General features: G+C 40.7%; 2 protein-coding genes across 3 annotated transcripts; both read left to right on the plus strand.

The window, feature by feature from the left end:
* The first annotated feature begins 26214 nt into the window (after positions 1-26214).
* Positions 26215-84791, plus strand: SNX31 (sorting nexin 31). 2 transcript variants are annotated; one of them, XM_044247097.1, is made up of 14 exons: positions 26215-26431; positions 26541-26615; positions 36238-36352; positions 40164-40228; positions 47780-47890; positions 51959-52049; positions 53005-53092; positions 56375-56444; positions 62221-62313; positions 66940-67143; positions 73136-73249; positions 76140-76217; positions 81687-81743; positions 84527-84791. In XM_044247097.1, exons 1-14 carry the CDS (start codon positions 26366-26368, stop codon positions 84617-84619), a joined length of 1320 nt encoding a protein of 439 aa, XP_044103032.1. In that variant the 5' UTR covers positions 26215-26365; the 3' UTR covers positions 84620-84791. The 2 variants fall into 2 exon arrangements, with proteins under 2 accessions (XP_044103032.1, XP_044103033.1); XM_044247098.1 differs by lacking the exon at positions 47780-47890.
* An 11310-nt stretch (positions 84792-96101) lies between these two features.
* Positions 96102-130292, plus strand: ANKRD46 (ankyrin repeat domain 46). The gene is made up of 5 exons (XM_044245204.1): positions 96102-96161; positions 119167-119267; positions 122175-122512; positions 123713-123871; positions 128293-130292. Exons 3-5 carry the CDS (start codon positions 122202-122204, stop codon positions 128507-128509), a joined length of 687 nt encoding a protein of 228 aa, XP_044101139.1. The 5' UTR covers positions 96102-96161; positions 119167-119267; positions 122175-122201; the 3' UTR covers positions 128510-130292.
* Positions 130293-144179: the final 13887 nt, after the last annotated feature.

The following is a 144179-nucleotide window of genomic DNA, read 5'->3' on the forward strand; positions in this document are numbered from 1 at the left end:
ATAACAGCTACCAATCAATAGTAAATCTCAAAAGACAAATAAGTAGTAAGAACATTAAATCAATAAACAAAAACCTCCCAACAAACAAAAGTCTAGGACCAGATGGCTTCACTAGTGGATTCTACAAAACATTTAAAGAAGAATTAATACCAAGCCTTCTCAAACTCTTCCAAAAATAGAGAAGGAAGGAATACTTCCAAGCTCATTTTATGAGGCCAGCATTACTCTGATAACAAAACCAGACAAAGTTGCTACATGAAAAGAAAATTACAGGCCAATATCCTCTATGAACATAACTGCAAAAGTCCTCAACAAGATATTAGCAAACTGAATTCAACAATATATTAAAAGGATTATATACCATGAACAAGTGGGATTTATTCCTAGGATGCAAGGATGCTTCAATATCCACAAAATGAGTGTGATATCACATTAACAAAATAAGGGATAAAAATCACATGATTGTCTCAATAAATGCAGAAAACACACTTGAAAAATATAGCATCCATTTATGATTTAAAAAAAACTTTAAGAGAAAAAAAGTGGGTGTAGGAAAAACGTACACCCAACATAATAAGGGTCACAGCTAACATCATACCAATAATGAAAAACAAAACTTTCCTCTAAGATCAGGAATAAACAAGGATGTCCATTCTCCCCACTTTTATTCAACATAACAATCAGGCAAGAAAAAGAAATAAAGAGCATCCAAATCAGAAAGGGAGAAGTAAAACTGTCACTATTTGCAGACGACATAATATTATATATAGAAAATCTTCAATCCAAACACTGTTAGAATAAACAAATTCAGTAAAGTTGCAGAATACAAAAATCAACATACAATGATCTGTTATGATTCTATACACTAATAGCAAACTAGCAGAGATTAAGGAAACAATCCTATTTACAACTGCATCATAAAGAATAAAATATTTATGAATAATTTAGCTAAGGAGGTGAAAGACCTGTATACTGAAAACTATCAGACACTGAACAAAGACAAATAAATGCAAAGATATTCTGTGCTCATGGATTAGAAAAATTAATATTGTTAAAATATTATGCATGGTACCCAAAGCAGTCTACAAATTCAGGTGGATCCCTATCAAAATTCCAATGACATTTTCCATAGAAATAGAAAAAAAAATCCCAAAATTTTCATGGGACCACAAAAGACCCTGTATAACCAAACAATACTTAGAAGAACAAAGATGGAGGGATCACATGCCCGGATTTCAAACTACATCACAAAGCTATAGTAATCAAAAGAGTGTCAGAGTAATCAACAATAGACAGATCAGTAGAACAGAATAGAGTGTCCAGAAATATGACCACACATATCGTCAGTTAATTTAAGAGAACAGGAGCCAAGGATATACCATGGGGAAAGGACAGTTTCTTTAATGAATTGTTTTAAGAAAATTGGACAGCCACATGCAAAAGAATCATGGTGGACCCCTAACTCACACCACACACAAAAAACAATTCAAAACAGATTCAAGACTTGAATATAAAACCTGAAATCATGAAACTCTTAGAAGAAAACATAGGCAGTAAGCTCATTGGTCTCAGTGATAATTTTTTGGATTTGACACCACAAGCAAAGACAGCAAAGCAAAAATAAAGAAGTGGTACTATGCCAGACTAAAAGACTCTGCCCAGCAAAGGAAACCACCAACAAAATGAAAAGGCAACATTACCAAGTGGGAAAAATACTTGCAAGTCCTGTATCTGATAAGGGGTTAGTAGCTAAAATATATCAATGATTCACAAAACTCAGCAGCAAAACAAACACACAACAATAACAACAAAAAACCAACTGGTTAGAAAATGGGGTGGGGGTGCCTGGGTGGCTCAGTGGGTTAAAGCCTCCGCCTTTGGCTCAGGTCATGATCTCAGGGTCCTGGGATAGAGTCCCACATCCGGCTCTCTGCTCAGCAGGGAGCCTGATTCCCCTGCCCCTGCCTGCTACCCTGCCTACTTGTGATTTCCTCAAATAAATAAATAAAGTCTTTTAAAAAAAAATGGAAAATGGGCAAAGGATTTTTTTTTCCCCTAAAGACCGCATAACATATGGCCAACAAATACAGGAAATCTTCTCAACATCACTAATCATCAGGGAAATGGAAGTCAAAACCGCAAGGAGATATCACTTCACACTTGTCAGAATGGTTATTCTCAAAAAGGCAAGAAATATCAAGTGTTGGCAAGAATGTAGAGAAAAGGGAATGCTCATGCACTATTAGTGGGAATGCAAATCAGGGTAGTCACTATGGAAAACAGTGTGGAGATACCTCAAAAACTGAAAGTAAAGCTACATTTTGATCTAGCAATTCCACTTCTGGGTATTTATCCAAAGGGAAAAAAAAAACACTAACTCAGAAAGATACACTCACCATCCCCCCCACCCCCATGTTCATTGCCAACATTATTTACAATAGCCATAGAAGTAATCAAAGTGGCCATGATGGATAAACGGATAAAGACAGTGTGCCATACACACACACACACACACACACACACACACACACACAATGGACTATAATTCAGCCATAAAAAAAGAAAGAAATCTTGCCATTTGCAGCAACAATAACAGTACACCATGTGAAATAAATCAGAGAAAGGCAAATACCATAGGATATCCTTTATGTGCGGAATCCAAACAAACAAAACACTAAAATCCTAGATTCAAGGAACAGACTGGTGGTTGTCAGACGCAAGGGATGGGAATGGCTCAAATGGTGAAGGGCCTCAAGTCGTGCAGTCTTCCAGTTATAAAATAAATAAGCCCTGGGGATGTAGCATGCAGCATGGGAACTAATAACACTATATCATGTATTTGAAAGTTGCTAAGTGTGTACCTCTTAAAGGTACTCATCATGAGAAAAAAATTTAGAACTATGTGTTGTGACGGATGTTAACAAGACTTCTTGTGGCTGATCATTTCACAATACATAAAAGCATGGATCTCTGCTTTACGGCCAAAACCAATAATGTTTTATGTGAGTTTTAGCTCCGTGTAAAAATCCCTGCAAGAATAGAAAGTAAAATAGAATTACCTGAGCCTAGATTTGACCCTAAGTAGGCGCTGCTCCTGCGTTAATGTCCATTGGGACAGTAGAAATTTGCTTGACACGTGAGGTAATTCTTCCTTATCTAAGTGTGCCATGCTTTGCAGGATATCTAAGCATTAAATTCAAGGAGTAGCTCCCCACCCTCGTGACAACCCAGGTTCTTCCCCACAAGTTTCTGCTACACTCTCTAGGGGGCACTGCTGCCATCTCACTCCGTACCCTGAGAGGCACTGCGCTGGGATCTGAAGCTCAAAGCTAGTGCTGCTTGCCGCCCAGATTCCTGGAAGCAGCTATCATTAGAACATGTGGATGAAGCCAACGCACAGAGGAAGGCAGAATGGGAAAGTGTTTCCAGAGAGATTCCTAAAGGCATTATTTGAGTTCCTGGATCCATGTGTGCAGGAAGCCAGAAAATGTGTATTTTCTGGCTTACCTGAGCACTAGATATTCTTTTTGTTTGTATTACATTAAGTTTGGTTTCTGACTCGTGCAACCCACCCAAAATTTAGGCTAGGACATGGTTCAAAAGGCAGTTGTAGGTATAATTATCCTTTGGGGGGGGTTGTTTGATGATACTTTATCATTATTATTGATCTTTTCCTACTGCAAAGTATAAATAGGGTAAAGTGAGTTCCAGAGTATTCGGTCCTAGTAGGTCAGACTTAAGTCTTTTTTTACTTATTTTAAAATCTAGATTCAATTAGCCAACATACAAGACATCATTAGCTTGAGATGTAGAAGTCCATAATTCATCTGCTGCATGTAATACCCAGCACTCATCACATTACGTGCCCTCTTTAATGCCTCAGACATAGTAAGGTTTTGAACAAATGACCTTTTTATCGTGGAACTGATCTATACACACACACACACACACACACACATAGCCCTAGTGGGTGTCGTCCTATACTAAGGCCGCATTCCCTGGGCATAGCTGATTGGTCCAAGGATGAACCAATCAAAATCCTTTCCCAGGAATTTCAACCCAGGTTCCAGAGGACTGAATCCCTCTCTTGGGCTGGAACGTTTGCAGGTAACATGAATATTAGGGTGGGGGAGGGGAGAGCTACAAGGCAACAGTGGTGTGCCAGGTGACTTAGGGAAACAGCAAAAACTGATTTGCAAAGGTGAAGAAAAAGTTTCAGATATGTTTCAGTTCCAAATCCCATCCGTTCCCAATATCTAGCTATATCCTGCCCTTGGGTCCTCCAAGAACCCCTATATCTTTAAGCAAAATCCTGCTTTTCAGTTTTATCTCCAGGGGGCTTCTTTACTTGCTTCTAAAAAATTCTAATACCTTATTCCCATAGGTATTTTAAGTTCTCTCTTCACATCAAATCAGATCAGCAGGAAGCCACACCCCATGGTGAGGGCAGGGGGTGGGTCATCCATTGCAGGACTGCCTGGGTGGGGGGAGAGGGGCTGTGCACAGAGAGGTAATAGGTTTCCTTTGGCTTTAATCAAAGGTTAACACCAGTAACAACAACACGCTTTTGTATTCAAACCCAGGCTCTGACCTTCATCCCTGGAGTCATTTTCTGAGCCTCAGTTTATCTCTAAAATGGGTCCGTTTTTAAGGGCTTACAGGAATAAAGCAAGACAACGTGGTCAAACACTCATGAAGAGGGACCTCGATGGTCCATTCCAGCCACGGAAGCTTGGACCTGTCAGCTCACTCCTCAGGGCCTCACCTTCCTCATCGGCTCCCTGCCTGCACTCCTGCTCTTCCACTCCAGCTCCATGGCCTGGTTTGCTGCTCTGAGAGAACCAAAGTCTTTCTCACCTTTGCTGTTTTTCTGTCTTAAACAATCCTCTTTAACCTCTACCCAGACTCTTCATCTGACTGACCCACCTCACATCTCAGGTCTCCGAGAAGCCTTCCATGTGCCTCTGACTCGGGACTCCTCTCCACACCCCCAACCCTGTGCAGGCACCATGCTCTTGGCTTCATAGAGTGGGTCACACCTGGAATAGAGTTCGGTCATGTTCTTCATGCTGAATATTTGGTTTTTCCATGAGACCCTGGGAGCACAGGGACTACATCTGGTATGTCCACTGAGGCATGGGGCCAGACACACAGCAGATGTCCACTAAACGTGCTCTCCCCTCTTGCCTGAATACCAGCCCACCTTGCTTGACCGGCTCACTGCTGGAACCGCCAGCTCCACCTTGCACCTACAACTCCCTGACTAGAGATGCAGAAAAGCTGGATGTCCCCGAGTTCATGTTTACTTAACCCAAAGTCCGATAGCTGAATAGTAAGACCGGCTCAGCAGGCGGGACATACCCCAGCGGTGCACCCAGGCATGGCTGGTAATGCCTTTATCCCCAGCCATAGAGCTGGGCCTCTCGTTTGTGTTGAAAAAAAAAAAAAAAACCAGAATCTCCTTTATGTGAACCCTTAGAGAATAGGATTTCAAATGGCAGAGAGAACCCCATTCTGATTGTTTCAGAGCTGTGGGGCATGGCTGTAATTCACACGGTCTCCTCGCAACTGAGGAAGAGGAGCCAAGAAGATTCAAAAGCAAAAAGAAAACCACTTTTCTGCAAAGGCATTCTGCAAAAGCCCCGCGCACACACAAATGGGCTGGTTGGGTCATTTCCAGTTGTGCTGTCGAGAAAAGAGCTATTTCTCTTTAACTCTTAACTACAAAGATGTTACTCCGGGACCATCATAGGTTTGTGATGTTCATTCATTGGTTTTTAAAAGCAAAATATTTAAACTACGCCAACGGTGTCGTGATACTCTATTGTTGGAAGAGAGAGGTCTAGTGCTGAAAAAATTCATACCCAGAAATGTCTTCCATTCAATGAAAAGCAGAAAGAGAGGTTCTAAGAGGACTTCAACATGCAGTAAGACAGTTTAGATGGGAGAAGATGGTATTTATAAGAGCTTGGGTATTGGAAATATAGGGTACATCTGCTATCCCCCACCCTTATCTCCAGCCTATGACAAGTGTTACCAAGGGATCATGGCAGTGTAGCACAGAAGCTGAGAAGGTAGGCTCTGGAATCACACTGGGTTTGAATCCATTTAACAGCTGCATGGCCTTGGGTTAGTCAATCATGCAGGGCCTCACTTACCTCACTGATAAAGGGGGAACACAAGTGTACCTGTCTCATGTCCTGGGGTTGGCTGAATGACCAAATAATTTTAGATCTACAAGTACTTGGAAGAATGGCCCAAAGCAAGCACTCAAGAAATCTGAAGTTCTTACACCAAAAACCAGATGTTTTCTCAACAAGAGCTCATCAACAAGCAAATAAATTGTGATATATACATACAGTGGAATACGACTCAGCAACGAAAAGTACTTAAAAAAAACAACAACAACAACTATGAACACTAACAACTTGGTTGGATCTCAAAATAATTACGCTGAATGAAAATACACCAGTAAGGTAAGGTAGATCTAGCATGATCCCATTTACACAGAACTCCTGAAAACGCGAACTGATCTCTCGTGATGGAAAGTGTATCCATGGTAGCCAGGAAATGGTAAGGCCGGGCAAGGTGGGAGGGAAGGATCACAAAGGGTCAGGACTACACCATTGTGGTGGTGGATATATTCACTAGGCTGACTGAGAGGATGGCTTCATAAGCGTGCACACGAGAAAAGTCAAATTGTGATCTGTTGTAGGTCAATTCTCTCTCAAGCTGTTTAAGGAAAAAGATTAGCCATTATTCTTTCCCACTGCCCCCACCCCTGTTGGTCACTACTGGGTCAGGGTCAACATTCAAGTCTTATTGGCGATCCTTGATTTAGCTGAACTTTTTTAGACTCTCCCCCTTATGAGAACATATGCTTCTAGAACTTACTAGTCCTTCGACCTTAGACAAGTAAGTGTTCCTCAGGGATATGGAAATTGCAGTAGCTACCTGCCTTTCTGGACTGTTGTGAAGGCCAGCGGTAGAAATTCTCTTCAGACTACTCTAGAACATTCCCTGCTGTTCAGCGTACGTGAGGGGATACAGATGGTCCACGTTTTCACAGTTCCTGGGTTTGCCGGGACTCAGTCTGCCAGCAGAACTTGATGTCCCTTTTAAAGCAGCCCTTTAGCAAATATTATTCCAATGTATGAACAGCACGTTTTTATGGCTAACCATCAGGATTTGTGGAGAGGAAGACTTCAGGGAGGAGGGTCTGAGAGACTCTGGCGAGGCTGCTTAGAGAGGCCCAGCCAGCACTGGCAGGAACCATCCTATAGGGAACTCCCCAGGTGGAGACTCTGCCCCCTCTAGAAAAAACTCTTCCTTCTGGCCAGGGGCCCGTGCCCTTTGAGGACTTAAAGTCTGGAGCTGATTGACATAGCCATGTAAAAGCTTGATCTCTCATGTAAAAGCAATCATTTATGTCACACTACAGAGCCGAAAGGGGAAGTCTGCAGGAAGCAGCAAGTGTTAACAGGCCTCATTTGGGAGGTGGGATGGAATACACCCAGAGTAAAAAACCAGGCCCCGGACCCATTGCGAAGAACCTCTTCGTGGTATAGTGTGTGTTCACACAGAGTTCACTCCGGCCACCATGTCCCACTGTGTCCCTCATGGAGCTGCCAGTGTCATTTTGCCCTACCTTACTCTGTAGGGTCCGAACTGCTGGATTTCAAATCCTGCTGTAAGGATCCCCAGCTAGGTATTCTCAGGCAAGATACTGCTCTGTACCCGTTTCCTCTTCAGTCTGACGGGCACAGTACTACCTATTTCCTACGGGGTTTGTGAGCATTAAGCGAATATTGCAAAGGGCCCAGAGTCATGCCTGGCACACAGTAAGCTCTTACTACGTCTTCGTGGGGATCGCTTCTCTTGGCCAACCCCTCTACAGCTTCCGAGCACCCTCTTGCGCTCTCTGTAGGTTCCTGGCAGCCCGTGAAAGATTCTTTATTCTACCAGTGGATAAAAAAGACTTTGAATAAAACCCCAGGCTTCGGTTTTGTCCCAGCGAGCTGCCTGGATAAAGTTCTTTACGCAGCTTTCCCGAGAGGGATTTTTTCCAAAACGAGATCTCTCTTATAGAGCGAGCTTGAGCCAAGGTCAACCTGCAGAATTCTGAGAGCTGGGAGGGGCTCTGGCCATGATGGGTGCATTCACTCCCTGGTAGTTTTCACACATGGTTTAGGGTTTAGCCTGGGCTCCTCAACTGAACTGGGATGCCTGAAGGAGGGAACCCAGGCATTATTATTATTATTATTTTTTTTTTTAAGAGAAAGCGAATGTATGCAAGAGGTGGGGGTTGGGGCTGGGCAGAAGGGGAGAGAGAATCTTAAGCGGGCTCCACACCCAACACAGAGCCGGAAATGGGGCTCTATCTCACAACCCTAGGATCATGACTTGAGCAGAATGCAAGAGTCAGTCGCAGAACCAACTGAACCACCTAGGAGCCCCTGGTATTTCTTTAAAAGCTTCCCAGGGGACGCCCAGTGTGCAGTCAAGGCTGAGCCGTGCTGCTTTGGTGTAAACCCAAGGCTGTGCTGTGAAGGTTTTCACGGGAGTCATGGGTCATATATGGTGCTTAGCCTGTAGTCATATTTAAAGATACAAGCAGGGGTCAATAAACTGACAAGACTGCGGCCTCAGGAAGGGGGTCCATAGGATATCGAAGCTCCATGGTATTTTCTCATCTTTTTAGAAGACTTCATTTGAGGGGACCGCCCCCCCCCAGCCTGGTCTTACAAGGGGAAGAGTTCCTTTTGTGGTAACACCACCCCTGCTCTCAACTAGAGCTCGCTGTAGGAGTCCAAAGGCAGGGCTGGGGAAAGGCAGATCCGAGCCTCCTAGGTCTGAAGGGGACCTGACCCCAAGGCATTCAGTCTCTCGGTGAGGGGAGTTGAATCAGCCCTGGAGTACATGCCGAAGGTGGGATGGGAAGCTGTGCCTTGAAGCCCAGGGAAGGGGACTATGGAGAATTTCTGAAGAAGCTGGGGCAGCCTCAGTGTTGCGTGGGTGGGGGGGTGGGGACAAGGAAGAGAGGACAGGTATGTCCTTGGGAAGGACTCCTAACTACACCATGCTTCTGATTCTTCAAATGTCAAATGGGGACAAGCCTTCCTACCGCACAGTCACAGTGAGATGGAGTTAGTTCAGTGTAAAGAAGACAGTGCTGGGCACTGAGAAAACCCTTACAAGACTGGCTGAGCTCCTCATTATTATTGCTGTCAACATTATTGGGCAGCAATAGTTATTCAGACTCTATAACCCAGAGGAAATTTTCCCTCATAATATTCCCATCACCTTTGAGAGGCAGCAAACCCTTTTGCATGGTAGCTTTTGGGTAATGTTTTGAAGGGCCTTCAAATTCTGATACTCAAGGTCTGTGTGTTATAATAGCATGCTTGCACTTTATGTCCCATTTCTCAAAGGTCATTTGTGCTTCTTATTAAAACCAAGTATCTTTTCCAAAATAGTTGTGCAGCCTTTGGGGATAGTTGCTATCCAGAACTTCCAGCCCAAACTCCGAAGCCACTTTGGGTCTCCTCCCTTTCTTCACTCCAGAGCCAATCCAAGTCCTGCCTAACTTCCCCTCCTAAAAATTTTTTTAAAAACAATTTAACACTGATTTATTGCAAGGTAGAAAATACAGGGACATGTCATCCTTCTGTGTGTGCTTGATTAGTGAGGAAAGCAACTCTTGAATGTTTGTCCTTGCTCCTTTATTTCTTTGAAATTCAATTCCTGCTCACTTTTCTCATACAACATCTAGTTGTCAGAATGGAACGGAGCAGGGTCACATCTGGGGACTCCAAGCTCCTTGGCCCCGTGGCTGCTCCTTCAGAATCCCTGCTGCCTCCGTCTGCAGCTCCACAATACACCTCTTCTGGCCTCACCTCTATTTCCCAATAACAAACTTTTTTTTTTTTTTTAAAGTCATCCTAGGCCCTTGCTGGCCCATGTTTCTGGAACATGGCCTCTACTCATCCCTGTCAAAATCACCTTCTCCAGAAAGATCCCTGTCAAACTCACCTTCTCCAGAAAGCTTCTCTGTCCCTCCCCCACTCTCCATGTTTGCTGGCACAGCACAGCACCACAGAACTCCCCACGGTGCTAGCGGTATCTGTCTGGCCCCAGTAGACAGTGAGATGGTCCAGTTTTCAACTCCCACCACTGATGCTAATGTGGTGCCTGTACAGAAGGGAGCCTCCCAGCAGCCCCTTTATGTCCCCTTCTGATGGGGACAGTGTCTGTAACACCCGATTCCTGGTGTCCCTTCCATAGTGCCAGCTTCTCCTGATTTCAGTGCCTGGATCTGGGTCCCTTTTTGAGCGTTCTTCCTATTAGCAGGTACAAACTGAAGTGTTATTTTTGTTTGTAGAAGAGATCAGGCTTCTGGAATCAGAGTGCCTGGGTGTGAATCCTGACGCCCATCAGAGAAGCTGTGTGACCTTGGACAAGTATTAATCTACCTCAGTTCCATCTCCCATAAACAAGGATGACCACTGGGTCAAGCTCCTATGGTTGTTGCAAGGGCTCAAGCAATTTGTATATATGGACACAGTCTGGCCCATAGTGAACACTACATGAGGGCTAGCCAGTCCTGGGATTATTTCCAGAACACTGTCACTCAGATCACAGGTCCCCTTTCCTCTTGGCTGCTCTCACCTGGTTTCATCTCCTCAGAGGCACATACAGGGCCTGAGGTCATCACCCTCTGTGCTCTGGCAAAGTCCCTATTTCCAATTAAGTCTTCATTCTGAGCTTCCGGAAGTACCTGAATATTTGGAGGACACTATCCAATGGACTCTAGCAAGTCTCTGGGTTTAGGTGTTCCAGACCAGAAAATTACCCAGGAACTCCAGACATTACAGAACTACTTATTACTGGTGTAATTTTGCAGGTCTCTCACATTTCCTATAATTTTGTGTGTTCTTTCAAGTTCCAAAGGACTCAAAGGCATTCAGCATAGTCCAGCATGGGTGGAGCCCAGGTGGAGTCAGGACAGAGATAGACATACAGCCCAAGCTCTCTAGTCTTACCTTTTTGACCCTTTCTTCGAAACCTCCAGGGAATAAAGAGGATGTTGACGAATGAGACAAGATAGATAAGGTGGGAGGATTTAACTCCATCCCTCTTGCCACTCTTATATCTTTGTGTGTTTGCTCAAAAACCCTGCTTATTGGGGGCGCCTGGGTGGCTCAGTGGGTTAAGCTGCTGCCTTCGGCTCAGGTCATGATCTCAAGGTCCTGGGATGGAGTCCTGCATCGGGCTCTCTGCTCAACAGGGAGCCTGCTTCCTCCTCTCTATCTGCCTGCCTCTCTGCCTACTTGTAATCTCTCTCTGTCAAATAAATAAATAAAATCTTAAAAACAAACAAACAAACAAACAAAAATGCTGCTTATTGACTGGAAATGCTACATGTTTGCTCAAGTCTCTTTGTTCATATAGTCCAGAGCTTTGATGATTGGTTCCAAAGCTTGGGCTATAAGAAGAGCAAAGGGCACCTATGGACACTAGATGGGCTCCTGGAATAAGAGCACCAGCTGTTAGGAACCACCTTGTTCACCTTGCTCTGTAGTAGACCTACTACCCTGCCCATCCCAGAGGCCCAAGAGTATGAAGGACTCAGGGGAAGTGGAAAGCTCCACACTTAAGATAGCCATTTCTCACCATTCACACCCCCATAGAATGTGAGTCGCAGATATGAAAAGACCAAAAAGATTATATAAATTGGATAAGCTACATGCAAATAACATTAATGCTTTTTAAGTCTTTTAAGTGTTCTTTGTTGGTAATACTATGGATTACGCTACAGAAATTGTTTTCCTTCTTATCTGTAATCTAGGTGGCAGATTCTGTGAGGTTAGGAGATACCTCCTTGTCACATCACAAGAGGCAATAAATAGTCCTCGAATGAGGAAATGTTAAGCTTTTATTTCATATGGCTACCATGTGTCAGGCACAGAGTAAATTAAAGTAATCCTTGGAAACAATATAGAATTGATTAAAAAATGGAACACCATTAAAAAAAATCTGTTTAAAACTGTGTTAAGACTTAAGACCCATAAATGGCATGACTGAAAAGTCATGGTACAGATTTCACAAGCCATCCTTGAAAAGTACCCGAATAGAGCATGAGCTGTAGATGCAGCCTGCCTGCCTGCTTTGTACTCCGGCTTCACCACTGACAAAGTCTGTCGATTGAAGGAAGTTTCTTAACTTCTCTGTGCCTCCGTTTCCCCAACTGCATATGAGAATCAGGTCAGTCCTGACTTCAGGTGGTTGTTGTGAGAATGAGTTTACTCACGTTAAGTATTCCGAACCACATGTGGCATAGAATAAATTCTCTCAGAGGGTTCGCTAGTTTGCCTCACTCATGGGCATGTTTGAGCACTAGACTTTGTACAGTGTGAAGTTCGTGCAAGGAGAGCATTATTGTTTGTTGATAAATTATAACATCAATAAACTAAAATGTGAGGTGGGGTAGAAGTGAAAGTAGAGAATTTTTATATGCTATTCAAGTTAACTTATCAGCTTAAGATGGGATGTTAGAACTATATGACATTTTATGTGATTCTCAGGGTAACCACAAAGAACAACCCATCGTAGATACACACAAGATTTTGATAATGATATCAAAACTCACTACCACAAAAAGCAATCAAATCATAAAGACGGCTAAAGAGAAAGGGACAAAGGCACCATAAAGCAATCCAAAAACAGTGAACAAATTAGCAATAGTAAGTCCTTACCTATCAGTAATTACTGTAAGTGTGAATTAAATTAAATCCAATTAAATTAAATCCAATCAAAAGACAGACTGGTTGAATGGAAAAAAAAACTAGAGCTAATGATAAAGAGACTTTTTCACTTTAAGATCACTTTTTTCATTTTTAAGGCTAAAAGTGAAGAGTATTAAAAAATAAGATATTTCAAGTAAATAGTAATCAAAGGGGGGTTACTTTTATTTTAAAAAAATACTTTCTGTTACAAATGGTCACAAGTGACAAGGAAGTTCATTATATAGTGATAGAGGGATCAATTCACCAAAAAAGTATAATGATTATAAATTTTATGCATCCAACACTATAGCACTAAAATATATAAAGCAAATATGAGGGAACTAAAAAGACATCAACAGGGACACCTAGGTGGCTCAGACTTTAAGTTGTCTGCCTTAGGCTCATGGCCCCAGGGTCCTGGAATCAAGCCCCACATTAGGCTCCCTACTCAGCTCCAAGCCTGCTTCTTCGTCGCCCTCTGCCTGCTGTTCCCCCTGCTTGCGTTCTCTGTCAAATAAAATCTTAAAATACATTAAAAAATGTGGGGCACCTCGGTGACTCAGTGGGTTAAGGCCTCTGCCTTCAGCTCAGGTCATGACCTCAGGGTCCTGGATCAGCCCTGCATTGGGCTCTCTGCTCCGTGGAGAACCTGCTTCCTCCTCTCTCTCTGCCTGCCTCTCTGCCTGCTTGTGATCTCTGACTGTCAAATAAATAAAATCTTTAAAAATAAATAAATAAATAATAAAGAGAATCAACAGCAATACAATATGGTGGAGAACTTAAATAACACTCTCAAACATGATTAGATCACCCAGGCAGAGAATCTGTAAGGACACAGTGGATTTCAACAGCACTATAGACTAAATGGACTTAATAGACTTACAGAACATTCTATCCAACAGTAAAATACACATTCTTTTCAAGTGGTAATGGAACAATCTTCAAGAGGGACATGTTAGACTATAAGACAAGTCTCAACAAATTCAAAAAGATAGAAATTACATTAAGCATTTTTTTTTAACCACAATGGTATGAAACTAGAAAAGAAAATTCGCAAACACATGAAAGTTCAACACTTTTTTTTTTTTTTTTTAATTTACTTGACAGACAGAGCAAGCACAAGCAGGGGGAACAGCAGAGGGAAGAGGAGAAGCAGGCTCTCCACTGAGCAGGGACCCTGATGCAGTGTTTGGTCCCAGGACCTCGGGATCATAACCTGAGCTGAAGGCAGATGCTTAACCAACTGAGCCACCCAGGCACCCTCAACATACTCTTGAACAACTGATATATCAAAGAAGAAATCAACCAAAAAATATCTTGAGACAAATGGAAATTGGAATACAACATACCAAAACTTAAAGGATACAGCGAAAGAATGACTAAGAGGAAAGTATGAAAATCTACCTTAAGGGGGGGAAAAAAAAATCTCAAATAAACAACCTAACAGTACACCCCAAGGAGCTAGAAAAAGAACAAACTAGGCCCAAAGTCAGCTGAAGGAAGTAAATGAAATCAAAGAAATAAATGAAATAGACAATAGGACAAAAATAGACAAGATTAACAAAATAAAAATAGCTTCTTTAAAAATATGAAGAACTAAGAAAACAAAAACCAAAAAAACCCCCCAAAATCTATAAACCTTTAGCTAATAAACTCACCAAGAGGGGGGAAAAAAAAAGAGGACTCAAAAATCAGAAAGAGGAGCCATTACAATTGATAGCACAGAAATAAGAACAAAGGATTAGAGACCACTGTAAAAAATTATACACCAAGAAACTGGACAGCCTAAAAGAAATGGATAAAATCCTACATACAACCAACAGACTAATGAAGTATAGAAACTCTATGCAAGCCAATGATGAGCAAAGAGATGAAGTATTAAGAAACAAACAAACCCTCCCAACAAACAAATTTCAGGACCACATGGCTTCATTGGTGAATTCTACAGAACATTTAGAGAAAAACTAACACCAATATTTCTCAAACTCTTCTCCCAAAATTGAAAAAGCACTCTGAATCTAATTTTAAAAGACCAGTATTACAATGATACCAAAGTCAGATAAAGACACTACAAGAAAAGGACACTAAAGATCAATATCCTTGATGACCATAGTTGCAAAAATGCTCAATGAAATAATAACTGAATTCAACAATATATTACAATGATCATGCACAAGGACCAAACAAGATACATACCAGAAATGTAAGCAGAGTTCAACATACAAAAATATACATCATATTTATTAAATGAAAATAAAATCTTATCTTAGTAGATGCAGAAAAAGAATTTTGACAAAACCCAACATTCATTCATGATAATAACTTTCAACAAATATAGAAGGAACGTCACACAAAAAAGGACATGTATGATGGGCCCAGGGCTAACATTGTACTCAAGAATGAAAGGTTGAAAATTTTCCTCTAAGATCGGAAACTAGACAAGGATGCCCACTCTCACCACTTATATTCAATATAGTACAGGAAGTCCTAGCCAGAGCAATTAAGAAAGAGAAAGAAATAAAGGGCATCCAAATCAGGAAGAAGTAAAGTGGTCACTATTTGCAGATGACAGGACATTGTTTATAGGAAATCCTTAAAATTTCATAAAAATACTGTTAGAATAAATGAATTCAGTAAACTGAAATGGTTCCAAACCAATGTACAAAAATCAGTTGCATTTCTATACACTAGCAACGAAATATCTGACTAAAGAAAACAATCCCATTTATAATAGCAACAAAAGGAATAAAATACTTAGAATAAATTTAACCAAAGAAGTGAAAGATCTGTATACTGAAAACTATAAAACATTGATAAAAGAAACTAAAGAAGACACACATAAGTGGAATGTTATCCCATGTTCACAGATTGGAAGAATATTTTTGAAATGTCCATTCTCCCAAAGCCATCTATAGACTCAATGAGATGACTATCAAAATTCCAGTGACATTTTTCACAAAAATAGAGGAAACAATCCTAAAATTGATATGGAACTACCAAAGACTCTGAAAAAGAACAAAGCTGGAGGCATAACACTTCGTGATTCAAACTATATTACAAAAATATAGTTATCAACATAGTATGGTATTGGCATAAAAACAGACCTATCAGTAGAACAGAATGGAGATCCTAGAAATAAATTTCCATACATACAGTCACTAATATTTGACAAGGGAGCTAAGAATATGCAAGAGAAAACAGTGTCTCCAATAAATTCTTGTGGAAAAACTGGATATTCACATGCAAAAGAATGAAATTGAACCCCTATTATATACTCCTCATAAAAATTAACTCAAAGTGGACTAAAGACTTAAACGTAAGACCTGAAACCACAAAATACACAGTGAACACATACAGAAAAAGCTCCTTGATATTGGTCTTGGCAATCAATTTTTGTATATAGAACACCAAAACACAAACAAGTAGGCCTACATCAAACTAAAAATCTTCTGCACAACAAAAAATGAAAGAGCATTTTCAGCATTTCATCTCACATCATGAAATGTGAGAAAATATTTTGAAGCCATATATATGGGAAAGGGTTAATATGCAAAATACATAAGATAATTCTGTAACTCAATAGCAAAAAATAATCTGACTAAAAACATGGGCAAAGACAAAACAAGTCTTTCTTTAGAAGACTGAAATCATATTAAGCATCATTTCTAAGCATAGTAGTAGAAAACTTGAAATCAATTACAGGAGGAAATGTGGAAAATTCATAACTACATGGGGATTAAGCAACATGCTACCAAAAAACCAATGGATCAAAATAAATAAAAATAAATACCTTTAAGGCAACCAAAAATGGAAATACAATATACCAAAACTTATGGGATGCAGCAAAAACAATTTTAAGAGCTAAGTTCATAATGATAAATGCCTACATCAAAAAACAAGGAAAATCTCAAATAAACAACCTAATTGGACACCTCAAACAAGAAAAGAACAAAGCCCAAGGTTAATAAAATGGAAGGAAATAACAAAGATCAGGAGAAAATAAATAAAACAGACTAAAGGGGCAATAGAAAAAAAAAATCAAATGACTAAGATCTGGGATTTCTTTTGTTTGAACAAAATCCACAAACCTTTAGCTAGACACACAAGGGAGTGGGGGAGAGAGACAAAAATCAACTACTATCAGAAATGAAGGAGGAGACATTGTATTCTGATGATACAGAAATACAAAGGATTGTAAGAGTACTATACCAATTATACACTAAAAAAAATCAATGTAGAAGAATGGGTAAATTGCTAGACCCATACAGCCTACCATGGAAGTACTTAAGCATGAAGAAAGAGAAAATCTGAAAAGACTCAGTACTAGTAAGGAGATTGAATCAGTAGTCAAAAACCTCCCAACAAATGGAAGTCCAGGATGAGACGGTTTAGCTGTTGAATTCTATAAAACTTTTAAGTAAGAATACCAGTCTTCTCAAACTCTTCCAAAAATAGAAAAACAGGGAATACTTCTAAACTCGCTTACGGGTTTAGCATTATCTTAATATGCATTAATTAATTAAGTTAGCATTATCTTAATATCTAAAAAATCAGACAAGGACACCACAAAAACAAAACAAAAACAAAAAATTATAGGCCAATATCCCTGATGAACACAGCTGCAAAAACCCTTAACAAAATATTAACAAACCAAATTTAACAGTACATTAGAAGGATCACACCATGATAAGAGAGATCTATTCCAGGGATGCAAGGATGATTCAGTGTCCACAAATTAGTCAATACACCACACTAACAAAGGATAAAAATCATATGATCAATAAATGCAGAAAAAGCATTTAATGAAATTCAATATCCATTTATGATAAAGAAAAGAGAATCCCAACAAAATGGGTATAGGGTGATATGCATAAACATAATAAAAGCTATGGAAGAGAAGCCCACGATTAATATATGCAATGGTGAAAAGCTTTTAGCTTGTCAGAAGGGGAATAAGACAAGGATGCCTACTCTCCCCACTTTTATTCAACAATTTAATATTGGAAGTCCTAGCCAGAGCAATTAGGCAAGAAAAATAGAAAGTATCAAAATTGGAAAGGAAGAAGTAAAATGGTCACTATTTGCAAATGACATTATATGTAGAAAACCTTAAAGTTTCCATGAAAATGGTTAGAACTAATAAATCCAGTAATATTGCAGTATATGAAAATCTGTTGTATTTCAGTTATCAGATATCAGAAAAATTAACAGTCATAAATTGTAACATGAAGAATAAAATACGTAGGAATAGGTTTCACCAAGGAGGTGAAAGACTAGTACATTAGACCGTATCAGACACTAAGTAAAAGGAATTGAAGAGGATACAAATAAATCGAAAGATACCCTGTGCTCATGGATTGGAAGAATTAACGTTGTTAAAATGCCCATACAATCTAATGCAATCTACAGGTTAAATGCAAGCTCTATCAAGATTCCAATGGAATTTTTCACAGAAATAGACCAAAACAATCCCCAAACTTGTATGGAACCATAAAAAACCCTAAATAGCCAAAACAATCTTGAGAGAGAACAAAGCCAGCAGCCTCATGAGCCCAGATTTCAGGCTATATTACAAAGCTATAATAATTATGTGGTATTGGCATAAAACAGACACATAGATCAATGCAACAAAATAGCCCAGAAATCAACCTAGTAGGCAACAATGTACAGTAAGGAAAGGATAGGTGCTGGAAAAACAGGACAGCCAAGGAGTAAAAGAATGAACTTGGAGCACTACCTTATACCATATACAAAAATTAACTCAAAATGGAATTAAAGACTTGAATGTAAGACCTGAACCCATAAAAATCCTAGAAGAAAGCTTGGCAGTAACTCCTTGACACCAGTCTTGGGGGTGGTTTTTTAAAATTTGACACCAAAAACTAATACTACAACATAAACAATAAACAAAGTAGGACTACATTATACTAAGAAGCTCTGCATGACAAAGGAAACCATCAATAAAATGACAAGGTATCAGTGAAATACTAGCAAACAGAATCCAATAAGGCATTAAAAAATCATTTACCACCATCAAATGAGATTTATTCCAGGGATACAAGGATAGTTCAATATGTACAAAATCAACATGATACATGACATCAATGAGAAAAAGGATAAAAACCATACAATCATCTTAATAGGTGTGGATAAAGCATTTTACAAAATACAACACCCATTCATGATAAATGCTATCAACAATATATATAAACCCACAGCTAACGTTATACTTATTGGTGAAAAACGGGGAGCTTTTCCTTTAAGATCAGGAACAAGACAAGGATGTCCCCTCTTAACACTTTTATTCAACATAGTACAGAAAGTCCTAACTGTAGCAATCAGGCAACAATAAAATGCATCTAAATTGATAAAGAAGCCAAACTTTTGCTCTTGGCAGATGACATGATACTGTATTTAGAAAGCCCTAAAGACTCTACCAAAAAGCTATTAGAATTCATAAATTAATTCAGTTAAGTTGCAGAATTCAAAATTAATACACAAATCTCTTGCATTTCTATACATGAATGATGAAGTAGTTGAAAGAGAAATGAAGAGAACAATCTCAATTAAAAGTGTACCAAAAAAAATAATAATAATAATACCTAGGAATAAACTTAACCAAGGAAATAAAAGACCTGTACTCTGAAAACTATAAAACATTGGTTAAAGAAATTAAATAGAACACAAATGACAAGACATTCCACACTTATAGATTAGAAGAACCAATATTGATAAAATAGACATACTACCCCAAGCAGTCTACAGATTTAAAGTAATCCTTATCAAAATACCAATATTTATCACAGAACTAGAATAACAAAAATTTATATGGAACCACTAAAGACCCTAAATAGTCAAATAATCTAAGAGCAAAGCTGGAGGTATCGCAGTCTGAGATTAAGATACTGCAAAGCTTAAAAAAAAAAAAAAAAAAGATACTGCAAAGCTGTAGTAATCAAAACAGTACGGCAGCACTGGCACAAAAACAGGCACATAAATCAATAGAACAGAATAGAGTGCCCAGAAAATAAACCCACCCTTACATGGTTAATCTGTGACAAAGGAGAATAGAATACATGATGAGTAAAAGATAGTATCTTCAAGAAATGATGCTGGGAAAACTGGGAAGCTACAAGAAAGAGAGTGGAACTGGACCACTTTCTTACATCATACACAAAATAAATTCAGAATAGATTAAAAACCTAAATGTGAGACTTGAAACCGTAAAACTAGAAGAAAATAGGCAGTAATTTCTTTGATACTAGCGATAGAAGCTTTTTTTTTTTTTTCTGGAGGCCTCCTCAGGAAAGGAAAACAAGAGGAAGAATAAACTTTTGGGACTATACTATCCAATAAGAGGCTAATACCCAAGATCTATAAAGAACTTATAAAACTCAATAGCCCCAAACCAAATAATCCAATTAAAATGGGCAGAGTGGGGTGCCTGGGTGACTCAGTTGTTAAGCATCTGCCTTCAGCTCAGGTCATAATCCCAGGGTCCTGAGATCAAGCCCTGCATCTGGCTCCCTGCTCAAGGGAAGCCTGCTTCTTCCTCTTCCACTCCCCCTCCTTGTGTTCCCTTTCTCGATCTTTCTCGGTCAAATAAATAAATATTTTTTAAATAAAAATAAATAAATAAAATGGGCAGAGGACCTGTACTGACATTTTTCCAGTGAAGATCTACAGATGTCCAACAGACACATGAAAAATGCTCAACGTCACGCATCAGGGAAATGCAAATCAAAACCACAATGAGATACCACCTCACATCTGTTAGAAGGGTGAAAATCTAAAAGACAAGACATAATAAGCATCGGTGAGGATGGGGAGAAAAAAGGAACCCTTATGCACTATTCATAGAATACAAATTGGTATAGCCCCTGTGGAAAAAGTACGGAAGTTCCTTAAATAATTAAAAATAGAATTAGCAGATGATATAGTAATTCTAGTATTGGGTATTTACTCAAAGAAAACCACAACATTGATTTGAAAAAACATATGCATCCTTATGAGTATTACAGCATTATTTACAATAGCCAAGATATGGAAACAACCCAAGTGTCTAACCATAGATGAATGGATAAAAAAAGTTGTGTGTGTGTATAAACACATACATACATGTACATATATATACATAATGGAATATCATAGATCCATAAAAAGAGGGAGATTGTGCCATTTCCCAAAGTTATAGATGGGCCTAGTGATGTAAGTCAATCAGAGAAAGATAAATACCATATGATTTCACTCGTATGTGAAATTTAAGAAATAAAGCCAAAAAAGAAAAAAGAAACAAAAACCAGACTCTCAAACACAAAGAAACCGTGCCAGAGAGAAGGTGGATGAGAGGATGGGTGAAATAGATGAAGGGATGAAAGATGAAATAGATGTTATACAACCGAAACTAATTAACACTGTATGTTGATTATACTTCAATTTAAAAGGATTAAATGGCAAAAAAAAAAAAAAAAGGAAAAGAAAAGACAACCTACTGTATGGACAAAAATCTTTGCAAGATACATATCTGATAAAGGCTTACTACACAACACATATAAAGAATTCCTACAACTCAATAGCAAAAAAAAAAAAAAATCCTAAAGTATGCAGAGGATCTGGAAGTTTTTCTGAAGATGACTGATGGCCAATGAGACTTGAAAAGATGTTCAACATCACTTATCAGGAAAATGCAAATCAAAACCACAATGAGACGTCACCTTACCTTTGTCTGAATGACTATTATCAAAAAGACAAAAACAATTGTTGGCAAGGATGTAGGTGAAAGGAACTGGACCCCTTGTGCACTCTTGGTGAGAATGTGAATTGGTGCAGTCGATATAAACAGCATGGAGTTTCCTTAAAATATTAAAAATACTAACTCAAAAAAATATTTAATCCCCCCAGTCATTGAAGCATTATTTACAATAGCCAAGACATGGAACCAACAGAAGTGTTGGGTGAATGAATAAAAAAAAAAAAATGGGGGTGTCTGGGCAGCTCAGTCAGTTGATCACCTGCCTTTGGTTCAGGTCATGATTCCAGGGTCCTGGGACCAAGCTCAGCATGGGCTCCCTGTTCAGCAGGGATCCTGCTTCTCCCTCTTCCTCTGCCATTTCCCTTGCTTAAACACGCTAATAAAAATCTTAAAAAAAGAAAAAGAAAATGTGGTATATGTATATTTGTATGATAGAATGGAATATTAGTCATTTTTTTAAAAAGGGAAATCTTTTTGAGAAAATCATTTGAAACAACATGAATAGACCTTGAAGACATTAGGTTAAATGAAATAAGTCAGACAGAGAAAGGCAAATACCATACCATCTCACTTACTGTGTGGAATCTAAAAAAAAAAAAAACAAGAAAAACAAAACCAGAAAAACTCTAAATCCATAGAGAATAGTGGTTGCCGGAGCTGGGACTGGGAAAAAGTAATGTGAGAAGGTAGTCAAAAGGTACAAATTTCCAATTATAAAACAAATTTCTGGGAATACAATGCACAGCAAGGTGACTATAGTTAATACTGTATTGCATATTTGAAAGTTAAGAGTAAGTCCTAAAATTTCTTATCACAAGGAAAAAAATTTAAGTATATGTAGGAATGGATGGTAACTAGGCTTATTGTGATGATCATCTCACAATATTTGCAAATATTGAATCATTCTATTACACACTTGAAACATGTTTGATGTCAATTATATCTAAATGTTAAAAAATGGGCAAAGGGCCTGAATAGATATTTTTCTAAAGGTTTACAAATAGGCAACAAGTACATAAAAAGGTGCTCATTATCACTAATCATCAGGGAAGTAAAAAACCACAAGGAGATGTCACCTCACACAGTTAGAATAGCTGCTATCAAAAATGAAAGAGATAACAAGTATTGGCCAAAGTGTGGAGAAAAGGGAACCCTTGTGCACCAATTCAGTGTTGGTGGGAATGTAAGTTAGTAGAGCCACAATGGAAAGCAGCATGGAGATTCCTAAAAATATTAAAAACAGAACTACCACATGATCCAGCAATCTCACTCCTGGCTATAAGGAAATGAAATCACATTGCAAAGAGATATTTGGGGGCAACTGAGTGGCTCTGTTAAGCGTCTGTCTTTGGCTCAGATTGTGCCTGGGATCAAGCCCCACTTTGGGCTCCCTGATGAGCAGGGAGTCTGCTCCTTCCTCTGCCTGCCACTGCTTGTGCTCTTGCTTTCTGACAAATTAAAAAGGGGGGGGGGGTAAGAAAGAGAGAGAGAGAGAAAGAGAGATTTGCACCTCCAAGTTCATTGCAGCATTATCATAATAGTCAAGAAATGGAAACAATCTAAGTGTCCAGGAATGGATGACTTGATAAAGAAAATGTGATACACGCACGTGCACACGTGCGCACGCGCGCACACACACACACACACACACACACACACACGAGTGTTAATTGGCCACAATAAAGAAGGAAGTCCTGACATTTGCAATAACATGAATGGATCTTGAGGACATTATGCAAAGTGAAGTCAGATAGAGAAGGACAAACAGATGATCTCACTTCTGTGTGGAACCTAAAATAGCTGAATTCATAGAATGAGCAGACTCGTGGTTGCCAGGGATGAGGGGTAGAGGAATGATGGACAAGTAAGCGGTTCCAGCTGGGAGGTGAATGAAGTCTGGAGATGGCATATACAGCATGGTACCCGTAGTTAATACTATATTGTATATTTGAAAGTTGTTAGGAGTGGATTTGAAATGTTCTCACTGCATAACACCCAAATACAAAAATACAAATGGTAACTAGGTGAGGTGGTAAACATATTACTGCAATTACTTCTCAATATGCACATATATCAAATGATTATGTTGTACCTCTCAAACTTACACAATGTTATAGGTCAAGCATATCTCAGTAAAGTTGGGAAAAATAAGATACAAAAGACTCTGGCAAAAAAGTAATGTTCATTGAATGAGTCAAGAGCAGACTGGAGGTCCTGTTCCAGGTCAGCTTCAGGGCTCGCTTAGTGAAATGAAGGAAGTGGCAACTTGGACAATGCTAGGAGGCGGAGGCATGCCCCAAACAGGCGGAATAAAGTTTCCAGGAGGATGGGCTCTGCTTTGCTGCCCTGAAGACTGGGCCAGATCTCAGAGCCTACCTGGTCAGCCTCTACCAGGGGACACCCAAGGATACCCTGGGGCTTAGTATTGGGTGGCCTTCCAGGTCATTGATGGCCTATTGGCAGGGGAAAAGCCCTAATGTCCATCTACCCTGGACTGAAAAATCCCAGAGTACAGGTTGGTTTTTTTCAGTTTGATAGAGGGAGAGAGGGTACAAGCAGAGGGAGAGGGAGAAGCAGGCTACCAGCTGAGGAGAGCAGGGATGCAGGGCTCGATCCCAGGACCCTGGGACATTTCAACCGACTGAGCAACCCACGTACCCCCGGAATACAGGTATTAACATGATTTCATAAAGGAAGAAAATACAGTGTAAGAGTCCACTAACTTGCCCAAGGCCCCACAACTAAAAGCTACTGGAATAGGAATTCCTCTTGCCATTCTCTTAGGCTCTACACTACACTGCCTCCCTAACTTAACCGCCCTAAGACTCCATTTCCTTTTCCATAAGACCAGAACCATCAATGCTTCCCAGCTCACAATGTCTGGGGAAATTCAGTGGTAGAATGAACAGAAACAGGAGAGCCCGGGACTCAGTAAGCGTGCAGGAAATAACGGGTGTTCGGCAAGTGTTGTTTCTCCTTTGCTAGTCTCAGATCCCCCTTCAGGTGCTCAGCTCTCACCCAGGGAGGACTTGCATTACAGAACAAATGGAGGGATGATGGAGGGAGCTGGGTGGGGGATGGGCGAGGTGGATGACAGGGATGAAGGAGGGCACTTGTTGGGACCAGCACTGGGTGTTCTGTGTAAGTGATGAATCACTAAATCCTACACCTGAAACCAACTTTACCATACATGTTAACCAACTAGAATTTACATAAAAAACAAAACAAAACAAAAAAAGGACTTTCAGTGTTATCACTGAATCCTAGAATAAACTACTCAGACCAGTGGGGGAGGGGGAGGAAATCACATGTGACCTTGGAAAAGGTCTTCCACTCTGGACCTGTTGGGTCAGTGGCAGGAAGGTGCTCTGGATGTTTGCCCATAAGAGTTAGGAGATTAAGGAACAGGAGGAAGCATGGAGACAGCTCAGTGCCTGCCTAGTGACAGGCACACAGGTAACTGCAGCCTCCCCTTATTCCAGTCAGTGACCTTGATCATGGTGGTGGAGAGGGGCAGGAGTTCTACCTTGATTTCACTAGAATAAGGGAATTAATATGATTACTTTACACAGCTACTAAAGATGAAAGACTGTTAAAGGAACTTGGGCTGGTTAGTCTAGAGGACACTGGGTTTATAAACCGAGTTAACTGGGCACTGACACCTTTTAAATGCAGAGCTTCCTGGGGATCAAGAGAGGCCCAAACCCTTTTCATCTGATAAGGTTTCTGTTATATTAAAGGGGGAAAAATGTTGAGGTTTCCAGTATATTAATGGGAAAAGTCTTTTTTAAAGGAAAAATATTGTGTTAAAAAATACTAAATCGGGGTTATAAATACCAGTGTTGGATTTAACAAATGTTACCACACAAAACTAAAGCTAATATAATTGCGCAGGTCCTAGGGCAACTAACTAGATTTATGTATTTCTGGAAGATCTTAACTCGCAGAGCACTGCAGACAGGCACCGGTAACGGGACACAAACGTTTTTCGGTCCTGTCAGAGCACCTACTTTGAGAAAACGTCAACTTATTGAGCTTGAGGGCGCATCTGCTTGGAATTGGGTCCCTCACCACCTCTCCCCCTCCTTACACGACAGGCCCATTGGAAGGGGGGCCGGACATTTTACAAGCCGCGGGGTCAGAATGCGGCCCTGGAGCAGACACTTGGAGAGAGGTTTCTCCTCGGCAGGGCATTGTCCTTCCTCCACCCACTCGCCTTCCCCGCCCCTGCACCCCCCTCCCCCGTACCTCCCCATCCTAGCACCTAGCCCCATCCTGAGACGTTGGGGCAGGGTGAGAAGTAGTTACATGGTTGGCACATGGGCAGGACATTTATGTAGCTGTAGCAACCAGTTTAAACTTTTGTGGGTTCTGATGAAAAAAAATTTTTAAAAAACCTAGAATCTTCTCCCCAGAAGATTTCGCTCTCCCCACGCACTCCCCACTTAGCCACCCACGCAGCAGGATTTTCCCGCCAAGTTGCCCGGAGAGGTCCACACCCCGGGGTGACCCCCAGCGAGCGTGTACTCTGTCCCAGGCCCCACCTGGCCCCTGGGAGCAGGCCCCGGGCCGACGCGGCTCTGCCGGAGCTGGGCGGGGCTTGGGGCGGTGTGGCCCGGGGCCGGCCCCACCTGCATACGCCGGGGGCGACGCGGCCAGCCGGCTTTGCACCTCGCGGCCACCGCCTGCGCCACGGCTCTGGGGTCCGACACTAGACCGCGCTGCTGCAGACCCGCTGCGCAGCTGCTCCCGGATCCCGGACTCGCGGACGCGCCGCCACTACCGCGGCTCGGTTTACCACCGCTGTTCCCGGGCCGCCGCCGTGGCCATGAAGATGCACTTTTGTATCCCGGTGTCCCAGCAGCGGCTGGACCCGCTGGGAGGCCGCTACGTGGTGCGTGGCGGGGTCAGGGTCCGACTCGGCTGGGGAAGGTCGGTGACCTGGCGGGGCGGGGGGCTCACCTGCTCGCTCAGCTAACCCGGACGGTCTGTCTCTGTTGCAGCTGTATTCGGTGTACCTGGACGGGTACCTCTTCTGCAGGGTGCGCTACAGCCAGTTGCGTCGTTGGAACGAACAGGTGAGCAGGTTCGAGGCAGCTGAGTGCTCCCCAAGACACGGGACTTCTTGAGGACTCCAAGTTCCTAGTCTGTAACTTGGTATCGCTTGGCGTACATCTCCATGTATATAGGTGGCTGCTCCTAACCATCTACAGCCGGGAGATGAGGGAATCGGGCTCAGGTCCTTCTCCTAAACCCTTTTCAGCCCAACGATCCCCAGCGGCCCCACCTGGCAGGGTGCTGGGAGATGGTGGGCCCCATTCCAGTGCCAGCTGTTTCCCCAAGACAATGCCCCCATTCAGAATGAGCATACTCAGCCTAGACCAAGGTGCCTTAGGAATCTTGTACATAGGTATTTAATCTTCTTTCTCCCAGAGTTTCTTAGGCTTCTTTAAAAAGGTGTGTCTATTTTGTTTTCAAAAATTGTATTTATAGGCTTCAGGTACTCACTGGCAGTCTGGAAACCTGGGAAAACAGATGAATTATCAAGACAGGAGGCCATTTCCCACTATAGTTTCTCACTCAGATGTGCTGGTGGCATTTTCTTTGAGAGGCAGCCTGATTTATTAACCTGCTCTAATGGGTTTTATTGTCCTAATAAGGAAGTGTTATAAGTCTTCAAAATGGGTTAGAGGATTAAAAGAAAGCTCCGAAATAAACTTCACCCTCCCTCTACCTCCCTGCATAGTGTTTTCTTTTTAATCAATTCTTTTTTTTTTTTTTTTTTTTTTTTTAGATTATATACCCTGATTTTAAAGAGAATATACCTAAAATTAGAAAGAAAGGGGAGCCTGGTTACCTCTGGGGGAAGAGCATGTGACTCTTGATCTCGGGGTCCTGAGTTTGAGCCTCAGGTTGGGTGCAGAAATTACTTCAAAAATTAAACTCAAAACAAAACTGAGAAAGAGACTTGTTCAGGCTATTAACATTTTGGGGAGAATCCTTCCAGGAAATCTGGGTTTCTAGTGAGTCGATACACCTTCTGTTGAAGGGCAGCTGTCAATTTCATTTTTTCACTATTATAAACATTGTAGTAAACCTTCTTGCTCATATTAGAGGGTGTTGGAAAAGTCCATTTTCAAGGTATGATTACATTTCTTTGGAGTCAACCAAAAACAGGTATAATGCACTTTTGTGTTGTCCTGTCTGAATTGCTAACACCTGCTGCAGTTGCCCCAGAAGGTTCTCAGCAATGATGGTGGTCTGATTGAATAAGGAAGGGCATGGATTCAGACTTTGGCAAGTTGAGAATCTACTTGTGACCAAAACGTGTCTGGGGATTTGAGAGGACTTAAGGAAAGAGAAAGTATAGGTGTGTTATGTATTTGGAGGAGAAGGTTGAGTCATCATCTCCCCCACTAATCTGTCTTCTCTAATGTGAGGTGGGGTTGGGGAAGTTGCCATTCACAGCACGTAAAGCATGAGACAGCAATGGGGAGCAGGGGGGTTGTGGAATTGACAACTTTCTGGCTTGTCACCTTACCTCCTTTCTGACCTTCAATGTTTTTCATCAAAAATGAAAAGAAAATAGGTGGCCATGGGTGTCCACTTTCCAGGGTACTTGTAAAGAGTACGGGCCAGTTTCTTCCAGAACCTGGGACATGGTACGTGCTTAGTAAACATTTAGGGACTGAGAGTCTTGAAGTCCTTAATCTGGCCCTTCTTAACTAACAGACTCAGAAAAATGCTTGTTTTCAGAAAAATTAAGACCTATTGAATCTTAGCAGGTTCAGAAGCAGAGACATAAAGTGAGTAAACTTTTACTCTAGATCTTCTATTTTGGAAGCCATTAACAAAAAACTATTAGTCACCTTTTTTTTTTTTTTTTAAGATTTTATTTATTTGTCAGAGAGAGAGAGCACACACCAGGGGGAGCAGCAGGCAGAGGGGAAGCAGGCAAGGAGCCTGATGCTGGGCTTGATCCCAGGACCCCGGGATCATGACCTGAGCGGAAGGTACATAGTTAACCGACTGAGTCACCCAGGCATCCTTTTTTTTTTTTTTTTTTTTTTTTTTTTTTAAGATTTATTTACTTGAGGGAAAAAGGGGTGCCTGTGGTGGGAGGGACAAAGGGAGAGAATCTCAAGCAGACTGCCCATTGAGCATGGGGGACTCAGTCTCAGAACCCAGAAGATCATGACCAGAGGCAAAACCAGGAGTTGGACGCTTAACTGACTGAGCCACCCAGGTGCCCCATTTCAGTGGACTCTTACATATTGAATTGCCATAGCCTGGTGCTCAACATGGGGTATAGTATAGATATTAATACTTCATATTAAGGAGCACCTGGGTGGCTCAGTCAGTTAAGCATCTGCCTTCGGCTCAGGTCATGATCTCAGGGTCCTGGGATTGAGCCCCATATTGGGCTCCTTGCCCAGCAGAGAGTCTTCTTCTCCTCTCTGACCACCCCGTCTCAAATAAATAAATAAAAATAAAAATTAGTATTTAAAAAATACTTCATATTTGTCTCAAATTTTTCAAAATCCTAATGTAGAGATTTCTTTACGCAGTTTCCAACTATCTTACATCTTGTAATTAGCATTTTTCTCCTTTCAGTAGGAACAACTTCATTTTAAAGAAACTATTTAGAATTTAGGTGGTTATTTGCATTGTTAACTTAAAACCACAACAAGCAGTAACTGTGTGTTAAGGTTGGTGCTGAGAGCTTTACATGTAATATCATGTTTAATTTTTATAGTAGTTCTATGAGCAAGGATTATAATTAGCCTCATTTAACAGAGGAAAAACTCTGAGGCACAGCTTGCCCCAAATCAAACTGCTAGTAAGTATTGGAGTCAAGATTTGATCTCCAGAACCTGCTCTGGCCCCTTATATTTTGTGGTTTCTTACTGAAGTCAACAAAATAAATTGTATCAGTAAAACAATTGGGTCTTAAAGTAACAAGCTTTTACTCTCTTTTGTAATAACATAAAATTTCCTAATTTTAGGTGTTCAGTGTGGTGAATTTTGGTTAAGTGTATACACTACTATCACCATAATCAGGATAAAGAAAATTTTGCCCTCTAAAAGTTCCCTTGTCCCCTTTGCCCTTGATCCTTTCCCTCCACTTCTTTTTTTTTTTTTTTAAGATTTTATTTATTCATTTGACAGAGATACAAGTAGGCAGAGAGGCAGGCACAGAGAGAGAGAGAGAGAAGCAGGCTCCCTGCTGAGCAGAGAGCCCGATGTGGGGCTGGATTCCAGGACCCTGGGATCATGACGTGAGCTGAAGGCAGAGGCTTTAACCCACTGAGCCACCCAGGCGCCCTCTCCCTCTACTTCTGACCCCAGGCAACCAAGCTCTACTTTCTGTCTGAGTTCTGGGCCCAGGATTTTATCCAGCTGCTCAGCCAGCCTCTTTGGGGTCCACAGTAAGCTCATCAGCATGACTCCCATCTTGTATGTAGTCTGAGTAAGGTTGTCGGATTCAGCAAGTAAAAACACAGGCTCCCCAGTTCAATGTGAATTTCAGATAAACAGCCAAGAAGTTTTTAGGTAAGTAGATTCGTGCAGTATTTGGGACATGCTTAACTTTGGGACATACTTAACACAGGGCATCCTGTGTTTTGTCTGGCAACCCTGAGTCTGAGAAAATCTAGGGGACTCCTCTCAGGCGCTTCTCAGCTAGATCTTACTCTTCTGTTCCACTGAAGATTTGCAAATGGCTCAGAATTCTTAATCTGACTTACTACAAAACGCTTTTAAAGAGGAAACAATAAAAGGCCCCATCTGTGTGTGCACTGGAGTACGTTTCCTAGGAAGTTCTGTATTCTGATAGAAGAAGAAATATGTCATCTTAGAGAATTAACTGATTTATTTAAGAAATATTTACTAAGTTCCTATTAGATGGCATGCACTGTGGTATATTACATGCAGATGGAACTTCAGGACATGTGATTTTTTTTTTTTTTTGAAGATCTTATTTGAGACAGAGAGTGTGTGTTTGAGAGAGAGAGAGCACAAGTCAGGGAGCGGGAGCAGGAGAGGGAGAAGCAGGCTCCCCGCTGAGCCACCCAGGTGCCCCATTTCAGTAGACTCTTAAATACTGAATTGTCACAGCCTGGTGCCCAGTGTGAGGTATAGAGTATATATTAATACTTCATATTTGGGGACACCTGGGAGGCTCAGGTCATGATCTCAGGGTCCTGGGATCAAGCCCCACATTGGGCTCCCTGCCCAGCAGAGAGTCTGCTTCTCCTCTCTCTCTCTGATCCTCCTCCCCACTCTCTCAGTCTCAAATAAAAAAGTAAAAATAAAAATAATTACTAAAAAATACTTCACATTTGTCTCAAATTTTTCAAAATCCAAAAATAGAGATTTCTTTATGCAGTTTCCAACTATCTTACATCTTGTACTTAACATTTTTCCTCTTTCAGTAGAAACAACTTCATTTTAAAGAAACTGTTTAGAACTTAGGTGGCTATTTGCATCTCAAGCCTCACCTCCCCTGGGAAGTCCTCCTTGATTGCATGAGATGCCTTTCTCTGATTCCTGGGTCACTTCATGTTTAGACCTTGTCACATTCCTCCTTTTGTGTATATATTTGCCTTCCCCAGGTTATTTAGTTACAAAAGCCAAATATTTACATGAAAGAATGAATGAAGGCTGTGGGTATGGTATACCCAGCATGGACTCCTTCTTTAGTAGATGCTCAACAGAGATTTGGTGAAGGAGAAGAAGGAAAAATGAGAGAGAGAAGGGAAAAGTAATGAAAATCTGCCATTCCTTAGTTTATAGGACCTTGGATCTCCCTGAGCTTCAGGTTACTGTGATTATAGTGTAGCTTTGATGTGAAGGTGGAAGGATGACATGTTGATGGTGGCGGTGATCGATGATCGTCTACTCCACGGGACTATTTTGAGGACCAAATGGAAGAATACATAAGCTCCAGGCTAATGTTCTTTGGATGCCACAGATGCCACAGTCTGGATTGCTTTGTGCTGTGGTCCTTTATCTGGTGACTCTGGGGTTTTGATTCAAAGGGGCCCTAGAGAGGTGGGATGGATAAGTCAGCATTAGAAAGGACACTGTTTGTGTCTGTAATTCCACTTGTCCCAGGTCACCACTGTGGGGTAAGCGTGGGGGGCTGGGAGTGCATAAGGCAGGGAAAGAGAGGCTATTTTCCATTGGCCAGTAAAGTCCTCTTCATGTTAAAAAGCAGAACTGTCTGATGGAGAAATGCAGGAGATTGTGCTGGGATTAAAAATATATATTATCTAAACATGGCCTTTCAAAAACAAGCAAAAACCCCAAACAAACAATACATCGCATAATAAACAAAAGAGGTGTGCTTTCCTTTGGAGAACTTTGAAGAATCTTTAAAAAGAGTCTTTGGGCTAAACTCAAATACCAGGTAATTCTTAGCATGCTGTTGGTTTTAATGGCTAAACTGTGTGCTGAGACCAGTAGAAAAGGTCATATTTTGCTGGAGTTGAAGAACTTGGGGAGTCAATGATTGATGTTTGGCAGACATAACTACTCAGTTTATTATATGTTTATCTTCCGCCTTAAACCAGTATTAGAGAAGGGAGGGGAAAGATTCCTTGGGAAGTGAGCTCAGGTTGTAAAACCGGCTGGGAGAGTTTGGGCTGTGTTGGGTATTTGAACCTTAAGCCATGGTGACTTTTCCCCTAGCTCTTGGACTTATGGTAGGGACTCCCCCAAGATGCTTTCCTGCCCATGGAAAACGCAGATGGCTCTGGTGGCTCAAGGCTGCTGTGATTCAGACCAATTTGGGAACATCTTCGACATTTATGAACGCATGCCTAGGAAGACAGTTGCCTTCTAAAATCGCTTAATCCATGGATCAAGAAATAGTCACATGCAGAGAAGACCCTTTTCTGCTCCTATTTCGTTGAGTTAACAGAGATGGGATACATAAATCCCAGGTTGTTTGAGCAGTCTTGCCTGGTTTGATGCTCCAACTGGGGTGTCTTTGGACAGTGTTTAACATAACACAAAAATTGCCTTGAATTAAAAAAAAACTGTTGCTGTAACATTTTATGCTAACAGATTTAAGGGAGGAAAAAATGCAAACTTCAATGGCTATAGGGGTCGGGTAGGTAATTGAAATGAGAGGCGGGTGCCAGGTGAGAGGCAACTGGTGGAAACTGCTTAGGCCTCCTTTAAAGGGGATGATTACCCAAGGAATGTGAACCCAGTGATTCCAGAACCTCTGATTTTTCAAGAAGCCAGAGCATCAGGGTTTTGTTGTTTTGTTTTGTTTTCAATAAACTTTATTTTGGTGGATCAGCTTTAGATTTACAGAATAATTGCAAAGACAGTACAGAGAGTTCCCATTTATTCCCGCACCGAGTTTGCCCTGTTGTTTTCCATTAGTAGGGAACGTTTGTTACAGTTAATGAACCAATATTAACACACTATGATGAACTATAGACCTCAGTTCAGTTCTATTTCTTTAGTGTTAACCTGATGTCCTATGGCTGCCCCAGAATCCCATCTAGGACCCCACAGTACATTTAGTTGTCCGCCTACTCTCCTCTTGACTGTGTCAATTTCACAGACTTTCATTGTTTTTAATGACCTTTTTGAGGGGCGCTCATCAGTTATTTTGTGAGATGTCCCTTTGTTAGAATCTGAGGTCTTTCACATGAGCAGGCTGGGGTTATGGAAAACCACAGAGGTCCAGGTCATCCTAATCACATCACAGAAGAGCATCTGTATTAATGTGACTTACCACTGTTGATGCCTTGATCACCTAGTGGAGGCTCTGTTTGTCAGGTTTGACCACGGTGAAGTTACTCTTCTTCCTCCCTTTCCCAAAGTGTACCCTATGGGAGGCAGTCACTCTGGGCAGTCCGCACTATGGGGATGAATGCTCCGTGTCCTTGTGGAATGAGGATCGACAGAAATTATTCAGGATTCTTCACAGATTTTTCTCTTCTCTCCTACATATTTATTCAGTAATTGATAGCTGCATAGACTTCTGGATATTTACTTTAGACTTTGGGTTATACTTTGATACTGCTTTATTTTGTTATGTTAGCTGTTCCAGCTTCAACGGAAGCTCCTTCAAGTTTGCTCCTGGAACTCTTTCACATGGGCCCACTGTTGATTTTTTTGTTGTTGTTGTTTTGAGCACTTTTTTGGTTTTTTGGTGCTACAAGATGCCCCAGACACCTCTTCTATATCTCCTGCTTCAGTCCTAAAAATCAACTATTTTCTTCATGGAACCCTGGTTGCTTTAGTTGGGGAATGGTTAAGAGAAACCAAGATCTTGGACTAGGTATGTTCATTGCTACTATCATATTATCGCTTCAAGGTCCTCTCAGCTGACAGAGCAAGGAAATATGTGTATACATGTAGCTATAACTATCTTTATATGTTACCATCTGTGTCTATGTTAAGCTAAACATGAGTTCATATCAACATCTCCAAATATAATCCATCACCACATGGGTCATTCCAGCCTACTCCCCTTGCTTTTGTAAAAACTCTCACTTCAGTAATGAAAAACCCGATTCCCATCACTTGCCATCCATTTACTTAACGTATTTTACCTATAGGCAGGCATTTACTAACTTCTCTAGCTCTTGGACCAGTGCTGTCCAATAGAACTTTCTGTGCTCATGGAAATGCTCTATGTCTGCTTTGTCCAGTTCAGTAGCAGCTTGCCACAAATACTGTTGAGTATTTGAAATGAGGAACTGAATTTAAAATCTTATTTCTTTTTAATTTATTTAAGTGTAAGTAGTCACAGGCGGCTAGGGGACATTCTGTCGAATGGCATAGCTCTTGGCCATTGCAAAGATATTAGCTTTTCCTTGAGTGAGATAGGAAGCCATGAAGGATTTTGAGAAGCAGTGGATTGATCTGGCTTATCTTTTTAGAAAGTTACCTTAGATGCTGTATTAAGAATAAACTGAAGGGGACAAGGGCAGAAGCAGAAAGTTCTGTTGTGAAGCTGTTGGAGCAATGAGGCAAAGAGACGACAGTGTTTTGGACCAGGATAATGACAGTAGGGGTGGAGAGAATTGGTAAGTTGTTGTGGTTTTTATTTCATTTTATTTTATTTTATTTGAAAGAGAGAGAGGGAGAGACAGAGAGCATGAAGAGGGGCAGGAGGCAGAGAGAGAAGGAGAAGCAGACCCCCTACTGAGACCCCCCCACCCCCCCCACCCCCCCCCACCCCCCCCGATGTAAGGCTCCATCCTTGGACTCTGAGATCCTGACCTGAGCCAAAGGCAGATGCTTAACTGACTGAGCCACCCAGGGGTCCTGAGAGCTGGTAAGATTCTTGATGTATTTTAAAGCTAGGGTGTATGCAAGGTAAATATTCACCAGATACACACTGTATTTGTGACAAAGGCCATGGAATTAAAATTCCTGCCTGTTTGTTTCTCTTAAATATGTTCTCATTTCCTTTAAGCCACTGACTATGACAATATTAAGAGTTTTAGTCCTTCTCCCAAGGTACCATGTTTAACCCTGATTTCTGGCTAGTTTTTTTTTCTCATATTTTATTTTATTTTTCATTTATTTTTAAGATTTACTTATTTCAGAGAGGATAGGGAGGGACAGAGGGAGAGAGAGAATTTCCAGCAGCCTGAGTGTGGAACCCAACATGCAGCTCCATCTCCAACCCTGAGATCATGACCTGAGCCAAAGTCAAGAGTTAGAGGCTTAACCCATCCAGCCACCCAGGCACCCCTTCTTTCTCTCACTTTAAAGAGAATGACGTCGTGCCTTATCTTCAAGCTGCTACTGTAAGTGTAGGGTTGAAATGAAGGAAGATGCACTTTTGATCATCTAATTTAAAACATATTTTTGACATATCCACTATTTAGCTTGCATAAAAATAACTGCCACCTTGGTCTTATGTCAACATTTGGATGGGTGGAAGCCTGGGAAGGGCCTCACTGGGTTTCTACAGGGATCATATGTCAGCCTTATAGGAATTTTACAAGCCAGCACTGTCCTATAGAAATATAATGGGAGCCATATGTGTAATTTAAAATTTTCCGGTAACCCAATTAAAAAGTATGAAAAGAAACAGGTAAAATTAATTTTAATTAGTGGATCTAAAATATTACCATTTCAACATATAATCAATATAAGGGATTATTAGTGAAACATTTTACTTTTTTTCCCTCTGTACTAAGTTTGGCAGTCTGGAGTGTATTTCATACCGATGGCATATCTCAAGTCGGACTAGCCATATTCCCAGGGCTTATTAGCTCTAGCTAGGGGATACCTTATCAGATAGCATGCTGTAAACGTCTGTGATGTTCAGACTTGGTAGAGGTGGGATGGGGAATTAAATCCCTAACTATGCTCATTGGTATCACAGATACTATTGGAGAATGAGTTAAAGAAACATTGTATGGTATAAGTGGTGGGCATTCTTGCAAAAACAAATGAAAAATTAAATCTACCAAATCTACCAAACTCAGACTCAAGAGGTCATTCTGTAGTATGTCTAACAGTATCCCCAGAAACCTATCTTGAAATAAACTTCTTGGGAAAACCAAAGCAACCCCTTTTCTTCCTTGTGGCCACCAGGAAGGGTTAGTTTTAAATTAAGTACTAGAATGAGACTTGCCTGAAGAGGGGATGCTTTGATGTCTCATCAACCTTGAATTGGGGGTTCTTTGCATTAACTGTGTGCTTTCTGGATTTCAGCTGAGGCGGGTCTTTGGAAATTGCCTGCCACCCTTTCCACCAAAGTACTATCTTGCAATGACCACATCCATGGCTGATGAGAGGAGGGACCAGTTGGAACAATATTTGCAGAATGGTAGGTATTTGCATTTTATTTTTACAGATTTATTGAGATACAGATTATAGACTGTAAAAATTCACACATTTAAAGTGTGCAGTTTGGGGGCGCCTGGGTGGCTCAGTGGGTTAAAGCCTCTGCCTTCAGCTCAGGTCATGATCTCAGGGTCCTGGGATCGAGCCCCGCATCGGGCTCTCAGCTCAGTGGGGAGCCTGCTTCCCTCTCTCTCTCTCTTTCTGCCTGCCTCTCTGCCTACTTGAGATCTCTCTCTGTCAAATAAATAAATAAAATCTTAAGAAAAAAAATAAAGTGTGCAGTTTGGGGTACCTGGGTGGCTCAGTTGGTTAAGTATCTGCCTTTGGCTCAGGTCATGATCTAGGTCCTGGGATCGAGCCCCATGTCCAGCTCCCTGCTCAATGGGGGACTCTGCTTCTGCCCCTCCCCCTGCATGCTTCTCTCACTTGCTGTCTCTTTCATATAAATAAATGAAATCTTTTTTTTTTAAGTGTGCAATTCAATGGTTTTTAGCATATTTAAAGAATTGTGCAACCGTCCACCATAATCTGAGAACATTTTTGTGACCCCAAAAGGAAACCTTGCACCTATTATCAGTCACTCCTTATTCCTCTCCCCCACATGCCTCTATCACCATCTATATTATTTTCTGTCTTACTAGATTTGCTTGTTCTGGACATTTTATATAAATGGCACATACAAAATACAGCCTTTGTATTTGGTTTTAAAAATATTCTGTTTTCACATTTGCTTTTGGGTGCTGTATATTAGCATTGATTAAGAAGTCAAAGACCTATTCCCTGGATCAAGACTGAAATGGAGGGATGAGATAAACTGTCTTCCTGAAAGCTCTCAGGAAATATCAGAGATGCATTTCCATCTCCGTCCTTGCCAGGGAGCCTTCCAGGTCTGCTCTGACCCTGGTGAGGCTTGAAGTGTCCTGGTCCTTGCCCCTTGCTTGCATTCTGCAAATGTTGTGCACAGCAAAACTGTGACTGGCAAAATCAAGCACGCGCAGAAAGGGGTTTTGGGAGAAATAGCAAAATTGGCATTCAAGTATTTAAAAATTTTGAAAAGAGGCAATAGTATGTACACGAAATATTTTAAAACTTGAACTGTCTCAAGAGTATACAATGAAAGGTACATTCCCTTACAGGCCAGTACCATCCCCCGCCCACCCCTAGGCCTCTAGAAGTAAACATGATGGCTTAAATACTCCTTGGAAACAATTTCTGTCTACTGGTGTGTATGCACATCTCTATTTGTTAAACACAAACTGGAATGTACTCTTCATGCTTTTTGGTTCTTTTTTTTTTTTTTTTTTTTTTTTTGGTAACTGATTCTTAAAAACTTTATTCTGAAAGAAGTTCTGACTTACAAAACAGGTGCAGAGATAATGCAAAGAATTCCTGTAGAGTCTTCACCCAGATTTCCCAAATACGAACATTTTATAATTGCTTTATCATCCTCTCAATTTCGTGGTATGCGTGTATAATATGTATATAACTTTTTGAGAGGCCTGGGTTACAGACATAAGCCACTTTCCCCTTAAATATTTCTGTGTGTATTCCCTAAGATCAAGGACATTCTCATTGACAACCTCAGTATAGTTATCAAAAGCAGACAACACTGATATAATAATGTTATCTAATCTAGAGACCTTGTCAAACTACACCAACTAACCCACTGATACCCTTCATACACAAGAAAAAAAAGTTTTTTTCTTCTGTAAGTTGATTTTTCCCTCTTAAAAATCTGTGTTTTATAGACCATTCTAGATCAGCCGTTATAGACTTTATTCATTACCTCTCATGGTGGCACTTGTTTCCTTAAAGATAGTCAATAAAAATTCTAGAAGTCATCTATTTCCCATTCATCTTTTGTAATGAAGAATTGACTCTTTTAGACCTGTTAGATAAGCCCTTTCAAACTCAAAAATGTAATATCTGTTGAATTTTTCTTCTCTCTTGGTTTGATATCCATATCTGAGGGAAATAACTCCTTTAACTACTAGCCTTTCTGCAAATGATCACAGAGCCTACAGGACTGCTTTTCCAGTTCTGGCCTTTGTGCACAACATGGGGCTGTCGCCTGCCTCCTCTTCAGGCAAGGCAGTGCAAGGAGAGAGCGGAGCTTGGTGTTGCAACTATGACATGGGCTCCAGAGTCAGACCCAGAGTCAAATCCTAGCTTTGCATTTCACTGGCTGTATGACTTGGGCAAGACATTTACCCTCTTTAAGCTTTAGTGTCTGTCTGTAAAATAGAGATAATATTTATCCTAGGGTTTGTTGTGAAGATTAAATGAATTAAAATATACAAAGTGCTTAGCAATGTACCGGGTTCTTAACAGTTGCACAGTAAGTACTAATTGGATGAACATTTTTTTTAACAGCTTTCCCCATCTCCAAGAATCCATGCTAACAATTATGTTAATTTGCATATCTACCACATGGATTCCAGAAAATAAGATAGGACTCCCCACATCCCAAAATCATCTCCCTTAAAACAGAGGGAATACCTTGTACAAAAAGTTTCTCGTAATACTGGAGATCTTCTTTTCATTATTTTCTTTTGAAAAAATGTTGCATTGTTTGGGAAAGATACATCTTTTTTTTTTTCTTTTAAGATCTTATTTATTTATTTATTTATTTGAGAGAGAGAGTGAAAGAGAGCATGAGAGGGGAAAAGGTCAGAGGGAGAAGTAGACTCCCCATGGAGCTGGGAGCCTGATGTGGGACTCAATCCCAGGACTCCAGGATCATGACCTGAGCCAAAGGCAGCCACTTAACCAACTGAGCCACCCAGGTGCCACAGGGGAGATGCATCTTGAAATGACTTTGCCAGTGCTAGTTTTGAATGTTAGTAGAAGTGACAGTGAGGCAATCACTTGAAACAGCAACAAAGAAAGAAGGAAAGGAAAGGAAAAAGGGAAGGGAAGAAGGAAGGAGCGAGGTAAGGAAGGAAGGAAAGAAAGAAACAGAAAAAAGAAAAAGAAAGGGAGGGAGGGAGGAAGGAAGAAAGGAAAAGGCATGGCAGGGTTGGGGGGTGGAGGGGTTGGGGGGCTGGGGAGGGCAGGGTAGGAAGAGAAGGGAAAGAGAAAGACATTTGCTACAGATTTAGTAAGCATGCAAGTTTGATTAGACTGCAGGGTCCAGGAGAGGCCCTACAGGGAAAAGGGTAAGAAATGAGACAGCAGGCTGGGGAGCACCTCCTGCAGGAGTTTGAACTTTTCACGGGAAAGTTTCTGCCCCTCTGCTCTGACCACAGCACCTGAATATTGGTATCTGAACTTTAAAAACTATGAAGGTGAATACTCTTACAGGTATAGAAGAATAGAAACCTTGAAATTGCTGACAGCCTTCTAATCACTTCTCTGGGGATAACCACTTGAAAGCTCCTATCCATAAGCGAGGTACTCGGAATCAGGGTTTCTTGGTTAATTTCAAATTTTCAAATTGAGAAATGTCTTGCCGAAGTAGGAGTTCAGGTCCAAGTTTTAAGATCTTTTTGCCTTTTCCCATTAATCTCATCCTCACCCCGGTATACAGCAGCAAGCTGTAATAGTGAGCGATACGGGGATGTGTGAATAAAGTGGGACTCCTAGAACAGATATAATGGGTTCGTGTTGCTGTCGAGGCTGCCTGGAAGAGGCAAGCTTTGTGGATTTGCATGTGTCTGACAGGTCATAGCTCTGTTGCCTGAGGAGAGAGGGGTGACCGGGAGGGCCTTCAGGGCTCCCTAGAGGACAGAGCAATTTAACAGAGAAGTCAAGCTAGCCCCATGCTAATCTGATTCACCATCCTTATTTTTCAGTAACTGTGGACCCAAACATGTTGAGAAGTGACATCTTCATTGACTTTCTAAAATTCGTACAGCTGGTAAGCATGCTTTTCTTTATTTACTAAGATCATTATTTTGCTGCTGAACATGTCTCTTAATTACCATGTGTGTGTTTCCAGCCATTGACCTCACAATGGATAAAATAAATTCATTTGGAGAAACTGGAGAATGCTTCCTATTTTAGCTTTTTTGGGGGGGGGAGGTTTAGATTCTAGAAGGAAAGTAAGCATGTCACTTCACCTTTGAACTTAATTAAGCAGATACTTTTTAATCCTGTAGTCTAAGCATCGTACATCTCAAAACTGACCATGGGGAAGAGAACCTTTTATTATTAAGGGTGCCACAACAATTCGGGGACCTCCTTCTGTAGCTGGGATCCAGTGTACCATAGTGAAGACATCGAGATAGCAGTAGGAGCTGGACCAACTGTTCCTTGTATATTCTCTGCTCCTGACTTTGTTGTAAGTGGATCACAGAGAAAATTCAGTGTGAACAGAATGGCAGAGCAACTCCCTTTCCTTTGTTGGTCTACAGAACCACTGGCCACTTGCCTGTAGAGGCTGGAAGTTTGCCCAGTAGGCTTGGTTAGCACACTGCTCATTCACATTGTACATTTTTATGCCTACGAGTATGTTCTTGACTGAATGGAAAGCTTTGTGAAGATTGAAGTCATAAGAATAACATGATTTTTTGAACTGGATCCCTAGCTAGGGGAGGAATGATACTTTGATGGGGTTTGTAAAAAATGGAAGCCAATTTCATTTATTCAGTGGGTCAACCGTGTTGGTATAGTAACTGGTCCATTCAACCTGAGAAATGACCCTGGAGTATCCCATTGTGTCACCATTCATATTTTCACCTGTATTTGATGGCTTAAAAAATACACATTTTCTTTTTCTTAGAGTTTGTTGTTGATGTGTTGTAAAATTCAAGAGGGTTGTAAAATTCAAATAGCACAGAAGGGCGTATGATCCCACCACCAACCTCCAGCAACCCTCTTCAGAGGCAGTAGTTTCCAGTTTATTTTTTTATTTTTTATTTATTTTAAGATTTTATTTATTTATTTGTATATATATATATATATATAGAGAGAGAGAGAGAGAGAGAGATCGCGCGCACATGCGCGGGAGCAAGCGTGAGTTGGGGGGAGAGGCAGAGGGAGAGGGAGAAGCAGACTACCTGCTGAGCAGGGAGCTTTTTGAGAGACTTGATCCCAGGACCCTGGGATAGTGACCTGAGCTGAAGGCAGACGCTTAACTGACTGAGTCGCACAGGTGCCCTAGCTGTTTCCAGTTTAACAGTGTAGAACTGTTTCCAGTTCTACACATTTCTGTGCATCCACATGCATTCATATCTATGCATATCCTTTCTGTTTTACAAATAAGCACATATTCCACGCACTTACTGAAACTTTTTAAAAAAAATTCTCATCTTGCAAATCCTTCTACGCCAGTCCCCAGAGGTACAGTGGCCTCAGTTTTATCATCTTTTTTATGTACATTGTGACTTTTCCATTTAGCACTTTTTAAAAGCCATTCATGGGGTATCAGTGTCTTGGAGCTTTGAGTATCTTTTCTTCCGATACTCTGAAAGATTTTTGCCTGGTTTTAGTTCTGTTAGTGTTTTACCTTACCTTGCTTCCTCTGATGAGATTTCCACTTTTGTAATGGCTTTATTTTTCTCCTCTGTGTCTTCCATCAACGTGGCCAGCTTTTCAACCTTTTTGTTATTGTACCTCTTTTTTGAGGCCTTCATCTCTTCTTTGAGGTCTTAGTTCAGAGAAGCTCTATTTTTATTAATACATCTATCATTGGCATCTCCTTAGTGGCATGGTTGGAGAATATAGTTTTTACCCCAAGTTGGTCACGATTCCTCCTCCTTCCCTGCAGGAGTTTTGCCAAGGGCTCTGGCTATTTCTTCTCCGGCAGTCACTCAGCTTTGAAAGGGTCTGTGCTTCATGAGTCAGCTGACACTCAGTGTTGGCGAGGAGCTAGGGTTGAGTCATTTGAATCTGTCCATTGTACTTCTGGATCTTACCTCTTGTTTCTGAGCACTTTCTCTAACATTCTTCCCAGAGGGCTGAGCAGTGTATCTAGCAGTGAAGCCATAACCACAGTTCCACACATCATGATCTAGCATTTTAAACCCTCTTTTTGGGTGCTGGGGTGGCTCAGTCTGTTGGGCATCTGCCTTCAGCTCGGGTCATGATCCCAAGGTCCTGGGATGGAGCCCCATGCCAGGCTCTCTGCTCGGTGAGCAGCCTGCTTCTCCCTCTGCCTGCCGCTCTCCCGCCAGCTCGTGCTCTCTCTCTCCCTTTCAAACAAATAGATAAAATCTTTAAAAAAATAAAATAAATCCTCTTATTGACTAAGTAGTTTTAGGACCGGCTCAGGGTTTAGGAGTGCAAGGTCAGGAGTGTGATGACCCCGGTTTTAATTCTGGCTGCCCAACTTTCCATTTGTATGGCCTGGGGGGCAATGTACCCAGCTTCTTTGTATCTCAGTCCCCCAACTGTAAAATAGGGGAATCATTCCTGCCTCACAGGGCTATTTTGAGGATTGAGCAAGCCTTTAGTATCTCTTAAAGCCCTTAAATATCATCCAGCAAACTAACACTTACGAAGTACTTGCTACCATTAACATAGGTCTTTTCTTCTCTTCCCAACCATGCTGAGAGATTGCTTTCTGCAAAGATAGTGTGTCTGTACATTTTCTTTTTTTGGCCTCACCTGCCACCTGGTAGTGTCCAGTTGGCCTGTAGTTATATTCCCAGACACGCTAGTCCCTGGGGATTAACTCCTTGCAGCCGGCTTCCCTGTGACTTGAGCTCCCTGGCACCTCCACACTTCTTCTCTCCTCCCCAACCAGATCTGATTTCAACTGCACTGGGCAGTCCCTTTGAAAACCCAGTATTGGTTCAGGCTCCGACAATTTTCAACTTCTCCCAGGAGGATCTTCCTTCCGGTTGTTTTCTGTCTCCAAAAGGAGAGCAGGACGGATGTTTATAAAGAAGCTTGATGATTTTGAAAAAGGAGTTTAAATCAGGAAGATGGTTTCATCTCCCCTGCACCTCTGTCCTGCCTTATGCTGTCCTTTATCATTCACACATCAAGCATATACCTAGGGAGTAGTGAATACGCTCCGAGAGCCAGCACTGCTCTAGAGGTGGGGGAGTCCCCAGCAAATAGCACCAAGTCGAGCTCCCGGAGTTTACTGTCGCCTTGGGGAGACAGAAAAGTCACTGGGCAGGGCATTAAGTGTAATGAATACTGTGAGATGGGACCACGCACCATGATACAGGAGCACGCGCCATGATACAGGAGCGCGCACCATGAGACGGGACCGTGCACGGTGACTCAGGAGCCTGTGCTATGAGATGGGGCCATGCACCGTGACGCAGAAGCACACATTGAGACGGGCCACACACCATGATACAGCAGCGCACACTGTGAGACAGGACCGTTCATCATGATGCATGGACACGCACTGAGATGGGACTGCGCACCCGTTACGCAGACGCATGCACTGAGACGGGACCGCGCACCGTGAGACAGGAGCGCGCATCGCGAGACAGGACCGCACACAGTGATGCAGGAGCCTGTTCTGTGAGACGGGACCGCGCACCTTTACGCAGAAGCACGCACTGAGACGGGACCGCGCACCGTGATGCCGGAGCACAAGCTGTTGAGGCGGGACCGCGCACTGTGGATGCAGGAGCACCTGCTGTGATTCGTGAGAAAAGGGCCAGGAGACACTGCCATAGGATGAGTGTGTGTCTGGGGGACCTTCTAAAGGAAGTGACAACTAAGCTGGTATTGGAGACTTCTGGGGTGGGCAGGGAGATCAGATTATACTCTAGCTTTTTTCTTCCTGTTAGGGACAAAACAACAAAACACATAGTGTCTGGCCTTCTGGAAGCCTCAGAACTGATATTAGTAAAAGGGAAGCAGTAGCCACTTAGCAATGGGGGTGAGTCTACTCCAACTTCCAGGAATCCCTTCCCCGACCACCTTGTAGGGCCAGAGCGATTTACTGGCAGTAAATCCCTTTTGTTTTGTGTCTCTAGACTCCCTTCATTTACCACGCTCTATGTTTTTCCCCTGTGATTGTCTTGGAGATAAAGGGATTTTTGAAAAGGTGAAATCAAAGTCTTTAGACTAAAGACTTTTTTAATGTTCTTGATTCTTAAATTGTAGTATTCTATGGTCTGATGTGAACAACATGTTTGAGAAAAAGAAGACTGAGAAGGTGTTTGGAGTAGCTTTTGTGTGCCTGGAAAGTTAGGGGCAACCTATTGACTGGGAAGTCTAGTTCATTCTGGCTTTGCTTGGGGGATCTGAGAAGTGACTATTTCTTTACTCCTCTTGAGAATGTTTATCACATGCCTGTGTGATAAGACCTCCATAAGAGTCCCCAAACCGTGGGGTTCAAAGAGCTTTGGAGTTGGTGAACATGCCAAGACGCTGGCAGGGTGGTGTGCCCAGAGAGGGTGTGGAAGCTGTGTGTCCCTTTCCACGTCTCGTGGCCTAATGCATCTTTTCCATTTGGCTGTTTCCGGGTTGTGTCCTTCATAATAAGTGGTTGATAGTAGGTAAAAAGAACTTTCCTGAGTTCTGTGAGCATTTCTTGAAAATTACTAATCTTGAGGAAGGTGTCGTGGGAACCCCTGATTTCTAGCCAGTTGGTCAGAAGTGTGGGAGGCCTGGACTTGTGACTGGGATCTGAAATTGGGGAAGGGCTGTCTTGTGGGACTGAGGGCTTAACCTGTGGGGTCTGCGCTAACTCCGGGTAGGTAGTGTCAGAAGTGGGATGAGTAGAGAAAAACTGTTTTTCCTTGTAGCATCCTGTGAGCATTATTAAGGCCAGTGTAGATTGTATAGTGGTGAGCATAGCTGCCTTTCAGGAGCAAAGTAAGGACATTGGAGGGGTTTAAGCAAGAGGAGAACATTTTTACATTTGTGTTTTAAAAATATTTCTGTGACTGGTATGTGGAGAGTGCTTTGTAGTGGAGGAGAATAGAAACCAGGCGGCACCTGGGTGGCTCAGGAAGTTGAGAGTCTGCCTTTGGCTTGAGTCCTGATCCTGGGGTCCTGGGGTCAAGCCCTGTGTTGAGCAGTGGGGAACCTGCTTCTCCTTCTCTCTCTGCAGCCCCCACCCTTGTCGCTCATGTGCTCACTCTCTCTTTCTCTCTCACAAAAATAAAAAAAAATAAACTAGTTAAAAGACTGGAAGCCAGGAGGCCATTGCAGAAGTCTGGGGGAGGAGATGTCAGTTGGGTCTAAGGTGCTGGTGGTGGACAGGAAAAGTGGATGGATTCAAGAGCTAAGAGTGTAAGATGTGAAATATGCACAACTCAGTACTTGACTGGATAGGAATGTTAAAAATATCTTCCTGACTCTTTTCTTGAATCCTTTATTTCTTACCTGTTGGTGCTCATTCTAATGAAAGGGACATGACTTCCTCCTCTTTCCTTCCACTAGCAATAATGCTACTATATAACACAGCTGGGCATTTGCTGTGAGTACTGTTCCCAGTTCCACACCTTGCTTCCTTGAATCTTGACCACAGCCCTATGAGGTGGGCACTATTACCATCCTTATTTTAGAGCTGAAGGAATGAGGAATACAGAGGGCAAGTAACCTCTCCAGGTTGGCACAAGGTCCCATGTGGTGAGTGCAGGAGCTGGGCTTGGAACCCATTTCCTCACATGGTCCAGCCCAGTCCCTTGGAATCTCCAAGGGGATGACTGCAGCTAACCTCTGAGTTCCCCCCGCCCCTCTCTTCCCACTCATTTTCACCACACAACCAAGCAGGTCTTTCCATAACTCTGTTTGCAGCCTTCTGCTTTCTTTTGCGTTTTTAATAAAATCCTCAAGTGTCTGATTTCAGGGCTCTTTATAATCTGACCCACTCTGCCAATCCAACCTGCTTTCTCGCTTTTGCAGAAGAATTTAATCATATCATTTTAGCTGTTCATGTAATGTAGCTATCTTACCAGTCTGCAATTTGGTTTGAGTTGGCAGTTGCCAATTTATAAGATAATATAAGTTAATGCTAGGATTTCTTTCAGAATCTTACCAAAAAGCAATGGCATTCTTTTCATTCATTTTGAGTGTTTTTCCCCTGAGGTAAGAGATCTCTGTGATTATAGGCCCCAACACTTGAAGAGCCAACATCTAGGCAAAGATGTACTTAGAAAGAGACTATTTGCAACAGTTATTTGGAGGGAGCCCGTAGAAATTTAGTAATTGTTAGTACATGAGAGGGTAGTTAAAATTTAAAGTCAAAGCTTGCCCTTTGATAATAAAATTGGGAAAAGGAAGCCTGTCATTAATGTATCGGCCTTTTGAGGTACCTGGGTAATACAGTTGAGTTGTTGCAGTCCCCCAGTTCCCTACAAAACCTGATCTGTCGTATCTGTGAATGTGGTCGGGGTGAGGAAAGGAGAGGCGTTGCCTGTTGAAGGGAAAGGTCCCAGTTGGTCAGCTCATCTGAGTGCAACTCTGTGATCTCCGAACTCTTGTAGGACTGGTCATTTGGTTCTTCTCTCCCCCAGCCTGATACCAGAAAGGCAGTAACCTGGGCTGGGTGCACATTGTCTAGTCGCCCCTGTATTAGTGATATTCTAGCTTTTACAGTAAGCTTAGAACACAGACAGTGGTTTCTCTCAGTTCTCCCCAGGATGATACATAACCACTGTTATTCTAGATGCCGAGGAGAGAAGCGAACTCATTGCCTACAGTGGATGCATTGGTGCATTAGGGTTTAATCCTCTCGTAGATCCTGGGATCAGAAAGGCTGTGACCTGAATCAGCCTCCCAGAGATGAGGCAGCCCTGTGGACTGACAGTATCCCACTTGGCAGGGGCTAAAAACAGCTTTCCCCCAGACATAGCTGCCCTGGAGGCTCAGCTGGGCAGCACGGCCCATGCCTCCTCCTGGGGGTCCCCTCTCTGTGGTAAGTGAGCACCAGTTACAGCTTCACACTTTCCTAAACTCTGAAGGTCTTCTTGGGGTCTCTAGCATGTCCTTGACATTTTAGAGCATTTCACCCAAGAACTTCACAGGCCCCCAAGTTTGCAGTCGCCTCTAGTGCACACGCAGCCCCTTGCAGAATGGGTAAGTACGAGCAAAGCAGGACCGGACGCTCGCTCCCCAGATAGTGACAGGTTTCCTCATTCAGGCCTCATGGTTTGCACACTTCAGCCTTTTGCTATAGCAAAAGCATAAATTATTGCTGATGATGGACTTTCAGGGAGGCCGGGAAATAGTCAAAGTGAGAATTAAAATCTGAGATGCCTCGGGGTCACATGGATAGCTTTTCTTTTTCCCCTTAAAATGGATGCTTTATTGTTTATTTGAAAATTATTCAAGCTGCATGTCATTGCTTTGTCTCAGCCTCTCCACACGCTGCCTCACCCCACCCTGCCCCTCAGGACTCCATCCACCAAATCTGTGCAGTCAGCTCTGTGTGTCTTTGGATGGCGTACGCCCTGAGGGCCCAGGTAGAGGAAGTCACTGACTGTTCCTGCTCTGTGTGCCCCATTGAAGGGCACTGTGAGGGCTCACTGTACTTTTCTTTTGCTTGCAGGACACATTTAGCATCACTACCAAGACAGCCTCTCTGGATATATTTCTGCCAGATGGAAGGAATATTCCAGTCGAAATTCTAACATCAGATACTGCTGAAAGAGTCCTGGAGGTAAACTTTGTCGAAACTCCAGAACCAAATTTAGGAATCATTCTGTTTAAAGGCAGGGACTAGGATAAAGTTACCTTCCAGAAGCTTCCTGCCTATCTTTTTTATTCTGGATGACGTATCTGTTGAGATGCTGCGATTTTCTGGGAGATGGACCAAGGAATCTGAGCTACAGCCAGTCCTCCAGAGCTTCTTTGGTTTTACTCTCCTTGTGGACATCAACTTCCCAGACATCTTTTAGACCCTCCCCAAGGCTGCTATCAGTCACCTGGGACTCAGCCAAGGTTGTACCCTGGAAATGTGCCAATTGCTTTATTATGGGATGCCTCATAGTTGGGAGCAGGAAAGGGAGTGGAATCCAGATGAGGCTGAAACAGGCAGTACCCAGGTAGGCTGGTGACAGGTCCTGTTAGAGAGTGACAGAGGAATGCTGAAAGGCTTAGAGTTGTCCTTCCTCCCCCCACAGGGAAAACCCCTGAAACCAACAACCTAACAGGTCTAACTCTGGGTCCAGTGGGTCCAGACCTGAATTCTAGTTGGTTCTGTGAAGAGTCTGACTCTTCACAGAGAGGACAAGACCCAGAGACTACCCTCCCCATCTTTCAATAGCAGCCATTACCAGCTCTGTCCCTGGGGCTTCTCCTCCCTCCCCTGGGTGCCAAGAAGACACTGGCTTCTCACATCCACACACTGTTCCCAGGTCCTTTTCCTTTGGAGGGTTTTAGTTCTAATCTTCCAGAGAAGTATATGAGGGAAATATAAAGTTATAACAAGGTGGAGGTCAGGAAGTTTCTAGGGTCTTCCAAGGACAGAATATTCTTGCGCTAGGGAGTTGGTACCTGATACCTTCTGGGCAGGAAACAATTCCTCCCTGTTGGGTTCCCAGCTCTCAGGCCCACTTTTACCTGAGACCGTGGCGTGGGTGGACGGCCTCTCCTGGCATCATGGCTTCTCTTTTTAGCCTAGGGATTGAAGCTGGCCCATGCCTTCTTGGTCTCCAGAGAGCAGTTTTGTCCCCAGACTAGGAAATATCCTTTCTCTAGGGTCTTGGCTCTGCCCAAAAGTGATCGTTTTGGACCTTCCTTTTTATGATAGTCACTGCACACTACGTTTTCTTGGCTCCGGTACCGTTGTCCTGTTGAAATAGGATCAGCAGCCACCTCATCGCCGAGGCCCTCCATGAAGAAGTTACCCCAGGGTCCCCCTCCTTAACCAAGCCCCGCCCCCCCAAATCCTACTGACCTCGTGTCCCAGGTCTCTCTCCTAACAATTCCCATCTCCATTTTCTCCTCTCCATCCTCATATCCTCATTTTGAGCCTTTATTTCTCAACTAGATTTCTCTAGCAGCCCCCAAAAGTAGTCCTGGCTTGCAGTCTCTCCAGTCTTCTATACTGACCAACAGTATGACCTTTCTAAAAAACATCAGAGGCCCTGGACACTTCATGCCTGAGGGGATTTATTAAAAAAAAAAAAAAAAAGGTAAAACAAAAAAACCTCTCAAATACAGAAACACTCTTCCCTAAATTGTCCCCCAGAGGACCTGCAGAGCGGGAGACTGACACATCTGTGAAAGAGAAGGAGAGTAACAGGGCAGAGGCCACAGACCCAGATGCCTCCAGGGCCAGGCCTGTAACGCAGGGGTGCCAATGAGGGATGTGAGATAATTCTGGAACAGGGTGGGGGGGGGCATGGAAAACTGGAGAGCCCCTGCCGTGCCTGACAGCTTCATTATTGACATGTTTGTCACATCCTGGGCTCACTGGGCTGATGAGACGTATGTGCCGCTGAAGTTGGCTGCTGGTGGGAGTTTGGGGTCTCTACTTCCCTGGGGTCAGGGCAAGAGCTGGATTCAAATGATGGCACTGCCACGTCATAACTGTGTGGGTCTGGGTAAGTGGCTTAACCTTTCAAGACCATGTCCAAGTAATTATAGAAATAGCCCATGCTCCATCAACAGTGGTGGTTATGGTTATTTCTCAGTATGGGTATTATTATTGATAATAACAATTATTGGAGGGAGTGTTGAGTCACTACTGAGTAGGGTAGTAAGCCTAGGGTTCCGCAATCCCATCTATTTTGCCCCGTTCCTCTTGTAACTAATAGGATAGATTTAAGGAGGTGCATTTGTTGTCTCAGAAAAATATACTTTCCCTCTTCCAATCTCACTGACTCTTGAGAAATTCACACCCCTGACACTGACAAGATTAACATCAGGGGGGCGCCTGGGTGGCTCAGTTGGTTGAGCAACTGCCTTCGGCTCAGGTCACGGTCCTGGAGTCCCGGGATCGAGTCCCGCATCGGGCTCCCAGCTCCATGGGGAGTCTGCTTCTCCCTCTGACCTTCTCGCCTCTCATGTTCTCTCTCACTGTCTCTCTCTCAAAATAAATAAATAAAATCTTTAAAAAAAAAAAAAAAAAAAAAAAGGTTAACATCAGGGAAGTTCACCTGGAGGTTCCGCCCTCCAAGCCACGGAGTTTCTATTAAAAGTAAAATGAGCCCTTGGCCAGGCAGACAGGTGAATTCTCCAGCAGCTGGGAACCTCTCCAGCTTGCATAGAAATGTAAGTTCAATTTGGTAACTGAAAACCATTGTTTATATCTCCTCAAGCATATGGGCCCCACTCTGCACCTCACCACCATCCTGCTGGGCTCCTTAAAGAACCAGCAACAAGCTAAAATCTCCTTTTGGCTTTTAACGCACTTGGGCTAATTTGGTTTTACTGGTGATGGTTGTGTTTAGAAGTGTCCTTAACATTTGCTAAGAAGAAAATACAGGCTATCTTTTTGTTGTTGTTTACTCCTCTCAAAAGAAGGTATGTGGGTTTGTCTTTATAAATTACAAAAGGCTTCTCCATTCTCTCCCCACCCCCACTCCTTTATCTGTCCTGACACTTTCTGTTTTCACCGAGTGAGTCAGAGGAGAGGGTCCCCCATCCCCCCCCCCCGTGTGTGTCCCCCCCCCCCCGTCTCCCCCCCCCCCCCCCGTGTGTGTCCCCCCCCCATGGGGATGGGTGAGGTAAATAGAAGGCGAATGGGGACAAGCCTTGAGTGAACGTGTGAAAAGTTCCCAGGCTCCCCTTTATTTTCAAAGCTCTGCCGAGAACACCCCCTCACTTCACCCACCTAATAAGACCATCTCCTGAGGTAACTTACAGATCCCTGACAGGAAAAGGACCCCTTTGAGCCTCATATTTGTACAGCTGTCCCCTTGGAGCCATGCTTAAAGCATCAGCTCACACATATGGCAGTAAAGGTGAACACTTGAGGGTGTCAGAGGTGGTCTAGTGCTTTTAGGGGGTGCAAGCAAAGAAATCACTCGGGGGCCCAGTCTTCAAGAGGGAGGGTCTGGGTGGGTGAAGAAGGGGAGAGTCTGTGGTAACATGGACATTCCCGCTGAGGGAATGTGAGTCAGTGTAAGACACAGGGAGCTTCCAGCCTCATGAGCCACTGGCAAAAATGAAACCATTAGAAGGAAAGCCGTTTGACAGAAAAGCCAGGGAGGAACATGAAATGAAAGCAGCCTGTGCCTGGGATCTGAGGTTCACTGAGCGAATGCCAGACAAATTAGACTTGACCATCACTGGAGATATCAGACAGAAGCAGGCCCAGGGAGTCAAAGACGGCCCGGAGCTTGGACGGCCAAGTGACAGAGCATGTCCCTTTTCCCTGTGTCAGAAAAACCAGCCCATAGGAAGGTCAGCTGGTGTGGGGCCCCAGCGGCTGACCGCAGAAGGACAGACGGACATGGAGAATGGCTGCTGCCCTCCTGTGGACTGTGAAGACCAAAGTCTCTGGGAGACACATCTGTGTCCGAGATGGGACAACCAGCCTTGACAGAGGTTGGCTCGTATCCATTGTGCTGGAGCTGATTTTTATTTTCTTCACTCTAATTTGTTTAATTTCTTAATTTTCTAAAACTAGTATGATCACTTTCAGATTCAGAAAAGATTCCTTTTAATGTCAGCAACCCATCAAAGCCCCTTTTTATCGACATTTATAGGCAGTTTTCAAATTCTGCCCATCACCGTAAGCATGGCGGACGTTCCTAACTTTTCTTGTCTTTGGTTACAGGTGGTGTCACACAGAATTGGACTGAGTCAGGAGCTCTTGGGCTACTTCGGCCTCTTTCTCATTCGGTTTTGCAAAGAGGGTAAACAGTCTGGTAAGGAGAGAAGGAATGCAGGGCAGCCAGGAGCCGGGGAGGGTTGGTGTGGGTGGGTGCCCAGCCCACAGGATGCAGGAGATACAGCCCAGTGAGGGCCGTGCATGGGCCCTACTACTGTCCCAACCCCTGGAGCAAAAGTGGGGGATGGAAAGTTGTGTCTGTGTTCAGGGTGAGCTGGGGCTGAGCAGAGGTGGCGTGGGGTGCACAGACAGTAGCAAGATGTCAGGTCCTTCCAGCAACTGCACTGCATCACGTGCCTGCCCTGGTCCCAGGCCCAGGGCCCGTGTCACCATGACCCTCGCACGCTGGCTGCTGACCACCAGCCACCCTATAACCTCAAAATGGACAGCTAGACTCCAGGTGTCAGGACATCTCATCACACCATCACTTCTCCTTGTTCGGGAATGTTGGCTGTAAAACGTGGATGCTATCAATAAGTTGTCAGATTCTTAAAACTTGTGTAATGAGTTAGTGAAAGATGATGGTATGATTCACATGGCTTTCGTATTTCTTTACAGTGTATGTCTAAGATAGGACAAGTGATTTACTTGTGAAATAGTATTGATTATCTGAAGGCAGTTTCCATAAGTTCCCAAGAAGCTACAGAGAGGTGGTTTTGAGTTGGAATTAAGGGTTTTGGGTTGCGACTTGGCCGCTGAGATCTGCCTTGGGCTGGCGAAGGCACCAGACCTCTCTGAACCTCAGGTTCTTCTTCAGTATCCCAGGGTAAAACACCCCCTACTAAAGGTGTTGATATTTTATGAGGATCAAATGCTACTTATTTTTTAAGGGAATTTCAGAAACTTAAAAATTGTGTACAAATGCAAGGGAATATTATGGTTGTGATTATATTCTATCCAACGTAATGCTTGATTTTCTCATTTCAAAAGCTTCGGTATGTAAACTATATGTGCTGTTTCAACCAGTAGGACTCTCTTTCCCCTTTCTCTAGTCATGAAAAAATTGGTGGACTTCGAGCTCCCTTATGTGAGTCTTCGAAGCGCTGAAGCGGAAAACTGCAGGGTCGGACTGAGGAAGTGGTAAGCATTTATGGTGACCGGAGGTATTTTGAGGATGTTTAGGATTCCTGTTGAGAATTTGTTGGTCTCACCCTGTCAGCTCCCAACCTAACAGCTAGAGAGGGACCAGGAACGTGGGGACAGTTGAGAGTCAATAGTTGAGAGAACAATAAAGAAGAGTGAGCGGAGAGTGAACCAGAATATTTGTCCTAAACCGTAAGATGTTGAGGATGGCTTTCACTGGTCTCCCCTAAGTACTTGAGGGTTCTTGTCCTGGAGATGGTGGCCAGGAATGCAAGGCTTGAAAAGCCAGTGCTGTTGGGATGGGAATGGAAGCAGGAATGCCGAGGGACTGCAGATCGTGGGCTTGCTTTGGAATGGATTATCAGCTGGATTAATTGAAGGAATTGGTTGATGATTCTAAGCAGGTCCTGTGGGTCCTTTCCTGACCATTTCTATCCATTCTTAGCAGATTCATCTGTTGACCCATGGTATTCCCTGAGGGCAAAGGATGGACTCAGCCAACTTGTTATGAATTTGAACTCTAAAGTATTATTCCGCTTACGTTCCTAGAGGATTCCAACAATAAATGCATATAAGCCAGGGCCAGCCATACCCCAGACTGATTGAACATCTTTGAGAAAATACTACCCTTTCCCCCAGAAACAGGAAGCCCTAGGGAGAGCGAACAAACAGAAAATAACAAGAAGTACTCCAGGACGCCTGGGTACTGAATAGGCTGAACATCTGACTCTTGATTTCAGCTCAGGTCATGGGTGTCGGGGCTGTGAGAATAAGCCCCGTGTTGGGCTCCATGCTCAGTGGGGAGTCTGCTTGGGATTCTTTCCCTCTGCTCCTCCCCCTATTCTCGTTCATGTGCTCTCTCTCAAATAAATAAATCTTTAAAAATAAATGAATAAATAAGAAGCATCCCCCCGTATATCCCATAATGTGTAGACTGCAATGTTTATTACCATGGCTGTACTGGATGGCTTCTTTGGCTCACTGTCTCCCAGCCCAGCTATTTTGTCATCTGATCATAGAAGTTTTAAAGAAAGGCATTTTGTAATCTAGAAACAGTAGGGATCTTGACCTCGTGATGCCTCGCTCAGAGTTCCAGTCTGTGGTTTTGAATTTTGGAAGGATGTTCTGGGCAAGGCTAAAAGTTCATATACTGCTATTCAAAGTGTTCTAAGAAACTGTCAAAATCTGTGGCATGGAACCCTGAGAAAGGGAAAAGGAAAAACCTTAAGCAGTTCCATCTGAGTGTTTCTGGAAGCTGTTTAGTATGAAAAGTGAGGCTGAGAATGACTGTTCCTGGGGTCAGAGTATGTGAATCTAAATCCCAACTCTCTTGGGGTTGAGTTGAATAACATTAGCCAAGTTACTCAAGCTCATTAAGCCTCAGTTTCTTTATCTGTAAAATGGGAATGATAATAAGAGTCTACTCCATACACTTAGTATTAGGGTTAAATAAAATCATTTCACATGCTCAATAAATTTTGGTCTTATTTGTTGCTGTTATATTGAGGATAATAATGATAATAGTAATAACAGTAATAACAGAAATCCCTGGGGCTTAGACTGCTTCGCTCATGGGCTCTCCAGAGACCTTGACATCAAAGACGTGAGGATTCTGTCCCTCATCTTGAAGCCTTCATTGGAAATTGAGCTTTGCCTATGTCTTCATTAAACAGGTATATTCTAGATCATCAGTGCAAGAGAAGATGTCACTCACGTGTCAGCCTCTTGGATCCAGGCAGATTGCCTTTGCCTATGGGAACTGGGAAGAAGGGAGGTCTCACTCCAGTTGTTAGAGCTGAGGGTCACGTCATCTGAGGGGGAGAGCCTGGAGGATGATCGTGAAGGAGCTTTGTTCTCTTTCTAGGAAAAGTCTAACTGAGTGGGAGCAAGGAGGCTGGCTTGGCTGCCATAAACTATGGGATTCCTGGCAGGTGAAGCATCACAATTGAAGCCTTGCCAGCCTCTGGGGGATTTTTCGCTCTCTGTGAATTCTCTGCTGGCATCTCTCTGATTATGATACGGTTCCTTGCAGACCAGAGGGAGCCTGCCCTGGCCTCTCAGAGCCCCAGTGTGGAATGGGTCTGGAGGCTCTCTAGTTGTGATGCAACAGTTCTTCTCTGCCACAGAGAAGAGGGTGCGTATGCTCTGTGGCAAGTCAGCTAAATAGAATATAATGGAGTGCTTCCCGTGCCTCTCCCCACCGCCCAGGAGGAAGGTGATCTTTAAGTCACATTTTCGTCCTTTCCTAGTCCGTGCCAATCCCATTGGTTTGTTAACCATTCATTTCTAAGTGCAGTGATTCTGCTGACGTCTGCCTTCAGATTGGTTTAGACCAGCTGCTGTGGGTCCTTTCCTGACCATTTCTCTCCATTCTTAGCAGCTCCTGTGCTTATACAGGAGCTAGGATTTCAGTTTATCCTGGTGAGTCTGGATCCGTTAGACAGACATGGAGCCCCGCCATTTGCAAGTCACTCTGCAAAGGTCCAGAGGGGCAACTCCAAATAAGATGCAGCCCTGACCTCCCTGGTGTCAGGGTCCATGTGAGGCGAGCAGTGGTCAGAAGGAATTTAGGGTGCTAAAGGATGGAGTGGAAGCCTTGGGGAGTGGGGACCAGAGGATGCTGGAAGAGGCAGGCGAGTCAGGGCTGGAGGCTGGGGAGGCCAGTGGTCTTCCAGGCAGAGGAGAGAACACATGGTTGGATTGTAGAGTATGAGGGAGGGAGGTGGGTCATAGATGGAGCTGGAAATGAAAGCTAGGTGTCGCATGACGGGCACCATAGAGAGGAGCAGAATGAATGATCTAACTCTGGGACCGAGAGTCCAAAGGTTACTCAGGAAAGAGCACTCAGGTTAGAATGTAGCGCCTGACCCAGAGGGGCAGGGCAGAGGCAGGCGCCTGACAAAGGAAGCAGCTTGGGTGGCCTGGGCGTGGGGCAGTAATACAGATGTGGGTACGGGGCTGATGAAGACACTCTACTGTGGGGTGGGGAGAGGGCCTGCACAGTGGGGGCTGAGTGCGAACGGGTTGTGGGCCATTTTCCATCAGCTTTAGCGTTTGGCATCTTTCCTCTCAGGGTCCACCAGGCAAGAGCGCAGAGTGTAAAGAAAGTTGGGGACAGAGAGCTGGAGGGACAAACTAAAAGCTAGGCGAGGAGAGGGGTGTTAGTAAGGGGGGGCTCAGTTTCAAGTGTAGGGGGCCACCACCGCAGAGAGCACTGGCTCCCAGGTGTGCCCACTGGCCATGGCATCTGAATGACCTTAATGCTCTTGAACCACACAGGTACATGGACCCATCCCTGGACTCGGTGCTGACGGACTGCCCGGCCGCGCTCCAGCTGATCTACATGCAGGTGAGCGGGACCGAGGACTCGCAAAACACCAGATGGTCTTCACCATTTGGGATTGAAACCATTAGGAAAAAATGGGTAATAGTTAAGAATTCTACCTCCAAAGCTAGGAGAGACAAATTCACAGAGACAGAAAGTACAATGGAAGTTATTAGGAGCGAGGGGGCAGGGAGTTATTGTTTAACGGGGACAGAATTTTTGCTGGGGCTGCTAAAAAAGTAGGTGTAAGAAAGTGTTGATGGTTTCACGACCTTATGAATGTTTTTAGTGCCCCTGAATTGTACACTTAAAATGGTTAAGAAGTGGAGCCCCCGGGTGGCTCAGTCAGTTCAGCTCTGCCTTCGGCTCAGGTCATGCTCCTGGAGTCTCAGGATCGAGCCCCACATTGAGCCCCACGTCAGGCTTTCCACATAGGGCTTCCTGCTCAGCAGAGAGCCTGCTTCTCCCTCTGCCCCTCCCCCATGCATGCACGCACACACACACTTTCTCTCTCTCTAAAATAAACAAATAAACCTTTTTAAAAATGGTTAAAAGGATACATTTTATATATATTTTACCACAGTTAAAAAATTTTTTTAAGAAGCAGAATTTAGAAAGAAGAAAAGTTCTACCTCCATTTTAACAATCTCTCCGAGTTTTCCAGCCAACACTCCCATCATCTGGGCCAATTAACCTGAGCCTAGAAATGATGTCCCTGATAATCTAAAGCTACATGTAGTCTCCAAATCTCATTTTAACATCCTCTTCTTTTTCCCTGAGGTGACAAGCATCGTACCTACCCACATGGCCCACTTCAGAGATGTGTAGCCTGTGAAGCAACACTAGGCCCCGTGCTCAGAAGGGCCCCACACTTGTTTCAGATTCTGCTGTCACCATCTTGAAATCCTTAATTTTGGGACAACAGAACCCACATTTTCATTTTGCATTAGGCCCTTTCAAATTATGTAGTTGGTGCTGCCTACCCCAATGCCCTAAACGTCCCACCCCCAACCCCCACCCCAGAAAGTACATTTGGAATTTGGCCTCCTTTCCTTTCCCAAGTCGGGTGGTAAAGGTTCTGCTAAGCAGAGGGATGGTCAGTGGATGCTGCCTCTGTGATAGGTGTCCAGTTACCTCCCCAGCCCCACCTTTGTTTCCCTGCCTCACCAGCACCCAGTCACTACAGACACGATGTTTCTCCATGGAATGAGAATTACCACTTGCACAGAAAGGCAAAGACAGGGTGCCTGGGGGCTCAGTCAGTTAAGCGTCCAACCCTTGGTTTCATCTCATGAGATGGACCCCAATGTCAGGCCCCACACTCAGCAGGGAGTCTGCTGGAGATTCTCTCTCTCTGCCTCCCTGCCCCCTGTTCACTCTCATTCTAAATAAATCATGAATCAATGAACCAATGGATAAATAAACAGTTTACAAAAAGGCAAAGACAGAGTGGCAGATTTCCCTTTTATATTTATAAATCAGAAGCTCATCTTTGAAGAAGTGACCACACTTCCATATTATCTTGTAAAGCAACCACTAGGTGCTTTATGTGCCCAGAGAGAGGAAACTTCTGGGAGTTTTACTGAGCTGTATGCGAAAGGACTGCCTAGCACAGGCCAAGCAGGGAAGCAAGGCAGGAGAATCACCAAATGCCTCAGAAAAAAGAAGCTGGGAAAGGTCAGCGTGGTGGGTCCATGTACCGGGCCCCAAAGTCACAAGGCATGCCACCATTTAACCGGCAGTGTTTTTACTTAGTGTCTCACAAAAACGTGGTACCAGAATCCATGGTGCCTACAATCTGACAAAGTAAAGCATCACTGACATCTCTGTTTCCCCCACTAGACCACCAGCCTCATGCATTGACCTTGGCTTTTCCATCACAGGATGGAGCACCTGGGTGTAGGACTGAGCAGACACACAGAGCCCAGAGGCCAGAGTGTTGATAAGGGGTGACCTTCTTATGTGACCTTTTTTTTTTTTAAGATTTTATTTATTTATTTGGGAGAGAAAGACAGAGATAGTGAGCAGGAAAGAGAGAGAGAAGCAGGCTCTCCATTGAGCAGGGATCCTGATGCAGGGCTCAATCCAGAACCCTGGGTTCATGACCTGAGCCGAAAACAAGAGTGAGACGCTTAATGGACTGAGCCACCCAGGGTCCTCTCTCAGGTCACTTCGCAAGAGACCAAGGCAATCTAATAAATCATCTTCACAAAGCTCTTCTAAATTCTAAGGAGGCAAATCAAAATATCACTTATTGAATATTTAATGTTCACTACTGTAGTTTAATGGCTAGAATAGTTTTGAGCTCATTTCTGATCATCCTTTGATCCATGTAATTAAACCCACATGGTGTACGTTGGAACATAATTTACCATTTTAAATGTCGTCTGAGACTCACTGCTGTTGTAACCTTGCTATTATTGTGCATTATGAGTTGTGTCTGGTCTATTTGATACCACATCCTTGGTGGAGAAAGCATCACCCAGTTCCACTGTTGTTCTGGTGGGAAACAGTCTTTCTGGCCTGGTTTCCAGGATACATTGTGGGGAACAGCAGAGGCTGCCAACGTCATTAGAGGAATTTTATCTGTCTTCATCAAGGAGTTATAAACCAGAGAGAAATGCTCTGTATTTCCTCTGCTTATAGTTTTGGGGGAAAATGGCTTCACGGAAAGCACACTGAATTCAGTCTCGAGGATGCATTCTGTCCCTAGCTGTGCTGTGGGCTGTTTCTCCGGTATGATCCAGGGCCCGCCACCTTCATTCTTCTGATCCTGATCCAATCTCATCGCATAACAACGTCCCCCTGTTAAGTGATGAGATTGAAGGAACAGTTTCTAAGTTCTCTCTCAGCTTGAATCGACTATTATCCAAATTGTAGATCTTTGCCTGGCAAAGTCTTCAAAAGATGGTTGCCGATGGTTATAACCGTCTGTGCCATTACCATCATATTCTCATCGTTTGCTGAATCCACACAGAGGTACCAAGAACTTGGCCCCGGGGGTCACAGCCATCATTGTGGCCTCTTTTGGGGAAACTCTTCTCAGCTCCTCTCGAAAGAAAATGTCTCCCTTCCTCTCTGCTCCTGTGGTATTTCGTTTATCCCCATTATGGTCCTTCTCACCCAACCTTGAAAATTCTGCCCACATACATATTTGCCTAACTAGACTCTGAAAGGCCCAGGGCAGAGACTGTCCTGGGAGCTTAGGATGTGTGAATGTGTGAGAAGCAATCATCCTTTTAAAAAAATTGATGCAGAATGTTCTTAGGAGTTCTTCTGGTAAATAATGGTGCCATCATAATTGCTTTTGAATTTTCCAAAGCAGCTATGCCTCATGACATCCTGGGAGCCAAGTGGACTCCCACATTTTTTTTTTCCTTTTTTAAAATTTGAGGAACAGGAACAAAATGGAAGATTTGTATATACAGCTATACATTTCTGGATTTTCTCAAAAATATTGAGGCTTCGTCAATTCTGGGTCTGCTTTTCAGCACCACTGGCCAGAATGATAATTTTGTGCAAATTAGAACAAGGGGTCCCTTTCTCCAGGCAGGCTTAACCCTGTATCAGGGCCTGTGGTTCAGGGAAGGGAGCCTGGGTTGACCGTTACCTTCCCTAGAGCCCCAGAACCTGGTGCCCTTCATGCAGATCCAGGCCTACCCACACAGTCCTGGCCTTGCTGTGCCATGCCTCCCCTAGCTGGAGCCGAGTGGCTGATGCCTTTCTCTCCATTTCTCACTGCGGGGGATATGGGATATGTGTGATGGAAGCGCGTGAAACCCGTGGCTTAGGAGATTTCACTTGATTTTAAAAATCAGTATCTACGGGGTGCCAGGGTGGCTCAGTGGGTTAAGCCCCTGCCTTCAACTCAGGTCATGGTCTCAGGGTCCTGGGATCCAGCCCCACATGGGGCTCTCTGCTCAGCAGGGAGCCTGCTTCCCCTACTCTCTCTGCCTGCCTCTCTGCTTATTTGTGATGTTTCTCTCTGTCAAATAAATAAATAAATAAAGTCTTAAAAATAAAAAATCAGTTTCTATGTAAGTCTTCAGCAGCCAGTCTTTGGGGGGCCAGAGAACTGAGCAGAGCCATTTGTCTAAATTTGACTCTCTCATTGTTAGGAGAGGTCCTGTATGTCATGTATTTGATGACTCTGGAGCCCGTAATCAGGGTTAAATCTTTTCAAAGGTAGTGAAACAAGAGCAGTCTGGTCCTGCTGAGGTATGGCATTTAAATCTCTGTGTCTGAGAGTCCCAGGTCCCCTAATGCTGAATGACCTATCTTCAATGAGTCCTTACTGTTGTGATTGCTGTTTAACTTCTTTCTTTAGTCATGCTTTCTTTCTGATACCTCTGCCCGGTGATAACAGCCCCTTATGGGACTCTACCACCAAGTAGAATTTGGGAGAGGAAAAGGTGATCCATTCTTCACACCCACATCAATTCCATTCTGACAAGGTGTCTATGCTTAGTCTTGAGAATAGTTGGTGACCAGGAGAAGGTCTTGGGGTGGGTAGCTGTCCACATGCTCAGAATTCAGTGGCTTGGCCAAGGACAGGAGCCCATAATCAAGAGGGTTGATTATGGACAGGAGGACTCAGGACAGGAGGACTCAGTGCAGTGGCCATATTGGGATTTTAACCCAACTCTTGCCAGGTTGCCATGGTCTCAAAAGCCATAAACTCTCTGGACCTCAATTTACCCATCTGTAAGATGGGGGGGGGTGTTCCTATCCCACAGAATAATTTGGATAAAGTCAATAAGAAAACCTACCTAAAGCAGGTTCTCAACAAATATTATTTTTTTTTCTCCTCTCTAAACCCATCTCCTTTTCCTCAATCTAAATAGCTAAATCAAAACTTTATTCAGCTTTTCATTCTCCATTTGGAGATAAGGCATCACCAGTAACACTGAGGAATGGAACACATAAACCTATACTCAGACTAGGGTGTAAATAAGTGTCTGACAAGTAGTGAAGAATTGTTGAGAGTTTGCTGTGTGTAAGACCTTGGACAAGAAACACTGAGGTGAAGGACTCAAGGTTTTCCCCTGAGGGGTTGACAGGCTAACTGAAGACCAGTGGAAAACTTCTTTTAAAACATGTAAATAAAAGCAGCACGGGCTAATCATACCAGTTTCAATCCCATCAGTTCTATATGGAACTTCCTGTTTTCCTCAACCCTTGCTAGCCCTGAATATTATATATATTTTTAGTCTCTGCCAAGTCCAGAGGCAAAATATATGGATTTGTAATTTGGAATTCCTTTTTGTTGATTGCTGATACAAATCCCTTGTTGACATTTTTCCTATTGCTTTACATAAATAATATCAACTTATCCCCACATATAATGCAGTCGTTTTCTCTGGTTTGGCATTTATTTCTTAGTTTTGTTCTTGATGGCTTTTATGTATAAAAGTTTTATATTTTCATGTAATTACATATTCCTTTATATTTTAAAAATATTATTCCTTACCTCAAGATCAGGCTTTTATTTCCTGACTTTTTAAAAAATATCTAAACCTTTATCTGGATTTATTTGATTGGGTGGCATGAGAAAAGAACTAACTCTATTTTCTCTCCCAAGTGTGGCCAGTTATCCCCAAACCGTTGAACGAATTCTTCCTATACCCACTAATTTAATAAATAACCTTTATAACATGCTAAATCCTTGTATATGTCCACTTGGGTCTATTTCTATAGCCTTTCATACATGAATGTGTTTTTGCCAGATTAATTCGTTTCTGCTCATCTTGAGCAAGCAAGTAAGTAAGGTTGCTAATCTTACAACTTCTGTTGTTTTAAGGCAGTTCAGGACATTGAAAAAGAATGGGCCAAACCCACACAGGCACAGAGGCAGAAATTACAGGCTCTCCAGAAAGAAGACAACCAAACCAAGGTAAATCAGATATTGCACCAAGAGAAATCCCTTGGAGGGGAGTTAAAGAAACATATTAGAATTGAGCTGTTTTTAAATTTATAAACCCATCAACCACAAAAAATGGTTTAAGATTAAGAAATGACAATATCATCATTATTTTTTCTGATTATATTATTTAAAGATTCTGAAAAATGCAGACAATAGATTGTGGTGAACCCTTTGCCCAGTTAATATAGACCCACAGCATTTTTTTTAAATGAGTATTCTGTTTTATAGTTACCATTTAGCTAACCAATTTCTTATTATTGGAAATCTGGTGGTTTCCAGATTTGCTGCTATAAATCACTTTGGCAGCGAGCACCATGAGGCCCAGGACTGTGTCTAATTTATACCCTGTATGTTCCCAACACCTGGAACCGTTCCTAGCTGAAGGTCCCTGAACACTGCAGCCAGCATCCTCTGTCTTGGAGTACGTGTTCTATTATTTCTTAGAATATATTTATAGAAGAATGGTTTTAAAGCTTCCATAAAGATTGTACCAATTCGTACTCCCCTGTGTCCCCAAGCAATGATAGAAGCCTGACGAACAAGGCATAAGTTAACAGAAGAAGTGGACTCTGTTTCATCATGTTGTCTTCTTTATCCTTTAGACTTTGCTAGTTCACTCACTGATTTTAAACAAAATGCAAACAAAATTTAGAGGACTCATTTGTACCTAAATTGATATAGAAAGTAATTCTTCAAAAGCTCAGATATTTTGAGAATTGTACCGATGGGCAGGATAAGAAAAGGAAAAAGTATCTACTGCCATGATTCAATATTTTCCTTCATTGGTATTCTGCCTCAACTTGTTATGAAAATTTTGGAGTTCAATTTCAATTATAGTGTTTATTTTGATGGACAGAATATTTGGATATAATTGGTTACATCAGCTGCTTTGGATACAATTACAGATTCTAAGTACATTTCTGCTCCCTAAACTTATTAATTTAATGAATTTAGTAAGAATATTATTTTTACCATGTGCTATACTCCCCCCAAATTTGTATTTGTATTTTTGACACAAAACAAATTTTATTTTACCATACTATTTGTAGTAGTTATCTTTAAAAAACTGTACTTTGAATGCATGAAATAGATGGAAAAAAAAAAAAAAAAAGAACTGAACCATGATTCAAATTAACTGATATTCCCTTGAAGGATCTCAGGATACTGACATAAAAACTGGCATTATTTAAGTGTTTATGAAGTTCTTCTGCTAGTAGATAACAGCACGTTAACAACTATCGGTTTACTTTATGTCCATGTGCAAGAAAACCTGGAGTAGAAATTGAGGGAAATTCGGGGTGTCTGGGTGGCTCAGTGGGTTAAGTGTCTGCCTTCAGCTCAGATCATGATCCCAGGGTCCTGGGATAGAGCCCCACATCAGGCTCCCTGAGCCAGTGGGAGGTCTGCTTTCCCTTTGCCCCTCCACCACTCACACTCAAACTCTCTCTCACTCTTTCTCTCAAATAAATAAAATCTTTAAAAAAGAAAATGAGTGAAATTAACTTAAAGGAGGAATGTGTTGATCTATATCATAGATAGGCTAACTACAGCCCATGGACCACTATTTTTGCAAATAAAGTTTTTTATTTTTAATTAATTAATTAACTAATTAATTAATTAATTTGACAGAGAGAGAGAGAGAGAGAGATCACAAGTAGGCAGAGAAGCAGTCAGAGAGAGGGAGAAACAGGCTCTCCGCTGAGCAGAGAGCCCAATGCGGGGCTTGATCCCAGGGCCCTGAGATCAGGACCTGAGCCAAAGGCAGAGGCTTAACCCACTGAGCTACCCAGGCACCCCATGAAGTTTTATTGGCATGTGGCCATCATTTACATACTCTCTAAGACAGCTTCTTGTGCTAGGATGATTGAGGTGGGTAGGTAGTTGCAGTAGAGACCATATGCCCAGAAACTGAAAATATTTACTATGTGGCTGTTTACAGAAAAGTTTGCCAACCCTCAATCTAAATGAAAATATATGAACATGTCCTTCGCTGTTATGCATGTTAAACTATCTTTTTTGGGTTTAAGCTTCTTTAAAAAACTAATTTTCTTTAAAAAAAAACAAAAACAAAAAACAAATCCTTGCAGATTTTTTTTAGTTTGCATATGGTCAGTAACATCACTACACGCACTTGTTGAATGACAAATGCCCACAAGTATTTTGAACGAGTTACTGATTCATCACTAACTTTCTAGAGAAATGGAGCTTAATTTTTAGTATATGTGCTGCTGAAGCGAGCACAGAAATGGAGCTTAATTTTTAAACAGTTTCATCTCCTTGAGAGCACGCAGCCAAGAGTTGATTACAAAAGGTTTTTTTAAAGTGTTACCATGCAATGAGATAAAGATCTGTACCATATAATAAATAAGAAACTATTGTAGCAAGAGCTTAAAATTGCTCTGTATGCTGTGGCAACATTACTCTGCCCCTACTCCACCCCTGCATGCATGGTGTGACTCAGGACCTGTCGTTTCTGCCCTTTCCGTTGACCCAAAGGGGGGCCAGGCAACTTGACATATGTCTTAAATTGAAGGCAAGGACCACAGCACAGTGAGCTGGTTTGACGATGATGTGTGGCTGGAAGGGACAGGAGCCTGAACACCTCTCCCGCCTTGTAGTGACAGTCAACTGTCCCTCACTGCTCGTATCTGTTCACGTTTCACTTCATCAGAGAGTGCTTCATATAGTCCTTGAAAGAACTCGCCTTCCTTCAAGAAAGGATCTGGAAAGTGCCAGGTTGTCACTGAGGGTTCTCTCTGATCACATTCAGTCTTCTCTGATTGTGTGAGAACTCCCTTTTCTTCACGCCCATCCCACACAGCATCAGGCAGGACCATGATGGAAAGCTGGAAGAATAAGATAGAGGTTGGCAAACTGATACCAATTTATTAAAAAGCAGTGGATAAAGGGCGCCTGGGTGGCTCTGTTGTTAAGCCTCTGCCTTAGCTCAGGTCATGATCCCAGAGTTCTGGGATCAAGCCCCACATCTCGGGCTCCCTGCTCAGTGGAAAGCCTGCTTCTCTCTCTCCCACTCCCCCTGCTTGTGTTGCCTCTCTCCCTCTCTGTCAAATAAATAAAATAAATCTTAAAAAAAAAAAAAAAGCAATGGTTAATAATAATAATGCTTTTTTTTTTTTTTTTTAAATAATAATGCTTTCTTACAAAAGTGAAAAGTCCCAGATACCTATTGTCAGGGCAGGATGTCTAGACCGCAGGTGTGAACTCCAACTGTCCTCTGTTCTTAAGCCAAGGCAGAAGCAGAGGGAAGGGGGCAACTGGGTGGCTCAGTTGGTTAAGCATCTGACCCTTGATTTCAGTTGAGAGATTGAGGCCCTTATCTGTCTCTGTGCTGGGTGTGGAGCCTGCTTAAGATTCTTTCTCTCCCTTTATCTCTGCCCCTCCCCACATTCTCTCTCTTTGAAAAACAAACAAACAAACAAACAAACAAAAGGCAGAGGGAAAAGCTAACCCTTAAGAGTTACATAAAGGTGTTCCCTTAATACTATTGGGCTGTCTATAACTCTACTTAGAAAGCAGGCTCACTCTCTGATTTTATTGCCATTTGCAAAATCTCTTCCTCTGACAATTCACACCATCATCATATAAAGCTGACTGTAAAAACTAACTGCTTTCTTTCTACATAGACCTCAGCTTATTTTTTTTTAATGGCTTTTTTCAAAAAGATCTATTTATTTATTTATTTATTTGATAGAGATTACAAGTAGTCAGGGAGGCAGGCAGAGAGAGAGAAAGGAAGGGAAGCAGGCTCCCTGCTGAGCAGAGAGCCCGATATGGGGCTCGATCCTAGGACCCTGGGATCATGACCCGAGCCAAAGGCAGAGGCTTTAACCCACTGAGCCACCCAGGCACCCCCAAAATGGCATTTTTTTATAGGAGGCTCGACATCCCCTGTGGGGATTGAACCCAGACCCTGAGATCAAGAGTCGTATGCTCTCCTGACAGAGTCAGCCAGGCTCCCTAAAAGCATTTTATTTATGTATTTATTAAATTTATTTATTTATTTGAGAGAGAGAGAGAGCACGCACCAGCAGTGGGAAGGAGCAGAAGGAGGCACATGGCACTAATCAGAGAGCCTGATGTGGGGTTTGATTCCAGGACCCCGAGATCATGACCTGAGCTGAAGCCAACAGTTGGCGCTTAACAGACTGAGCCCCACAGGTGCCCCCAAACAGCATTTTAAATGTATACATTTCGTTTATTTTGCTGTCGTAATTTGCTGAGGTAGAACCCTCTCTACTCGTTCATTTGATTCCCCCATTCTTCTCTGTTTGTCATTCAGTCACCAAATATTTTCGTCCCCACTATGTACCAAGCACAGTAGCAGGAGGAGAGACACAATGGTGAATGAGGCAGAAATGGTTGACCTTGGCAGGACACACCATGGACTTCCCCAGCCTTATCGTCAGGGAGCACAAGGGGCATTGTCTTCATTCGTAACATCCAGAAGAAAAAGGCGCTTTCACTGTGGCTCAATTTTGTGCATTGTACTAGGATGGCAGTAGCTTCTGACAGAAGGTGGTCACCTTTTTCAAGCAGTCTTTTGCTTTTTTTGGCTCACCTTCACCGCCGGAGCAGTTTTTGGAGCTGTCCCGAGAGGTCCGGCACTACGGGTACTGGCGGCTGGATCCGTGTACCTGTGACTACCCACAGCCCGGCTGTGGGGCCGTCCTCTCTGTTGGCAAGGACGAGATCAGCTGCTGCATAACCCTGCCTGACAACCAGACCCAGGAAGTCATTTTCCAGATGAACAGAGTGAAGCGCTGGCAGGTCACTTTCCTTGTAAGTATCTTGGCACTTGAAAGTGATTTAAAGTCTCTACTTTGGTTTAAAAATCCTCTTGTCTTTGGATGACAAAGTTGGCAGTAGGGACGTGGTTCTGCCATTTGCATCACCACATTGAGTGGACCAGCATCTAAGCCACATGAAGCATCACCTGATGGTCAAAGCCGTCTATCATCTGGTTCAAGTGTCCCATCTATAGCAGTAGAGACACCCACCTTCCCACTTTGCCATGACAGGCTTCTCTACTGCTTGAAGGCTGGCTATAGTACGAGAGCATAGAGAAACAATGGCTGCTGTTAGTGGAATTCCTAACACAGACTCAGGACTGACAAGATCTCTACCCTTGCAAACGAGACGCTGACCAGTAGATCTCTTCTTAAGGATCCCCTTCAATCATACCTACATTGCCATCTCCTCCCAGAGAAAACCCTCTGATCAGATGTACTGGAGTGCCTCCTTTGGGTCAGATGCTGTTCTGAGTGCTGCCACATCTATTATTTAATTAAATTCTTGCAATAACTCAGTGAGCTAAGTGGGATTATCCCCTTTACACGGGAAACTGAGGTTAACTAGGAGAGGACAAACTCAGAGCAACTGTAATCCCCAGTTGCTAAGTCTGTGGAATCCATGGGGATTTTTTAGCTGGGACAATACTAGGCCTATTTGTGGCACTTGGTATTGTCAACTATTTCTTGCTTCTCAAAATTCCCTCTCCTTCCTCCCCTGTTTTTGTGAGCTGCCTCTTCCTCTGAGCATTTCTGAAGCCCTCATTAACCCAGGGCTCCATTTCCATCTTTCTATTTTGTATTCTCTGAAATCAATTGCTTACATCCCAATGGAAAGGTCCAATATTTCCTAATGCCTTCTAGGCATCGACACCAGGTGTCGCACAGACATCCTTGCCCTCTCCTGCCCATCCTAGGGATCTTCCCCCTCTGGATTCCCCATTTTGGCAAATAGGACTTCAACCACCTGCTAAATGCCGAACCAGCAATCTTGACGTGATCAGCCTATGATTTTAGTCTTTTAAATTTATGGGAACTTGTTTAATGGCCCCAGATCTGGTCTCTCTTGGTAAATGTTCCATGTGTACTTGAAAAGAATGTGTATCCTGCCACAGTTGGATGGAATATTCTAGAAGTATTAAGTCAAGCAGTTGACAGTGTTCAGATCTCCTGTATCCTTGTATATTTGTATATTTTCTTGTATATTTCTTGTATATTTTCTACTTGTTGCTGAGAGAAGAGGAATGTTAAAACCTTCAGACCTAATTGTGGGTTTATCTATTTCTTTGAGGTTTATCAGCTTTCCCCCTCTTTTCCTGCCTTCTTTTGATTATTTCATGACTTGATTATTTTATGATTATGAAAAAAACTTTATTTACACCATTTTTTAGCTCTACCTTTTCATTTATTGTTACATTAGACTTGTATACAAGTATACAAGACTTGTAGACTTGTATAATGTATACTTGTATACATTATTCTTGTATACTTAAACTTATTACATTCCACTTTTAATTATTATACCACATCACAAAACGCATAACAACATTGTACTTCTATTTTCCTTTTTGTGATAGTTATTGCCATATTTCCACAGATATAAGCCTCATGCTGCATTATAATTATTTTTGCTTTTAAACAGTTGATTCTTTTAGGGTATCTGGGTGGCTCAGTGGGTTAAGCCTCTGCCTTTGGCTCAGGTCATGATCTCAGGGTCCTGGGATCAAGCCCCACATCAGGCTCTCTGCTTAGCAGGGAGCCTGCCTCCCCCTCTCTCTGCCTGCCTCTCTGCTTACTTGTGATCTCTGTCTGTCAAATAAATAAATAAATAAATCTTTAAATAAATAAATAAATAAATAAAGGGAATGGAAAAAAGTCTTTAAAAAAATAAACAAACAGTTGATTCTTTTTAACCTTTGAATTTGGGTGTAACTGTAAGTTGGCATGCGGTTTTAAGGAATGGTACAGAGATCCTGTGTATTCTTCACCCACTTTTCTCAAATTGTTAGTTACACCTTGCAGTACAATTTGACACCAGAATATTGGCATTGATACAAGCAAGAGTCCTAGCATTTTCATCATCCCAAGAACCCCTCAGGTTGGCCTTTTATGACTTTACCTGCTTTCTCTCACCACACCTCTCTTTAGCCCCAAGGAACCACTCATCTGTTATTTTTATAATTGTGTCACTTCAGGAGTGCTACGTAAAACTTTGGGTGATGGATATATCCGTTACTTTGAGTATGTTGATGGTTTCATGAATGTATGCATGTGTCCAGACTCATCAGGTTGTGTACATTAAATATGCACAGGTTATTTTTTACATCAATTATACCCCAATAAAACTGTTTAAAAAAAAAAAAAGGAGACACTTTTAAAACAAGGGTATGTACTGATCAGCTGATGAAATTGTTGTGACCAGAGGTTTGCAGGAACCTAATGCTGCATTTCCCCTGGAGCAATGACTCGGTGTTCAGTAATGCAGTGAATAATAAGAACTGACTGCATTTAGGAGACAAAAATATATATATATTAAAAAAAAAAGAGGAATTGATTACCTTAAAAATGGTCTCTAAATGAAATCATATGTAGTTTGTTTTTTGTTTTTTTTTTTAACTCAGCATCATTCTTTAGTAATTCATTCAGGTTGTTGTATATATCAGTAGTTTGGTTCTTATTATTGCTGAGCAGTATTCCATGGTATGGAATGGACAAGATTTATTTCACTAGTCAGCCAGTGAAAGATACCTGGTTGTTTCCTGTTTTTAGCTATAATGAATGAAATTCATACATCTGTTTTGGGACACAAATCTCCATTTCTATGGCATAAATGCTAGGGGGTACAATTGCTGGGTTATATGCAAGTTGCATCCTTGGTTTTTTAGGAAACTGCCAAACGTTTTCAAGAGTGGCTGTGCTAATTTCCATTTCCACCAGTGATGGATGCATGACTGACGGAGTTTCTCTGTAGCCTCAACAGCATTTGGTATTGTCACTGTTTTTTAGCTTAGTCATTTGCCTAAGTGTGGATTGGTATTTCATTGTGATTTTAATTTGCATTCCCCTCCTAGCTAATCATGCTGACCATCTTTTCATGTGCCCATTTGCTATCTGCATATCTTCTTTTGTGAGATGTTTTCTTCCATATCTTTTGCCTATTTTCTAATTGATTGTTGAGGGTTTTTTTTAAAGATTTTATTTATTTATTTGACAGATAGAGATCACAATAAGGTAGAGAGGCAGGCAGAGAGAGAGAGAAAGAGGAGGAAGCAGGCTCCCTGCTAAGCAGAGAGCCTGATGCAGGGCTCGATCCCAGGATTCTGGGATCATGACCTGAGCTGAAAGCAGAGGCTTTAAACCACTGAGCCACCCAGGCACCCCATGTTGGTTTTTTTTTTGTTTATTTGTTTCTTGTTTTTCATATTTCACTATTGTTTTGAGAGCACTTCATATATTCTAGTTACTAGTCTTTGGTTGGATATGTAGTTTGCAAGTATTTTCTCTTAACTCTGTAGTTTTTTATCCTCTCAACAAGGTCTTATGCAGAGGAAAAGTTAGTTTCGATGAATTTCAATTCATCAGTTTTTTCTTTCATAGATTGTGGCTGTTAGTGTTGAGTCGGAGAACTCTTTGCCAAACTCTGGATCCTGAAGATTTTTTTCTTAGAGTTTTTTCCTAAAGGTTTTACAGTTATAGGTCATACATTTAAGTCCATGACTCATTCTGAGTTAGTTTTCATCTAGGGTGTGAAACTCAGAATGACATTCCCTTTTTTGCCTGTGGAAGTCCACTAGCTCGGAACCATTTGTTGCAAAGCCTGTCCTTTAACTGACTTGCTTTTGCACCTTTGTCAGATATCAGCTGGGCACATTTGTGTGGATTTATTTCTGGATTTTCTAGTCTGTTCCATGATGCATGTCTCTATCCCTCCCCCAGTACTACATACACAGTCATTCCCTTCCTTTATAACAGCTTTATCAAGATATAATTCACATACCATGCAATTCACTTATATAAGGTGAATTCAGGGGCATTTAATTCATTCACAGAGTTTTACATCCAACACCACAATCAATTTTAGAATACTTTCATCACCTCAGAAAGAAGTCCCATATCCCTTAGCTTACGCCTATAAGCTACCTATCAGCCCTAAGAAGCCACTAATTTGCTTGTCTTTATAGATGCACCCATTCTGAGCATTTCATGATTAATGGAATCATATGTGATCTTTGTGACCGGCTTCCTTTACTTGGTATAATGTTTCTAAGGTCCACTCTTATCATAGCATGTACCAACACCTTACCTTCTTCGTGATCATATAATATTTTGTTGTATGGATACACTAAATTTTGTTTATTCAGTAATGTTTCTCTCTTTTGGTTGTTATAAGTTATGCTGCTATGAATGTTTGTGTACAAGTTTTTGTGTGGATATAGGTTTTCATTTCTCTCGAGTATGTGATTGGGAGTGGAATTGCTGGGACTATGTTGGTAATTCCATGTTTCACTTTGTAAGAAACTCCTAGACTATTTTCCAAACAGTCTGCTCCATGTTATATACCCCCTGGCAGTGTATGAGGGCTCTCCCCACACTTGCAAAGATCGTTATTCAGCCGAAGGTCTGAAGAGAGCTCTCTAGAGCTCTTAGTCTGTGTAAAGCCCTTGTCTGTGATCCTCTGCCCCATCGATTCTAAACTCAATTTCTTCAAACTTTCATCCCTTTCTCCTCAACTCAGCAAGACCTCTGGGCTCTGTTTGGGGTCCCCTTCCCTCCACTGCCTCCTGGAAACTCCAAGCAGTAAGCTAGATGGCTATGGGGCTCACCTCATTTGTTTTCCTTCTCCCCGGGTTAATAGTCCTGGATTCTATGTGGTTCAGTATCTGAAAACAGCTATTTTTCAGTTCATTTTCACCCTGATGCAGTCAGATGAATACTTCTAATACATAAATCTAATCATGTTGTTATCCAGCTTTTAAAATCAGTGAATGCATGCCTGTTGCCCGCAAAATGAAGTTCAGACTTCTTAACTTATCTTATCAAACCTCGAACAGCTAGGGCTCTTTGGTGGCCAGCAATAGAAAGCAACACTTCTGGCTCTAGTGAAAAAAGGGGATTTATCAGAGAGGCATGGAATAACCCAGTGACTCAAAGGAAGGCAGAGGCAGAGGCTTAGGAAAGTCAAGAACAAAATGAGCTCAGTGTTTCTAGGAAAGAAGGAATTCTTTATCAGGACATGCTCTTTGGATCTCTCCACTCTGGAATCAAAGAAGTGCATAGAAGGCATTTGTCCAATTAGCCTGAACTTGAGTCATGTGCCCCGGCCTCCAGGAGGGCAGCGTTCCCTGACAGCCCTACCTACATGGGCATAGGGAAAGAGAGACGGTTTTTCCCAAGGGCACAGGAGACTCCATTACCAAGAGAAAGAGGGATAGATGCTGTATACCAAAAGTCAAATCTGCTTCCTCCAGAGTCCTCAGGATCTGGCCCCACACTGCCTCTCTGAGGTGAGCCTCTTCTCTCACCACCCTGCCTGCCTTACAGCCTGTGCTTCCGCCATACTCGGTCTCTTGCCACGTGTCCAGTGTGCCAGGTCCCTTCATGCCTCAGTGCACTTGCACTTGTTATTTCTTCTACCAGAACCACTTCCCACCGCGCCTTCACCCACCTCCTCCTCCAAAAAACCCCACAACAACAAACATGGAAAATTTCTACTTTTGCTGCTCAGATATCACCACCTCCCTCCAGGAAGCCTGCCTTGACCCCTCTGAGTCTGGATCAGGTGTCCATCCTACCTCCTTCCTTAGACCTGGGTTTGCTTCCCTTATACTATTTATCATACCAAACTGTATGGCTTACTTTCACAGCCCCCCATAGACTGACAGCTTCCTGGCAATAGTGACAGTATCACTCACTTTGGTATTTGCCCAACAGTTAATAGCTGCTTCCATTTCTATCAGATATCAAATAATCTCTTTTCTCTGTAGGGAACTCTACTGGATACAGATGGACCCCAGCGAACTCTCAACCAGAACTTGGAGCTCCGATTTCAGTTTAGTGAAGAAAATCACTGGCCCTGGTTTGTTATTTACACTAAGCAGGTGAGTTCTCAGGGCAGTGCATGAGAACCAGCACTGAAATGCTCTCTTGCTTACTGGGGTGAACAAAGCATATTACTCTTACCCAACCGAGCAGGGTCTTAGAATATGCTATACACCCCCCTTTTTGGCCTGTAACACTGATAGGCTGTTGATTTTTGGTTTGGGTTTTTTGTTTGTTTGTTTGTTTTGTGGGTTTTTTTTTTTTTGGTTTATTTTTTGTTTGATTTCATTTTACTAATCACCACAGTCTTCAGGTCAATTAGAAATAGATGTAGTTGCTAAATAACAGGAGACACAACTAATAGTGGCTTAGACAAAGTGTTGGTGAACTTCCTCTCAAAGGACCAGATGGTAAATAGTTTAGTTTTGGGGTCCATCTGGTCTCTGCTACAACTACTGAACTCTGTTATTGCACAAAAGTAGCCACAGACAACGTGTGAACAAATGGGTATAGCTGTTTGCCAATAAAAATGTATAAAAACAAGTGAGGGGCTGGATTTATTGACCTCTGACTTAGACAATACGGATTTTCATCTCACTTAACAAGAATACTAGAGATGATTGATACCCCTTTTATCTGGAAGGCAAAAGCCCAATAGGCCTCCCATTATGTCTCACTGACCAGAAGTAAGTCACATGACCACCCCTAGCTGCAAGGGAGTCTGGGAATCAAGTATCTAACAAAAAAGAACAGAGTTCATGATCACCCTAGAGTAAGTGTGAGCTGGGCCCTTTGTCTCAGACAAAATCCAGGTTCTGTGAGGAGAGGAGAGACTGTTGGACAACAAACTATGCAGGTTTTCCATGACTTTATAACTGAAGTTGGAATAAATTTTTTAAAAAAAAACTAATTTTCTGAACACCAAATTCAGCTGAAAAATATTATGAACTAACTCAAGCTATTTCAAATTGGAATCAAAACTACAAACATTCTAAAAGGAAACCAAAATACCAAAGTAATCTTAACGTCAACATTTCATTCAACTTAAGTCATTGGTGATCGCACTATGTTCCATGGAACATTTTGGTTTCAGGTAGCGAAAGCTCCCCAAGACTCTCTGCTTTTAGTATAGTTGCAATCAAAAGATGATAGATACCAAGGTCCTCTGAAAAAACATGAAGTGTGAAACCAAATTCTAGGTTAAAGAAACAGGCTGTCAGGTTCACCTTGGATATGAAACATCCTTAGGGAAATGGTAGGATGGTTTGCAGTCACTTGGAGAGATGCAGCTAGATCTTGGCAATGAAATTGCCTTCCCTTGCCCGGAATGCTAAATGCAGTAGTTAAATTTTATTATGGTCTTTTAATCTAGTCTGTACCAAATGAGTTTAAGCCACTACAGAGAGGGCAATAAACATTCTTTTAAAGGATTCCCAGTAAGGTCTTATTTCCTTTGGAGTGTGGGTTTATTGATACACACCCAAGAGCTACTTCTGCAAAAGGCAGAAATGTGGCTTGTGTGCCTTGGCAAATACAAGTGAGGGCTGGGATCCTAATATTTTCTAGACCCTTTAAACAATAGCTCACTGCATCTATATTGAATAAATCTTACCTGGTTTATAGCCAAGTCTTAACCTACATATCTGTGCACATTGTATGGAATATGGAATCAGTCCTCATCTTTTATTAAAAAGTATTATTAAACACCCTTCCATGCTCTATCAACTCAGTGTATGTTGTTTAACTCTTTCATACCCTGGTTTTATGTAGGTTATAGATATGCACAGATAAACAGGGTTAGTTTTTAGCTAAACCAGGAAATCAAAATTTGTTTTTGTACATAAATACCAACTCTTTTACTCTTTTCCTTATTGGTAATAGTGCCTTTCTTCTCTTCTACCTCCTTTTCTCCCTTTAAATAAATTAAATTCTGGTCAAGCTCCACAGTCCTGCAAGACTTTGAGATGCTACCCGTATGTAGCCATTCTCCCTCTAATTCTCCTTTCTATGTCCTATCTCCCAAGAGTCTCTACTTTGGCTACCATCCCAACCTGGGTTTTCTCTCTTTCCTTCCTCCTCCTCTCCATCACCACCCTCCCTTCAGTGCCGGTGACCATCCTTGGGCATAAATTTATACTAAGGGCCTGCCACCTCTAGCTTTAAGCTTTGTCTCAAACTTTAGTAGGGCCAAAAGAGAAAAGTACAAGCCAAGGATTGAGAACAGGACAAAGGAAAAAGAGGATTAGTGGGAAAGGAGCAAGTAGGGAAGTCATAGGGAAACTTAAATTGGCATGTAGAGTGAAGATCCTGGAAAAAGGAAATCCCAGCTCTTGTGTGACAAGATATCTAATGTGGGTCTTGGCACTGACAATGCTGGGCCAACAAGAAGTCACAGGTGATACTGGGAGCAACCATCGGTCTTAAAAGTGAGTGATTAAAGGTGCTTGAAAAATAAGAACATGATGAAAAGTAGAGTTTTTTTTAGTTCAGTAAAAGCCATAAGGTGCTAATATACCCTTTTAAACAGGTTACTATTTGTGTCTAGTAATAGGTCTCTCAATAATAATGTATACAGTTAAATGTAAGATCAACCATCCTCCATTGATTTGATTACAATAATAAGTACTTTTTGTTATTTGTTGCTTGTTATTTGAGCTGCTTACAAATTAATGTGAAAAAATAGGAGGGAAAATTTTAAAAGGGGAAAAATTAGGAAATGTAATGATTCTCTGTCTTTTTAAAAAATTTAAGTACATCCATGTAATTAAGGAAATGAATGGCTACTTGTTAATTGCATCTTATACAAATTTATGGAAATTAAAGATGAAATCTAAAGTCTTACAAGTGTGCTGTTGGAGAGCAGAGTTCAAAATCTGCTTTGTGGTGTGAGGAGAGAAGAAAGGCAGGATCTCTTCAGTTGAGTGATTTCTTTATTTCTGGATTCTTTAGGCTTTTTTGCTGAGTAGCTGCTTGAAAAAGATGATCTCAGAAAAGATGGTAAAGCTAGCTGCAAAGAATCCAGAAATGGTAAGTGCTCTTATCTGTGTATCTTTTTCACTTTAAGTTCCTACCATCAGTCAACATTAACCTACAGGGATGAATTCTGGTCCTCTGGGATAGAACCCAGCCTCCCAGAAGTGAGCTCCTCCGCCTTCTCTAAAGAGCTCAGTCTTTAGAATTCAAGCCATTTTTTCAAGAGAAGTAAGTGTCCTTCCATTGCTCTCTATTCTTGTATCTCTGCTTTCCCCCAAATGGAAGATTCCAGATTTACCATAAAAACCACATCATAAAGTCAGGATCCAGAGGGGTCTTAAACACAGCAGCGATGAACTTAAATAAGCTCTACACTTCTATCTCTCGAAAGAACTCACAGTTTTTTGAAGCTTCCACTGTGCCAAATTAGAATGCCATTAGCAGTCAAAGGAAGCCATAGAGAAAAAGAACTTCTTAAGGCCATAAATTGTTCTCAGTGTAAAATTAAACTTTGCTTTTCTAGTCTGTATCTCTTCAATAAAGGCCTGGTAACTTATTGAGAGGGCTGTGGCAGACTGTAAAAAGAGACACTGAGATTTTAAACTTTTCGACTTGCCTTGTTACCATCATGATATGAGTATATCCTGAATAAGACAGTACAATTGGAATTTTAAAAATTATTACAAATACTCATACTTTAGTATTACTGATACTAATACTTTATTAATACCAATACAAATACAAATACTTTTTTAAAATACTAATGCCTGGTTGACATGTATAAACTTTTTTTTTTTTTTTTTAGCAGAATGTTATACTGATCCTTAAAAATGCAACAGAAACAGAAACATTTAGAAATGTTCCCTAATGTTTTCATTTAAATTGAGTCCTTTATAAAGAGGATGGGTGACATCTTTCGTTAAACACTGCTTTTTACTAGACTTTGAGTCTAGTAAGGACTAGAGAAAATAGTTGCATTTTATCCTATTTCTCTTTCTTCTAGAACTGAAAATATTTTCCTAGGGAAAATAAAATTTACTGCCCCTTGGTATTCAAACAATTCAGTGTACCATAGAGTAGCAAATCAAGCAATGAAGGAATCATGGATGGTCTTTTTAAAAGAGTCATAAAATCTAACCTCTGAGGCAGGATGGACCCCCTTAGGCTTCCATTATTATATATAAAAAAAGAAGAAGAAAAAGTTGTTAACTGAAGTAGCCCCATTAAAGAAAGAAGTACTCTCGAATGTGGCTGAATAAAATGTAAGCTACTTGATGCAGGAAATACTTGTACAATGAGTAGCTAAAGCATTTGCTGAATAATAGAAGGTAGTGACCTATTTAAAGTTAAAAAAGAAAAAACACCAACCACATTCTTTAGATTTGCACACAAATTGAAACCTATCCTTTTCTGTGGCAGATAGTGAAATCAGCATGTCAGTCAGCATTGCATTGCTTAATCCAAATAATCACAAATTTTAGTTCCACAAGCTCCTTTTCTCCTCCCCTTTCTTGTTTTGGTTCTTGGAAAGAAAAGTTAAGACCCTTCCTCTGGAAAATCGGGTTTTTGAGGCACCTGGGTAGCTCAGTCAGTTAAGCATCCAACTCTTGATTTCAGCTCAGGTCATGATCTCGGGGTCCTGGGATCAAGCCCTGCGTCACGTTGGGCTCTGCACTCAGCAGCAGTTGGTGGGGGTGGATCTGCTTGAGATTCTCTCCCTCTAACCCTCCCCCTGCTCACTCTCACTCCCTCTCTCTCTTATTCTAAAATAAGTAAAAAAAATTTTTTTTCTTAATTAAAAAGAAAATTGGGTTTTCAAGGGGGATATTATAGGGATAGTCCATATTTCAACCTGAAATTTCATCTACAAACCCCTGGGTAGAATGAGACCCTGGAAAGTGAAAATTGCAGACAGATCAGTTCTTTGAATGTATACTGAGTTCTGGGTTTCCTCACAAAGCACAGTTGACCAGAACAAGTCATTTTGTGGAACTTTAAGTAGCCATATAAATGTGTGACTGTGACATCCACTCATTTTCTAGGTAAACACAGAAAATCTGAACTGACATGTATCATTTATTAAAGGCTTGTATGGACTAGGATCCAGATCCTATTTTGCAGGATAGAATAGATTCCAAGATTTTGAAAATCAGGAAGAATCTAGAGAGGGGGGAGAGAAATTGAGGAAACTATAACCAAATGAACCCCATAAATCAGATAGTTCCTAGAAGCAGATTAAATAGTACTATTTTAACCTAGTAAGAAGGAAGGCTTTAAAAGAAGAAATTTAGTGCTAACTTAATTAACTTAGCTATACACATTGCTTTCAATGATAAGACTTGAACCCTTCTGAAGAGATCATTAAAATTTGAAGTCAAATGCACTAAAAAATGTGAACATACAACAATATCATGTTATATTCTTTTAAAGGCAGTATTAACTGCAAACCAGAAGGGGAAAAATTGTAACATTCTTTTTAGAGCTGTGCTCCTACACAAAAACCTATAATCAACAAATTTTATTATTTGCTCCTTTTAACTAAAACAGAATTTTAAGAAATATTTTATGTGAAAATAAAGTGTATTTGTTACCAGTAGGTTTAGCTATATATAATGAAGAGCAAAACAAGACAGAAGAAGTGTCCTAGGTAAAATAAAAGTCTATATCTTTCTCATCTAAAAGAAACCCAGAAGTAGGCAGTCTAGAGCTGGAACAGTGACTCCATGATGTCATTAGAGACCTTTAGTGTGTGGCTTTACCTCATGTTTGAATATGGCTGCTGGAGCTCCAGTCATTACATCCACACCCTAGGCTGTAGTATAAATGGAAAGTAGGAATGGCTCATCTCTTTTCTTTGAGGAGGGGTCTCTAAAATCCCACAGATTTCAACTTACAGTTCATTGGCCAGGAGTTAGTCACACCACAGGCCTATATCTACCTGCAAGGGAGTCTAGTAACTGTAGTCTTTTTACAGGTTATGTTGTCTCTCCAGATTAATTTGGGTGGCATTACTAAGAAAGAAGGGCAGAATGGAAAATAGGATGGGCTACCAGCAATCTCTGCCATTGAAAGAAATGTAAAGGACATTAAGAAAAGGAAGCAGATATATTTTAAGCAATAGATGTGTTCCTAATGAGTTTCTGAAAGTGTATCATTATTATCTTGTATATTGAACCATAATCTGAATATATGCAAGAGATAGGAACTTGTTCCTATGGTGACTAATTTTCTTTTTTTTTTTTTTTTTTTTGGTGACTAATTTTCTGAACTGAATTGAAAAACAACTTAGATTTTTTATTAATCCATACCTAGTTTGTATTATTAGTTTGTATATTTTTTCCTTAGGTTTACTAAAAAGTGATTCTGAATCTCTAAAATTGGTTTTCTGGGAATGTCAGACTTCGAAGAGTTGGTGCTATCTAGAAAACAGAAAGTACAGGTACATCACAACCCACTTGAGAATGGTGTGAGCATAGCAGGTAGACAGAATTTTAGAGAGCCAGGCGGAAATTACCCTGTGAGAGTAAGTAGTTATTAAAAGAAACTACCCGTTGATGAAGAAGCATATATAGGAATACTGCGTTATGAAAAAAGGATTTGTTCGCTTCCTCCCCCCAACTTTATTCCCCCTAGTATATAAAATATTTAAAGCTCTTATTTGAGTAAGTCAAGGAAACAGATATCAGAAATAGCTTAACATCCATAGTGCGTTCTGTTTTATTTATTTCAACATAGGGAGGGGAGGAAGGGGAAGGAGAATAGGAGAGAGAAACATTCTGAGCTGTTTATGCTAACATCTGTATTTCATTGCACAAGGCTACTTACGAGCGATAACGTAATATTGTAAACAGTAACAATAATACTATAACAAAACATGTAAGACTACAGAGCATTAATTTCTCATTTACCAAGACTTACTGATTTTTTAAAAAGATTTTACTTATTTATTTATTTACTTGATAAAAAAGAGTGTGAGTGGGGAAAGGGGCAGAGGCGGAGGGAGAGGGAAGGGGGGGAATCTCAAGTAACCTTTGCGTTAAGTGCTGAGATCATGACCTGAGCCGAAACCAAGAGTCAGACCCTTAACGGACTGAGTCACCCAGGCATCCCTAGTAACTGATTTTTTTTTTTTAATTATTAAGCTGGTCTTCAAATACATGAACATACCTATTAATACTAACCTAAAGGAAGTCCTTTGCATCCTTCAAAGCAATCTATTTTATAATGATATTAACTGTAGTTCAAAGGCAACACTCTTTTGCAGTGTCATGTTACTTATCCCACTTATTTTGAAATGTTCTTCCTCCTTATATTCTCATGAAGAATAAGCAGTAATAAACAATTCACACCTTGTTCATTTTTTTTTCACATGTCATTCTTGCATTTACAAATGCCGCTATTTACCAGGCAGTGGTTGGAAACTCAAGGATCCAGAGTCAAGGACTTTATATGTTGTGGTAGAGTGATACGTTAAAACCCGTATCTTAACACTAGTGGCTGAGAAGAGTGTTGTTTTCCTCGAAGAAGCATCTAGGAGTTCCTTCTCCTGAGCCCTGCCCAGGTCACGTTTCCTGGCTATGCCAGGCCCTGCTTGCCTTTCCCAGTTCCCGGTGCACTCTCCTCCACCCCACTCTGTGCTCTGGAGACACATCTCCGTGTGTTGCCATCTTGCTCTCGGGCCTCCTACTGGGGTCACCCATGGGAAAACCCAGCCACACTGGATGGAGTGTGGAAGAAAAGTGAGATTGTGGGATTTATTTCTCCAGTTCTGTCGCTGCCGGGTCTCTGTGGTTGGCACAGCCTTCTGCTGAGGGCCAGGCTCCTGGAGGTGGCCTTTCCTCCCCACAGCTCTGGCTCCCCTCATTCCAGTACCAGCTGCTACCCCTGCCCCTTCCGGCCCAGGAGTGGAAAACATTACCCTCCAGCCCCTCACAGCAAGCCCCTAGGGGCTCCAACATCCCTTTGCTGATTCATTTAATCCTGTCCGCACCTCCATGAAGTAGTTCCTTTTTTAAAAAAAACTGCTCCTCAGGAGTGTGCCATCTGTTTTCTGCCGGGACCCTGACTGTTATATTAAGTTTACCTCATGTACGGGAGGTATATTCAAGTGTCTTGAACTTCCATTTGATCTTCACTTGATTCATGGTGCCTTTTGATTAATCAAAGCCCCCATTTGGCTTTGATTCAGCGTATGGATTGGGGCTCTGGGGATTATTTCAGGATTTAGGAGCTCATTTCGTGTGAAGTCCTTTTGGAAGCTGTGTTAAATCACAAAATCTATAGGCAACCACCGGTGTTAAACGCGAACCTTCACTTCACTTTCAGGGGCTCCATTTCTGCCACGTTTGTATATTTGCAAATGAAGGGGGGTTGTGTGGATGGGAAGCAGGTGTGCCTGCTGACAGGCAGTCTTGGAGACCATTAAGAGGATTATTGTAGAAGGGGAAACGTGCTAGTTAAATAGATTATTTGTGTGCTTGCTTCTCCAGGCAGTGCTGACTGACATTTTACTAATCTATTTAGCAGATTGAAGTTCCAGAACAAGGCAACCGTAAAAAACACCGCGTTCAACAAAGCCAGGTCTGTGAGTAAAATAATGTAATTGAGACATTATAATTTTGATAAATCTGTCCTTTTCCCCCTTTAAGTAACCAAAGTCATTCATTCTACTTTTAAGAACAAGCCAGAATTTTCTCTCCCAGAAGCTCTTTCACATAGGATTGTGCCAATGGGAGGACTACCACAGAAGGATAGTATTTTTTTTTTTTTTTTACTGTAGTACCCAGCAGGGCCGGGAGACAAACTCTCCTGAATTTTTACATAGAAAATTTCCAAGAACAGAGAATTCTTTAGTGATTTTCTCCTACACTCCATGCAATTTTTAAAAAAATCCTCTTTCTGGTTCACATTTTCCTTTCATGAATTCTCTGCAATGTACTCTGTAGAAAACAGCCTTTAAGTTTATTAAATACTCTTTGGAGCATTTAGGTCTGTTGGGCAGATAACAATAACAGTAAATATCAAAGTGGAAAGCATAGTAGGCACTCAGTGCCAGGCACTGTTCTAAGCATGTTTATGTGGATCACGACATTTATTCTCACCAAAGTCCTATAAATCATTGGGGGAAACAGGCACAGAGAGGTTAGGTGACTTGCCCAGGTTGCACAGTAATCAATGGGGGGAAGAAGCAAGATGGTCTGTCTCCACAGCTGTGCCCTTAACTAACTCTTCCTTTCTACGTTCAAATCCTAGTGTATGTAAGTGAAATAAAGGTGACCTCCAAGTAGCATTTGAATGGGATTTATTATTGATCCACTCCTGTTACACAGTCTGCTTGCTGTGTATATAAATGCACTAAGTATATAAGGACAGTACTTCTGAAAATATAAGGTCCTCTCTTGAGTGACTAAGCTCAGTAAAAAGAAAAAAAATTTAAACACATAATACCAGCTTTTCTGGCTGCTTAGATCAGAGATAGGGGGTAAGAACTCCACCACGGACTGGTGGATATGTCCTCAAACAGATCAAAAAACTAAATGTTTAAGGGACTCCTGAGGTGCTTATTAAAATGTAAATTCCTGGGCCCCACTCCAAAAGAGTGATTTAGCAGATCAGCATTTATAGCAAGCACCCCAATGGGGAACACTGCACCGAGGTTCAATTTCTTTACCTGTAAAGTGTAGGTAGTAATCACTCCATCACTCCCATTCATCAGCAGCATAGTGATTAGCACAGAGCTGTGGTTCTCAACCTTGGCTATGTGCTGGAATCACTTGGGGAGCTCTAAAAACAAATCATGGCTGGGCCCCACCCTCAAAGACTCTGACTTAATTGGTCTAGGGGCCTGGCAACAGAATTTTTAAAAGCTCCTCAGGGCATCTAATATACAGCCAGGATTGAAACTATTATCCTGGAACAGTGGTTCTCAAAGTTTGGTCCCCAGAGCAATACCATCAGCATACCTTGGGAACTTACTAGAAATTTAAATTCTAGTTTTGGACCCCAAACCTACTTCATCAGAAACCCCAGGGATGGAGGCTAGTAATCTGTGTTTAGCAAGCCCTCCAGATGAGTCAGATGCATGTCAAATTTTGAGAGTCCCTGTTCTAGAACAATAGATAACACATAGCACAACTATGATCAACATTGAAACTAATTCAGATGTCCTCTCAGATGAATAGCAATGCTAAAATAGGCCAGCCTCCCTTATGCTCTAAGCAGGGCCAGCATGTCAAAAGTTGTCCAAGTGTATTGAATTCCAACTTATTTAGCAAATCTTTTTTTTTTTTTAAGATTTTATTTATTTATCAGAGAGAGAGAGGGAGAGCACAGGCAGACAGAGTGGCAGGCAGAGGCAGAGGCAGAGGGAGAAGCAGGCTCCCCGCCCAGCAAGGAGCCCGATGTGGGACTCGATCCCAGGACACTGGGATCAAGACCTGAGCCGAAGGCAGCTGCTTAACCAACTGAGCCACCCAGGCGTCCCTTAGCAAATCTTTATATAGAGCTTATCCTGAGCCAAGCACTGTTCTAATTGCATTCCACATATAACTCATTTAATCCCCATAACAACCCAGCTATTATTATTATCCTTGGTTTATAGCCAAAGGAACTGAAAACACAGAAAGGTTAAGTAACTTGCTCAAGGTCACACAGCAAGTAAATTACAGAGCCAGTATCAGAACTGAAGCAGTATTTATTTGTTGTTTAACCAGTAAAGTTTGTTTATTTCTTTGAACACTTTGCCATGGGGGCCTCTCTATCAAGACAAATCCCTCAAAGAAAAAAAAACTTTTTTTTTTAGCTTATCTGGCCATTAAGGAACATTTGTTTCACCAGGGACAAAGCCATGACCTTGTCTTTGAGGTTTCATAAATATTGAAGGCCAATTCTTCACTCACTGAGGGTTTATAGCAACCATAACCACTTACAATGTTTTAAAATATAAAACTTGTTTGAAATTTGTATTTGTGTGGGGTGTGCATAAAGATTTGACATAGAGTTAAAAAATGGAAAGTTGCATAGCTTTAAGAGGGTGAGACTGGGGTGGTGGGGGGGAGGTAAAAGGATGAGGGCAGCATCCAAATGTTACCTGGGGACATACCAGTGCCTAGAAAGGCCCTCTGAACAGGTCTACCTCAGCTACCAGCAGGAGGCACTCTTGGTCCTAACACAGACACCTACCCCAAGACAAAGCTTCTATGGGGAGAAAAAAAAAATACTTGAAATAACCATCTTTTAAATAAATGTAACCTTTCTGTTGCCTTTTTAATATTATTTTAACATTCTCGTGACTTTGTGATTATTATTGTTGTTATGGAAATTATATCCTCACATACATTTCTGACCTGTTTATTTCACAACAGAAAGATTTTTCTCGTTTTCTACCAAGAAAAAGCAAGATTGAGATGGCCAATGTTGACTGTGTTTTGGGGACCATAGAGGAAGAAGACCTTTGATGAGAAACTCTCACATTTTTAAATGTCCTCTGGGCTGTCTCAACAGTGAAAGAGCTTGGGGATTGAAAGTGGGCTGTCCACCAGCAGTGGAAGAAATGGGACCCCTTCCCATTTTCTCTTGCCATTAAGATGAAACAAGATGGGCTCGGGAGGGAGACAAACCACAAAAGACTCTTAATGTCACAAAACAAACTGAGGGTGGCGGCGGGGTGGGGGGGGTAGAGAGAGGGTGGTGGGTTTATGGACATTGGGGAGGGTATGTGCTATGGTGAGTGCTGCGAAGTGTGTAAATCTGGCAATTCACAGACTGTGCCCCGGGGGCTAATAGTACATTACATGTTTATAAAAAAATTAAAAAATTAAAATATGTATATATAAATGCATTGCAAAAAAAAAAAAGATAGACTGTATTCACCAAGGGTACTTCAGAGCTCTGTGAATCTTAAGATTAAAAAGAAATATGAACCAAGTTATACACTTTGCTTTTAATGACTCATAAATGACAAGTGGCAAATCCAAATCAATTAGTATGAAGTTTGTTTGTTTGTTTGTTTGTTTTTTACTCTAACAGATGTTTACCTGGCTTGATGAGTCTTCTGTATGTTCTGATACTACATGAATGAAAAGCTTAGCATAAAGCACTATAAATGTATTTGGGGTTAAGTTCTGAAGACATGACTCACCCCCTCCGGATAATGTGGCTCTAGGAAATGGAATCATTGAAAAAGAAATCTGGACTTCACTGATCCATCCATAGCACCGAGTAAGGAGGTGATGAAATACTAATTTCTTTCCTTACATAATCCTGAGCCTCCCAATAGGGACAGACCAAAAGTAACAGTCTGCCCATTTCTCTACTTTTCCACTGATGTAACTATATTTTATCTTTGAATATGAAATTCAGTTTAATAATCACATGCTATTTTGAATATTTTTTATTTTGGAAAGCAGTGGGACCCTGCACTCAAATTCAGATACTCTGTAAGTCTCTTAGCTTTAAAACCATGGATATTTTTTTCACTAGATTTTTCCTTATCTAGTTTCAGTTTATCATGATAATGAATGAATGTAATTATATATGGAATTAAGACTGCAATAAGGGAGAGGGACAGAGAACTCTATGTAATGTAATTAGATAAAGTGCAATATTCTAATGTTCTTTTCTCACTGGATTGTGTAACTAATTATGTAATAAATGTGAAATATATTCTAGTGAATATAAAATTTACTGATGAAAATTCTGAGATGATCTTTCTGAAATATAGAATCTATTAAAGTCCTGTAATGTTTATAAAGCAGAGCCTCCAGCCATAAATTCTAGTGCCGTTAAGTTTTGTATTTATATTTTAGGCAGTAGTAGGAGGTTTTGTGGGGGAGGGGGTATAATAAACATCCCAAATCATCCATGGTGATGGTATTAATGGATTAGGATACATTTTCAGATTAAAGTAGAAGTTTATCTACTATTTTGCCAATTTAAGAATAGTTTGTCAATTTCTTTTTTTATTTTATTTATTTATTTGATAGAGAAAGTGAGAGAGCACAAGCAGGCAAAGCAGGAGAGGGAGAAGCAGTCTCCCCACTGAGCAGGGAGCCCAATGCAGGGCTTGATCCCAGCACCCTGGGATCTGTTAGGCAGACACTTAACAACTGAGCCACCCAGGCGCCCCATCAATTTCTTTTTAATTGCAAACCCTACACTGTGTAAGAGCCTACTAGAGAGACTAGGAATGCAAAAAGAACTTGTATTTGGGGGTGAGAAGGTACATATACTAGATTGAACCATACCCAATTGCTGTTTTGTAGGTCAAAAACAGTTTTATGTTGTCAGTTTCATATGTTTCAACCTGATACCTGAGAGCTAATAATCCCAGACAACACATGGCTGGTGTCCAGTGTGTAGTGTAGACCTGTGTGTCGGAGGAAGTTGGGGATGGTCAGGAAGGCCCATGGGGAAGAGAGACCTTGAAGAAGGAGTACAGCCACAAGGAGGAGAGACACATGTGAAAGGGTAGGATAGGCTTTAACAGGACAACGAGTGGGAAATGATGAGCAAAACCACACTGTGTGCTGGCAAAGTTTTAGGTTAGGGAGTAGTTAGGAGATAAAGCTAAAAGAGAAGAGGGATCAGTACCTATGCAGACACAAATGCAGCATTCCTTTTTTTTTTTTTCTTTTTAAGATTTTATTTATTTATTTGACAGAGAGAGAGAAAGAGCTGGAGCACAAACAGCGGGGAGAGGGATGGGGAAAGGCGACTCCCCACTGAACAGGGAGCCTGATATCGGATTTGATCCCAGGACCCTGAGATCATGACCTGAGCTGAAGGCAGACACTTAACTGACTGAGCCACCCAGGTGCCCCACAAATGTAGCATTCCTATAAAATGAGCAGAGTGGTTTGTCCCTTATTTGAAGATGGCAAAAACAGAAGGATTGTAACTATAATATAATAATATTATAATATAATATAATATATATAATATAATATTATAATAGTTTTTTCCCAAGACATAGAGATCATCATCAATATCAGGAAATAAGAAACAAGTACCTTCCATAGTATGTACCATGAAGAATAAAGGAACTGGGGTGGTAGAAGACAAAACTCAAAATTTACTTTGTAAAATGACACATTCCTTAGCAGTTATGTGGGAGAAGAAAGAACCATTAGCCCCTTTGGGGATTATTGGGCCTGTCTTTATCTAGAAAGAGTTGCAGGCTTGAATTACTTCTGCATCAAAACACTTCATCAGTGGGTGAAAAGTCTAAACTCCGACCCCCAGAGTGGCCTTCCCTGCTGCAGGCTCCGAGAGGGTGCCTATCCTGAGGGTGATGACCTTACTCTTGTGTGGTGCTGCTGGGCAGAACCTTCCCAGCAGCCTAGCCCCTCAGCACGGGACAAGACATGAGCCAGTGCATGAACATTGTAAAGGTGGGCAGCTCCTGAAACCCTTCAGGTAACTTCTGAGTGGTGTGGCAAGGCTTTGGAAATTACCAGCATATGCTATCGTCTATAGATTCACTCCCTTAGACCTTTGTGACTGGTCTTCAGTCAGCCAAATTTCCTCCTGATGCATCTGTTCTCACCAACATCACTTCTCCCTGCTTCTAGATGCATGTATGTGTTTCTATGGCTGTTCATTCTCCTAAAATTACTGGCCTAAGCACCTGGTTCACAGGCCAACCCAAACGTGTGAAAAGTTCACAAAATAGAAGAAAAAAGGGCAGAGCTGATTCAATTGTGATTAGGCCCCCCAAGGGTCTGAGCCCCTGGAGGTTCTGGAGAGAATCATGTGAGGCTTTGTCTGGAGGGCCGACATGCTCCTTCCTAAAGCCAGGTCTCCATGTAGGTTCGTATGTGATGAGACTGTGGCTTGCACACATCTCCAGCGGGGCCCTTGGGAAGCAAACTTTATGCTACCTATGTAAGTGAGAAATTACCCAATGTTTACCCTCAAAGTGACTTTGAGAAGGGCTGAGTGACCCTAATTTGTGGAAAACCAAACAGGTTCCAAGCCTCAGTGGGAAAATAATGGCCAAAGTGATCGACAATACAAAACAAAAGAAAACTCAGCAACAGAGTCAACTCTCCTTCTCCAGGGGCTTTTTTAGTCCTCCCCCTGCCGTGTGTGGACCAAGGCTCACCAAGAGGACTGCAGCCAGAGGCCCATGTGGACTCTGGACTGAGGGAGATGGGGTACGAGGTACTTTTCTGCTTCGTGAGGGTGGTCTCAGTCCTGTCCTCGGGGATCCCAGAAAAATAGTCAAGAAAATGTTAGACATATTTTGTTGGCTCTTACACTCCAAAATAAAGCATGCTGAGTTAACCTAGAAAATGTATAGCAGGAGCACCTTTCCCAGTCGATTTCAGTTCAGGTCACCATCTCAGGGTCCTGGGATCAAGCCCCTCATTGGGTTCCCTGCTTATTGGAGAATTGGTTTTAGGATTCTCTCTCCCTCTGTCTCTCTCCTCTAAAATAAAAAGTCAGAAAGAAAGAGAGAGAGAGAGAAAGAAAGAGAATGAAAGAATGTATACCTAACACCAATAATCCCTTAGAAAATGGCTTTTTGGGGCGCCTGGGTGGCTCAGTGGGTTAAGCCTCTGCCTTCAGCTCGGGTCATGATCTCAGGGTCCTGGGATCAAGTCCCACATCGGGCTCCTTGCTCAGTGGGGAGCCTGTTTCTCCCTCTGCCTGAAGCTCCCTCTGCTTGTGCTCATGCTCTCTCTCTCTAATAAATTAATTTTAAAAAATTTTAAAGGATGGCTTTTCGCCTTATCATTGTATTCGACTCCCTCCACTTTATTGATGTATAATTGTACTTTGCTTATAAGTTACCTTATAATAGCTATTTGTTGTATTCTTAAGAAGTCATGTGTTGAACAGTTTTCCAGATAAGAAAAATTAGAGCTATGGGAAAAGTCCGTGGTGGGCTTGGCTCTTCGTTCCAGCCGTGTAGCCTGTTTACTTTTCTGTGGGGCAAAGTCTTCAGCTCACCAGTTGGGCTTTGGTTGTGTAACATCTTGGAAGAAGTCGGACACTCCGTTGATTTAAAGGCATTGACCTTGGTGAGTTTGCACGGCTCCTGCACTAAATGTGGTTTTCGTCCCGGAAATGTGGGAACACGGAGTTGGCTGTACTTCCTAATGGCTTTTCCATCTGTCCACAGGAGCCCTCATTGGACGGGCTCTGCGGTGCAGCGGTGGTCTGGGGTGGAGGCGCCTGGAGCGGCAGGCTGCAGCCGGGAGTGTGAGCTGGCCTCTCTGCGCGCATGCGTGCTCTTCTTCGCACTGAAAACGAGTCCCCACAGAATGTCTGGGGAGGTCCCCCTCTTTGTATCGCGTCTAGTGTGCAGAGGAAGAGGGGATGGAAATCTACTGCATCTGGGTCCTCATCAAGGGAAGTTAGAATTTGATTTTCTGCAAAATGTTGAGTAAAACAAGTGAAATGACAGTGATGAAACATACATGTGTCAAAGTCAACCACTTGGAGACAGGTTCTATTCAAAACTCAACTGTAGCTGTTTTGCCATTGCTGGAGGAGCTTTCCAGAGGCACCATTCCAGCAAGTGCACTTATTTATGTGCAAAGGGAAAGCAGTTCCACGTCCCAGGACTTGTATGGCACCGTGTTAAGGGAGAAAATAGGAAGACTGTATATCAGAGGTGGGGTTTTCTTTTCTTTCTTTTTTTTTTTTTTCATATATTGACTGAATACATATCACAGTAGTTAAATCGAAGATTTCTTACAGGTGACTGGATTTATATCAATTATGTATGTCAGTATTAGTTTCTCTTTTGCAATTAACTGTGGGTGGTTTGTGTCAAGATGTCTTTTTCCCTTGTTTTTCTTCTGTCATATCCTCTTTTCCCTTTTCATTTGTCAGAATTAAAACAAAAGTGATGTGTGGGCTAAGGGTGATAATGAAGATGGGCTGAGATCTTAGTGAAATCACTGTAGGAAAAAAAATCCTAAAACCTTCCTGCTCAAGTGTGGTAAGGACTTGTTACCTGGGACTTGTTAAAAAATCCTGCTGGATGATGACAAAAAGAAACACAAAAGACAACTAACTCCATTTCTTCTTTTAATGTGTCTCGTGAGCTTGGAAGATAGATATATAAAATACATTTTTGAGGTTTATAAAAAAAATCAATTGAAAGTCTTTTCTGATTCTGTTTGCCTTAAAACAAATGCATAGGCTAAGAGTAATTCTCACTACTTATCCATTCCTCCTGCCCCCCTTTTTTCCCTATAAAAATGTCACAAGTTTCCTTTCTTGCTGGTCAGGAGTTTAAGTTCAAAAGATGTATTAGTCCAGGTGTATTGGCAGAAAATAGTTGTCAGAGTAGAATAGCCTCGGGCTTTCTCCTGACTGGGGCATCACAGTTTCACAAAGGTGGAAATGAAAGCACCAACTCCGTATTTGGAGAGGAAGAGAGCAGAACTGAGGCAAGTTCTGATAAAGCTCATTCCCTAGAGTGTGTTTCAGGACTGAGAAGGAGAGGAGCTTGGCTTCTGTTTGAATGACTGCCAGGAGTTTATTTTGAGACGAATGTAAGAGTTAAGATCCCTCTAAGCCAAAAATGTCGGTTCAGTGTGAGCCCCCGGAGTGAGCTTAGCAGCGTTCCAGGGTTGAAGCGAACCCTTTAACAACACAGATTGTTGGAACGAGCTGCTCATTTTCTGGACCAAGCAGACATTCCAGAGCCCTCTGGGACCAGCATGAACCCTTCCCTAGCTTCTCCTCTGCCCACACTGAACAAACCCTAAACGAACATGTTCTCTAAGGGGTGGGAATATTAGAAGGATAGGAAGGAAATTTAGGGCCAGAAAGGAAAGGAGAAAAGACTAGACCTTTTGGGTTGGTTTCCTGTTGGTTTTCCTTGCATGCTTCTGAAAAAAAAATTTATAAACCTACTGACTTCTGAGTTTCTAGTGCTTGTTTTGAAGTATAGAATAAATGAACAACATGCGGACCTCATCATTTCTTATGCACTCTGAAGAGTTTTTATTGACTTTTTCAATGACATACAGTGTTGCTCTTTGGGAGATAGTCTTTTAGGTTCCCCACATAATCCCTATATGCCAAGTAAGATATGGCTTCCACATTCCTAAGAGTTCCTATCTCATTACTCAATGACTGATACCTGCTGATCACAGGCACAATTTCTCACCAGTCGCTTTTTTTTTTTTAAATTATTTATTTGAAAGACAGAGATCCCAAGTAGTTAGAAAGGCAGGCAGAGAGAGAGAGGAGGAAGCAGGCTCCCCACTGAGCAGAGAGCCCGATGTGGGGCTCGATCCCAAGACCCTGGAATCAATGACCTGAGCTGAAAGCAGAGGCTTTAACCCACTGAGCCACCCAGGCGCCCCTCACCAGTCGCTTTTAAAGGCTTTGCAAATCAATGCATTTGCTTACACCTTTGCAAAAGGTGTTCCCTTACTAATGATCAGTTCCTTAACTTTTGGAAGGGAAGCTTAATCAGGGCTAAGTGCTATATACTTTCCCATCACATACATTAATTAGTCTAATATATGTCATATATATATGTATATATACATACATATATATATATATATGGTTAGTTAGTCTAATATATTCATCTGTGTGGTTCTGGCATGTGTGGATAAGAAAACAACAAATGGGTATTGCAGAGAAGGAGTCAAGTTCTTTTCTTCTTTCCAGGGATCTAACCCTTATCTTAGTAACTCCAGAAATTCAAGATCTAAGATGTTTACTTTGCAATTAACAAAGGGAGAGAGATCCCTTTCTGAGGGTTTTGCTTGCATACTTAATTTCTAGTTATGGTTGGTTGCTAGAGGGACAGATTATCCCCTGAGGCTCCCAATTTTTTCCTCAGTGTTGCAGATATAATAATGCTTGGCACACATGCAAACTTCATTTTTTTCCTGGTGGTTTAAATGTTTAAACTCTTGGGGAACCGAAATAAATCTAATTCTTGTGTAGATAAATATATGCAATTTATTCATTCGATGGTTAAGCCTTCAGAATCCCTAGTGTTGTTAAAAACACCTGATTCTCCCTAGCCAGGAATGAGAGATTGGGACGCCCATGGAAGCAACATTTTCAGGAACATGTCTCCCTCTGACGGTCATTTGTTAGTACTACAGAAACCAACCTGGAACAGGAGTAAAGCTCAAAAACAAGTAGAAATCCCTCTTCCTTTGAGGTATGGTGTTGTTTTGTTTTGTTTTGTTGTTTTAGGGAGGGAGAGGGAAAGAGAATCTTAAGCAGGCTTCACACCCAGCAAGGAGCTCAACACAGGGCTCAATCTTAACCATGAAATCATGACCTGAGCCAAAACAAGAGTCAGACACTTAGGCAACCAGGCACCTCACTATGATGGTTTTTTTTTTTTTTAAAGATTTTATTTATTTTATTTGACAGATAGAGATCACAAGTAGGCAGGGAGGTAGGCAGAGAGAGAGGGAAGAGGAAGCAGGCTCCCCGCTAAGCAGAGAGCCCGATGCGGGGCTCGATCCCAGGACCCTGGGATCATGACCTGAGCCGAAGGCAGAGGCTTTAACCCACTGAGCCACCCAGGTGACTATGATGGGTTTTTAAAGCACTTTCCCATTCCAACATATCTCTTTTCTACAGTGTAACAATTGGTTAAACTGGGATGGTTGCTGTTCAATTATGTTTGGGAAAATCCTTTCTGCATTTCCTAAGACTGGATAGTAATATATAATCAGTCTAACCCTTTTATCCCTAACCAGAAAAAAATGACCTAAAAGAAAATCCTACCCCAAGCAAATCTTTTCTGTCATCCATTCACTCATTCACTCGCTCAGCTGTATCTGACACAGCAATTCTCAACCCTGCACATTGGCTGCATATTGGGATTTCCGGAGCAGCTTTTAAAAATGTGGATGCCGGCACCATACTTCAAAATAATTCTGACTTGGTTTTGACCAGGACGTAGTTGTTGGTATTTTTAGGCTCCTGTGGTGACTATAATGTGCTACAAGGGCTGAGAACTACTAAGCTAATATTCTTGAGCACCTACTATGTGCCATTCGTTGTGGTAGTGCTAAGGATTCAATGGTAGGGACACAAATGGGCCATGCTTACCTTCTTATTTCTTCTTTCTCTTCCTCCTCCTCCTTTTCTTTCTCCTTTTCCTCCTCCTTCTTCTGTTTTAACTAGGCTCCATGCCCAACATGGGCCTTGAACTCAGGACCTTGAGATCAAGAGTCACATGTTCTACTGACTGAGGCAGCTGGGCACCCCCACACTGACCTTCTGACACCTCCATTCTCAGGCCATATATACTATCCCCTCATCTGGAACATTGCCCTTGTTCATTGCATAAATAACTCTTCCTTATCCTTTGTGTCTCAGATGCAATATCACTTCTTCAAAGGTATTGCTGCCTTTCTACCTAAATTAGGTCCCATATTATTTGCCTTTATTTTTTTTTTATTGAGAGAGAGAAAGAGAGAGATCTTGAGAGGGGAAGGGTCAGAGGGAGAAGCAGACTCCCCGCTGAGCAGGGAGCCCGATGTGGGACTCGATCCTGAGACTCCAGGATCATGACCTGAGCCGAAGGCAGTTGCTCAACCAACTGGGCCACCCAGGCGCCCCTATTATTTGCCTTTATATAGCATCTCTTCTCTTCCTTCATAACACTTATCCCAGTTGTAATTACAGGTATTCCTCCCCAGTGGAAGTCTCACAATCAGAACTCGGGATCAAACAGACTTTGGTATTGAGGAAGAAGAGGCAGATTTACCTGAAAGGAAAGGAGTTGGAGCTTCAGGACCCTGTATGGGCTGAATAACATCCCCTCAAAGATGTCCATGTCCTAATTCCCAGAACTTATGACTATGTTACCTTGCATGGTAAAAAGGACTTTACAGATGTGATTAAGTTAAAGACCCTGAGATGGAGAGATTCTGGATTAATAAAGAATGCCCGATGTTATTCAAGTGTCCTTATAATGAGACAGGAGGATCAAAGTTAGAGAAGGCATAAGAGTAGAAGCAAAGATCAGAAGGAGAAATGATGCTAGATGGCTGTTTTAAGGATGGAGGAAGGAGCAACAGGCCACAGAATATGTGCAGCCTCAGGAAGCTGGAGAAGGGAAGGAAATGGATTTTCTCTAGAGCCTCCAGAAGAATGCAGTCTTGCCTACATTTTGATTTTAGCCCAGTGAAACTGATTTTGTACTTCTTACCTCCTAAACTGTAAGAGGATGATTTAGTGTTGTTTTAGGTCATTAAGCCTGTGGTAATTTGTTACAGGGACAATAGGGAACTAATACAGCCCACCCCTTCTTTGTACATTTCCCTTCCAAGACCCTGAAGTACGTTCACAGGCCAAATGTTTCTGTAAAGCTTGTAAAATTAATATATTTTAGCTACAATAAAGACTGCTGTCTCTTTCTACTCAGATTTCCCAAGGCCTTTTCGCCAGTTGAGCAGCACTGGAGTGAATACAGATATTTTGGTGCTCTTGCTAAGTAGAAATGCAGTTGGGAGTACTCTGGTTTGCATTTAATGAGATACATTCCATGTGGTTCATGGTCACATGCAGCATTAAGTTATTGTTGGAGCATAGAAATGACTTCTATGAATACTCCTAATGACCAATTTGCTGACGTCCCCAGGTGTGGTGACATGGAGGAATCACAGAGTATGTGTAGTGTGCATCTCACTCCTTTAATCTCATCAGAGAAAAAAAACTGTGGAGTGCCTGCATTTTTTTCAAATCAAACAAAAAGAGCAATTCACAAAGGGGAAGGAATATGTTTGAATAGAAGTAATAAATAGGTTCTCAGATTGTTAAGTAAGCCAATTAATGGAGAGAAGTGCATCCCATCAACAAACTGGGAAAGGTTTAGATTCTCTGCAGATTTGACACAATTTACTGGCATCAATGAAGAGATTATAAAGTCAACCCAAACCACAAGGGAGATATCCATGACATTTTGGTTAATAAAAGTCACCCATTCAGAGAGTATTTAATACTTAGGATTAGTCACTTTACCAGAAAATGTGAAATGCCCTGAAATCATAATTCTTATGTGAACGAAATTTGAGAGAGAGTCTCTTGAATTTGACAGTTATCTTAAACATTTACATGACTTTACCAAGAACAAACTGTTAGACTGAATAATAACGCTTGAGTGAATGGACCTGAGACATCCCAGAGGGTGGCCTGGTCAGGCGAGAGGTGCTAGAATTTGGAGAAGGGGTAATCACTGTGCAGAGGAAGTCTGTCGGAACAGAGCTGGTAAACTAAAACATATATATATATATATATATATATTTGTATACAAATATATTTATATATAAACATACATATATATTTATTTACCTAATTATATGTATACCTAATATAAATATATATTTGTGTATATTTATATTTTTATATTATATATATAATTTTATGTTTCCAGTAAATTAACTTCTACTACCCCACTACCCACTACATTTTTAGTGAGTTTTGGCTGTATACACGTTGCGTTTAGTTCAGGAATCCTAAAAAATGGGATGTAAATATCCAACCATTGTTAAAAAGAAACAAAAACAAAAACAACTTTGCATCGTATTTTAGAATTAAAGCTGTTACTATTATGAGTTTGTCCATTTGGCTTCTATATTAACTTTACCTGGAGGCCAGTGACTATTAATTGATACCTACGGCTTTTAATAAAATGGTCCTTGCTTAGAAGCCTTCATTTAGCTGAGGGGGTGGGATGTCTATTTAGAATAGGATAGTGCAAAATGCTCCTGGACTCGAGTTCGAAAAACCTCTTCCAGGCTTGTCATTCTCTTCTCCCCACGCCAGGTTCGGTCCTTTTGCTAATTCAGAGCAGGCTCATTCCGAGTTTCAAGTTCTGGGCAAGCCGAGCAGCCTCTCGGGCCTCCCGCCTCCAGGGGGCGTGCGGACCGACGTTGCGTAAGGCCGCTCTAGCCCGGAGGTGGGGCTCCGCCTGTCTCTATGGCCCGCCCCTCTCCTTTCCTCACCCTGCTGCAGCCGGCGCTCTCTCCTCAGCTCGGCCGTGTGTCAAAGGTACCTGTTTCGGGGCTCGTGGGCGGCCCCAGGACTGAACCGCTGACATCTCCTCTGCCGGCCCTGACGCACTTGAGAGGCCCGGCCGGGGCCTGACCGAGGGGCGAGGGGTGGAGAGCGAGGCCGCCGGGGGTCCCCCGCACCTACTCGGCGGCCGGAGGGAGCCCGACCGGGCGTCGCGGGTCCGCGGTGGCTTCCCCCAAGGGTGTGTCGCTCGTGAGGGCAACGAAAAGGCCAGCGAGGGTTCTTGTTTGTTTTCGCGGGTAAAGGTTGTGGTCGTCCGCAGGAGAGGGCCAGCCCGGGTTTGCGGGCCCCGGCGGGCGGGCCCGGGGCGGAGCGCGCTCACGGTTAATCGGGAGGACCGAGTGGCAGCCCTCCGCCTGCGCCTCGTTGTGGCGCCCGGAGCGAGCGTGTGCTTTCGCGGCGGGAGCGCGGCAGTTCGTGGCGGATCGCAGGGAGCCCGCAGTCTAGGTGTGAACAGTTGCGGTGAGACTGAACCGTCTCGAATGGCACCTGGCCCCGTGTTTAAAGAGCCGTTTGCCTCTTAATGTGCAGTGCGAGGAAGCGGGCGGTTTACCTGCCGGTTTTCCAGTGCAGCGCCCTGCCTGGGGGAGAAGATGCGTTTATTCTTTAAGATTGGCTACTGAACATAATTAGGTAAAAAAATTACATATATACCGCTGAATAGTGACACGTCTCACTCTTAAAATAAAATAAAATAAAATAATGGTGACACCAAGGAGCTCCTAGTTTAAACAGTTGCAATGTCCGTGGTACAGGAATCATAGGAATAACTGTTTGCAGTGCTTGCTATGTGTCAGACATGATGCCGAGTGTTTGAATACCTCTGTTTAATTCTTGTAGCCACCCTGGGAGGTACCCTTTCCATTTTCCAGATAAGGAAACCGAGCACGGAGAGTGTGCGTTCACTTGCTGAAGGTCAGACAGCTAGCAGAGGGTGGGCTGGGGTCTGAGCCTCATCCGCCTTACTGCAGTGTTCTTGCTTCTGTTACCGGTCCACACGTGTTTTAGAGAGGGGTGTGTGTGTGTGTGTGTGTGTGTGTGTGTGTTTGATTTGGTTTGTAGCCTGGGCCGATTTCTCTCAGGCGTAATTTTCCTGGCTATACTCAAGAGCTTTCTATGAACTTCTCTTTAGTTTTGAAGGAGTTTAGTGAGCAAGATGTTTGCTCATTACAGATTATAGTGGATAGTAAGTCAGGCTTGGACTTGGACCCTCACCCCCACCAATGCAGTTTGATTTGAAATAGAGTTGGGTTTCTTTGGTTGTGTGTGCGCTTCGTTACTATTCTTCATTATCTGTGTTTTGGGATCCCATTTTAGTGAGTTCACTTTGTCTTTGCAATATTAGGACAGTAGTGCTGAAGGGAAATGAACGGGTTTTCAGTGACCGTTAACATCTTACTGGATGTAGGAAAGGCACTGGAGAGAGACTGAAATAAAAAGGAATGAAGAAGAGATTTTAGGCATGTTTTTCAGAGCAAATTGAGTTACTTACTGTGAAGGATAAACAATCTCCAGGGTTCCTATGAACATCAGAAGGGAAGTCCTTGCTTCCCAAGAGGAAAGAGGTTGGATACTAGAATCTCCCAAATCTCTTAGCCTTAACAGGATATAGGAGTTTATATACTCAACATTCTTATAGCAAAGGTATTATTGAATGCCTTCCATGGCCAGGCACTGTTCTACTCACTGGGAAAGAGGAGTGGGGAAAAAAATCTTTGTGTTCATGGAGCTAACTTTCCACTGGAGGAATGTGAGAATGGGTACAATAAACAAAATAATTGAAAAATTTAAGTATATCCAGTCAGATGGTAACTGTTGCTAAGAAGAAAAATAAAGCAGCTAAGGGAGATAAGAAGAACCAGAGAAGAAACAGATGCAGTTTTAAAATAAGGAACAGCGTCGTGGAGAAGATTCTTGAACAAAACTGGAGGGAGTGAGGGCCAGCCATGGGGCTATCTGGGGGAATAATAGTATACCGGGCAGGTGCAGAAGGCCAGAAACGGCCAGTCCTACTGGAGGACCTGCAAGGAGGCCAGCAGATTTCAGCAGATTAAGGGAGGGCAGAAGGTCTGAGAGCTGACTGGTCCTGGTAAAGACCTTGTTTTTTTTCTGAGTGAAGAGGGGAGTGGGTGGAAGATTTTGAGCAGAGGAATTGGGGGATCTGACTTAACGTTTTTAAAGAGTTGCTCTGGCTGCTTTGTTCAGATCAGCTGTGGGGACAAGGATGAAAGAGGGGAGACTGGTTAGGAAGCGGTTTAGGAATCCAAGTGAAAGGTGATGGGAGTCCCTGCCTACTTGTGATCTCTGTCTGTCAAATAAATAAATAAAATCTAAAAAAAAAAAAAAAAGAAAGAAAGAAAAAGAAAGGTGATGGGAGCTTAGACCAGCTGGTAGCTGCCAGGATTTCCTGATATATTGGATGTGGAGTATAGGGGTAGAAGAATGAAGCCTGATTCTAAGGCCTTTCCAGCTGTTGGAAGGATGGATTTGCTGTTTATAGAGATGGGGAAGATTTAAGGGTGGAGAGTTAAGGGAAGGTGGGTGAAGTGGGAATTAAGAGTTAGTTTTACATGTGTTAGGTTTGAGATGTCTGTTCACATGGAGTTATATGTGGCTGGAGTTGATGGGAAAGATTGCAGCCTGAAATAGAAATTTGGGAGTCATTAACAAGTAGATAGTATTTAAAACCATGAGATTGTATGAAATCTGGTCTAAAGAACAGAGGATTGAGCTCTGGGCTTTCCACATACAGTGGTTGGAGGGATTAAGAACCTCAAAGACTGAGAAGGAAAAAAAGCCCTTTATTTTTTTTTTTTTTAAAAAGATTTTATTTATTTATTTGACAGAGAGATCACGAGTAGGCAGAGAGGCAGGCAGAGAGAGAGAGAGGAAGGGAAGCAGGCTCCCTGCTGAGCAGAGAACCGATGCGGGACTCGATCCCAGGGTCCTGACCTGAGCCTAAGGCAGCAGCTTAACCCACTGAGCCACCCAGGTGCCCCCAAAAAAGCCCTTTAAAGGTAGGAATATGGAGTGCTGGAAACCAAGTGAAGAGAGTGTTTCAGGAAGGAGAAAGTGATCATCTGTGTCTCCTCCTCAGTTGACAAATCATGTAAGATGAGGACTGTGAAATGGCCATTGGATTTAGCAATGTGAAGGTCTTTGGTGACTGCGCAGGAGTACTTTCAGGAGAATTGGCAGGGAGAAAACCTGGGCTAACACCTGGTTTTACAGAGAGAATAGGAGAGGAATTGGAGCTATAGACAACTCTTTAGAAAAAGTTAGTTGTAAATTTTTCATACATAAATTATTTGAAAGCACTGAAGTCATTTTCATAGTGACTAATTTTATTTCCAGCTTCACCCACTTAGCAGCTAGACTTGGATTATTTTATCAATAACTCTTGGAAGTAAATAACTATGCTACTACTACCGATAATAATAATGTATTATTAACCTTCAAAACCAATACACCAGGAAGCTTGACCTTTTGATATAACACATTTCAGGACTCATGAAAGTGCTTTGGTGACATGCATTCTTTTACCACTTTGTTCTTACCTTAGGTTAAAAAACTAACTTACAAGTGTTACAGCTGTATATTTAAAAACAAAAATACATGGATCCAGAAGTTGAGAACTAGAATTTATTTTGAAGTGTGCTATCTCAGTAGTAGTAAGAACTGACTGTGTTGATATACATCATTTCTGTTTTAAGAATTAATTTATAAGTAACAAAGCTACGCTTGTCTTCTGTTACTTACAAAGTGTGAAGACTAATACTTCTTTGCAAATAAATAATAATATAAGACCGCATGGTTTAAAAAGGGAGTAAATGTAAAACAAAACAAAACCAGACTGTGGTTTTTATTTGAAGACATGAATTTAGGTTCTTGTGTTTGCTCTGAGTAAGTTAATGCCCACATACAAATACAAAGTAATCAGTGAGATACCCAGCATATGGTATATTTACATCATCTTAGCTGTGGGTGTAAGCTCTTTCCCTGATCTTGTTGTATACTGTTTCCATAGTAGCTACAGCCATTTGTTACATTGTAAAGATTTAGTGATCAAAATATTTCAAAGTTCAGTGTTACGACCACTGATTTTTTTAATCCATCAATCTTATCTGCAAGATGCAGGTCCTTCAATCTATTTTTTCAGCTGAGGCAAGTATTTTCTTAAGTTTGTGCCTTTTGTTTTGTTTTTTCATTTTTCATGTTTTCATGTTTGATTTATCATGTTTCATTTTTCATGTTTTCATTTTCATTTTTCCTGTGGGAATTTTTCATGGGTTGGCTCTGGTTTCTAGTTGTATTAATCATGTCACAAATCTTTAAGTTTTTTCTTTTCTTTTCCATCACGTCTTAAAGAGGCCTTTCTGTCCCCGATTTGATTTTCTGCAATATTTGTTCTGTTTCTTACTGCTCACAATTTGGATTTACTTTTTTTTTAATGTTTTTATTTAACTTAGAGTTTTGTTTTATCCCAATCTCCTTCTAATATTTTTTCCTCTCACCCTGAGTTCTTGTTTTTTTGCATATTCCTAAAGCACATTTTTTCCCCTGGATTTTTTCAATTTATTATTTTAAGTAATTTTCAGTGGTATGGTTTTCTTCATGTAAAGCTGATGAATCTCTTCTGGTGCAAAATTTTTCATTGACTCCATGTTGATTTTGTTTTGTTATTCATCCTTTTAAAAATGAAAAAACTTTTGAGATTGTTACTATACTGTTGAATTGTCATGCCAAATTTGCTCAATATCATTTAACTAAAGACTTTTTCTAGATTTCTTACAAGGAAAATAATTAGAGAATTGGATTGTGTGTAGGCATTCCATAAAGCACTCTGTTGTAGTGTGGACGAAGGATTTACTTATTTAAAATAATCTTTGCTATTATTAAAACTTACATTTATAGTTAAGTCTTTGTAATAAAGTCCCTTTTTTATGAACCAGTTAGTAGACATAAGAATGATCAGCTTAACTTAAACTTTATATATAAAAATAAAATCAGGGGCGTCTGGGTGACTCAGTGGGTTAGAGCTTTCGGCTTGGGTCATGATCCCAGGGTCCTGGGATCGAGTCCCACATCGGGCTGTCTGCTCAGCGGGGAGCCTGCTTCCTCCTCTCTCTCTCTCTGCCTCTCTGCCGCCTTGTGATCTCTGTCTGTCAAATAAATAAATTAAATAAATAAATAAATAAAATCTTAAAAAAAAAAAACAGTGGCAAAGGAACAGCTAATTTCCAGATTAAAAGGATGCTTGTCCTTTTTCTTCCAGCTTTACTGAGGTATTAGTGACAAATAAAATTGTATATATTTAGGTTGCGCAACGTTAATTTTTTAAGGGGTACAACGTGATGATTTAGTATTCTTTTACACTATGAAATATTTACCACAATCAGGTCAATTAGCACATCCATTATCTCACATAGTTACCTTTGTGTGTGTGTGTTGAAACACCTAAGATCTACTCAGCAAATTTCAAGTATATAATACAGTATTACTATAATCATTATACTGTATATTAGAACTTCAGAGCTTAGTCATCTTCTAACTGAAAGTTTATGCATTTTGACCACTATCTTTTCCTCCACCCTTCAGTCCCAAACAACCACCATTCTATTTTCTGGTTCTATGAGTTAGGCTTTTTGAAGTTCCACATATAAATAAGATCATACAGTATTTATTTTTCTGTGTCTGGCATATTTCACTTAGCATAATGTCCTCCTTGTTTAAGCATGGTATTGTAAATAGCAGGATTTCCTGCTTTTTTATATCTGAATAGTCTTCTATTATATATGTGTGTGTGTGTGTATACATATATATGTATACTGTATATATACATATATATGTATATGTATATTCTGCATTATTTAGCTGTTGACTGACACTTGACTGACACTTAGGTTATTTACAAATTTTATGTATTTGTGCTATTGTGAATATTGCTGCAATGAACATGCAGGTATCTCTTTGAGAGAGTAATTTTATTTCCTTTGGTTACATACCCAGAATTGTGAACTTGTTCTTGTTTTATAGCTAAGTTTTTCTGAAGCTTCTCTTCGATCACCAAGACTGTTAGCAATTCCTCCAAGGCAGTGTTTAGAAACCTTAAATATTTATTATCTTTATGGCCAGTAATTATTGAAGAAACAAAACAATTCTAAGACCAAAACATGTCCAGTAAATAGTGGAAATATACCCATTTGATTAAAAAGTGGACAATTTGTTGCCTCTAGCTCTTTCATGTCACCGTAAACACATATTTACAAAAAAAATAGTGATATTTGTATGTATTCGATAAGCTATTTGGTAAGTAGACTTATTTTCCCCCTGGAAGTTTGTGCCTCTTAATCTCTTTCACCTACTTTGCCTATTTTTTAATCAGATGTTTATTTCGTGTTGAGTTCTGTAACTTCTGTAACTTCTATATATATTCTAGATATTAACCCTTTATTGGATATACCATTGCAGATCTCCTCTCCCATTCAGTAGGTTGCCTTTTGTTTTTTTGATGGTTTCTTGTAAAAAAGCTTATTTGGTGTAACCCCAATAGTTTATTTTTGTTTCCCTTACCTGAGGAGACATATCCATAAATATGTTGCTAAGCACTAATAAGTACTTTCCACAAATTTCTGAATATAATCACTTAAAAGATATGTGCACGATATTATTTAGGAATGGTAGCAAGTCAGTCAGAAATAACTGCAAGAACATAGTTTACTTAGCTACCTTTTCCACACTGGGTCTTCATGAGACTAGATACTTCGTTGTATTACTTTCTAAAACAAATGTATTAAAATTAGCCAAATAACCTATGTATTTTCTCTTACTAATTACATTGTCTTTTTTTCCTTTAACCTAATTTTAATTTTTTTTTTTTTAAAGTAGGCTCCATACCCAGTGTGGAGCCCAATGTGGGGCTTGAATTCAGAGCCTTAAGATCAAGAGTCAGATGCTTATCTGACTGAGCGACCCAGACGCTCCATCCTAAGTTTACTTTTAAAATAAAATGTCCTGAGTGTGACGTTGTTGGAAGAATTTAGACATTTGTAACTTTGGTGGCATTTTTAGCCCTAAAGTCAAGTCAGTCATTTTTTTCCCCACTTGCCAACTGGCACTGCTTCTTTCATTTAAATCTTTATCTCCCCTTCCCCATCTTTTGACTGTATTTTGCCTGTTGACTGTTATATTGATTTTTTCTTGAAAACAAAAACTGATATTGCCTAAAAAAAGGGTTTTCCCACAGTGAGCTTATTTTTATCTCACTTGTTTATTCAAGGTATCTTTTCAACTTGTTCTCTGGGTTATCTCCGTGGTCAGTTCCTAGAATTTACCACAGCTCTCAGTCAGCATCCAGTTCCTTGTGCTGTTTGTTCCACTTAAGTGTGGGATTTCTTAGGCTTTAATTCATCTCATTCTTGAAGCGATAGATATCTTTACACCCCACCCTTCCTTTGACCTTTGTCTTTTAATGAAACATGTAACAAAACCAGTATTTTTACTGTATTTCTTCACAGTATTTCTTAGAAAGCAGTTCTAGGTGCATGTAACAGTAGGTTAGATATTAAGTAGTAATGATCACTCTAGGTTCTGTGTTAAATATTTGGCTCTAAGTAACAGAAAACCTAACTTAAACTGGCTTAATAAAAAAATGGAACTTCACTGATGCCTGTTTTTCAAAATTCCAGAGTTAATATGTGCTTCAGATGAGGTTTAATCGAGGCTTGACTCCATTTTTCTTTCTGTGTGCTTCCTGTATGTGTGTGCACACATGCATATGTGTGTGTATGTGTGCACATGTGTATAAAATATATGTCAAAATGACAATTTTTTGGTATTATTTACACACACCGTATTTTTAGGAAAAAAAGAGAATGTATCACTCCAGCATTCCAAGCAGAGACTTATTGGACTGGTCACATGTTTATCTCTCAATAAACCACTACAGCTAGGGGAATATAAATATTAAATGGCTTAATATAATCAGGTCTGACCCCTTTAAGGCATGTGAGCAGTGAAGAGTTATACTGTTGGGTACTCTGGTGCAGAAAAACGTAGGAATAGATAACTAGGTTGGCAGCCAGTGTGTCCACTACAGTGGCAGTAGCCTTCTGAGGATAGAAAAACACATATAGTTGGTTTAGATCAAAATGGTACATTAAGTTCACATTTCAGTACATGGCAATAATTAATCATACATAAAAAGAGGGAACCAGAAAAGTGTAGTGAGAACAGGACATGAATTAAACTTCTCTATGGAGCAGAAGCACAGTGTGATGAGTGGAGCTGCAGCTGTTCTGGAAGTGGGCAGTGGTGGGCAAATATTTGGCTCCTGCTGGGTGATGAGGATTATAAGTGCTCCACACAGGACAGGAGTGGAAAAAGATTATGGCTTAAAGTCAAGGCTTTGGGTAGAAATTCCCTAAGCAGGAAAGGAGTCCAAATAAAACTGTTCTTGACTGCTGTTGGAATCAGATGGCTTAAAGAAGCTGGACCTAGCAAGGCAGAAGGACATGGCAGTCTCACAGCCAGGAACTGAACTGGGCTTTGGCTCAGTGACTAAATCTGTAATAGCCCCATTATCACTGAGAGACAAGAGCTTAACTTACATTTTATAAGACCTGGTTCTGGACTACATTCCCAGGTGGCAAAGTGGAGGCAGCTCTCAGAAGGAGTGAGCATAGGGGAGAAGGAATGGAGAACAAAAAACAAACAAAACTTTCTCTCAAAAGAAGCTTGCAGCACAAATTCTGAAAGGAATGAAGAAGATGCTAAGTGCTAAGAAGAACTCATCGAACAATATTAACACTGGAACACAGATTCAGTCCTGACAAAAAATTTTAGGAAACCATCCAACAAAGATTTTTAATTAAGTGTCTATATGCTCAAAGAGAAAAAGGACTCCCATTTATTAAAAATGAAGAGTAAATTATGAAATGAAAAGTAAAGTGGGTATGAAGAATTAATTAGAAATGAAAAATTATAGTAGTTGAGGTTTTTTTTAAGGTGTAATAAAATTTTAGATTCAAAGTAGCCTGAGCATAAGTAAATTAGAAGATGGAGCTGAGAAACTGCACTTAGCATGTAGCACAGAAAAACTTTTTTTTAAAGGATATGTTGATCATTGAGTTTCCAACATATATCCAATAGGAAGATATTGTTGAAAAGCACTATTTGAAGAGAATTTGCCAGAATGCAAGAAAGGCATGAGTACTTAGATTATAAATCCATTCTGAATTCCAAGCAGGATAAGTAAATTCTCCTGAATAGATCCCAGTAAAGTGTAGAATATTGTAGAACATTAAGGATAAAGTGAAAAATTTTAAGCCAAACAAAGAAAAAGACATTCCTACACAAAAACAACAGTTAGACTGAAACAGACATCTCCTGGCAATAATAATGCCTAGAAGCATCAGGGCGAAAGCTTCAAGGTACTGAGGGAAAGTGACTGGCAACTATAACCTCATGATCACCTGAACTTTTATTCAAGAATCAAGTCAAATCAAGTCATCTGCACATTTGCAAAGAGTGAAAGAAGCTACTTCTCACATATCCTCACTAAAAGAAGTAGAGAGTGAACTTCAGCCAGAAGAGTGAATCCCGAGGGGAGGCATGGGATTTTTTGAAAAAGAGTGATCTGATTGATAAAATGTTAATAAATTTAGTTGACTTTAAGTTTTAGGGGTTTGGGAGAGGAATTTTTTAAAGGGAAAGCTAAAACTCTTAGACAGAAATCTTGGAGCCTTGTATGGTGGTTAGTGCATTCTGATCATTGTGTTCAGAATAAAATTCCAGGTAATTTTAGACTTCAAGAAACATTATTAACATGTATGTTAAAATTTTTAAATAACTCGTTAAAGAAAAGAAATAGAGAAAAAAGATAAACAGAAAACACAAAATAGATGATAAACAGAAAACACACAAAATAGGTGGAAATCAGTCCAAATAGGTTGGAAATCACAGAAAATATAAGTTGATTAAATTCACCTGTGGGGGGACGCCTGGGTGGCTCAGTGGGTTAGAGCCTCTGCCTTCGGCTCAGGTCATGATCCCAAGGTCCTGGGATGGAGCCCTGCATTGGGCTTTCTGCTTAGCAGGGAGTCTGCTTCCCTTCCTCGCTTTCTGCCTGCTTGTGAACTCTGTCAAATAAGTAAAAATCCATTAAAAAAATAAGTTCACCTATGGGGAAAAAATCTTCAGAACTGTTTAAATGCAATCTGGTTTCCTGTTTACCAGACATATACCTAAACCAAAGCTATACATAAAGGTTGAAACAGAAAAATATCCCCTCAGAGTTATAACCACAGAAAGATACTACAATAATGTTAATATCATTAAGGTCAAATGTTGAGGCAAGAAACATTAATAGGAATAAAGAAGCACACTAATAAAAGAAACAGTCTTCTGGGAAGATAGAGCAGTGATCCATGTACCTAAACATAGTCCCAAAATGTAACCCCAAATTACATGGGGTTATAAGAAAAATCGATAAATTCACCATCATGGGGAAAAACTGTTAACACTACTTTCAGAAACCAATATATCAGATGGCAAAAAATTGGAAAAATACAGAATATTTCCACAACAAAATTAACAAGATTGATCAAATGTATGTATATGAAGAGTAGAATCCTGTCTTCAACTAATGCTTCATACATTCTTTTCAGATACACATGGTACATTAACCAAAAGAAAGTCTAAATTTTAAAAAATTCTTGCCCCAAAGACCATTTTCTTTTACCACAATGCAAACAAATTAGAAATGAACAAAAAGATTTTCAAATCCCATGTATGGGTATTTAAAATGCATTTCTATATAATTAATAGGTTTAAAAGAGGACATCACAGAAATTATATAATATTTAAACAACAGTGTGAAATACCAATGGGGTCCAGTTGACACTTTAATGTAAATTTATAGATTTTTTTTCTTTCTTTTCCTAAAAAAATTGTATAGATTTAAATAAATTTGTTAAAAGGTAAGATTAAAAGTGAGTTAAGGATACAAATCAAGAAGGTTAAAAAAAAAAAGAAACCACATATAAAACTTAAAATAGAAGAAGTTAAAAAGAAAAACCATTAGCAGTAAAACAGGAGAACTGGTTCTCCCCACCCCCCATTATTTATTTGAGAGAGAGCAAATGCGCACATGCAGGGGGAGGGGCAAAGGGAAAGGGAGAGATAGAACCCTCAAGCAGATTCCCCACTGAACTTGAAGCCAGATGGGGATGTGGGCTCAGTGCCAGGGCTCTTGAGATCCTGACCTGAGCCGAAATCAAGAGTTGGCTGCTTAACCGACTGCGCTACCCAGACGCACCAGTTTGAAAAACTAAATGTACAAACTTTTACCAATAATGATCTAGGAAAGAAAAACAAAACAAGAAAAAGTGCAAATAAACAGCATCGGAAACAAAAAAGGAAACTATGCAGATATAATAGAGATTTTTCAGTCAGGAGCGTGTGTAATGTATAACTTTATGCCAATAAATTGGAAAACTAAAAAGTTTAAAATAATAACATCTGTGGGTCAGAGATTTCAAAGTGGCTTAGCTGAGTGGTTCAGGCTCAGTGTATTTCAATGAAGATTTCAGCCAGGACTAGCCATCTGAAGGTTTGGCTGGATCTTTTCCAAGGTGGCTCACTCACAAGTCTATTGGCAAAAAGCTTCAGTTCCGTGCTGTTTACTGGCAGTACTTCATCACAGAAACGTCTATAGTACTGCTTGGGTGTCCTTATGACAAGGCAGCTAGCTTGTTTCAGAGTGAGTAATCCGTGACACAGTAAGAGGGAGGCTGCATTGTCTAATTTATGACCTGTCTTACAAGCCACTTCTACCATGTCCTGTTTGTTAGTGGTGAATTAGTAAGCCTGTACTGGGGGGGAGTGGGCGGTGGTGGTGCATAATTTAACTTGACCTCTTGAAGAAAGGAGTTGTGAATTTTCAGGCATGTTTTTAAACCAGCGCCCTGTACTTAATGTAAGTGATATGGCAATACATAGAAAATTCAAGAGAACCTGTAGATGTATTAATAGAATTAGTAAGAACTCAGCAGGGTTGCTGATGTGAGTCAGCACATATGCATCAGTTTCGTTCTTTGTACTGGTAATAACCAAAGTAAAACTGTAGTAAAAAGAGACCTCAATCACAGCAGAAAGAACAATGGGTTTTTTAAAAAATAAAATGTATAAAAGATACACAAGACCTTCATGGGGAAGATTATAAAAATGTATTAAAAAGATAACAAAGAATATCCAGAGAGTTCACGTTCAAGGGTATGACTTTGTGTAGTAAATAAATTTTCCAATAGGCTTTCTGTGGTACATGTCAAAATAATCCTGACCCTCAGATGGGATAGAAGATTGCAAATAATTGTTATAATGATTATGAAGAACAACATTGTGAGACTTGCCATAGAAGATATCAAGAACTAGTGATGATGATGACATTAAAGTTATTAAGACAGTGTGATATTGGCACATATATGTTCCACAGACTGTTAGAACAGAGTAGAGAGCCAGAAACATATATATAGAAGAAATTTGTTGTATATTAGAGCTACATTATCCAGTATTGTGGCTATTTAAATTTTAAATGTAAAGTGCCTAGCATTAATAGCTGCAGTAGTGGTTCTCAGCATTCTGGTGTTGTAGTATTAACGCTGTTTTTCGGTATTTGGGGTTATATATTGTGGGGTTTGGGGCATTTTTAAAACTTTTTAAAGTATTTATGTCTTGGAACATACCAAGGGAATTATATGGAGAGCCATGTAGCTAAGAACTTGAGATCCTTGGTCACTGATCACTTTTTCTCATATTAGTCACAATGACCTGGTCGGTCTCTGGGCAGTTAAAAATAATTTCTTGGGAAACTGATACAGGGATTTGCCAGCCCTACTCCCATTTCTGAAAAATTTCCTAGAACTCTGAGTACATAGACTTGAACTGAGCCAACTCTTAGATCTGCCATTTTAACAGGAGAGGCTTTGTAGGGGCTGGGTCTCAGTCAGAAAGAATGTTGTTATAATTCATTGTCCTTTTCACTCGGAAATACTGTTCTATTGACGAAGCTATCAGGACTGCTGATTCAGCTCTGCTGTAGAATACTGGCATTTCCCACTTTGTGCCCCACATTTTAGGTTCCTAACTGGCAGCTAGAAGAAAGCTCCAGCCAAAAAATACAACTTCTCCCTGTAATTCTTATTTTTATCCTTCTAAAATGGGCCGAAAAATTTAGGGGGGAAAATCCTTATTTTTCTTTTCTTTAACCTATAGTCATTTGTATGTCACTCCTCCCCAGAATAGGACGCCTCCCCAGAATAGGTTGCGCCCGCAGTCAAAAACGGGGCAGCAGGCAAGGAAACAAAGGCTCTCCTTAAAGTCTCAGACGTCTGTTCTTCATCCTTGACTCGCTTTCTACCAAAGGTCCTATCCTTAATTCTTAGGGAATTAAGGAAAAAGAGGAAATGTCTCACACCCCCAATGGTGGTCCTTTTGTCACTGTTCATAACCATGCCCTTTTTAGAGGCTGTTTGATCTAGTTGGTTCCTTAGTCCTCTCTTTAGTCATTTTTTTCATTGTATATCCTTATTTACTAGGGTCCCCAGAGGTTCAAGTAAGTGAGGTAGGACACGAGTCTAATAATGACATGTCAGGAGTTCTTGAATTTTAAGTGTCTTCATAGGCGACATCACTGTAAGCAGTATGGAGCCCTCGACCACAGTGGTTCATATAGCTTTACATGCAATCAGAGCACACCTCAAAGAAGTCTGCTAGATCATTTGTGGGCTTGTATAGCCTAGCGAGGTCCCTTGTCCACCATGTATAGCATGCCATACATGCTAGCATACATCTGGTGCACAACTGAAAGCATTAGGTGGGGACAGATTACAATAAAACTGTGACAAACTTATGTTAAAAATGATGTACTTTATATTTCCACCGTGAATCATGAATGGAGCTAGAATCTTGAGGGTAAGGGGTAGTTTGCTTGTCAAGTAGCATGTTAACGGCCTTTCTGATTCTCAGTATCCTTAAATGTAAAATAAGGAGATTGAGTTGAATAATCCTGAATGGACTTCCTGGCTGTAAAAACTTCATAGAAGTATTCAAGTTTCTGCTTAAAACAGAGTCTTGTGCCATCAGACTACTTGAGGTGACTCTGGTTTACATTTTGTGAACTATTTAGAAAATGAGTAATTTACAAAAGTTGTAGTTCCTGTATTTTTAAATAACACCAAATAAATGAATAAGTCATTTTTTTAGGGGGGGAAGGGCAGAGGGAGAGAGAATCTCAGTTTCACAACCCTGAAATCAGGACCTGCGCTAAAATCAAGAGTTGGACGCTTCACTGAATGAGCCTCCTAGGCACTCCAGGAGTGTCATTTTTTTAACACTTTAATTTTGTATAAATGAAGTCTGTTAGGGTGGGTTTAATGAGATTTAGATCTCTAAATAGTCCTGGAGTCATATTTATGCTATTAATATGCTTGGTAAACTTTTAAATTGAGGTATAATTGACATGCAACATTATGTTCGGTAAACTTTTTTTTTTTTTTAAGGAAAATTGAGCTTTATCTCCACTCTGAATTTCACTAATTAAGAATTATAAGAGAATTAGGGCGCCTGGGTGGCTCAGTGGGTTAAGCTTCTGCCTCCGGCTCAGGTCATGACCTCAGGGTCCTAGGATCGAGTCCCGCATCGGGCTCTCTGCTCAGCAGTGATCCTGCTTCCCTCTCTCTCTCTCTTTGCCTGCCTCTATGTCTACTTGTGATCTCTCTCTGTCAAATAAATAAAATCTTTTAAAAGATATATTAAAAAAAAAGAATTATTGAGAATGATAATATCAAGTAACTGTGAAATAAAACGGGAACGCCTGGCTAGTTCATTCAGTAGAGCATTAGTCTCTTGATATCAGGATCGTGAGTTTGAGCCCCACATTGGGTGTAGATATCTAAAATAAATAAGTAAGTAAACTTTAAAAACAAAAACAAAACAAACAAACAAAAAAGAAATGAACAAAAACTTTTGCTCTATTCTGGTTGAAGATGCTGAAGTTGTACTTGAAGCCCAGGTAGGCCACAAGGTGGCACCATTAGGTCACAGATAAAGTGTTGTTGCAAACAAAACAAAACAAAACAAAACAAAAAAAACCCTGATTTTAAAAAAAAATCACTTCATCACAAAAATAATTCATATGCATGAAAGACTTCAGATTGACATTCCAGTGCTTATTTAATATCTTTATTATATAATTACAAATTGTAAACTGAAGACTTCTATGGGGGCAAGTCATTTGCTAAGAATATTAAACATTCTAAAATTACACGGTAAAGATTTTGGAAAATACTGAAAGGTATTAGAATAAAATAAAATATCCATGGTACCAGTACTCCATTTGTGAACAATTAATTTTTATCTTAAGCCAATATTTTTCCAAAAGTTGAACTGAACTAAATTTTAATGCAAGACTATAAGTAAAGTAGTACAAACATTGGAGAAAATATATAACAGAAATCCTTGTTTGGTGTTTTTTGATTTTATGATGGAAAAAGAGAATTTTACACAAGTGTTTTCTCACTATCCCAATGAGTAAGAAATCCATGAGAATAATGACTCCAGGAATTTAGTCACTTCCTATAAAGTAGAAAATATTCCCAAATATTTTGTTGTTGTTTTCTCACACTTAGAAAAGATTACTTTGAGAAGATTGCAAAGAGTTAATTCAGAATATATGACTGAATGTTTCCTGTAAACATGGACCGATGTTTCCTGTGAAGTAAGAAACATTTCCAGATATTTATATTGTTTTCCTGCAGTTTGAAAAATTTACTTTGAATGAAATGATTATAAGGAGTTAATTCAGAATATGTGGGCTAGATTACTGTTTCCCTTTACGTAATCTCTGATGAAAAGTTTCCTAAACTAATTCATTATACGAAAAAGAATCTTATGAAAGCAAACTTAGTGCCATTTGTTTTTTGCCCATAAAATGAGGATAATTGATCATACTTACCTTTTATATAAGACTTATCTAAAGGTTAAATCAATCATTCCAGGAAAAACAGTAAGTGCCTGGAATATAATAACTTAGTAAATGTTAAATATTACGTATCTCATGTTGCTGAGCAGTTGTTGCATAGTAATAGCAGACATATAAATAAATTCTTGTTTCTTTTTTCATTAAGCTTTCTTTCCTAAGAGTGTTTACTAAGTAGTACCTGATTAGCCTACTTTCAGTTATTCTATGAACTTAAACATAATGAACTGGCCTTTAGTAGCATCCTATAATTCACACATTTCAGTTAACCTCACCTTTATTGTTTTAATAAAGTTTTAATTAAGCAATTGAAAGCTTGGCATTGAAGAAATCACAACATTAAGAATTTTAAACAAATCAAGTTAGACTTGGAAATATCACAAAATCAATGTAAAGTAAAAATATATCTGTAGTAGATCCAGATCTATCTAAAAATTATTCTTTTTGAACTTCTGTTAATTATTTTTGAGACTTGGAAGTAAAATTCGGAAGGTTCTATTTCTAATCTTCCTCCTCAGATGGTCTTCATGGTGCTAGAATATCCTGAAAGGATAATATTCTCAATTCTTTTTTAATTTACTTTCATGCTATCAAAAAGGGGCCTACCTTTTTTCTTTTTTAAGAACTCAAAACAAATATCCACATATTTTGCCTTTATTTTAGACAGATAACTCCAAGGTTAAGAATTGGGATTCTAGCCATACAATCTGTGAGGATTTATTTCCCAGGCCCTTCTAAGACAGTCATCCAAAAAAATCGATAAATAGGGGTTCTAAAAGGGATTCAGATCAAAGTGAACTATAGTTTAACATGAACCATACACCAGAATTTTTGAAGTTTTTATTGTGAGCAAAGCAAGCATTACATCAGGATTGCTGTCAAAGTAAAACTGTTTGCCATAAAGAAATAAGACGAGGGGCACCCAGGTGACTCAGTTGATTGAACATCCATCTGACTCTTGGTTTCAGCTCAGATCATGATCTCAGGGTTGTGGGATCAAGCTCTCAAGTGGGGCTCTGGTGTCAGCAGGGAGTCTGCTTAAGATTTCTTTGACTCCCTCTGTCCTTCCCCTGCCCCCCACCACATTCTCTCTCAAATAAATAAATAAATCTTTAAAAAAGAAAAAGAAACTTATTCCACATTGTAGCTGGATCCATTTGTGTCACATCTGTTAAATACATTGCCTGGGAATCCATTACGATAGATTCCATTATGAGAATTATGAGAACCTATCATGATAGTACTAAAAATACTATTTAAAGGTCTCTTAGACTATGTTTTGTTTGTTTTTTAAGATTTACTTATTTTAGAGAGAGAGAGTGAGCAGGGGGAGGGGCAGAGAGAGGGGGAAATAAGCAGACTTCCTGCTGAACAGGGAACCCCACACAGGGCTTGATCCCAGAACCCTGAGATCATGACTTGAGCCAAAACCAAGAGCTGGTCACTTAACCAACTGAGCTACCCAGGTGCCCCTCTCAGACTATGTTTTGATGAGCTTAAAATGTCAGTGAATTTAAATTCAGGTATTAGGAAAAATGCAAAGCAATTTTTTTAATGTGCTAAGAAATTTAATAAGGAAATTATGGAAAATTAGAATAGTAAAGAATAACATCATTAAAATTATTTTTTGAAAACTGGTAATGTAGAAGGGTGTTCATGATACAGTAAGTAAAAAAGTTTAACATTTGCATTTATAGTATGATTTAAATATATATTCATATAGAGAAAAAAGGCTGGAGGGCCATAGCACCAAAATAGTAATAATAGTTATTTCTAGTTGGTAGGATTATGGGTAACTTTTATTTTCTTCTCTTTGTTCATATTTATTTTCTTAATAAATTCTAGGTTTGGTCATAAAAAATGTTACCTTAAAATCTTCCTAAGATGGGGGTGCCTGGGTGGCTCGGTCAGTTAAGCATCTGCCTCCGGCTCAGGTCATGATCCCAGAGTCCCTGGATTGAGCCCCTCATCAGGCTCCTTGCTTAGTGCTGAGTCTGCTTCTCCAACTCTGCCTCTCAACCCGCTCGTGCTTTTTCTCTCTCTCTTTCTCAAATAAATAAATATTTTAAAAAATAAAATAAAATCTTTTTAAGATGAACTTAATTGAATGTATAATCCACAAAGAATTATTGGATTCTCCTATGTCTAGATTTCAGAAAAAATGTGCCAGGCACTATGTAATATGCAAAGATACACAGACATCTCAGACCCATTTCTTGCATTTTAGAGACAAGGTCTGGCAAGAATTTTTGCAAACAGTTGTGAGCAAGCAACCGAGCTTTGTGTGAACCATTTCCTACTGATTATCTTGATAACTGCATAGAGGTGGCATATTAGAAATAGTGTAGACTAAATTTGAAGCCCACTCTGCCACTTAATAGCAGTGTGGCATTAGACTCATTAACCTCTCTGAGCCTCGGAAATTATTAAGACCACTATGTTAAAGAAATATAGCCATTGAAGGAAAGCAGGCTGAAAAATTTTATTATTAACATTTTGAGAAGGAATTGTTAAAATTTTGACTTGTGCAGAGCTAGATTTCTTTTAGATGTGGCTTTTTTCCCTTACCTAGTACCTGTGGATCTGTACAGCTCTTGGATTTTAAGAACAGTAATTCTAAAGTGCTAGCAGTTAAGATTTAATGACTTCATTGGAAGTTCTTATTTTATGGTTCTTTGAAGTTATTTTTGTATTTTGAAACAACTGTATCCTTTTAAAAGGTTAAGAATAACCACATGAAGTATAGAGAATCCAGATTTGGGTTTCCATTTACTGCATATCACTCTCAGTTTTAGTACTTTTCTAGGACATTAGAAAATGTAGGCAGTCCGATCTGATAATGTGTCTCTCCAGGTATGCCATTTTCCCCTTGCATTTTGCTGAAGTGTCTGATGCTTTGATCTCTGATCAAAGTTGCTATGTAGGCATAATGTCAGTCCTTGTGAACCAAGAATGTATCACTTAGTCTTGCCTTTCCCAGTGAAAGGCAAAATGAAAAATAAATCAATACATTATGTATGGTTGGTGATACTGGATATAGAAGATGAATTTAAAGTTAGGTTTAATGAATGTATATTAAAATACAACAGGTTTTCTCCATTAGTTCTTACCCACCAAGAATACTACCTTAAGTTTATATAGATATGGCCCAGTATTGACATAAAAATATAAAAGAAAAAGAAAATTAATTAGAACTTTCCATCAAGTCAGTGACTCACATGCTTCCTCTAAAATCTCCTTATTGTTTTGTCATTTGGATTGAGACATGCGCTGTGTAGCATTAAGAGTTCTTGTTACTGACATCTAGGTGACTGCTTCCCTCCAGGACATGACCCCCAGAGTCTGCCTTTTAACAATCCCAGGGAATTGGCCTCTGAACTAGTCACTGTCCTTCATGGACACTGTCCCTTAGGAACTGGGCTGTGGTGAACAAGGAGAGGATTTGGGGGGCTTGACTGTTCCCACAATTGACTGTTCTTGTGGGTTTTCCTCTGCCAGGAATCTGTTATCAATTTCCTTTCTTGGAAGTCTTTACTCCCCACTAGAGGTCACCCCATTGCTAGATGATGCTCTGTTACCAGGGGATCAATGCTCAGTGTTCCATGCAGGCTATCGTCAGTACAGCAGAGAAGTAGCTCCCCAGAACTATGCCCATCCTCAGGAAGGTAATAACTATTAATTTTTGAGTACTTAAGTCATACAGTTATTAAGTAGCTAAACCGGGGTTCAAACCCCAGCTCCAGATACATTCTGGGTGAGGGAGCCAAGCTCTTTAACATCTTCTGACACTAGAAAAAGTGCCTGTCTAGAGTATTATATACTCCTGGAAGTAGTCCCTCAGGAAAGTCAGACAGTATCTTAGCTCTCTCCCTCCTCCTCTTCTACTTTGAAAAGCAGTCTTCACTATGCTTAGATTTTATGTTCATTTACAGGGGAACAGACTCATCCATCTGTGAATCTGGAAAGATAGTAGTTCAGTTTTCATACTCACACATTAATGTTTCTAACTCTATTTGTGGAATTGTTCTTACTGCACACTACCTTTGGTAAATACTAGGGTCTTTATTAACGCTTAACGCTTAATCCAACAAACTCTTCTGTAAATTACCTCTTGCTGTCCTGGTTGCGTGAGCCATCCAGGCAGATGATTCCCAAAGAACACCTTACTTTTTCTTTTCTTTTCTTTATTTTGCACAGGGACAGTAGGCACCTTCAGATTTGACTGTCTTTTTTTTTTTTTTTTTTTTAAGATTTTGTTTGTTTATTTGAGAGAGAGAGAGAACACAAGTAGCGGGGAAGGGCAGAGGAGAAGCAGACTCAGCATCAGGGCCTGATCCCAAGACCCTGGGGCCAGGACCACAGCTGAAAGCAGACGCTTAACTGACTAAGCCACTCAGGCACCCCATAAATTTTCATTTAGTCCAAATCTTTAAACCTCCATACCAGCAATTAAACTCCTGGCCAGTTGTCCTAGAGAAATGAAGACGTCCATTCACATAAAAACATATACCTGAATGTTTTAGAAGCTTAATAACACCCCCAAACTGGAGACAACCAGATGTCCTTCAAAGGGTGAGTGGCTAAACAAGCTCTGGTGCATCCATACCATGGAATACTACTCCACAAGAGAAAGAATCACACTATTGATACACACAACAACCTGAATGAATCTTCAGAGAATTATGTTGAGTGAGGAAAAAAAGCCAACCCCAAAAGGTTACATACTGTATGGTTCCATTTATATAACATTCTTGAAATGACAGAATTCTAGAAATGGAAGACAGGATAGTGGTTTCCAGGGGATAAGTGGGGTGAGGGTGGAAGGGAAGTAGGTGTGGCTGTAAAAGGGCAATATGAGAGAGCTCTGTGGTGATGGAAATGTTCTAGATCTTGATTATCAATGTCAGTATCCTAGTTGTGATATTAGAGTTTTGTGAGATATTAACATCCGGGGAAACTGGGTGAAAGTACACAGGATCTCTTTGTACTATTTCTTTGAACTTCGTGTGAATCTACAATTATTTCAAAAAGTTTAATTAAAAAAATCTTTAGTCCTCTTCATTCCTTGAACCATAGTTAATATGTGTTCTGAGTTTTACTTTCATAACTTCTTGAGAAGCTATTAATAGATTTCTAGTGATTAGGTTCTAAATGGAGTGTTAGACGTTTTCTTGGCAGGTTTCAAGTATAATTAGGTCTAATGCATTTGTGTAATATTAAATTTGAAATTACATAAATCTGTAATTTGATCAAATGTATTTTCTTATGGGACTTGCCATCAAAAGAAAGTGGCAGAAGCATTGTCTTGTGAATTTAAAGAAACTTTCTTAGGGCTTTTTAAAAAGTTTTTATTTAAATCCCAGTTAACTAACATAGTGTAATATTAATTTTAGGTATATAATACAGCAATTCAACACTTCAACACCCAGTGCTCATCACAACAAGTACACTCCTTAATCCCCATCACCCATTTAGTCCATCCCCTCACCCACTCCCCTTACGGTCACCATCAGTTTAGGAACTTTCTTATGAATTTAACAGGTCATTTAAAGGGGTAACTATTTAATCTATAATTCTATCTCCAAATGAGAAGCAAAGTTTGTTCTTTTCATAATGTGAACCCCACTATCTTCAGAATAACATCCGTAGCATTTTAACATTGAAAATCATGTATTAGAGGTAGGCTTTAGTCATGAAGATTCAGCCTCCAGTGGTCAGGATAAGAAAGTAAAGGTACTGTACTTTGGATGAACTCAGAATATTTGTGATTAGAAATTGATTAGAAAGTGACTAAGTGGCTGTAATTTGAAGTTTGTTTAAATTGGTACATATAATTTGTCAGCCTTCATCTTCTAGTCTTGCAGTGACAACCCTTATGATACAACCTGATTTATGTATTTAAATGGAGCCTCATAAGATACCATTAATTATTTCTTGTACAAGTTTATTTAAAGGGATTTGATAATATTGAGCATGAATAACCAGTAAAAACTTAATCTGAATCTCAGCCTGAGCCACAAATTCGAGATTTAGTCTTTATACCCTACCACTTAGCATAGTATCTGCCATATTTTGAGCACATAGTAAATGTTAGTTTCATGAATTTACACTGATTTTTTGTGGTCCCTGCTGCCTGTGCATGACCCTACTTCCACAATCCCTTTAAGGGGCAGACAGGGTACTTGAGATGTCTCTTAGTTCAGAGGGGAAACGTGAGGGGGTCCCAACAAGAGCATGAAGGTGGGACAGCAGCATGTTTCAGGAGGAGCATGGTCTGGTGTGTGGAAAATTCTGCAGATAGATTTGGGCCAATTTTTCTTTCACACTGAAGAGCAAAAGGGACAGAGGATCCATCTCATAGGGAGATTTAAGTATCAGTTTAGGAACTTTCTTATGAATTTAACAGGTCATTTAAAGGGGTAACTATTTAATCTATAATTCTATCTCCAAATGAGGAGCAAAGTTTGTTTCAGGATGGATTAGAAATATTTCTCCTTAATTTATCCTATTTGGTTTAAATATAAATATTGACTGTTTTTACTTATCCTCCATAGCATTTTATTTCTAGAAATGCTTTTGTGGACTACTGTGAGATCTAGACACTATTTATAATATGAAAAATAGGCATTCTGAATTCCAGTGACGTAGAATGAATTTTCAGAGTCCAGTTTGTCCTCTACTAGTGGCACATAATTTGATTCTTTTTCTTTTATCTTGTTGGCCATGCTTTCTTGTTTGGGGCAACAGATCCACTCCTTAGGAGGCCTTCTGTTCTCCCTTTTCACTGCTTTATTACTTGTCAGTTACTACTAGCCTCACAAATTGATGCTTTACCAATAGATTTTCTGGAGAATATCCACAGAGCCCACCAGCTTGTCTGTGTTTAATAGAACAGCTAGACTTATGTCACACCCTTATTATAACTGAAGTTTTTGTTTACTGTAGGTCCTTGTTGTCACATTTCTCGATATTCTGTTGAACCTTCTTAAGAATTCAGAGAAACTGCTGGGTGACCACTGAAAGAAAGATCTAATCTCCAGGCTTACGTGAGTATTTTTCTGCTGTCAACTTCCTCACAATATGTGAAAGCTACGATACCTTGTTTTATGGCTTATTCAGTTCTGTGATCAAGATGAAATATGTTGTCTATCATTGGCCTTATTTAATTTGGGGGTAAAGTTAGTTTCTCAAGGACACAAAGAAAATCACAAAATACACCACTTAAAAAATAAACAAACAAGGAAGACTTTTTATCCCCCACCACTGAGCCAACATTCAAAAGAATCCCAAGTCTTCAAACCACAAGAATTCTTACTGTGTTAGAACCAAAAATATCAAGTTTGTTTTTCATTATCTGTTCTTATAGAATTGAACCAAAAGATGGTATCTCTTGAAAAGCACTTGATATGTGGTATATTATTTTTTTTAAATGCCTCTGATAACTTTGTCCTTTTTAATTATCTAATCCAGTGAATATGGTAGGGGAAAATAGGGAGGTTACCCTCAAAAGAGAATTCTTGACTATTCTATTTTATTAATTTTTTTTTTTAAAGATTCTATTTATTTACTTGCTAGAGATCCCAAGTAGGCAGAGAGGCAGGCAGAGAGAGAGGGGGAAGCAGACTCCCTGGTGAGCAGAGAGCCCGAGGCAGGGCTCAATCCTAGGACCTGAGCCAAAGGCAGAGGCCTAACCCACTGAGCCACCCAAGTGCCCCAATTCTTGACTATTTTAAAGAGCATTGGGTGTGGTGAAAAAATAATGAATACTGTTTTTCTGAAAATAAATAAATTGGAAAAAAAATAATTGTTTAAATAAAAAGATTATAATGTGTGGCCAAATTTATAACATGTATGAGAAAAATGTATAACTAGGAGGAGAGAAATAAAAGTAGATTTTATAAAAAAAAAAAAGAGTAATTTCTTCTTAATGGGTTGATTTCTTTAAAAAGCATTATATAGTGTCATAATCTAAAATCTGTTTTATCTCGATCTCTGTATTTCTTTTTTTTTTTTTTTTTAAGATTATTTATTTATTTATTTGAGAGAGAGAGAGAGAGAGTGAGAGAGAGCACGAGAGAGGAGAAGGTCAGAGAGCGAAGCAGACTCCCCATGGAGCTGGGAGCCTGATGCGGGACTCGATCCCGGGACTCCAGGATCACGCCCTGAGCCGAAGGCAGTCGTCCAACCAACTGAGCCACCCAGGCGTCCCTCGATCTCTGTATTTCTTAATCCTTAGCAGGTTTTCCCCATATTTAGAATTATCCTTAAGAACGACTTCTCACCTGTTATATGCAGCATGTCATTAAGTTGTGCTAATTCTATCTTCTCTATCCTTCTCCATTGTGATCCCTTCTATCTGCCACTGCCTTAGATCTGGCTGTCATCATTTCTTAGTGACCTGCTGATCTTCCAGTCTCCAGCCTCAACCCCCTCTAAACTAACCTTTCCTTCTGACAGAGTAATCTTTTTGAAAGACTAATATAATAAGACCATGCCATTTCCATGACTTGAAATCTTTCAGTGACTCCTTACTAAAATTCAGTGTAATAACCTTTACATAGAGTTGTTAGGAAGATTAAATAAAATTCATTAGACACCCTTGGTGCGATGCCTGCCTTGGAACAGGCCTTTAGTGTGTGTTAATATCATCCCTTTTCACAGAGAACCCATGAAACCAGCAGAGCTCTGGTGGAAGGTAGCCCACATCTAGAAGGACCGTGGCTCTGTTGGGAAACCAGGCTAAAAGGAGTGGTGGCCAAGAATCTCAACAAACTCGATAGCCATGCTTTCCTGAATCCCCTTGAGGTTAAACACAAGAATAGATTGGTCTAATATCCAGCTCTATCAGTGTTCCAGAAAGAAAGCCTTTGTCTGACAAATTACAAGCCAACCCTGTCTGTGACTCAGTTTTTGTAACTATAAAGTGAGGCAGTCATCTCTATAAACATATTGGTCTTTGCCTTTGTGTTTTCTTCTTTTGGTTTGTTTTCTCTTGAGTTTCTTAGCAAGGTTCTTTTGTCAGACTTTAACTTTTCTTAAATGAACCAAGAGGAGGTCAGGGAGATACACACACACACACACACACCAAGAGACTGCTGGGGTAGTGCAGTATCAGTGAAAGAGCTGTGGACACACTGGAGAGGCTAGGTTGTTCAGTTGGATTAAATTTGCAGAGTGGAAACAGTTGGGATTGTTGCCTTTGTTCAGCCTCTATTCCCAAACAGACCTATTTTTCTTCGTCTCCGTCTTCAGACAGTGGGAGTTTGGCAAAATCAGATTATTTAGATAACCACAGAATAGCAAAATAGAATCAATACTATAAAAAAGTCTGAATTGATTTCATGGTATTTCCAATTTTTCAATTCAGTTTGTTGCTTTTCTTAGCTTTTCTCCTTCTATGAAAATTGAAGTTTCTGCTATAGACAAAACATTCAGCGGTCTTTATTAAAGACGAATAAGCTATTTCATTGTTTTTTCTTACTGATTTAATTAACTTTTGAGTAGGTAGTTCTGTTTACCATGTAGAATATCTCAAATATGATAAAAAGCACATATGGGAAAGAGAGTTACTTTGTTTTAAATAAGAATCTCTACCAGCAGTAGCGTGTGTTTGAAGTTTAAGGGTAACGTTATGTATGTCTTCTGACAATGCAATAAACTAAACTCTAAGCAATTATATCTTCCTTAGTTTTTAAAAGTTCTTTTGCCTAATAAAAAGCACAATAGAGCTTTATAGTAATTTATTTGCAGTTTTGATCAAGTGGATATGAAGAAAATAAGACATTTTAATGAGAAATAAAATCTAATTGATAACTTTGTTGATGTTTCTGTTTGCTGAGGTAATTTATTAGAGGCAGGAGGCCAAGAAGGATAAGAAATAGTGCTTCTCTAAATGACTTCATTGTCTTGATTTAGTTTGGCTTCTCCGAATCTCACCTCATATTTCATTACAGGCATAGTCCATCCACTCCATCAGAATAATGTCCTACGTTTTTGTAAATGATTCGTCTCAGACTAATGTGCCCTTGCTACAAGCCTGTATTGATGGAGACTTTAACTATTCCAAGCGGCTTTTGGAAAGTGGCTTTGACCCAAATATTCGTGACAGCAGGGGCAGAACCGGCCTTCACCTCGCAGCAGCCAGAGGGAATGTAGACATCTGCCAGCTGTTGCATAAATTTGGTGCTGATCTTCTGGCCACAGATTATCAAGGAAACACAGCTCTTCATCTCTGTGGCCATGTGGATACTATTCAATTCTTAGTTTCCAATGGACTCAAAATTGATATTTGGTAAGTGCTCTGTGGTTTTTGAAGTCGAGTCATTTCTTCCCATTAGTTTGTCAACCAGTGGTCCAATCTCAGAGTCTATTGATTTTGCTTTCTCATTGATCAGCTGCAGTGACAAGTTCAACAAGGCATGGAGGACAAGGTAATCTTGTTAGGGGAGTGAGAAAACGAGAGGCTGACTTCTAGATTTATGCTGAAGCAGTACAAGTTTTCTGTGAAAACGGTGGTGAGGTTCTGCTACCAATTATTGTGTATTGACAGATAAGAGAAAAAAAAAGGAAAAAACTAACATTTGTTGAAAACGTGTTATGGACCAGGTGCTGTGTTTACTTACATTAGCTCATTTAATCCTTAGAATGAATAGCTTTTAAGGTTGGTGTTATCTTCATTTTGCAAATGCAGCATTTGAGACAAGAAGGGTTTAAACAAAGACAGAGGTCACACAGCTGGAATTTGAACTTAGTTCTGCCAGATTCCAAATTGTTCCGTCTTCTATCGTATAATATTCCATGCTGGCTTCATAATCTCTCTGGGACTCAGAGTCCTTTTTATACTGAACAGTTTGAAGAAATAGTGTTTGTTTTAATGATACCTTGTCTCAGAGTGGAAAAGGTGTGAGACCATCTTTAAAACCGAGCTTGACCTTTAAACTACACTTACATGTTGCATTGATTTATTGGTGCTCTGCTGTCCCTAAATCTGAAAAAGACAGCAAATGTGATGGACAAATGTGGTGCGAATTGGCTTTGGGATTCACTATTACTTGGCTCTTTTCTCTTACTAGGGTTCAGTAGCTAGGTGAGCCAGAGCAGCTTATTTGGTTGCTTTGGGCTTTTATTTGCTTTTAATTCTTAGACTTTTAAAAAAAAAATATGCTCTATTGCCATAAAATATAAATGTAAGGTAGGAATGAATTTAGAATCTAGAATTTGCAGTTAGTTCCTAAGAAAACGCCCTATTTTTCTTTGATTTATTCTCATTTATTTACAATTTTGCCTATATATTCTTCTTCCTTTTTCCCTATAAGGAAAAAAATAGCTTAACTCAAAATTAAAATTCCAGTTCAGTCATTGGTTCTGCTCTGGGCTTTGAGTTAATTTGGCCCACTCCTTTGTCACTGAGAGCTAAACAAGAGGGTACTAATGATATAATCCAACTATAATGATGACGTCTTTATAGTTATGAACTTTTTTTTTTTTTTAGTAATCATCAAGGTGCTACACCCTTGGTTCTGGCAAAGCGCAGAGGAGTGAATAAAGATGTCATTCGATTGCTGGAATCTTTGGAAGAACAAGAGGTAAAAGGATTTAACAGAGGAACTCACTCAAAACTGGAGACCATGCAGACAGCTGAGAGTGAAAGGTACTTAACAATTTAATTTTTTAAGGGACAAGTCACTTTAAGTCTTTGGATCTTTTATAATAACTTTGTGAGCTTTCTATTTATTTGCTTTCAAGTACAGAGCTTTGATACTTTCTTTGAACTTTATATAGGTCCGTATGGCTCCAGATTACAATTGAGAAGCTATTAAGAGAAAGTACTACGTGCCCACATGCACGTAATGTTCTGTTAGTCCCTGTGCAAGGAAGCCTTGTGGTATTGTCAGCACAAGGGAGAAGAGGTGGTTAAGAGCTGAATTTGAGGGAAAGAAACAGGAGTTTGAGAACTTTAAGTGCAGGTCACAAACAGAATGGAATTGCTTAAAGCGAGAGAAGGATAAGTAAGACTAGAAACTTGGACAACATTAGGAAAGACTGAAAAGGCCATTTCAAAGGTAAAGTGGAGCACTGAGGAAAAGTAAAACAGGAGGAGAGAAATGAAAATTTAACACCCAATTCAGGAATGTGAAAGTGAAAGTAACTTTCCCATGATTTGGAACGAATGAAATTTGGTCTCCTGTAAGTAACTGAAGCTAAGATGTAGTGACTGACAGGCCTTCAGTATCTCATCATTTCTCATCTAGAAGCAGTTTACAACATGGGTCAGGGAGCTCTGAAAAGGTGACAAATCATCTTTTCTCCTGGCCCCACTAGCTCAACAGGTAAAGTCCATAGTTCAGACTGAGTTGTACTAGCATGGAGTCTGGTTGATTGCCACGAAGTTTCAGGCTTCCAGGTAATTGCGAGGTAGGACAGGTGATGAACCTGCTATTGTCTCCTCCCAAAATTTTCAGTGGAATATATTTCAAGGGCTCTCATGAGCTGTTGACCCAGTAGTTTGACTGATCAGGACTTGGAAATAGGATCATATGCTCCAGTTAGACTGTTGGGATCATTGTTTCTGTGAGTTCTAATTGAAATTGTCTGTTTTTTTTAATAGTTGACCCTTAATTTGATTCCTTTGTACCAGTGATTGCTTTCCTTTCCTTCATGTGCTGGCTGGTATACTCCTTAGGAACCATGAATTCTACTCTCAATCTTAAGACTATTTGTTTAGATACTTCCAAGAACTTATTACTGTCCAAAGAAACTAAGAGTTTTACTTCTAGAACAATGCATGCTGCTCATGAGTTATCACTGAAAACTGACATGTAGATAAAATAAGAAGTCCAAGATATATTGCAAGCTCTTTTGCTCCCACCTGTGTACTCTGAATTGGCAGAATGTCATAATATGACAACACTGAGTTTTCTATCATTTGTTGAAGACTGTGTTATTCCAAAATATCTTGAAATTTATTTTCATAAATACTTTAAGCTTCTTTACCATGAAAAACGTCCAAGAATGTGTTTTTGCTTGGTATGTTCTGGGGACCTTGCTTGCTACATTTTGTTAATAGCCAGTTTCTTGGCATCTCCTTATCAGAAATATACTTCTAACTTTATTTTGCCTAGGTAGTGATTACTTACTAAGTAGTAGAAATAATTAGTCGTTTGAGCTGCTCCACATGAAATATTTACTCCTGCTTCTCTCACATACCTGTCATTTTCTTGCATAAGGATTGTGTAAAGCCAGTTCTTAAAAAACCGAATTACTAATACTTGTACTGTGTGGTTGCGCTACCTTACTCCTGCCCTTCAGTATCATGGCAGACATGTGGTAGTTGAAGTTAAAATTAAAAAACTCAAGGACAACATCATTGGTCATTAGGGAAATGCATAGCAAGGCCATAGTGGGTTACCACTTCATACCAGTAGGATGGCTACAGTCAAAAAGATGGAACAACAACAAGTATTGGTAAGGATGTTGAGAAACTGGAACCCTTGTACATTGCTGGTGGGAATGTAGAGTAGCAAAGCTGCTTTGGACAACATTCTGGCAGTTGTCAAAAAGCTATACAGAATTACCATATGACCCAACAGTTCCACTTTAGGTATATACCCAAGAAAATTGAAAACCTGGTTTCGTACAAGAACTTGTGCACAAATGTTTATAGCAGTATTATTTATAATAGCCCAAAGGTGGAAACCACCCAAAAGTCCATCAACTGATAAATGGATAAGCAAAATGTCATCTGTGCATCTAGTGGAATATTACACCATAAAAAGGAATGAACTACTGATATGTGCTACAATGTCAGTGAGCTTTAAAAGCATCCTCCATAAAAGAAGCTGGTCAAAATGCCATATATTATATAATTCTGTTTATATGAAATGTTTGGAATTGGCAAAAAGAAAGTAGGTTAGTGGTTGCCAGGAGCCGATGGAAGTGGCAATGGGAAGTGACTGCTAAAGGGTACGGAGTTGATATAGAGATGATTAAAATGTTCTGACATCAGTGGAGGTGGTTGTATAACTTTTTCAATATACTAAAAAAAACACGCCTTATTGTACAAGATGAATTTTATATATGAACTATACCAATAGAAAAAGTTATGGAATAAAACTTAATGGGATTGGCTAGCACGTGGCATTGTGGCAAAGCTGTGTGATGATTAGCAGAACATAAAGCAAGTTTTGAATGTACTCAGTATTTTCCATCACTCTTAGGATTCTCTGAGACATAGCATAACTTAAGGGTCTATAAATCAAGATGATGAAAAATATTTTCCCACTCCCCCATATATCCTAAATTTAATAGTTATTTTAAATTTGTGGGTATAGGATGACAAAGACACTGTAGATGACACACGTACAAAAAAACTTCTGAGCATTCAGTAGAAAACCTTTCATTGGATAAGGTCACTATGGAAAATTCTGATTGGCAGAGCTTCTTAAGCTCCTAGAGATTGCTCAGCGGAATTCTCGTTTTATATCTAATATCTTTGAACATGAGATCACATCAGCTTGGACATTCACTATATTTCATACAAGTCCGAATTAACCTCTCCTGAACTTCTTTATCTAATCATGGTATCATGTGTTTAAACCTTCTCAAGGTTCCAATCTTATTTTTGAACTTACTTCAGTTTTCTTAAATTTTTGTATTCATGTAGACTCCCACTGAAAATGTCTTTTCTTATTTAGAGAATAAACATCTTTTAATATAGAAGAAAGAAAAGCTTGGATATCAAGCAGAGTGGCCAATTAGGAAGTCAGCTTCCTATGATTAGAGAAGACCTCTAATACTAGTAAATGCTGAAGAATGTCTGGTTAAGTGTCAAGAAGTAAAGTAAAAGGGGTTTGAAGTGGCGGGGGGGGTGGGAGGTTGGGGTACCAGGTGGTGGGTATTATAGAGGGCACAGCTTGCATGGAGCACTGGGTGTGGTGAAAAAATAATGAATACTGTTTTTCTGAAAATAAATAAATTGGAAAAAAAAAAAGAAGTAAAGTAAAATTATAGGTTAAATAAAAATGCCAGTTTGTAAGACACTGTTTTATTTTGTTTCCATTGTTCTGAGCCCAGACGGTTGGAAGAATATGAAGAGAAAGGTTTTAGGAAGGGTGGTAAATGATCTTTTATAAGCAACAGTTGATACATAGGATTATGGTGATTGTGACTTTAATCTAAATGATACCCTGTTATTGGACCTGCATTTTGTGACATAATTGCGGGTGCTAATCGCTCTGAGCTTTAAATTCTTCACAGTGTGGCCATCCACATATCAAAGTCAGATACCCTGTTTTCTACTTTCAGGGGTCATATTTCTCAATGATAGGGTTCTGAAAACCAGAATTATTCTTATGGCTTTTGTGCTACCTTATTACCTATTGTGCTACCTAGATTCAGCTATGCAGAAACAAAATAAACTTATTTTGTATTATTGTACAAGAGAGAACTACAGCCAGTGGGTGGAAGCTATTAAGAAGAATTCCTAATGACTAGGCTTGTTCAGATGTTCAACAGACTGAGCTAAGCGTCCATTTTTAGAGGATTACAGTTAAAAGAAGTAATTCCTTCATTGTTCAGATAATTTAAAAGTTAATGAAAATCCCCTTTTGACTTTAAGATTCACACACTGTGTAAAAGTGAATCTAAAATCATTTTTAGATTTACCCATCTTTGCTTATTTTCATTAATATGAATTCTTAAAATATGAATCTTTGTTTTGAATTCTTCTAAATTTAAAGTAACTTAGATACTAAGAGTTTAAAACAACTCATTTGACCCAAGATTTCTGCTTGGGACCTTTTCATTAGAAAAGGATTTTTGACTCTAACTCTGCTGGATACCAAACCAAGAAACATAATCATTGCGGCTTAATTGGCAGTTGAATGTAGATTGTCCTGATACATGCAGATACATACATCAGTACATGAATGTATGAGAGCACGTATATGTCAGTTTTCTTCTTGTAAGTGTTGTCTTGGCTTTTCTAAGTAACATGGTTGCTGTTGTATCTTTCTGAAATGGGTGGAATGTGTTGTTCATGCCCCTTTCCTTTGTCTTTGCTCCTTTTCACAGTGCCATGGAAAGCCATTCTCTCCTCAATCCCAACCTGCAGCAAGGGGAAGGAGTCCTGTCCAGCTTCCGAACCACATGGCAGGAATTTGTCGAGGACCTGGGCTTCTGGAGGGTGTTGCTCTTGATCTTTGTCATTGCTTTGCTATCTCTTGGCATTGCATACTATGTGAGCGGGGTGCTCCCCTTTGTGGAGAACCAGCCGGAACTGGTGCATTAAAGGAGCCCATGGGGGTGGGGCCTGTGTCTCTTTCCTGGCTTCCACTGTTGTCCTGAGTTTCTCAAACGTTTTCTCTTAGTGCAAGGCAGTGAGGGCTGTACATTTTTTCTTTGTGCATTTTTATGTATTGTAATCCTTTTCGAACAACCTGGTCATTTGAACTAACCACATACCGTAGTCAAGTATACTTCATCCTAAAGCTACCTCTGACTCAGCCCAACTTGTTAGAATGCCTTCACATAGCCTTGTTTCATAAAAACGTGTAGGTGACTGAAGAATGAAAAATAAAGGAAGAGACGAGGGAGTCCTTGCTATGGAAACCTTACCCTAATATGGACCAACTAAAGTGAAGTGTTCAATAGGAGAAAGATTTTCTTATGTGATTACTTTTTTGTTAGTTGGTTGATTTGGGTTTTGTTTATTTTTGCAGGAGCCCCTTTTCTTCTTTTTCTTCTTCTTTCCTGGGAATAGGGGAAAGAATGAAACATTAAGCTTAAAACTTGAAGTGCTTTTTTTCACATCCTGGATAGCAAATCAGTATTGTGGGAATCTGTTTGGTTTATTTTAATATTTTTAAAGTCTAGTTACAAACCGAACAGAACTCTAGAAAATTAGCTGTGTTTTCTTCAAAAATGATTGATTTGACCTTATATTTATTTGTTTATAGGATAATTTTGATTCTCTTTTTTGTAAACTGCTTTGCTTGTTGTTAATATCTGTGAAAAAACTTAAGTTCATTTAGTTCACTTTCGCGTTTCCCCTAGTGTTTTTATCAAAGATCTCCTGTTCATCAAAAACATAGTCAGGAAACACTTTTTCTACTCAGTAGTTAGCAGGGAAAGATAATTTGAACATCTGTCACTGTAATTCTGTAGTGTAATTATTGTGGAAAATTCAGCTTTACAGGCTAGCTGTGCTGTCACAACTGTACATGCAGTCCTGTTTAGAGGCCCTGTTAGAATTGTCTTAACAGTTTCATCCGTGTCAGTAATTCTCTGATGCAAGAACGGATGGAGTATTTCTGAGGTAACTATGTTGAGCACTACTGTACTGGGTGCCATTAACTCTTTATGGATGGTAATATTATGTAAATCAAAATCTGGTCCTCAAACTATATTGCAGCTTTCAGCAGTATGTTTGAAGGCCTCTTTTGTTAATGACTCTGTTATGTATAAATCATATTCTTGAGTTTTTAAAAAGTATGTGAAGTTGATAATTATTCACTGAGTGTAGTCAGAAAATTGTAGTGAAAGAACTAATGGTTTTATTTTTTAGAACAAAGGCATCTAAGCTACTGCTAATTGAATTGTTGTTAGAGGTAGAAATTATAGTTTAGAGTAGGATTGGCATTTCTGTGATTCTCATTGCTTCTTGATATTTTCTCTTGTATTTATATATGTAGGATGAGGTGTTTTCTTTCATGTGGCTTTATCCTCTCTTAAAGAACTGTTTAAAAATTCCTGAGTTTACTGACTGCTTCAGGATCAGCTCAGAGAGCCTTGTTTTAGGGTAGAAACAAAATAAATAAAATACGATAAAATAAAAACCGACTTTAGAGTGGAGAACACTAGAACTCAGAATCAGAGTATATTCAGAATGAAAGCTTTGGAGTTTGCTTTATGTTTGTAAATCTAGATAGATAAGCAGGATTGGTTAACATATATGTAAAGATACTGCATTTTTAGAAGATTTTAAGTGCTGATTTCTTTCTATTTTAATCTCTGCATTCAGCATTCAGTAATACTACCAATAAACGCGTTTATAGTCTCTTAGTCACAACCCATTTTCTTAGTGTGTCATTGTTTTCTTTTAATTTAGGACTCTTTGTAATAGGTTACAATTGCCTGTTTAAAAAAATGGTTTTTTTCAAACCTGATATAACAGGTATATTGAATTTCACATATGTTTGCCTTATAAGTGCTCTGAAACTAATTTGGGTGAATTGCTTGTGGATTCAAGAGCGACAGTAGCTCCCATGATCAAGCACCTTTCTTATTTTTACTTAACATGCCTCATCTTGTGCTGCCGGTCAGTCCCCCGACCCAAGCTACATTTTCCCATTTTGCAAAGTGAGAAAACTGACACAGGGAGCGTTGTGACTTATCCAAAGTCAGACAGATAGAACATAGTGGAACAGGGATCCCAAGCTGAGGCTCTACCCCAATTATAAGTTTCTTTTTCTTTCTGCCCCACTGTCATACACCTAACAATGGAGTCATCTAGAACTTTGCCTGCTGCCATCACAGTAATACATTACTAAATTTTCCACCCACATTCCTAAAAACTTTCCTCCTCCTCTAATGCTCCATTTACCATATCATCTTAGTATTACCAACCTTTAAAATTAAAGGTCTAACTCTGGCATGTTCAGAAGACCTTCCCTAGTTAACCTTGACAGCCCACTTCTCTGCCTCTTATTTCCTCATCAATTACCATACTGAATAAACAATGTTTTTTCATTTGTCTCTTATTATAAGCTTCATGAGAGCAAGGGCTTAATCCCTATTACTACCCTATTTGTCCACAATGCCTCCTATGTGGTGTAGGACTCTTTGTACACACATACTGACAGCATTGCTTTTTCACCTGTAGCTGTATTTTTTCTTTTCAGATTAAGTAGCTTTTTACCTTTCACATGTTCTAACAGGCTGCATGTGTGAATGGTGTTGTTCATTCTTTCATAGTATGCCTGTCACTTGATAGAAGAATTGCACAGTCATGAACGCTGTGGCTCCTTTACTAAAAGCATGCAGGCTCATTTACCATAGGTAAAAAATATATACACACACACATATATCATGGGTGTATTCTTGCTCTAGAAGTCCAGGAACAATACTTACTGTTAATGTTGTTTTGGTTTGGTTTCCCCCCCCCCCCAACCAGGTCTTATTCTTTGTCTTGTGAAGTTGTTCATGTATGTATCAAAGTACTTTTAGCTGCAGGAAACCAAAATCCAAATTAAAAGTGGTTTAAACTGTAGGAAGTTACTGACTGATACAACTGGAAGTATAGAGGTAGAGTAGAACCAAGGGTGATAATCCAAATTTACCTCAGTTCTCCTGTGCTTCTGGCTCTGCCCTCCTGCTTATTCACTTCATCTTTCAGCTGGTTCTGAGATAAGCTTGGAATTTTCAGGCCTCATATTCATTTGTAATCATGAAGAGAAAAAGAAAGAAACTGTCTTTCCTGTGGTTTTCTCCTAGGAAACTTCCTGCCAGGCACCCAGCAAACTTGCTCTGTGTTTCATTGGCTGACATTACATCATGTTTCCTTTTCTCAAACCAACCACAGCCAGGCACTGAACAGTGAAGCCTGGATTTATGAGCCAGTTACTGGTGACGGTGGCAGTGATAGAACCCATATGATTGGCTTGGAGCAATGGTTTTAAAAATGGTTGGAGGTGTTGCTGGCAACTAGTGGGCAGGGGCCAGCTGTGTTTTATGTCCCATAGTACATGAGAAGGTTTAACACAATAAAGAATTGTTCTATAGGTCATGATTCTTGAATGTTCTGTTGAATATTCAGAAAAAAAAGAAAGTTTAGTTGTCTGAGCCTTAAACCCAACTCCATTTTTAGTTTTTTTTAGCCTCTCTAAAACAACTGATTTTTGCATATTCTCCTTATGACATATAAAGTTGACATTGCTTACTGACAGTGAACATGTTTGAGTCCTTTTCTTTGTGCTTAGTGTTACATTACAGTATTTAAATTTTAACCTAAGTCGTATTTGAAAAAATTATATGATATTATCAACCATGTGTTAGATGTATTTTAACATCCTAAAAAATTTTTTTTACCTAATACATTTTATTAATTGTGTTAGTCACCATACAGTACATATAGTACATATACAGTAATGTACAATGTACATTCAATGTACATTGAATTTTCCAAGAATACAACGATGCAATCAGTGAGGGAAGATTTTACTTTATTTCATTAAAACTTGACCAAGAACTGTACCTGTCTCAAAAAATCTTGTTACCAGTGCTACTGGTGATAATTGAGTCACCATCACAGGTCTGTGTATAGGTATTGATGACTTTATTGCTTCTTGTGTGGCCGTGCCTAAGCATTTATATATTGAAATACACGTTTTATTATCAATTACGTGACCTTTATTTTGCCTTTATATTGTGTGACTTATATGAAATCATTTTATAGATTTTAGCAGTTGTTACTTTTTTCTGGGACTCATATCCATACTATACCTTCTCTCATTTAGTCGTCTTAATGTACCTTTTCCAAATAGTTTATCCCGGAAATCGCATTTCTTGAAGTTAATAGAACACTGGGGGAAAAAAGAGGCCAGCACCTGGTTAAACTACCCTTTAAAATTGTTCAGGTCCAGGGTACCTGGTGTGGCTTAGTCGGTTAAACATCTGCCTTTGGCTCAGGTCATGATCCTGGGGTCCTGGGGTCCTGAGCAGGGAGCCTGCTTCTCCCTCTCTCTCTGCCCCTTCCCCTGCTTATACTTTCTTGCTCTCTGTCTCTTGAATAAATAAATAAAATCTTTAAAGGAAATAAAAATAAAATTGTTCAAGTCCAAACACTTCCAACTCTGCTGATCGAAGTAGGATCCTGGGATCAAAGCCCATTCCTTTGTGCTTTAAAGTAGCTTCAAAGCAGTTTTTTAGGGTGATCTTGGCCTTGCTGTGGATACCTCTTTGGCTTCCCTCACAGCATAGATAGGTGGGCATTCTGTTCAGTCACCTTGGACTTTGCACATCAAAAATGGACAGGTCCATAGCCCAAGGAGTAGGAACTGTGTTTACCTGGCAGTGGAGGTGGCCACACTACAGTTAGAGGTCAAGGAATACGATCTGGAGAACTTATTACCAAATACTCATCAAAAACTTGCAATGGTATTTAGAGAATATTACTTGGAAGATGTTTATAGATCAGTACTGTTTAAACTTTCTGAAATTTCTATATCCGTGCTGTCCAGTGTGGTGACCACTTGTTACTTGTGGTTATTTAAATTAAATTAGAAATTCAGTTCTTCATTAACAGTTATCTGAGCTTAAAACCCAACTCCATTTTACATTTGAAAGCAAAACTAGCCACATTTCTAATGTTCAATAGCTACAAGAGGCTAGTCTATTGAATAGCACAGATTTTTGCAGAAGTTCTTTTGGATAGCACTGTCCTAAAATCTATAGGGTCAAGTTAGATCGGTGTACTCAATTGTATTGTGGCAGTGCCCACCCTAATTACTTTTGCTAAGCTCTTTATTAAAAGTGGTAACACAATACAATGCTTATTAACTTGCTTAATCTTTGCAAATTGCTGTTGTTCTCTCCACCTCACAGTTAAAGAAACTAAGGACCCGTGGCAGGTCAGAATAACCTACCCAAGGTCATCCAGCAGAGCTGGGATTTGAACTTGGACAGTGTGGAACTGGAGTTTCTCCTAACCATCGCGCTTTGATGCCTCCCACTGTGTGAATGTGATGCTATCACTTTCTAGTAAGAATTGTCTTGAGGACTAGCCCTGTGTACCCACCCACTGCATCTATTTAAGGAAGGTTACTGAGGATGCTGTTGGCACAATTCTTTGTGAAGACCCCCAAAGAGGAGCTTTTGCTTCTTCAACTGTAAGCAACTGCATTTCTGCTGAGCTTTTGCTTTCATCTTATTTTCTCTATGAATTATGTAATTGATCAAGTAGACTTCCTCATTCACACAGGGTGCTGGAAAACTTAATGCCAAATTTGGGTTCCACTAGAAGTAGGAGTGCCTGGGTAGTTCAGTGGGTTAAAGCCTCTGCCTTCGGCTCAGGTCATGATCCCAGGGCTCTCTGCTCAGTGGGGAGCCTGCTTCCCTTCCTCTCTCTCTGCCTGCCTCTCTGCCTACTTGTGATCTCTGTCAAATAAATAAATAAATCTTAAAAAAAAAAAAAGAGAGAAGCAGTTGTAATGTTGACTGTTAATGGTGATTTATTAGAACCTCATTCCTGGCTTATTTTGTATGCTCATCTTTAATTTTATTTTCCTGTTCTAAATGTTCACTTTTTATTTATGCAATTCTGTATTATTTAGGCCCCTTTAATTTTTTAGATCATGATAGCAGATGATAGTTAATTAGATCATTATTTTTATTAGTATGAATTGATAGGACTACTTGATAATTCATTAGTATGAATTGACAGCAAAACTGTCAGTTTCTGGAAAGTAACAGCAGAAAATGCACTGACTTTTGCAATGGGAAACAATGGTTTTTACCTCCTATTCAAAATACAATTATGGTTTCTGGTGTAGCTGCAGTTGTCAGTTTATCTTATTCATACGTCTCTCTGTTCCACAAAAAGATTTAAGTTCTGCTGAATAAGCAGGTATTATTCTAAGCTATGGAAATTGAATGTCTTGGTTCTCTTCTAGCATTCGGATGAATCATGTGAGTGGAGCCTAAGAAAATGAACATTGGGGCGCCTGGGTGGCTCAGTGGGTTGAAGCCTCTGCTTTCTGCTCGAGTCATGATCCCAGTGTCCTGGGATCCGGCCCCACATTGGGCTCTCTGCTCAGCAGAAAACCTGCTTCCTCCTCTCTTTCTCTCTTTCTGCCTACTTGTGATCTCTATCAAATAAATAAATAAAATATAAAAAAAAATGAACATTATAACAAGTTACTATAATCACAAAATTTTAAAGATGAAGGGACGTTAGGAGTCATCTAGGGAAGGGAAAAAGACCGAGAGGAATGGAATGACTGGTCCCACAAGTAAGAAAGGGGTAGAACGGTTGTATGAATCCAGATCTAGTGTATTACTCTTACCACACTTGCCCGTATCCACATCTCCAGGCTCCCCATAGGCTATCAGAAATGTTACTTAAAAATACAAGTATCTCGTGTTGGTTACATAAATATAAACTTTCTTGCCATGGTGTTTTGTGTACTTCAATAGTTAACCAAAATACTGATCTAATCAGTAAGTTGATCATGTCATAAACCAAGAATGTATTTTTCTGTAACCCTATTCTGTTTGTTTATGGGGGAATCACCATAAACCTATCATCTTCTCTTGATAAACACTTCTTTCACTTCTCAAAAAAAAAAAATTGACATCAGATAATGCACATTATCTGTAAAGCACCTTACACCATGGAAATGCTGTGGGGAAGCCAAGCAGAAGGCCCCCAGAGTTGCTGTCAGAGGCACAGTGTTGCCTATTTTTCACTGGTCAGCCACAGTACTTTTTCTTATTAGAACAACTAACTCTTTCTTCAATCCCATTGTCTGTTGTATACTTTTAATTCAAGGTAGGAGGTTGATGACAGAAGGACTGTGAATGTGAACCCCGAGTTCTAAAATGCCCTACTCGATGATGCTTCACACAGCCATTCACCACTTAGTTCTCTCATGATTCAGACATGTTTTACGGGTGTCAAGTGAGCTCTTTAGTACATGTTCCCATGTGTCCTTTCCCACATCTCTGGTAGGAGTTTTTAAAAAAGTAGTGAGAAATGAGTGAAGATAAGAGAATAACCCAAAGTCAGAAGAAAAGTATCATTGTATCTGCTTAGGACTTACTCACTTAGGGGTGCTCAGTAGATTCTTCTTGCCCCCTTTTTCTTCCTAAAGATTTTCTTTTTAATCTGGGTTATTTTTTCATGTCCAAATTAGTCTAAGGATCAATGTAATATTAAACTCTGACTTAGGGTAATTCCAACTTGAGATGTACAGTAGTTAATCTACTCTTAGGAAGAAAAAATACTAGATGGATTAATTTTTTATTTGTAGGAGTCATCACAAGTTAATGTGTGCATATATTATTTTATGATCAAACCTAGTTCAGCAAATTTCAGGTGTTTATCTTTCTCTTTTTTACAGTATTCTTTTTGTGCATTTAAAATTGTATGGTGTGCTGCGTTAGCTCTACAGAATACTTGTGTATTTTTGTATGTGTCCATAAGCCAGAAAACCTTTCTGGAGGTTAAAGAATATTTGTCAGCCTACTTCTCTTGCAGCTTCCCGGTGTAAATAGCAAGTAATTTCAACTTTAGAAGGGTGGCATTGCAGGGTTAGTTATTTCTTCCTATAATTGGGCTAGGAGAAGGTTATTCTCTGTCACAATAAAAATTAATATTCCCTTTCTTTGGGGATTGATTTCTAAATTTGAAGACTCCAGGTCAGAGTTGGCTGGGTTTTTTCACTGAAATTTCAGCCCCTAAGAAACAAAAATAGGTTTTGGAATAGTTTCTAGGTCACTGGCACAGAAAGCCGGCAAAAAGCGCTAGCTTGCTTTGGATGGTCCTCGTTAGTACAATTCCATCAGTACGGCCTGTTCCTTTAGCCTGTGACTCAAGCTCAGGAGGAAATAAAATGTAAGGATCCCCAAATTTGTACTCTGTAGTAAATGTTTAGTCTTGGATTCTCCTGTATTTTAATAGAACCCCTGACTTAAGGGATAGAGACATATTTAATCAGATGTCAGTTCTATATTTTACCCTACTGAACTGTTCACATTCATCTGTTATTTTACTCTGTGTTCCAGTTCTGAATCAGACAGTGGAGACTGGGCTTATATTGAAAAGCATGCAGTCTTGGGAGGTGATAGATTTCAGCTATTCTTAGTGTGGACTGACCTTGATCAAATAACGTAAGCTTTCTAAGCCTCTGTCTTCATCTGTAAAACAGTTAATACCTACCTCACAGACTTAACAGTGAAGAAAAATAACTTGAGAGCTGTGCGCCTGTAGGTATGTGTACCTAGCCCTTTGAGTGTTGATAGTGTTATTATTCCCATAAAGAAAACAAGGCTTAAAAAGTTTAGTATGTTTCCTGAGGTCATGGAGTAGACCAAACCAAGAATCTGTCTAATTCTGGCAATTTTGTGCATAGCCGTTAGAACACGGTGCTTCTCCCATTAAGTGAGTCACCACGTCTGCACGTACTTGGTACTCAGTGTAGGGACCCACTATAAGTTCTCCTTTTCTCTTGGCAGAGTAAGTAATGTGGTTTTTTGACTGAACTCTCGCTTTTTATGTGCAAGTGATCTACACTTTATCACACAATTTCTGATTCATTGAGGATGGTTTAATAACTCCCTTATTAATTAAAATTCCTGTCTGTGTTTTTTTTATACCTGCAACCTTGTAAGAGCTCATAGAACCTCTTAGGCATCATCTCATTAGCTCTGACTGCCCCTTCTCGATGAAGAAACTTCTTATCTACAAAGAGAAAGCCCAGAGATCTTTCCAGGCAGAGGGAAAAGGAAAATGCACAGACTTATGACTGCTGGACTGTCCAATCTCAAATTTACATTGAGAAGGGAAGTGTACCTTTTAAACCAACTGTTGAGTTGTAAAATGCCAAATGCACACCATTTAAGACTGAGGAGGATGATTTCCATTGAGTTCCATGAAAAAAAATATCTGGATGTGGGTAGCCACGTTGACTATATTCTTTCAAAAGGGGTTCTTCTTATGGAATTACTTTTGAACATAACAGAGTAAATGAGAATTACGGAAGCTTATATTTTCTTTCTAGTTGAGCTCTTTTTTCTATTTGAGAAACATGATATTTTTTCTCTCATGATTTTTGTATCTGTGATTATGTTGGCCATGTCAGATCCCCAGAGATGTGGTGATATCATTTTGCCTAATTATAAAATGTTTCAGTGGCTGAGCTTAGAAACCCAGTATACTTCTTATGATCTTCAAAAAGTATGTGTTAGTCACATGAACTGGGAATGCACTAGATCTTCAATTAAATCTGCAGCCATACTGGAATTCCCATTCTGGAAGGTGGCAGTCCCAGGCCCCGACCAGGAGTTCTGCCCTATCTTATTTCCCCTTTGACAAATGTGACACCTTTCCAAGGCCTGCCCTGCCCTAGCCTTGAGCTGCAGTTGGAAGAGAGAAAGACTTGAAAAGCAAGTTCTTGTTCTTTTGGTCCTGACTCAAAGAATGCTAAAAATAGAAGGGGCTGGAGCTCCCATCGTGCAAAATTACGATTCTCTTTGCATAGATTAAACATCTGACCTTCCTCAGAATACAACTTCTATTTAACCAGAAGTCTTAGTCTTATTAGAAAGAAATCATTTTGATTCCAGAGTTAAGTGGCGAAGCCCCTTTTCTCCTGCTGATTGAGATTCTTTGTCGTCATTAATAAAGCCCTGTTACTCACACTGGGGCTTAACTTTGGTTTCCTGGCTTACAGCTGCTCAAATAGCATTTCCAGCTGTGGAATAAATATAGGTGGTTAACTTATTTCACACATCAGCCTTTTAAAATATGTATATGTGTATGATGTTTCTTGATAATTTTTTTTAATATTTTATTTATTTGACACAGAGAGAGAAATCACAAGTAGGCAGAGAGGCAGGCAGAGAGAGGGGAGAAAGCAGGTTCCCTGCGGAGCAGAGAGCCCAACGTGGGGCTCAATCCCAGGACCCTGGGATCATGACCTGAGCTGAAGGCAGAGGCTTTAACCCACTGAGCCACCCAGGTGCCCCTGTTTCTTAATAATTTAATTTGGATAAGATAAATTGTAACAGACTGTTGCTTCTGGGGCTTCTGAGTTGCAAGAATGGATAATGAAGGGATGAGGTAAGATGCCCCACCTTCAGCATTCCAAGGGAAATGCAAACACACAACTTGTTCTCTCTACCTCACTATTTGCCAGGTTTATATAAAAACAAAATAAACAAGGCACATCTTTCCACAGGCATCCTGTGTTTGTGATTGGGAGACAGAATGGCTTAGTGGTAAGCACGTGGGCCTTCAAGTCGGACCTGGCTTTGGATCCCAAGCTTACCGCTATAGTGGAGTGGTCTTGGTCAGGTTGCCTACTCTTCTCCCCTAGCTTCAGCTTCACAATCTGTTAGATGAAAATAGTAACACTAACCAGAGTCTCAAATGAGATAAGCAAATGCTGGACGCAGGGTCTGGTAACTGTCAGTTATTAGTGTATTTATGTGATTAGTTCTGTTTAGGCCAACCACTACCTAGAACTGAGCCAGCCCGCAATGCTACACTTCAGGAGGCATTTAAAAGGACAACTTCTGTTCTCTTATAATTGGTCAGGCCCTCAGGCACTGGCTGATTGGATTCCAGGATGACTGGATGGCTTCCTCTCTGAGCTTTCTTTAAATAATACCTTAATTATTAGCTCAAGAGGGGGTTGACCACAGTCTCTGCCAATCTCCCAAAACCTTCCCTGCAGGAAGCCCAGAAATTTGAGGAGCTACAGAGCACTTCCCATCCAATGTTTGAGAGATCTAAGGCAAGAACTGGAGAAGCAGGACCTGTGCTTGCCAGGTCCAGACATTCATCCCCTTGTTTGGTCCCAGTTCTGCTCCGTAGAGTAGCAGAACTGAGATTTTTTTTCACCCTCCCCACTTCTACAGAGAAGGAAACTGAGGCCTGGAAGCTTTGCAAGACAAGACAGAAGCTGAGTCCAGACTATCTAGCCTCCAGGTGCTCTCTGTACCTGGCTCTTACCACCTGAGCAATGGAAGCCAAGAAAGGAGGGACACAGACATCAGTATCCCCGTGCCTGTATCCCCAGCATGACTGTGTTAATGGAGCTGAATCTCCATAGAGAAGAAGCAGAGAGACCTCACCGCCAAGCCCCTCCTGTCTAGTCCTGTCCTGCAGTCCACCTGGCATATCTGTGGCTTTCCCAGTTCCTCCAGCTGAGCCCAGAGGACCATCCCCTTTGCTGGGGCAGGATGCAACCTCCACAAAGTAGATCACATCCATTTGATCTTGAACAAAAGGCTTCGACCGTGTCTGAAATGACAACTCCCCAGTGGGTGATGTCATGCTGTTTTGTCTCCATAGACTGTGGGGATCTGATTTCAGTTGTGAAGAAAAATGGTCTGGGGAAGAAAGTTACTTCATTCGGAAAATTCCAAGAAGCCATAAATACAGTTTGCAGCTAATGAAAGCACATTCACAGGCAGACAATAGCTTTGGGATGGAAGAAGAGCCCTCTTGAGAGGCCAGGCCTTTCACCCCCACCCATAGCCAGCAGTGGCCCTGCTTCTCCCAGGCTTCTGGCAAGATGGAGAGCAATCCCTCTGCTCAGGAGACTCTCTGTATCCCAGTGGCAAGTTGGCTAGGGACAGATTTTCCCTGGTTCTCATCCTAAATTGCCTCTTGCCCAGTTCATCCTGGAGTGTTTGGCACAGTTGTGTCCACCTTCCTATCCGAAATGGTTGACCTGCATTTCTGAGTTCTGAAAGCAAATTAAAAATAATATTTTGTTTTGTTTTCATTTCTTACTCACTTTCTAGCCTTGGAATCTCTCTTGAATCTTTTTCACTTTGCATATTCTTTTCTCTTTTTCATACAGTTGGCACGGTAGGAAAGAGGGAGAAAACAGAGGATGAAATTCTGTTTTGCTTTTCATAAGAAATTTAAGAGTATAATTCCTAGTCCAGATCCTTAGGCCTGAGTCAAGAAGGAATAACCATTGCCAGGAAGACCAGAGGCAGAGAGCTTAGAACTGGGGGTAAGTTTTCAAGAGATGTTGCATCCCCCTGACAAGCTCCCCCCCCACACACAATAATATAAAAACAATATGACAAGATTACAGAATTGGGGGAGATCAGAGAAAGTTTTCCTAATCTATCCCTTCCTTCCATCATTGTATCTTCCTGGTGCCAGGTCCCTAGTTTACTGAGTCCCTCATTCTGTCTTTCCTATTCCCACAACCCCCAGCTTTGGGGCACCCTTCTCTTGGGGTCTGGCCTCCAAGAAGTCCGTGGTCTTCCCAGACCACAGGAGCTGTTTTTTCCGGAAACTCACCCACAGCCTCCGATTTCCATCCCCAAATTGGTTCCTAGAGATGACGAGCCCCTTGCGTTTAGTCCTGAGAAGGGGAATACCTTCCCTTTGGCCCTCAGCCTGGGTGCCTCCTGCACAGATCTGCCCCAAGTACCTGCAGCCCTACCAGTTGCCCATCTGCAAAGTCTGAGCTGGGCCACTGTGGTGCAGACACTGCCCCAGGCCTGGCAGGCCCTGCCTGGTTCCTGCCTCTACCCCCGTGAGCCTCAGTGACCTGCCAGACTACAGGTTCAGGCCCTTGGAAGGAGAGTCCAGTTCCTAGAGTTGGTGCAAGTACAGTGTCAGAGGAACCTTGGGTGGAGACCACATGTGTCCTTTGGGGGGTTCTCAGTCCCTCAGGCACAGCATCCCCAGAAAACAGAAGAATAAAAACAAAGCCAAAGCTTCTGGAAAAGTCCCCATTAACCCAATTAGTCAAATCCTGAAGGGGCTTTTGTCTTAATGGAATTTGACTATATCTCAATATTACTTGAAATTTTTTAAAAAATCAATTCACATTTAGGAAATGTGGATTTTAAGCTCCTGGGATTTGATTTTTAGACATGAATAGTTTTGCCTCATAGATCAGTGTTGCCCCATAGAAGTACAATAAAAGCCAACTGAGTAATTTTAAATCATCTAGCAGCCACATTTTTAAAAAGCAGTAGGAAACAGATTAACTTAATAGTATATTTTATTTAACCCAGTATGTCCAAAATAGCAACATGGAGTCAATATTGAGAACTATTAATGAGATATTATATATTCTTTTTAGTGCTAAGTCTTTGAAACTTTACTCTTTCAACATACCTCATTTTGGACCAGCCACTTTTCAAGCACTCAGTAGCCACATGGGGCTAGCGGCTGCTGTGCTGGGCAGTGCTGTTACAGGCAACTGTCATCTCTCCTGGGAAGGTTCCCTGTGAGAGATGATCCTGGCAAGTAGGCAGTGGCTCTGAGGACACAGCTCTGAGAACACAGCCACTAGAGGCTGGCATCTGTCAGAGAGCATAGGGTACAACCAAAAGCAGTGGAGGAGTCCATTAGAAAGCAAGTGCTATGGGGACAAAGGAAAATTGGAGCAAGATAAGGAAATAAGTGCTGGGGTGGATCAGGTTGGGGTATTAGAGTAGGTCTTCAAGAAGGTGAGATTTGAGCAAGTCTGTATGCAAGAGCTGAAAGAGAAGTTGGCCTGTAGAACATCTTCACAGGACAGCTAGAGCAAAGGCCCTCGGGTGAGCAGGCATACACCTGGCATGTTTGAGAAATAGCAGAGACACCATTGTGTCTGGTGAAGAATGAGCAAGGGAAAGAGTATTAGGAGATGAAATCACAGAGGTAAGGTGGTGGGGGCTAGATCGTATCGGGCCTGACAGGCCATTGAAAGGACTTTGCCTTTTATTCTGAGCAAGAATCACTATAGATTTTTGAATGACATGATCTGACTTAAATTTGAACAAGGTCACTCTGGTTGCCGTATTGAGAATAGAGTGTAGGAGGGCAAGCGTGGAAGCAGGAGGACCAGTTAGGAGTTTATTCCAAGACGATGGCAGTTGGGCCAAGGTAGTAGTAGTGAATATGACAAAGAATACATGCCTTATGGATATATTTTCAAGGTAGAGCCAGTGGAGTGTGAGAAAAAGAATAGTCCAGGGAGCGCCTGGGTGGCTCAGTGGGTTAAGTTGCTGCCTTCGGCTCAGGTCATGATCTCAGGGTCCTGGGATCGAGTCCCGCATCAGGCTCTCTGCTGAGCAGAGAGCCTGCTTCCTCCTCTCTCTCTCTGCCTGCCTCTCTGCCTACTTGTGATCCCTCTCTCTGTCAAATAAATAAATAAAATCTTAAAAAAAAAAAAAAAAGAATAGTCCAGGATGCCACCTAGGATTTTGGTTTGCATAAAAATCTGTCATGGCATCTATGGGGGTAGAAAAGGCTACAGAGGTACAGGCTTATGGAAGAAGTTCAGGAGTTCAGTTTCAAATGTGTTGAGTATGAGATGTCTGTTAAACATCCAAATAGAAATGTCAAGTAGGCAGTTGGAATTACGAAGCTAGAATTTGAGAGGTAGGTCTGGGCTTGAGATACAAATTTGAGAATTTTCAGCATATGCATAGTATTTAAAGCCCTGAGATTCAATGAAATCAAATCATATGAGTACGTACAGGAAGAGCAGCCTAAGGCACTCCTAACAGTAGATGGTTGGAAGATCAGGAGAACCAGCAAGGGATACAGAGAAAGAGTAATCCGAGATGGAAGGAAAACCAAGAGACTGTCATGTCCTGGAAACCAAAGGAAAAGAGAGTCTCAAGGAAGAAATGGTGAGCTGGATGGGATGTCCTGACCGGTCAGGTCAGATAAGAGAAATGAGGACTGACCGTCGGATCTAGCAGCCTGGAGGTCACTACAGTCCTGATGGAGCAGTTCCATGCGTGATGGAACAAATGGGTGTGGACAAAAGGGGAGAGTCTGTGGGGCAGAACTGCAGACAACTCAGCCTTGCAGAACAGCTGGTGGGGTGAGTGGGAGCAAGAGAAAGCATTTTTTTAAAAATCAACTTTATTGAGGCATAATTTAAATTTACGTCTGAAGTATACAGTTCGGTGAGTTTTGACAAATGTAGACACCCATGTAACCACCACAACAATCAAGATATATAACACTTCCACCACCCCAGAAATTCCCTCATGCCCCTTTATAGTCAGTCTCTCCCACCCCCGCCTCCCAATCCCCAGCCCCAGGCAACCACTGTTTTGCTTTTTGTTGCTGAGCTTTGTTTCACATTTTCTAGAATTTCATAGAACTCGAATCATAGAGGATGTACTTCTGTGCCTGGCTTCTTTTGCTCAGCATGTATCAGTAGTTCCTTCCTTTATATCATTGCGTAGTATCCTGTTGGACAGAT

The sequence above is a fragment of the Neovison vison genome, chromosome 4 (assembly GCF_020171115.1).
Source record: "Neovison vison isolate M4711 chromosome 4, ASM_NN_V1, whole genome shotgun sequence".
NCBI lineage: Eukaryota > Metazoa > Chordata > Mammalia > Carnivora > Mustelidae > Neogale > Neogale vison.

Coding starts and splice junctions, on each gene's coding strand:
- SNX31 (XM_044247097.1), top strand. CDS start 26,366: ATGAAGATGCACTTTTGTATCCCGGTGTCCCAGCAGCGGCTGGACCCG. Junction 47,891..51,958: donor CTGCTGAAAGAGTCCTGGAG/GTAAACTTTGTC, acceptor CTTTGGTTACAG/GTGGTGTCACACAGAATTGG. Junction 62,314..66,939: donor AAGAAGACAACCAAACCAAG/GTAAATCAGATA, acceptor CCGCCGGAGCAG/TTTTTGGAGCTGTCCCGAGA.
- ANKRD46 (XM_044245204.1), top strand. CDS start 122,202: ATGTCCTACGTTTTTGTAAATGATTCGTCTCAGACTAATGTGCCCTTG. Junction 122,513..123,712: donor GGACTCAAAATTGATATTTG/GTAAGTGCTCTG, acceptor TTTTTTTTTTAG/TAATCATCAAGGTGCTACAC. Junction 123,872..128,292: donor CAGACAGCTGAGAGTGAAAG/GTACTTAACAAT, acceptor TCCTTTTCACAG/TGCCATGGAAAGCCATTCTC.